This window comes from Panthera onca, chromosome F1 (assembly GCF_046562875.1).
Source record: "Panthera onca isolate mPanOnc1 chromosome F1, mPanOnc1 haplotype 2, whole genome shotgun sequence".
Classification (NCBI taxonomy): Eukaryota; Metazoa; Chordata; class Mammalia; order Carnivora; family Felidae; genus Panthera; species Panthera onca.
This window is the reverse complement of record NC_138355.1, coordinates 22982019-23116397: the sequence shown is the minus strand read 5'-3', so window position 1 is coordinate 23116397 and position 134379 is coordinate 22982019. Positions and strand designations below refer to the sequence as shown.

Genomic DNA, 134379 nt, shown 5'->3' with positions numbered 1-134379 from the left:
TCCTTTTTCATTTTTGCTCCTAGGCCAACTAAAGACTTTCTCTATTCAGTGAAAACATTTCATGGACTTTTCAAATTCAAGTACTATGAATCCATATTTGAGGGAAACTATTTTCTTTTCAACCCTGAGACCATCAGTGAAGGTGGAGGGAGAGATGGACCAGAATGTTGGTAATAGTAACAAGATCTGTCCCACGGGCGACTTAAGTTCTTGATAAATGACTCAGTGACCAACCCCCTTAGAAATATGTGAACTACTCCTTGGGGTTATGTTAGGCGAGGCACCATAATGACCACAGCCAATTGTAGAAACCAACCAAAATTATGTTAACCACTGATGCTTGGGAGCCTCTTACATCAAAGCAGAGTGTTTATATAAGCTGCTATCTGCTAAAGGCCAACAGACCTATCCACAGTATGATTATAATAATAATTAGCATTCGCCAACATTCCTGCAAGCACGCTTCATCCAGACATCATACAAATGTCACCAACTCTGTGTACACAGGCGTCACCCGACCCATCTATGGAATGAGGCAGCCCCGGGGAGCAGAAGGCAGCTGCTACCTCTGAGGCAGTCACGCTGGAGCCCCTGATTCCAGTTATGTGAATGAGGCTCCAGTTACAAAGCCGCACACCTCCTCCCCTTCTCCATGGTGACTGCAGTTTGAGGTTTGAAAGAACATCTTTTGTTGAGTTGATTTATGACCACGTCCTACTATCTACCACGTATGAGATTGCTTGCTGTTCTCAGGGGCGGCCAGTCATCGATCTGCTGCAGAATGCTGAGTGATTTCTGGCTGGAGAAAGTTTCTCCTTGCCACAGTTAACACGTAAGCACGAAAGCTCTCCCTTGTCTGTTGCCCTCTCGGGTTTTAAACATTCCAGTGCTGTTTCGCCCTCGCGGGAGCAGCCGCCTCACCTCACAGGCAAGCTGGCAGCTGTTGGAAGAGTCTGCAGCACCAGATTATTTTAAGGCATCCGTAAAGTGGGTGAAAATGAATTCTAGTGAAAAATCCTTAAAAAAAACACAAAAAACGAGCCAACAATAAAACTTGCAGAAATAAACCAGAATAACATCCAAGCCCTGCAGAACAGCTGGCCCTTCAAACACCTAGAAAGAACCCTTGTGGTGCCCGGAAGTGTTTGCAAGATCCTATCCTGAAAGCCATGTCATGGGCTGTGCTTAGCAGAGAATAACATGTGTCTCCCATTTTCACCTGCTACTCAGCAGTGACGTCGGACCAATAGCAGAACGGCAGGAGGATTGGTGTAATCACAGTGTCTGGTTTCAGTGATCTCACACTGAAAGGGTAAAACAAAAAAGCTCATTGGCATGTGTTGCATAATTTTTAAGTGTGTACTTAGTAGTAAATATCAGCTTGATTTCATAGCTCGTTGTTATGGCCTTAGAGCAAATAAAACACATTTTTATTCCTATACAGAATGGAACATAGCACATTTCTCTGTCTTCTAATACATACACCAGCGCTGCTTAATATGGCTGGGCCAAAGGAAGTGGAGAAGCTTATGACTATTACCACTATATCTGCAGGGTGGTTTCCAATCAGCCCAGGCTCCCCAGGCCCACAGGAGGAGGGCAGTGCTATTACCTCCCATTTACAGATGGGGAAATGAAGGCCCAGAGAAGCGGCATGGCAACCAGTCCGAGAGTGTGGATCTTATGGTCCTAAATGTAGCCCATTGAGTCATGACCTTGCTCCTGGTTGGGGATTATGGTTTTAAAAACAATTGTTCATGTAGCAATTCATTATTATAAATAATCTAATAATTCATGATGAAGGAACTAGAAAACCAAGGCTAGCAACAAGTGTGTGACAGCTTGAAACTTCACCAGCTGTATCCATTGGCCCCAGGCCAGGATACCATCTGACCTTCAAGCTGGCCAAGCACGTGGGTATTTGTCAGTACTCAGAACCAAAAACAAAAATCGCTGTGATATTTTAGAGATACAGAATTCTGTAAGGGAGGTTAAAAAGGGTGAAGAAAATAAACATGTGGCATGTTTTGAAATGGACTTTTAATTTCTTCTTGGATATGGCTCTTATGGCTTTTAATCAAGTATTTATTGAGCATTTACTTAGGAGTTTAGCCTTGCATACAGATTCTGAAGAATAAGACAAGGTTAAGACATAATTTTTTTTTTTTAGTTTATGTATTTATTTTGAGGGAGTGAGAATGAGTGGGGCAAGGGCAGGGAGAGAGAGGGGGATAGAGGATCTGTGGTGACAGCAGAGAGACCAGTGTGGGGCTCAGACTTATGAACCATGAGATCGTGACCTGAGTTAAGTTGGACGCTTAACCAACTGAGCCACTCAGGCACCCCAAGGTTAAGATATAATTTTATTTATATATACATATTCATATTATATATTATATATAATTAATGATTAATTACATTAGTTAATTATAATTAATAATTTTAAGCTCAATGGTTTTCTGTCTAGTTCTGGACACTATGAATACATAAACTGCCATTCAAGCAGTATCAGCAAACTTTATTTATTTATGTATTTTTAGAATTTTTTATTTTATTTTTGAGAGAGAGAGACAGAGACAGAGCGTGAGCAGGGGAGAGGCAGAGAGAGAGGGAGACACAGAATCCAAAGCAGACTCCAGGCTCTGAGCTGTCAGCACAGAGCCCAACGCGGGGCTAGAACCCACGAACCTTGAGATCATGACCTGAGTCAAAGTCAGAGACTTAACGGACTGAGCCACCCAGGTGCTCCAGTATTAGCAAAATTTAACCCACAGGTCAAATCCAGCCAGCCACCTGTTTAGTGCAGAGCATAAGCTAGGAATAGTTTTCACATTTTGAAATGTTTGGAAAAAAAATCAGAACACAAACAATATTTTGTGAGATGGGAAAATTATATGAGATTAAAATTTCAACATCTGCAGATCAGATTTTATTAAAACACAGCCATGCTCATTCACTCACATCTTGTCTCCGGCTGCTTTCATGCTACAGTGGGCAGCCCAGTTGAGTAGTTGTGACAGAAACCATATGGGCCACAAAGCCCAAAATATTTAGTATCTGGTCCTTTTCAGGAAAAGTTTGCTGACCCTGAGGTAGAGAATGATCCAATGGTGCTAAGTGGGGTGGTTTGGAACCAGTTGAAGAACCATAGGACAAGTGACTTTGAGTGGGAATAGAGCTTCAAGGTGGAAGTGCCTGCATGTGGAGATCAAAGAATACAGTTATTGAGTATCGTGGTTGGAGGGAAAGGCCAGCTAGATGTGGCTGTCAGCTTAACTTCCCCTCTGACAGCCGTGTGCTCTTGGTGTGTTCTTTAACTTCTGCACCTCAGTTTCCTCAGCTGTTAAATGAAAGTAATAATACCCACCTCTTAGGACTGTCACAAAGCCCATGGTAAGATCTCAGGCACACAGCACCTTACCTGGTACAGAGCTGTTGTCTCATCAATATTAGTTCTTTTTTTTTTTTTCAATTTAACGTTTATTTTGAGAGAGAGACGGAGCACTAGTGGGGCGCAGAGAGAGATGGAGACACAGAATCCGAAGCAGGCTCCAGGCTCTGAGCTGTCAGCACAGAGCCCGACGTGGGGCTCGAATCCATGAACTGTGAGATCATGACCTGAGCCAAAGTCAGACGCTTAACTGACTGAGCCACCCAGGTGCCCCAATATTAGGTATTAATAGTAACGATTATCATTAGTCCTCACACTTGGGCATCTATTAATAAAAACAAGTCAACATTTCATCCAAAAATTATGTCTTTCAGAGATTATTAGTGAATAAGCTTTTAAAATTTTTCTTTTTTTTTTTTTTAATTTTTTTTCAACATTTTTTATTTATTTTTGGGACAGAGAGAGACAGAGCATGAACGGGGGAGGGGCAGAGAGAGAGGAAGACACAGAATCGGAAACAGGCTCCAGGCTCCGAGCCATCAGCCCAGAGCCTGACGCGGGGCTCGAACTCACGGACCGCGAGATCGTGACCTGGCTGAAGTCAGATGCTTAACCGACTGCGCCACCCAGGCGCCCCTTTAAAATTTTTCTTAATAGATGAATTTGAGCAATTGAGTCCTATGAAATTGCTGAAATAGTGTTATAAAGAATTATAGCATGGGGAACTATTTCCAGTGTGTTCCGTGAAAGTAAGTCGCATGAGGTCAGAAACCCTATTTTGCAACATATCCAGAGCTGAAACCCTGTATTGACTTCTATACTTGATAAATACACACCTGCCCCCACATGCATGCTTTTGCATGCTGTCTTCAGGCTTAATGGATCCCTTGAAGCCCCTCCTTGATTTCCAGGTTAAGAACTCCTGCTTTTGTTGCTCACTCATACTTATAAGCCCACAAGAGATCGATACGTGAGCCAGAATGGTAAATTATTAATTTACGGGGAAGAAATAATGTCAAGTGGACTAAAGTTCTTGCACTGGCCAATCAGCTCATATCGTACTATACAGAAGCTACATGAACAGCCAAAGCACAATTAAAAATGAGTTTGGAATCATAGCAAAGGGAATTCGAGAATGTTCGTAATGGCTCCTGTCGCCAAGCTACAACAGTCTGATGCATCCATTTTCTCTGGAGAGATATCCCCGCCAAGGATTCTGGAACAACTGAGTCCAGGCCGGTCTTTTGTGGACAGTTCTTGATGTTTGTACTCCCTGCTTGCAGACACAATAAAGGGTAAATCCCCCAGTTAGACCCCCCTTTAGACATGCTAATTTCCTCACACTATGCCTGGTTCATACATATATATGTTTTGTCTCTATATACATATTTATGATGACATATATGTGACTAGATAGATAGATAGATAGATATGATTCCGGTTTAGGGTGGGTTTGTCGGGTTGATTTTGCATAATTTCCTTTTCAGGAGGGACATTTGTCTTCAAATTTAGGAATTGCCTTACTGTCCCCGACTTCTTCCCTACCTATAGTCCATGCTGACTACAGAAAAAAGAATTCATCGCTCCTTTCTTCCATCCCTCCCTCTCTTTCTTCCTTCTTCCTCTCTCTTTCTTTCTAATAACTCTTATTTTGAAATAGTTTTAGACTTACAAGAAGTTTCAAAAGTTGTCCTTTTGGTGTCTCCATGTACCTTTCCCCCAGCTTAACCACAGTCAAAGCCAGGGAATTACACTGGTATGGTATTATTAACTCAGGTACAGACTCAGATTTCACTAGGTTTTACATCCACTCTGTGTGTGTGTATGTGTGTAGGGGTGTGTGTGTGTGTGTGTGTGTGTGTGTGTGTGTGTGTATGTGTGTGTGTTGTTCTATGGTATTTTAGCACATGTGTAGATTGAGAAACCAATACCACAATCAGAATACCACAAAGAAACTCCCTTATGTTACTTCTTAACAGCCTTTGATTTCCTTTTATAAATACTTTGTTTTCAGGGGTAGAAGTCTTGGTCCAGCAGACTTCTGCTATTTCAGGCACCTGAAGTTCTTATGCAAATGACCTCAAGGGACAACAGCTGTGACCTTACCAACCCCTTTTCTTGGGGCAGGGGCGTGGGGGGTAAATGCATTCAATATTACCAAGGCCTCAATGGCAATTTTTAGGCTCTAGCTGTCGAGTTTCATTTCTGAGTCTCTGAGTATTTTCTGTCATTGAGCAATTTTTTTTTTGAATGTATATTCTTGCCGTTGTGTAGAAACAGTCTAGTAGACTTTTTGAAAAAGTTAGGATTTCTGACCAAAATTTCTTTGACTATGGTTGCATGATAAAAAATTTATCAAAATAAAATCCATGAGATGTATTGATGGATACCTTTGCACACCTCTAAACTTGGTTTGCTTCTCTTTAGCAAAGTCAATGGCTCAGTCAGTTAAGTGTCTGACTTTGGCTTAGGTCATGAACTCATGGTTTGTAGGTTCAAGCCACACATCGGGTTCCACGCTGACAACTTGGAGCCCACTTGGGATTCTTTCTCTCCATCTCTCCGCCCCTCCCCTGCTCAAGCTCATGCTTTAAATAAATAAATAAATAAATAAATAAATAAATAAATAAATAAAACAAACTTGTTTCCTTTGCGCTCTTAAGGTTTCCTATGTGTAAGGACTTCATATTGGCTTTTTACTTCAGTGAGTTCCATGTGGACAAATACAGGGCTAACGTGATCTTTTAGAAAATATCACCTGAGGTTACATGCTTCTGAAATCTACTTTCAGGGAGTTCAGTTTCCTGATGAATCTTCCAAGTAAGTATGCTATTGTTTGCCTCAGAATTTGCATAAGTACTTTTGCGTGGCCATCCCCCGAGATAGTCGAAAACTAAATGGTTACTGGAGTCAGCCTGATGAACTAAGTGTTTCAATAAATAAATAATGACACATGCATGGGCATATTGAGTGTAACCATCATAAATGTCTCTTTAAGGTCACTATGGAGAACAAAGGATCATTCAACCCAGGACAGCATAGCTGAAACATTCTCAAGGACCTAATTAATTCTTAGGATAAAAAACTGCAAGTTGATCAAAGAGTAGAGGATGCGTGTACCATGACTTGAGGAAGCGCAAGGAACTCATAGTTGCCGGTGGGAACGCAAAATGGTAAAAGCCACTTTGGAAAACTGTTTGACAGCTTGCAGTTAAACAAAAAACTACCTGGAAATTCCAGTCCTAGGTATGTACCTAAGAGAAATGAAAACATCTGTCCACACATGGACTTGCACGCACATTTCCACAACAGCACTGTTCACAGCAGTCAAGAGCTGGAAACGACCTTAATGTCCATCGAGCGGTGAAGGGATACATTACATGTGGTATATCCATACAGTGGCCTACCACTCAGAAATAACAGAGGAATAAACTACTGACAAATTACATCATGGATGACCTTCAAAAACATTATACTCAGTGAAGTAAGTGAGAAACAGGAGACTACGTCTTATATGATTCCACTTATCTGAAATATCTAGAAAGGGCAAACGTATATGGACAGAGGGTAAATTAGTGATTGCCTGGGGATGGGAACAGGATGAGGGCATAAGGGATCCTCTTGGGGAGATGGAAACACATTGATTTATAGTGATGGTTATAGCACTTGGTAAATTTATTAAAGATAATTGAAAGATGCACTTGAAATGGGTAAGTTTTCTGATATGTAAAATATACCTTGATAACACTATTTAAAAAAAAAAAGGGAAAGCAACCTACATTTTTCTATTTTTCTGGAAGACAGAGGATCGGCTGTGGGCAAGCGCTCCAGAAAACCCTGCCCTTAATAAGAGATTTTTCAAATCTCAACTGGCTACTTGCTCCTCTCAGGCCTCAGCCATCCTTACTGTGTTTCTCCTTTAAAAGAAGTTCTTCCTCTCTAGTTTCTAGTTTGGGACTAGAAAACTAGTTCTGGTTGGTATTTGAGTGGGTATTTGCTAGCACTTTTGTTGCCTCTTGTACCCTGGGTTTCCCTGAACAGGAAGGGCCATTTCTGCCGACTGATGGACGATCTTAGTGGGAGCAACAGAAGCTGATTTGTCAGTCCAGGTAGGGTAAATACGGCCTGAGGAAATGGGGCAGGATGGGGTAAAGACCCAAAGAGAGAGTGCGCTGGAGACACAGGGGAGAGGTGAGGTGAGTTCAGCCTACTTGATTCCCCTGGGGAGAAGCCCGGGGCAGGGGCAGAGGTGCACCCAAGCCTGGAGAGAACCCATTCCCTTGAGAAAGCTTGCACTGAGATGGCGAGCTGCCCATCTTAGCCAGGGACTTCTGCTGCTCTGAATGGTCCTATCTCACCCAGGACATGCTCAAGACAGCTGGGCCAGAGGGAGCTGGGTTGACAAGGAAGGTAGGGGGGATGGGGGTTGGGAGCAAGCATTGTGTTGTAGACCAGGAGAGGAACTTGGGAAGAGGAGACAGTTGTCATGCTCATCCAGTGTTCAGCCATAGCTAGGAAGTTATATAGGCTGAATACACTTAGAGAGCTTGCATTCATACCTGCCATTTATTAACTCTGGGCTCTTCAGCAACTTAGTCTCTACCAGTTATCTATCACTGTGTGTATCTTATGCTATACCATACTGTATTATACTACAGGTAGACCTTGTTCACTTTATTGTATTTCCCAGATACCGCATTTTTTACAAGTTGAAGGTTTGCATTGAGCAAGTCTATTGGCTCCATTTTTCCCAGGAGCACTTGCTCACTTTGTGTCTCTGTGTCACCTTTTGGTAATTCTTAGAATATTCCAAACTTTTTCATTATGATTATATTTGTTATGGTGATCGGTGATTATGACTTGCTGAAAGCTCAGATGATGGTTAGCATTTTTGAGCAATATTTTTTAACTAAGGCATGTACATTTTAATTTTTTTAATTTATTTTTTATCTTTTTAATGTTTATATGAATGAGAGAGAGAGAGAGATTGAGAGAGAGAGAGAAAGAGAGAAAGAGAGACTGCACGAGCAGGGGAGGGGCAGAGAGAGAGGGAGACACAGAATCCGAAGCAGGCTCCAGGCTCTGAGCTGTCAGCACAGAGCCCAGCAGGGGCTCGAACTCAGGAAGGTGAGATCACGACTTGAGCTAAAGTTGGACACTTAACTGACTGAGCCAGCCAGGCACCCCAAGACATGTACATTCTTAAAGACATAATGCTATTGCATACTTAATAGACTATAATACAGTGTAAGTATAACTTTCACATGTACTGAGAATTCATTTGGCTTGCTTTATTACAATATTTGCTTTACTGCATTGGTCTGGAATTAAACTGCAATATATCCAAGGTATGCTTGTGTTATGTTATTATATAATTATAATTTGCCTTGAGTGGCTGCAGGGTCAGCTGGGGACCATGCTCAGCGGAGATTAGCCACCTTACCCTGTGGTTCTTTTTATTCATTGGTTAGTTCTGGGATATTTTTTTTAATGTTTATTTTTATTTTTGAGAGAGAGAGAGAGAGAGAGAAAGAGAGAGAGAGGGAGAGAGAGGGAGGGAGAAGGGCGACACAGAATCCAAAGCAGGCACCAGGCTCTGAGCTGTCAGCACGGAGCCCGACGTGGGGCTCGAACTCACAAACTGTGAGATCATGACTTGAGCCGAAGTCAGACACTTAACCAACCGAGCCACCCACGCACCCCTAGTTCTGGGATTCTTAAATGGCAACTGGGTTCCAAGAAGAGAAGCTCCTATGTGCAAGAATTTATCAAGCCTCTGCTTAAGTCACGTTAGCTGATGGGCCATTGGCCAAAGCAAATCACCTGGGTGAGCAGAGAATCAACACAGGAGGGGCTACACAAGAAAGGAACACTGGGAAGTCTGATTCACATGGTGGCCAGCTGCATGAGTCTATCACACTTCCTAAGCCTATTTCTTCATCTGAAAAATGGAGTTGATAATATTATTTTATTAGGCTTCTCATACAGAATAAACAATGGATGTAAAGCACATATCATCATGTCTAACATTTAGTAAGTCATCAATGACTATCTGCTTTTATCATGATCACTGATTTGCTATTGCTATTATTCCTATGATATTTGCCCCTCAGCTTTATCAGAGTATAGGGAGATGTGAGAGAGAAAAACCAGGAGAGCCTGCCCTGATGGAGGAAGTCGGGAAAGACTCTCTTGAGAAAATGGTGTTTCAGCTGAGGTCTGGTAGATAACTTAAAAGTTTAGTAGGCTAAAAGAATAGGTAGGAAAGAGCATTCCAGGAGAGGAAACAGTGTGTGCAAGGGCCCTGAGGTTGGGAAAAGTCTGTGGCAACTATCACAGCCATGAAGACATATGTTTATACAATGTTAGCATTGCAAACCTACAGGTATTCCCAGGGTGTTTTAAACCAGCCCACCTTCAACATTTGCGGGGCCAAGGGCAAAAGTACCATAGATTAAATGCCTAAGTATTTAAAATGATAAACTTATCTAACAAACTATCGATAAAATATGTTTTATCCTCCTACCTAATCAGATGTACCCTGGCTCACCCTGTTGGGCTTCCCAACCCCAGCTCCATCCTGTACTCTGAGGGTCAAGTGCACAGGCAACTGGAGCCCCCAGATTGCATCTCCCAGCTTCTCCCCAGCAACAAATAGGCATTTCCCAGTTACCCCCAGCACCCCTTGGGGTGTGTTCACCAGCTGTGCGGTCCACTTTCAGGATGGACCTAGGGAGGAGGACTGTAGGCTGTTCAAGGAGAGCATTCTGGGGTCTTGTGTACCCAGAATGTGGTCCAGGAAGGAGGGCACAGTCTCTGAATGGGCACATCCACTTGGTCCATGGGTTATTTGTCCCATACGGTGGGGCCAATCAAAAGAAGGGTCTGAGGGGCGCTCCTAAAATATAAGGCCTTCACACCTAGAACAACGCTGGCTACGGGAAACCAGGGAAAATAACAGAGGCCAGAGGAGGTGCCGGGGGGGAGAGGGGGGTCAGGGAAGGCTTTCTGGAAGAGGAAATACCTGAGCCCGATATTTTCCAGGAGGGGAAGCATCTGCTGCAAAACTGAAGTACATGACACAATAAATCTAATGTTCTTTGAAATCAAATATGCGATGCTACAACCAAGTGGCAGATGTTTTGGCTTTGGTTAAGAAGGCATTTCTCTTTTAACCCCTTTATTTGGCAAGATTACAAGTGTTCTGATCACCTGTGATTTCAGTTGGGCAGTCTTACTCTACTGGGCTCAAATACAACTTAGCAGAGAGTAGTTAGGGGTCCATGCACTTATTTCTAAGTTGTTATGAGAAAGATGTTCTTCATGAGGGTTTAACTATGAAAAAAATTTTAATGACTCATACAATTAGATTTAATCACAGTAGTTAGTGTGAAAATACCCATTTGCTAAGAGTAGGGAGGGGGAAAATATGATTGAGTGGATGCAGATGGGAATGCAGCAATGTAAGCATCCGCACCGGCGTTTCCCTTGTAGCACGATGCTGACCGAGGGTCCTGAGGCCATCGTTCACCAACGCCCCCTCTCATCCCCAAGGTCAGGGTAGCTGTCCTTGATATTTAAGCGCAAGAATACTTGACACATGAAAGGATTTGTTCTAATATTTTTAAAATTTATCAATTGCACTGCGAAAATGAGAATTGTGCATTTATCTGTAGAAGTCCAAGGGTGGGAAAAGTAAGCTATGGTGGCAAGATTAAATGCACTAAAGGGAGCCAGAAACCTTGCATTTTTTTATAGAATGATCTCAGTTATTTGGCCCGGGGGAAAAAGGCAATGTTAGGAATGAACTGCTATTCACCAGCCACAGCCCAGAAGAGAGACGGGGAGAGTCCATGCCTGGAGGGGCGTGGGAGGAAAGGCCTGTGACCCATCGGCCTAATCTAAGTGTCTTTGCAAAAGGACAGCCTCCCAGGGAATTTTTTCCTAAGTCTCTTTGCCCCACCCAAATCCTACCAAGAAAGAAATAATACAAAGCTAGATGAGGCCAAAATATCTGGAATGGAGGAAAAGGAGACAGGAGAGAAAAATAAGTCTAGAGTTACCACTTTGGAAGACTGGGAGGAAAGCAAAACCATACACTGATATTCCACTTAGGGAGAGTTTATTATTATTATTACCATGTTACCAAGAATGAATTTTTATTGAGTGCTTACTATGTGCTGGCAGTGCTAAAGTTTACAAATCTTGGCTCCCTGAGGAATATACACACAGCCTAGGAGGAAAGTGCTGTTATTTTCTCATTTTACCCACGAAGACAGAGGCTGATGGAGGGTGACTTCAGAGTGTAGGGAACTTGACGGATTTGTTTTGGACAGTGAATTTCTGGCGGCATCAGTTCTGAGAGGGAATCCCAGGACTGTCAAAAATCAGAAATCAAACCCAGTGGGTGGAGGTGGGTCACGCAGGGAGAGACTTTCACTGCATACTTTTTTGTGTCATTTGAGTTTTGAGCCATATGAATGTGTTATCTGTTCAATAAATAAAGATTTTTTTTTTTAACATCAGAAACTGAAGTTGAGGAAAGGTCAGGACTGAAAAAAGTGGCTTTGGGAGCCAGGCGGTGTTGAAGACAAGGGTGTAGACGCGCACAGGCAACCTCCAGGGATAGGAGCCCAGCAGTAAGCAGTGAACTAAGATGAGAGCGATCCCTGTTTGTCACTTCTAATCAGTCAGGAGCAAACTTAATACTCTCTTGGGTCACAGTTTAGATTCTTAACAGATGAAAGTTAAGTTTGGGTTTGTAGAAGTATCTAGGAGGCACTGGGAGATTCTTACCACCTAAGTAATCCAGGAAATATTTATCCTGAAGAGAAGGCTAAGGTAAACTTTTCTAAGCTAGTGATAGAAACTCGCGGGAAAGATGTACAACCCCATTCCTCCTAGATGCAACTGGCTCCAGCATTTTACCAAGAGGCCAAGGCAGATATGCGAACTTAATTATGTATCACTTGGTTTCTTTAATGTTTCCTGAGCTAAGTAGGATTATTAAATGTTTTATATTTAATCTGTACCTATTGCACGCAGAGGTTGCCCAGGAGAACCATTCCTCCAAAGTTCCAGCCCTTCTGGTTCCCTGGCCAGCCCTTTGTCAGCACCAAATAAATGATGAATAAGCTGGGAGCACGGAGGTGCCCTTTTTGAGAAAGGGTTGTGTTTAGTAGGAGACACAAATGAGAAGCACAAAACATTTTGAGATGCTCAAACCTGAGCATCCCTCAGGATCTCATGGAGGGCTTGTTAATGCATGGCTTCCATCCCCAGAGTTTCAGATTCTGGTCTGGGGCCTGAGAATTTGGATTTCTAACAGCTTTCCAGATGATGCTATTTTATTTCAGCACATGAGGACCATTGAGCTAATACAACCTCTTCAATTGTACAAATCGGAAACTGAGGCCGAGGGGTTTACATAACTCTCCTGGACACCTTAGCTAATGTCGGAGCTAGGATTAGAATCTCAATCTCTCTCTCTCTCTCTCTCTCTCTCTCTCTCTCTCTCTCTCTCTTTCTCTCTCTCTGTCTCTTTCCCTCATCTTAAAAATTTTTTTAAATATTTATTTATTTTTGACAGAGAGAAAGAGCGTGAGCAGGGGAGGGGCAGAGAGAGAGGGAGACACAGAATCTGAAGCAGGCTCCAGGCTTTGAGCTGTCAGCACAGAGCCTGATGTGGAGCTCGAACCCATGAACTGCGAGATCATGACCTGAGCCAAAGTTGGACGCTCAACCGACTGAGCCACCCAGGCACCCCTCCCTCATCTTAAAATATTTCAGCACAGGGGCGCCTGGGTGGCTCAGTCGGTTGAGTGGCGGATTTCGGCTCAGGTCACGATCTCGCGGTCCGTGAGTTCGAGCCCCGCGTCAGGCTCTGTGCTGTCAGCTCAGAGCCTGGAGCCTGTTTCGGATTCTGTGTCTCCCTCTCTCTCTGCCCCTCCCCTGTTCATGCTCTGTCTCTCTCTGTTTCAAAAATAAATAAACGTTAAAAAAAATTAAAAAAAAAAATATTTCAGCACATAGCTCCTAAAAGTAAGAACACTCTTTTCATAACCCCAGGGCAGTTACAATATCAGGAAACTGATATTCAAATAATACTGTAAACTAATTTAATATAAACTAATAGCAGACCTGATGCAAATTTTGTTACTTGTCCCACTAAGTGTCCTTTATCTGGGCCAGGATCCAATCCAGAGTCACACAAATTTAGTTGTGATATCTCTTCAGTTTTCTTTAATCTAGAACAATCCCTCAGTCTGTCTTTGTTTTTATAGGAACTTAACACTTCTGAAGAGTACTGGCCAGTTATTTTGAAGAATGTCCCTAGATGTGAGTTTGTCTCATGTTTTCTTTCATGATTCAATCCAAGTTCTGCATTTTTGGCCCAAATGGGGCCATTCATTGATTGATTCACATCAGTGTGGATTCACTCATGGATCCTTTGTTATTCTAGAATCCACATCTTTGCCACGTCAGTTTTCTTTTCACGATATGTCTCTGCTGCTTATAATCCTGTTATTCCAGAGATGATTTTATTAGTTTATCACATCGATTCAAAAACCAAACTGAAAAATTTTTCAGACCATTAACTTCAGGATAGCCCTCCTCTTTCTTGCAGTGCAGGCTCCAAGCTAGAGCCAAGGAATATCAGCAGTCTTAAGGATGCCAGAAGTATTGCTCTGGGTCATATTTTCCAGGGTCATTATAATAATTTTTAAAGATTTTGCCTTAAAGTCAAAGCCTTCATTATTCCCTACCCACCTTCAATTCCTCTTAGACCATGTGAGGAATGGGCATAAGGAACATGTGATGGTGCTTGAGCTAAAGGAGGGCCACACCTAGGACACTATGCAGGAAGGACACTATGTGGGTAGAAACTGCCCTACTTGGCAAGCTCTCTTCCTCTTTGGTCACCCTCCTACTTCATTTTCCCTGGAGTACCTGAAGGAGGGACATATGGTTTGCACTGGTATTTGGTTGTATGAGTCCAAAGGAAAATGCCAACTCGCAAGTAAATATTTGCCATTTGGGATGGCTAATTACACTGTATGATTTAAAAAGAAATGAGCATTTACCCCATCCTCGATTTCACCATCATGTCCTTGTGCAAGAAAAATAAATCAGCTGTATAGCAGAAGCAAGATGTGACTTTTTAAAAAATCTAAACATTTTTTGTTTTTAGAAACAGATATGGCTGACTCAGAGTCACCAAAAAAAAAAAAAAAAAAAAAAAAGAAAGAAGATTTCAATCTGGGTTCTATACACCTCTGTCCTCTAAGATATATTCCAATGGAAAATTCTCTCAGGGTTTTGGCCATTCTCAGAATTCTCTGGGAATACAACATTAGACTGAAGCAGGTTGGGTTGGAATGTCGAATGCAGAGGTTCTCAAACTGTGGTAATACTGTCCCCCAAGGGGCATCTCGCAATTAATGGGCAGGGACCACCATGTTAAATGTCTTGTCATGCATAGGACAGTTCTATACAGCATGAATTGCCCCGCCCCAAACGCCAATAATATGCCATGGAGAAAGAATCGAAGAGTTCCCCCAGTGATTTAGAGTTAGCCCAAGATTCTAAGCCGCTATAACTGCTCTGTTGAATTGAAGAGTTGGAACCCTAGGTGCTGTTGGCCATGGCCATTATTTACTTAGTGGATTGAGGAATAGAGAGCCGGTCAGTAGTGAGAGAGGGTTGGCACAGGTATATAGGAAGAAACAGGGAAGAGTGACAGAGTGAGACTCCTGCTCAAACTCTTATTTAAGCGCCTGGCTCTTATTACAATTCAGGCCTATATACAATCCTGTTACTTGCAAACAAGATTCTTAACTTTGGAGAGACTAATTGCCATCTTCTGCCACACAGACTGAGCAACAGAGCAGCTAGTTTGTCAAGGGAAAGAGGAAACAGAGCAGATGGAAGAAGAGGTATACCACTGGATACTGCCCGAAGGCTTCAAGGTTCCTGCTCAGTCCCCGAGGCCCAGGTGCCTCTGGACCGGTCAAAAGTGGCCTGAGACGTGGGTCCTAGGAGATGGGTCTCTCTAGAAACTGCATTATGATTGGAAGGGGTGGGTATTTCCAAAAGAGGAGGAGATCTGGGCAGCAAATTGTATGAGTCCACAATACGTCCAGTAGAAGGTCAGCCCAGACTGAGCCTGGAAATCCTTTCCATAGAAAGGACAAGCCTGAGTTTGAATTAGGTGAAGCTGTTGAGTGGGACTTGACTGTCAAGGGGTTGCATCTGTGGATTAGGGGTCAGTTAAGAAAATACCCACGAGCTGAAAAACAAAAAAAAAGAAAGCCCCTTTCTTTCAAAGGAAAACAAAACCAAAAATACCCCTCACACTCATTGGAAAACATCTCTTAAAATATTAGCCTTGTCTTCTTAACTAGCTTTTTATCTGCTTTTGGAGGATACTCAAGTTTGTGCTGAAGACGGTAGGTTTCATTTCTGTTACCAAGAAAGTCGGTTTCGTGGTAGATTTCTGTGGGTGGGTGCTTAATTGCATAGCTGTACCCTCTTTAACTGAAGGGGAGATTAGAAAGGGAGAATATAATTCCAAGAACTTTGGTTTTGCTAGCCAGCAAATCATTTAACAATGACCAAGGTATAGCTTCACAAGAGGTAAATGCCATTTTCACCTGCCATTTGCAGGCAGCAAGTACGGACAGATGAAGGAAATGTGGGGGGTGCCACAGTGTTCTGTGGCATGGCTTGGGTGTGAGGTCTGAAATTCTCCTTGCAGGCCTTCCATCCCAATTTTGCTTTTCTTGGATTTCAGAGATGATGCTGGGATTCCCGTGATTGACCACCAACACTTATCACCCAGGATTGTACCCTTGCTCCTTCCCTACCTATCGCTCCCTTAGCAGAGTCCTCTCATACCTATGGCTCGCAACATTGGATTCGCTTCAGAACTGGCTGTTTTTTAAAACATGGATTATTCCAAAAGCGCATCTCAATTTCAGGACTGGAAACACTTTTTAAAACAAGGCGAAGTCAAGTCTTGTGAAATACCCAGCTGATTAACCCCCTACAGCTAACTAAAGGAAGCGATTTCTTTTGTTAAATGTCTCCCTCGACAGCTTGACAGCTTCGCCAATTCAGTCCTTCCTGCTGTTTGACCCTTCCAAGCCTGGAAGGCTCTGGACTCCCAGGCCAGAAACAGTACCTGACACACGGGCAGCATCAGCACATGCTACTTGAATTGAATTGAAGCCGAATTGAAGCCCTGAGCCTATTTGTGTCATCAGTTCTCAGAGTCAGCTGGGCTTTGTTTTTTTTTCTATCTGTTATAGGAAAATTGAAGGAGTGTCTTTATCACTAAGGTCTCTTGCAAGTCTAACATCTGTGAGAAAGAAAATGTGTTGTAGTGCAGTTTTTTTTTGCCACGTCTCAAGGCTTATGCTTAACTTTTTGAGCGTTACTTGCACTAGGGTTCCCCACGCCATTCTTTGGTTCGCGTATTACAGGCCACCCGTGGCCCCCTCTCTGATCCTTGAAAAGGCCACACGGTCCTGCCCCTGAGGAATTGTTCTTGCAGTTCCCTCTGTCTGCAAGGCTGGGTGCTTCTCAGCACTCGGGTCAGCTGAAATGCCACCTTTCGAGAGGTATCTCCTGATAACTTAGAGGAAGCATCCAGTCTGACACTCTCCATTATATCATCCTATTTATTTCTATGTAGTGCTTATCATAATATATAACATACATTTACTGGCTTATCATAACCTTCTCCCCATAAACTATAAGCTCCATAAGGGTAGAGAATTGTCTATATTCTTTTTCACTCTATCTTCAGAACCAGGCTTCCAGGGACCCAGTTATATGTAATGCTTTTTCCAAAATAGAAAAGTCTGCCTGTTCTCTGAGAAGATCCAACCTCTTGGTGGACACCTGGCTTGGTAAGCCAGGCACGGACTGTATTTCAGCCCCTCCTGGCCCTTTGGCCAGGTACCCTGGTTCAGTGAACAGCCTACACAACTGTGCACTATCTCTCCCCAGCACCATACAAAGTGCCTGCAGATAATAGAAACATAATAACTGGATGAATATATCAACCTTATTGAGGTTTAATTTATTTATGATAAAATGCACCATTTTAAGTGTTCAGTTCAATGAATTTTGGCAGACGCAGGTACCCAGATAACCACTACCACAATCAAGATATAGAGATTCCATTACTCCACAAAGTTTCCTCATGTCCTTTTTGCAGTTGTCTCTCTCCCCATGCACCCCCCGCCCCAAGCCCAGCCTCAAGCAATCACTGAATCTTTTAATTTTATTTAGTTGTATCTCACTTCTTTGCAAAAGAATTTTAAAATGGCCTTAAAAGGGAATAAATGTATCAAAATCAATAAAAGAGGGGAAATAAAGAGGAGAAAGCAAGATTAAGAGGAACGAGGCAGATATCCCAACCATAAGGGTCGATAGAGCATCTGTGACTGAACTTGAAGGCTGAGGCTTGGCCCGCAGCGTCCTTATAGCCAAGGCAAAGAGAGAAAAGTGGTACTTCAATTACTCTCTTTTCAGAGGAAGAGCATTTCATTTGTTTCAGGGGAGACGAAGTTTCCCTGAGATATTCCTCAAACCAATCATCAGACACAAGCTTTTGGAGGATGCTCTGAATGGTGTTTTCGAAGAGTTTCACAGCAAACACAGCGGGACTGGTTACTTGTCTTTTTCCTCCTGACAATCTGCAAACATTCTTACAGCAAATATTAAAGTGTCTTTCATAAATGAGATGATCTTCCTGGGTTTTTCAGGAAAGTGGAATAGTAAACAACTCAACCTTATCTTCTCTAGCGAGGTCTGGGACTCAGAAATCTTTTATTGTCCTGATGGGCAGAGTAAAGTTTGCTTTGAAACCCTGGTGGGCAGGTGGGAGGGTTAATGCTCAGTTGTGAAACTTGAAAGAACCTGGCCAGAATCCCTGTCTAGATGAAAGGGTCCCCAGCCCCCGCCCGGAGCTGCGCTGTGAGTGGGGCGTGCGTCTGAGGAAGAGCCAGGGTTTTCTTGAGGAATCAGTGTTGGAGCTGGGCCAGCGTGAGCCGGGGCTGCGTTGAGATGCCAAACTTCTACACAGTAGAACGTTCAAACACTTGAACATGAAAGATATTGTGGGCAAGTGTTGACAGCCTCTTACCGCACACATAGACATTTCTTAGCAATGTCCCTGGGAGTCCGAGTTCTAAGCCATCTCACCCTTGCTTGACGATGAGTTAGAGAGACCCTGAAATGAATACCCTCTTCCCTGCTGGATTCTGAATCAGTTGAGCAATAAGAAAAATGGGTGAGTTAGCTCACTGCCGGCCCCTGTTTACAACAGCCATTTCTCGGGGCGCCTGGGTGGCTCAGTTGGTTACCCGTCTCTTGATTTTGGCCCACATTCTCACAGTTTGTGAGTTTGAGCCCTGCCTCAGGCTCCAGACTGAGAGTGCAGAGCCTGCTTGGGATTCTGTCTCTCCCCCTCTCTCTCAAAAATAAATAAACTTAAACAACAACAACAATAACAAGACCAGCCATTTCTCTGTGGTGTGGCCTCCTCATCTCCAAAATGAAAGGTGGACCAGTTGGCCCCATTAACTTTCTAAAATCCCCTTCACTCCAGTTTTTCAGCTCCTCTTACTCAGCTTTATCTATGCTTTGTCTTTATTTTTTAATGTTTACTTATTTTTGAGAGAGAGAGAGAGAGACAGAGCGTGAGGATGGGAGGGGCAGAGAGAGAGGGAGACACAGAATCTGAAGCAGGTTCCAGGCTCTGAGCTGTCAGCACAGAGCCCCATGCGGGGCTTGAACCCAGGAATCTTGAGACCATGACCTGAGGCAAAGTCAGAGGCTTAACGGACGGAGCCACCCAGGTGCCCCTAGCTATGCTTTGTCTTAAAAGCTACCTCTGAATTCTGTATGAATCCGTGCATTTCTTACAAGAGGGCAACTTCATAGGAGTGACATTCCTCTCTTTGTTTTCAGACCCTGCCGGCTGGACAAAGAGGATGATTCTGTTTTCTCCTTCAGGTGTCAAACCGAAGAAAAAAACAAACACAAAGGATCTCAAATCATAGTGGGTTGTGTATCCCTTACTGTGGTTAAGACTCCGAAAAGTAACCTGAGGTTCTTCATTAGTTTGGTCTGTTTGCTGAGTTCAAGGTCATTTCAGGTTCAGCAGAATGTCATGCTGTTTTTGCAGCCCTTGAACAGCAAGAGAATGCAAAGCACATTTTGTAGTTCGGTTTTCCCCACACAGGGTTCCAAGATAAACGCAATACATATGTTCTGATTCATTCACACTTTACTCACTAAATAACTATTTGATATCTAAGAAGGCTTCAGAGTTTTAACAAAAAAACTCTTCAAAGTATTCTTTCCTTTGAACCCAACACTCATATTTTCCTAAGAATAAGAATGAATAATGACCAGTAGAGTTTGCAGGTATTTGAAACATTGCCCAAATCCCTGTTTTCTCAACTTCAAAACATGTAATATGCATAGTCATAATTTTGAAAAAAAACCCATATATGGTATGTGGGTGTGTGTGTCTGTGAATTATGTGAGTATGTGCCATGAACTGTGCTAGGCACTTTATGTACATTGCCACTACTATTTAAAACGTTTAAAGTTAGGTTTTACTTCTCTCATTTACAGGCAAGAAAGCTGAGGCTCAGAGGTTTTATGATTCGCCCAAGGCCAGAGCTGACAGGTTGCAGTGCTGAACTCTCTCTGTTTGAATCTTCTTAGTTAATTTTGTTCAATTCAGCAAATATTTATCAAATGCTTCCATGTGCCAGGTGCTGTCCCAAGTCTGAGGAGAAAAACAAGGAAAGACCTTGAGATGCTCTTAGTGAAGGGCTTCTTATTTTTATCCGTCAGCATGTGACTGGAGATGGCAGGTAAATGTGGGCATTATGAGGTTGTATCAGGTAGGATGTGTTTCTATTCGGTTGTAACAGGAAATCCAACTCAAACTAACTTAAACAATAAGGAGGACACATCGTGCCCGGGAAGGCTATTATCGCCTAATATCCATTTCCTCTTCTAGAGGAGCAGAGCCTCCAATTTTTAGCTGGGCATATGGCTGTGTAGACTAAAGAAAACATTTCTCAGACACACCTGAAGCTAGGTGTGGCCATATAACTAAGTTATTGCATATAACCAGAAGAGCTATGTGTACTTTCTGGGAAATGGCTTTCCCTTTTGTCCTTCTTGCTGACTGGATTCAGGTCTGATGGGAGAAGCTGGAGCAGCCATCTTGGGCCACAGGGGAAGAAATTCTGTGTTAAAATGGCAGAGCTACCACACCTAAGGCGATATATCCCTGGACTGTCTGCCTGGACTTGTGTGTTGTTGTTAACCTGAGAAAGAAAGAAATCTTGAACTTGTTCAAGCCACTGTTATTTGGAGTTTTCAGTTACTTGCAACTGGGCCTGATCCTAACTCCCATATTTACATAGCTGGAAGTCCTGGAGGAAGGGGTGGACTTCAGTGTTAGTTTGATTTCGCAGCTCAATGAGAGTATCAAGGAATCAGTTTTGTCCAGAACTTGGTTTTGCCTTTGATGTCAGCTGCATCCTAAGGCTGGCTCTCTTTCAGGGGGCAAGATGACAGCTAACAAAAAAATAAATATATGCTTCCTTATCAACTTTCGGAGAGAGAGAGACAGAGAGAGAGAGAGAGAGAGAGAGAGAGAGAGAGAGATACAGAAGTGCTCTCGTAAAAACAATGAGGTTCCTTTCCCAGAAACCCGCTGACATCATCTTGCTTTTCACTGACCCACATAAGGTCAAATGCAGCCAGGGGAATGCCATGAACTGATCAGTTTAGTTTCTGATGGAACCAATCACCTTGGCAAAAGAATTGGGCTTACACTCATTGCCTACTGCTGGAGGTGGGGTATTTTTTTCTTTTTAAATTTGGGATAACATACTAATTTAGGGTCAATTTAGGGATGTCAGTTCTTGGCATCAATGAATTCAACCTGCAGTTTGTACTGTCTTTGAAGGGCCCCCACAGTTCACGGTGGAAGAGGCAGCATAACACCTTCCTGTGTATTTGCTAAAAGGATTCAGTGAAATGTGTAGCTGTCCTATTTCAGGGAATTTCTCTCAGTGGGCTAGAAGGAGTCGTTTTGCTGGTGAGTCCAAATGGATCCATGCTGTCCCCAGATCAATCCCCTGGAAATGGACAAAGCTGTCAGTACTACCCCCTCCCAGGGGAGGGCTCCTATCTGAGAATTTCTCCTCTAGCTTGCCCCCAGCCCCCTTCCTCCAAGGCTACCTGAAGTACCTATAATTCCTGGAATTCCTATTCCTTGGGAGTAAACCATCTTTTCAGAAAGTCTCCGTTAACCTTGGAGGAGTGACACATTGAATCTCAGCATGGACGTATTGATCAGGTTAATTAGAATCCTCCCCCATCACCACGTCCTCCAACACCAGGGACATGGGGCCAGTGGGCAGTTGGGGTGTTATAGTAGAGAAGAAAAAGCTCCTGGTTTCTGGCTACTCAGAGAGGGCAGGTAGGATATCAAAATGGGGGTCCTGAGTCCCTGGCCAAGATAGGAGGTGGGGATAATAAGAAAGATCAGGAAGTGAGGTAATGGAGAAACATGGAGGCCGATTTCAGCGACTTAATAATTTAGCCAAAGGTAACCCTGTGCAATCTATGCTGAGTGACCAATAGTTATCGTTTGATTTTGTGGCTGCACAACGGCTCTATTATTTCCCATCTTGGGTGCCCTCGTGGCTGCCAGAATCTCTGAAGTTTTGTTTCTTGCCCATCCATCTGGCTTGTGGCTTGCCCACACGGCTCAGGACGCAGCCTTGTTAAAATGACAGGACTCCATGAGTCTCCCCAAAATGGAAAGGAACAACCAGAAGGAGGGCATCCATTCAGTACAGAAATCACATCAGAGAAGGAGCAAAGCCAGAAACACTGGCTCAAAATAGGATCAGGGGGAGCTGAGCACAGTGGAAAGCAAAAGGTCTTCTCCGTTCTTTTCAACCAACTCTAAAAGCGATTCTACAGTAAATATCTTTTTCTGTAGTAAATCCATCCGGGTACTATGTTCCAACAGCCATCCGTTCTTTAGCTTGTGTAAGCTTATCACCTATAGCAATTAGATATTCGGTACCTAATCCAAAACTCTCCACACCTTATTCATTCTTCCCTGGGGCCATTTCTGAAGTTCCTCTGAAGGGCTTCATTTCACTCTCACATCAGCACTTCTCCATCCTCCCTGGACCATTCATATGCAAATCACATGACCAGGGAAGGGTGGTGGTGAGTGATAAAAATGTGGATCTCAGAGCTCCACCCAGAATCTTCTAAACTAGGCTCTCTCTGTGAGCAGGGCCTAGAAATGAATGTTTTAAGACAGCAAGTCATGTGATTTTAATGCAGTCTAAGGTTTAAGCACACTGATTCCTGGAGAGTGCCAACAATAATACCTCGCGGTTGGGGCAACCGGGTGGCTCAGTCTGGTAAGTGTCTGACTCTTGATCTCATCTCAGGTCATGGTCTCAGGGTTCATGGGCTGAGCCCTGTGTTGGGCTCTGCACTGATGGGGTGGAGCCTGCTTGGGATTCTCTCTCTCCCTCTCTCTCTCTGCCCCTCCCCTCCTGTAATAAATTAAAACAAAAACAAAAACAAAAAAACCTTACAGTTTGATGGGACTCTATGCTTTAACAAAGACTTTTGTATAACATCTCATTTGAGCCTCACCACAAGCCTCGGGAAGAATGTCAGAGCAGGAATGATTATTTCCATCTTATGAAGGGGAGATCACACTTCTGTGCCTTCAAGTAACTTGCACGAGGTCACACACTCATCAGTGGGGTCACGTGGACTGCAATTCAGGTCTTATAGTACCGAGTTCAGTGCTCCTGCCATTACCCTGAATGGTAACAACATTTTGATTGACTGAATGTCAATCACTGTCTAAAAGAAAACATAGTCTGAGCAGCCACGGGAAGAAGCATCCTTTGTGGAAAGAGAAAATAAAACTATAAGAACTTGGAAAATGTCAATAGCCAGCACACTTACGGTCATCAATGGTCTAATCATAATGTTAAATTTGTTCACTACAAGTATCAGAAGATTCATTTTTATTACATATTGAGATTTGGCCTAGTTGACTCAATTAATTGGTCAGGACCGTCGAATTTTCACAATGGTGAACCACGTGATCAGAAATTCCATTAAGTGAATGCTAACTACATTCATTTACTTTTAATGATGATGCTGCTGAAGGAACATCCATGTGACTCAAACCTGAGTCAAGGACAGACGAGGAATTATTCATACCTAATGTTCCTTTGTCAGCAATCCATGGTGTCCCAGTTTCATTCTGAAATTTTAGTGGAATTAAATCTGAGAAGCTGAAAAAATTATATCATGAACTGCAATTTGGTTGAGCTCCAACCATTGGGCAATTCAAGGCCGCTAATGGGACACACGCGTTGGTGATTAATTCCACAGCCACAGTGTTAGACAGATGAGTAATCGCTGCTGAACCCCTACACACCTGTGTGATGGTTAACTTTATGTGTCAATTTGACCGGGTCACCCAGGATGCCCACATATCTCGTTAAAACATCATTTCTGGGTGTGTCTGTGAGAGGGTTTCTGGAAGAGATTAGCATTTGAATGAGACTGAGTAAAGCAGATCCCTAGTGTGGTTGTCATCCAGTCTGTGGAGGAACTGTATAGAATGAAAAAAGTGGAAGAAGGGCCCCTTTGCTCTCTGACGTTGTCTCCTATGACATTGGTCTTCCCCTGCACAGGGACTGGGACTTAACATCATCTGCTCTCTTGGTTGTCGAGCCTTGGGGCTTGGACTGAAACTACGCTGGTTTTCCTGGGTCTCCAGCTTGCAGAGGACAGTGGAATTTCTCACCTTCCTTATTCATGTGAGCCAATTCCTCCCCACCCTGCCATATATAGAAAGAGAGCGAGGCGGGGTGTGCGCGCGCGCGTGCGTGTGTGTGTGTGTGTGTGTGTGTGTGTATATGTCTATCTCCTATTGACTCTATTTCTCTGGAGAATCCCGACTAATATACCATGTACCCCCGCACTCCCGACTTTTCACCTCAAGATCTCCGTGGCTGCATTGTGCGGTCAGATGAGTCACATTTAGCCTTGCTCCCCGCACCAGCTATTGGATTTACAACCTAACGCTAAGGCAACCTGGGTTATGGGTTGGGCCCCACATGGAACTGCTAGCTTGGCTTTATTTCGTGCCTTTAGGCTCAGCTCCACGTCACAGGCAGCCACTCGCTCTGTGAGGAGCACAAATGGCCGGTTCATCAGGGTCGGAAAGGCCAGGGCCCTTCCCAGCATTGTCTCAGAAAGCAACTCTGGAAAGACACTGCAGAAGCTGAATCAGTCCTTTGTTAACTTGGGCCCTGCGTGAATTTTTATGTCCCATTTGGTGAAAAATGCAGATTAGGCTGCTGGGTTTACATCCCTGTAATTAAAACATTTTGCTAACAGTCACTTATGGATTAATTAGAGCCGACCCTGAGTTAGGATGAATCCAGGCCATTTTGGGGCCATCTGAGTAGCATATGTGATGGTAATTCCCTAAGCACCCGTCGGGCTGTATATGTTTTGGTGACCATTCCATCAAATATTCTTTTTTTTTCTAAAAAACTTTTTTGGTGCCCAGAAATCTATCTGTCCACGAGTGGGATAAATATACTAGCTTGTTTTCTAGTTTTCAAAACAGTTTGTGGTTGTTTAATAATTCTTTGAACCATGTGTGTTTGTCAAATGTATGATGCATGTAATGGGTATGAATTGTTCCACTGGGCTTGAGGCGCAAGAAACATCACTTTACTTTTCCAGCTCAATACCTTCTCCCTGGGCCTGGGCATGGATTATTGAGGGAGGGGGGCCTTGCTCTCCCTAGCTTCTCCCTGGGTTGTGCCAGGCACTCAGGATTCACTCAGTCTAGGAGAACGGGGAGAGAGGCCTCTGTCGGTACCCCATTTGGTCACTGCAGGTGCCCCCTGTGCAAGCCCACACACACCTACCTCCCGAAGGCCATCAGGCCCTGGAGCTACATTCCCTCCTCAGCAGGCCAGACAGCCTGACAGTTGCTCCCCAGCTAAGGAGCTTGATATCTGGCCTCGACAACATCCCAGCAGCCACTCCCCATTCAAGGTCCTGCCACCTCCTGGGTGCTGTGCGGGACCCTCTCCTCAGAGAACCCTCAAACCGGAGATCCAACTGCTTTCGGTCATCAAGCCTCTTCCCAATTCTAGACACTTCATGGCTCCCAATCCCACCCCCACCCCACCCCCAGCCTCCTCCTGCCTGGGAACCAGTGCTCCCAAACAAAGGTTTGGTCCTAACACACAAAATGTGTCCCTTGGGAACCAGGAACACAGAAACACCAAGGCTGGCTGCCTTTTCTGATAGGGGTAAAAGGAAAATTCCCTTCAGTCTTTGCTGATGAATTCACAGCAGGAAAGGAAAAAAAAAAGCCACCACAAAACCATAAGCCACAAAAAAGGCAAGACACCAGATACTTTCTCAATAATTCATTCCAAGTATGAGTATACATGTATGTATAATTATTCTCCCATTTTTCCTCCAGTTTTGTTTAAATAATGTTTCCTTTTTAAAATCACTATGCTGCTTAGGGGCGCTTGGGTGGCTCAGTTGGTTAAGCCTCTCTCAACTTCGGCTCAGGTCATAATCTCACGGTTCGTGAGTTTGAGCCCCGAGTCGGGCTCTCCGCTGACAGTGCGGAGCCCGTTTGGGATTCTCTCTGTCTCTCTCTCTCTCCCTTTTTTGTCTTCCCCCTGCTCTCACTCACTGTCAAAATAAATAAACTTAAAAAAAAATGTTAAAAAAAATTATTATACTGCTTGTCTCCCCTTCTCTCCCCTAATATATTTTGTCCCTAAGGCTGTTGAACTATTTCTGAAATAGTCATTTTATTCAATTAGTGTCTTCCCCCTCCTCCTGTTTTTATGTCAATATCATACAATTTTCAAAAAGATTTAGTTGTGTGTTTCAAAATCTAACAGGATGCATCAATAAATTAAAAACAAAGATTTTGTTTTTCTTGACCGCTCTTTGGATTAACTTCACATTATTTGCCAAGTTGTATAAATCATTTTAGGGGAACTTAAATTGCATTAAATTCACATACTAATTTAAAATATATTACCTTAAAAAATAAAATATATTATCTTTGTTTCATTTTCTTTTTAGCCAGAAGCAAGGTAGATTTTGCCTCCTTTTCTCTCCCTTTATTTGGCCTATTATGTGTTTCCCATTTCTTTCAATAAGATAATTTTTTTATCCCAAGTTGAGTCAATATTCAAGAATTTATGTTTTTTGTTACTCTTATAGAATGGAATCACTTTTTCTATGTGTGTCACTAGTATAAAGAATAACACCCAATTTTGAGAATTTGCCTTATACTCCCTAGCTCTCCATTCACCTGTTGAGTTTTGTAAGTTTACAATATCATCTCCCAAAGATATTTTAATTATTCCTTTCCTGTGCAGATGTCTCTGTTTGTCACCCTTCTCAGAATGTTGTCAGCACTACAATGCCACATTGTAATGATGGCAGAGAGCACTCTGGCTTTGTTTCTGCTTTGAAGAGATTCTCATTTTGTAGAATACTGGCTTGTAGTTGTGATTTATTCAAAGAAGAAAGTTTAATACAGAAATCCTTCTTGTTAAAATACTTAAGAGTTTTCAAAAGGAATAAATGTTGGGGCACCTGGGTGGCTTAGTCGGTTAAGCATCCAACTTCAGCTCAGGTCATGATCTCACGGTTCGTGGGTTCGAGCCCCTCATCAGGCTCTGTGCTGACAGCTGGAGCCTGGAGCCTGCTTCGGATTTTGTGTCTCCTTCCCTCTCTGCCCCTCCCCTTTTCATTCTCTCTCTCTCAAAAATAAATAAACATTGGGGCGCCTGGGTGGCGCAGTCGGTTAAGCGTCCGACTTCAGCCAGGTCACGATCTCGCAGTCCGTGAGTTCGAGCCCCGCGTCAGGCTCTGGGCTGATGGCTCGGAGCCTGGAGCCTGTTTCCGATTCTGTGTCTCCCTCTCTCTCTGCCCCTCCCCGGTTCATGCTCTGTCTCTCTCTGTCCCAAAAATAAATTAAAAAAAAAAAAAAAAAGTTGAAAAAAAAAATAAATAAACATTAAAAATTTTTTAAAGGAATAAATATTTATTTGCATTATTTCTTGGTATTTACTGAGATGATGAAGTCACTTTACAAATTTTTCCCGTTAGCATGATGACTTTAAAACCTATTCCTCGAATGGACATGTGCGCAATGTAGTTATACCTGGATTCAGCTCATAACTCAAAGCTAAAAAGCAAAGAAACAAGCACGTAAACCAACCAACCAACCAACTCCGTAGCTCAGAAAGGCTAGACAGACGTACAGTTTATCTGGGAGTATTTATTCCCAGGAGACCCAACAACCAGCAGTCCTTGGAAACGTGCTCTGCTGATCACCCAGACCACTTCTTGGCCCCTCCTGCTCATCCTGTACTTGACTGTCCAGACTGTGGCCAGGCTTCTGCCGGGCTCTGAGAATGCCCCTCTCGGACAGTCTTCCTTGTTTTCAGTGGAGCTTTGCAACCATGATGGATTCTTTTCCATCATTCGATCACAGGGACAAAAATCTTAGTTACTGCCTTGTACTATTAACTATAGCAATTTATGTCATAAGATGACTTTCATGTCCTACTATAAATAGGGTTGGCTTTCATTACTACATATATACTGACAATGAACAATAAACAGTAGTTTGGGGGTAAGTGGATGCCGGGGGAAATATTATAACCCCAAGTTGCACAATTTTGATTAAAAGAATTGTGTAATTACCTGGTGTATTTTGGACTGTGACCAATATGCTCTGTATTGGTCAATGGTGGAAACTTTTTCTTTGTAAGTATTTTGTGAAAAAATTCTTACACACACACACACACACACACACATCAAGCTGGAACAGATTGGCAAAAGTTTTAACCCATAGTCAGTGAAGGTGAGGGCAATATGGCAGCATATATAAATGTATATGCCCTCCTACCCAGTAATTCCAACTATGAGGTAGTTCTTCTTCATACACAATAAAATGTGTGGGCAATGTATAAGGATATAAACATAGTGTACTTACAATATCAAAAAATCTGGAACTCTTAAATATGTCTAAAAAATGGACTGGATAAGTAAGGTATGATACATCCATTCAGTGGAATGCCACACAACTGCCAGAGAATGAGGTAGATCCCCAGGTCTGGATATGAAAATATGACTAAGACATTTTAAGTGAGAAAACAAGGTGGAGAACAGTAGGTACAGTACACCCTCATTTGTGTTTTTTAAAAGTAGATTTAGCTACTATCTATATAGGAAAATTCTGTAAGAATACTATTTAACTAGTTCACCACGAGAATATACAATTACCATGAAAAAGCATAGATCTCACTTAAAAGTAATGCAATTTCATTGGAGAAAATTTGGAAGATACAGAAGGATATAATGATAACAATAAGAATTGCCCAGATAAAAATAAAAATCACCCAAAACAAAGTGATGTTTTTCCTTTTGGCATTTTTTCAATGCATGTGTGTGTATGTATATACATACATATATATATATATATATATATATATATATATATATATATATACACATACATATATATATATATATATATATATATATATATACATACATACATACACATATATATGTGTGTGTGTGTATACACACACTTTATATATGTGCACACTTTAAAAAAGATTAACACCACAATGCTTAAAGTGGTTTTACAATCAACCTTCTCTCTACCAGTTGGTATCCTATCATGAGTATTTTTCCTTATCATTAGTCAATAATGAAAATATTTTTCCTGAAGTATTCATTCCCTTTCTCTGGATCATAGAGATATGGCCTTTCCATTGCTGTGTAGCTTGGTGCCGTAGACTGAGCATAGACTTTAGAATCAAAAGACCTAAATTCAAGTCATCCTTTTGCTGGTTGGTTGCGTGATCTTGGGCAAGTTACTTAAGTGAATTGAACCACATTTTCATCTTTAGTAACACGGGTAAAATAAGAGCTAGCCCTACCTAGGTTGTGATATTGTGAGGATGAGATGAGGTATCACAAGTCAAGTGCTTTTTGAGCTGTAAAGTCTGGTAAGAATCCACCCATTGCCCAGCACAGACCCTCAAGGCCCCTCCCTGAGTCTGCTCACTTTACTTTCTCATTACCTGAGTGACTGAGGTCCTCTAGAAGGAGCCCACATCACGAACAATGAAGACCAGACTCCGTGTGGTGTATGAAGACTCTCACAGTCTAGACCAAACCCACATTTCTAGCCCCATGTGCTGGTCCTGCCATCCTGGTACCACTCCAGTCCCATCCATGCACTTTCACAGAGAAACATACTCTCCAAAGACCTTGTTGATCTCGTCTTCACCTAGAATATCCTTTATTTTCCCTATGCCTGGAAAAATCCTACTCATCCTTTAAGGTCCAGGTCTAATGTCAACTTTTCTGTGTAGACTTTCCTGACAGCCAAGACCGAAATAATGGTTTCCTCCTGGGCTGCTGTGGCACTTGGTATTGCTGATCTACACTTGTTTATCACACGGTTCAAGAATCCTTTGATTCTTGGAGCACAATTGTCACTTTTTGGGGTATCTGCCCGTCCATCCCTTGGTTTATCTCCCTTTTCCCAAGACCTGCCTTCTTAATGCAGCAGATTTGGTCACAGCTGACTGGAACAGGGCAAATTCCTGGAATAAGATTCTCTTTTCTGGGACTTTGGAATTGACATTTAGGATGCTAGTCAGTGTTGTTGCAAGTGAGAACATGTACCTTCAGGATTTAAGCCTGCCTTTGTGGAACAGCCAACTTTAGTTCATCTGGGCAAACAGAGGTGGAGAATGTTGTCTGCCAAGAAGAACCAAAAGTAATGAGGAGAGGCCAGAGGCCATGAAATCCCAACAAGAGAGAGGGACATAGAGGAAGTATCTTGGTCCTGGGCAGCTTTCTAATTCAGGGTTGCAGGGCTCCAGAGGCCTGGATACACTTTTAGCAGCTTTGGGCTCCATGAAGTATCCATATGTAAATAAATGTACATCCTTTGACTTAAGGATAATGAATGCATAACTAGATCACCATAACATAATGTGGATGTTCAGTAACAGAGACATAACCACAGTTTTATGGAGCACCAGGAGGTGAGAGAAAGTGCTGAAGTAGGTAGTCGGGAATGGCTTCCTGTAGAAAGTGAAGTTGGACCAGTAGGGAAGTCATGTTGGGCTGGGGGAAATGCCATGAGCCATGGAGTGGTGGTGGTAACTCCAAGCAGCTCAGTGTTGCTGGAGCATAAAGGCATGGCGAGGCCAGCGGTGAGGCCGGCTGGAGGGATCGGCAGGAGCCTGGTCAGGCAGAGTCTCGGGCTCCATGGGAAGTTGGGACTTCATCCTACAGGTCAGTGGTTCTCAACCTTAGTTGCACATTAGAATTTCCTAGGGAATTAAAAAAAGAAATATGGATGCCTTCTCCCAACTGTTCCAATTAAATAAGAATCTCTGGGGGCGGAAGCTGGGCACTGAGCACTTTAAAAAGCTCCCCAGATGATTCTAGTGGGCATACAGCATGGGGACCCTGACAGGAGAGCGTTGAAGGAGTTTAAGCCAGAGATAGACCTGGTTTCAGAAAACTTGTCTTGGTAGTTGGACTGAACATGAGGAGGAAGGCAGAAGACCATCCCCGCGTCGCAGTACGCAGGTGAGAGCCGGAGAGGGCCTGGTGTCGGGCAAAGGCTGTGAGAATGGAGAGGAGGAGGATTTCAGGAGATCAAAGTTTTTAGTTTAAGAAGGGAGAGGAAGGGAAGGTCGTTGGGGCTGACCTGAGGGTCCTAGCTTGGGTAGCGGGAGATGCCTCCCACAGGCAGACAGGAGGAAAGGGTCTGGGGGAGGCGGGCGAACTCTGCCGTGGACATTCGGAACGTGAGGTGGTGCTGGGGCGTGCAGGGAGAGAGCAGGCAAATGGGCAGATTAGCCTCCTGCTGCGGGCCTAGACCAGGTGGGAACTGCACTTTGTCGGCTGATGGAGGCTTGTTTTTTATTTTTACCATTTATTGAGAGGAGCCTCCCCCAAAGTCACTTTTCTAGCTCACAAAGGTGTGATGGGTGCTAAAACGAGGAGTGGGCCCCACCTAGATCACCTCCTGAGATAGGGTGTGATGTGTGTCTCTGAAGTGCCTTGAAGTCAGGTGGCTTCTCAGAGTTCTAAAATTAGCAGAGCAGCTGCGCCTGGTGGGTGGCGAGGCCACGGCTCACTCACTCGGGGAGAACTGGGCCTTCCTGCCGTGGGCTCTGTTTGTGTGAGTAGGTCAGGGATCAAGCAAGAATCTGTTTCTTTGAAGAATTCCCCCAGGAGCCACGTGTCATGCCAGTGTGCTGCAAGAGGACAGAACATGTCTTCTGTTGCCAGGTGTAAGGGAAAGAACAGGAGGGGCACCAGAAAGGAGCCTCATGAGAGGGCGATTGTTCGAGAAAATTCACCGTAGAAACGACACTCTTAAAGACAGGCGAGGAAACAGTTCACACTAGAGGAGTCAGAATTAGGTTTGAAACTGAAAACCTGCTTTGGGGCTCTGCGTTTTTGCACAGACGAGTGCTATGGAAATACTTTCTGGTTGCGGTTTTGAATCTCTAGGGTGGTTCAACCTCTCCAGATTAGGGCTCTGATGCCAGCTCCACCAACAGGAGGCATTTGGGGAGGGGGGCCAGGAGGTGGGTGGAAGTAAAGGAATCTTCTCAGTGCATTTCTTTATTGAAAAGACGTATAGGGGCGCCTGGGTGGCTCAGTCCGTCAGGAGTCCGACTTCGGCTCAGGCCATGGTCTCACAGTTTGTGGGTTCGAGCCCCGCGTCAGGCTCTGTGCTGACAGCTCAGAGCCTGGAGCCTGCTTCAGATTCTGTGTCTCCCTCTCTCTCTGCTCCTCCCCCACTCATGCTTTCTCTGTCTCTCAAATATAAAATAAAACATTAAAAAAAAGAAGTATATACACACATTAAAAATATATATACATATACATATATGTATACATATGTACATATATACATGTATATGTATATATGTAAAACCATGTATGTATATGTGTGTGTATATGTGTGTGTGTATATATATATATATATATATATATATATATATATATGTAAAAACCAAACCTCAAAACAGCTAAATGGCTAGGGAGGAGATTGGGAGAGGAAGGGGAGTAAATAACGAAATATTTCATTGTGGTGCCATCATGCTGGACCCTCCCCTCCTTGAGCTTTTGCCTGCTGATATTACACATGCAGAGGAAAGGGAGAAAAAAAATGAGTGACACGGTATAGAACTCACTGCCTAACTAAAGGCTACTGGAAAAATGAACCAGCAACCAGTTGTAGGGGGATTCTAAATCCAGCAGTATCAGGTTATGTAGCGTTTAACTCGGGATGCTTTTTCTACAAATACCACCATAATCCCAGAATAATCCCAGAAGATTTTTAGCAGCAAGATTTTAAGGAGTAATCTCGATTTGTCCTCTGGGTTAATGTCCTTCATTAGCACAAGGAATCCCCTTGCTCTGTCCAGAGAGGTGCCCTGAGCTGTCTCCATAACTACTGGGTATTGGTAGGGACACAGGAGTGGCATTAAAAGGGAGGCGGGGTGTGCGAAAGGAGAGGCAGGTGGGATGTGACAGGAACGCCACCCAAGGAAAACTTTCAGTCCGGGTCTCCTGGATTATTGCAGAGCTGAAGAAAAGAAGCTGCCCAAGGGGCTGTGTCAACTGAGCCAGTGTGTGCCCAGAGGTGGGTTATTCTAGGGCAAGGTGTGTCTGTGCTCCGAAACACTTCCCTTGCTTGGAATATTCTCTTTTGTATTCCTGGTTGTATTTCCTAAGTGAGTCTCTGGCTGAATTAGAGGTGCTTCCACAGTTAGGAGAGCAAAGAACAGCGAGTTCCCCCATGAGGGAGGGCAGCCAGAGTCCTGGCCGGGAGGAAAGCTGCAGATGGAGGTGAACCCTCGAGGGGAGGGTTGGGAAGAAAAGTTGGTGGCAGCTGGGATTGATGATGCCATCCAACCCCTCCTTTTCCTTTATTCCTTTGATCTTTCCTTTTCCTTAATTTTATTCAATATCCAACATTCAGCCCATTCACTTTACTTTTTTTAAAATTTTTAAAAAATGTTTTTATTTATTTTTGAGAGAGAGAGACAGAGAGACACAGTGGGAGTGGGGGAGAGGCAAAGAGAGAGGGAGACACAGAATCCGAATCAGACTTCAGACTCTGAGCTGTCAGCACTGAGCCCGATGTGGGGCTCAAACTCTCGATCTGTCAGATCATGACCTGAGCTGAAGTTGAACGCTTAACCGACTAAGCCACCCAAGCGCCCCATTTTACTTTTATTTTTATAGTTGGCAAAGACTTTTATAATCCTCCTCCAGTGGCCCAGAGCCTCTTCCAGTGGCACAGAGTGGATTCTGTGTCTCCTTTACATCTTTTTTTAAATGTTTATTTATTTTCTGAAAGATAGAGACAGAGTGTGAGCAGGGGAGGGGCAGAGAGAGAGGGAGACACAGAAGAATCCAAAGCAGGCCCCAGGCTCTGAGCTGTCAGCACAGAGCCCGATGTGGGGCTTGAACCCACAGACTGCCAGATCATGACTCCTGTCAAAGCCGGACACTTAACTGACTGAGCTGTCTCCCTCCCATCTAATGAAATGGGCCAGGGCACCCCCAGAGCAGGGCTCAGGCTCTGAAGCCAGGTATCTCCTCCTACTTCTGAACTTCTCCTCCAGCTCTGGTCTTGGGATCTTGGCTACTTCTCTGTGCCTTCCTTCAGGCCCTTTCTCTTACAGTCAGATTTTGGGGGACAGTGTGTGCCCATGGCTGCTTACTTTTCAAAGCTACCTCTGGACAAGGAGAGAGATTTCCAAATATGCAGCAGACCCTGTGAATCATCTAGGGGAGTTCTTTATTTTTAAGTTTATTTATTTTTGAGAGAGAGAGAGAGGGAGGGAGGGAGGGAGGGAGGGAGAAAATGCTTGCCTACACACACGTGGGGGAGGAACAGAGACAGAGGGGGACAGAGGATCCAAAGTGGGTCTGTGCTGACAGCAAAGAGCACCATGCTGGGCTCGAACTCATGAACTGTGAGATCATGACTTGAGCCAAAGTCGGTTGACCAAGCCACCCAGGCGCTCCTTACAGGATTCATTATTGGGGATCCCTACAGAGAACCCCATTGCCCACCTTTATCTGTGCTTGTTTTTAATCTATTCAGATGCAGAGGCTAAAACACAAAACCCAATGTAAGTTCTGAAAGGGGATGTATCAGTGTTCTGCATATATTACCCACAAAGCTCCTTATACCTTGACAACTCGAGGGCAAATCTGAATGTCTTTTCTGGGGCATTTCAGGCTCAGTTTACAAAGCCCCTTGAAGTGGTGGACAAGGATATTTTAGTGACAACTTGCTAAAGGGGGGCCAGAAGTGACTGCAATGGAAGCAGAAGAGACAGACCAGGGAGTCCACCCCCTTCCTGTTCCTATTTGGTTAAACATTGGGAGACACTCTCGGGATCTTCCTTTGTTTCTGCACAAGTGGTGAAGGAAACCAACGTTTATTGAGTACTTGCATGCAACACTTTTTACAAATGTATCTATGTAGTTTAATCTTGGAACAGTTCTGTGAGGACGGTGTCTGTGATTTCATCTTACCGAGAACTCTTTACGAGTCACCGCGAGGCCAAATAACCATGCCAGAAGTCTGAGTGCTGGTGAGCAGTAGACCTGGGATTGCAACCCAGCTCCTCTCATGTCAAGCCCTGTGTGGTTGACACTTGAACATGAGCTTGAACTGTGCAGGTCCGCTTAGATGCAGATTTTTTTTTTTTTTTTTTTTTTTTACAATACTGTACTGTGTGTTTTCTCTTATAATTTTCTTAACATTTTCTCTTCTCTAGCTTACTTGTGAGAATATAGCATATAATACATATAACAAAAAAATATGTATTAATTGACTGTTATTGGTAAGGCTTCTGGTCAACAGTAGGCTATTAGGGAAGTTTTGGGGGAGTCAAAACTTATTAAATGTGGATTTTGGGGGTGCCTGGGTGGCTCAGTCGGTTAAGTGTCTGATTCTTGGTTTCAGCTCAGGTCAAGATCTCATGGTTTTGTGGATTCAGGCCCCATGTTGGTCTCTGCGCTGGTATCACAGAGCCTGCTTGAGATTCTCCGTCTCCTTCTCTTTTTCTCTCTCTCGTGTTCTCTTTCAAAATTAACTAAAAAATTAAATTATTTTTAAAAATGCGGAGTTTTGACTGTCATGGGGGTGGAGGTTGGCAGCCCTAACTTCTGAGTTTGCTCAAGGGTCAACTGTGTTTTCTTTGTGCCATGCTACCTTCTGGTGAAGAGCTAAATCCCTACTTAAAAAAAAAAAAGTGTATTTATTTATTTTGAGAGAGAGAGCATGCAAGCTGGGGAGAGGCAGAGAAAAGGAAAGACAGAATCCCAAGCAGGTTCCCTGCCATCAGCACAGAGCCCGATGCAGGGCTCGAACACGCAAATTTTAAGATCATGGCTTGAGCCAAGATCAAGAGTCAGGTGCCCAACTGACTGAGCCACTCAGGCACTCCAATCCCTATTGTTATAAAGTTTGAGAGAATGAATGAGGAACTACACATAAAAAAGCTTTGATAGTTGTGTATCAAAATACCTGGAAGTCTTAGATTCTTAAGCATGATGGAAAGAAGATCAAAGGGCATCAGTTAAAACCTGGAAAACTCGGGGCACCTGGGTGGCTCAGTCGGTTAAGCACCTGACTTCAGCTCAGGTCATGATCTCGCGGTTTGTGGGTTCGAGCCCCGTGTCAGGTTCTGTGCTGACAGCTCAGAGCCTGGAGCCTGCTTCACATTCTGGGTCTCCCTCTCTCTCTCTCTGACCCTCCCCTGCTCACACTCTGTGTCTCTCTCCTTCAAATATAAATAAACATTAAAAATAATTAAAAAAAAACCTGGCAAACTCAAAACGCATTGCTCAGGAATCCTCAGAATTAGAAATCGTAAATAGAAACATGGACCTCAGCCTTTTCATACAGAGCCTAAGCGACTACTGAGGCTGTTTTGCTGCAGGCTCCAAATTAGTTAATATGTATAAGCACATTGATGGAGCCTTGCAAAGAGCCTTTAGAGTCATTAAAAATGAAGGGTCATGATGACCACAATTTCAAAGAAGGCTATTAGTAAAGGAAATATGGACTTCTGATTGATTAAAACAGATTTCAAAAAAGAATCCATGACTACTCTACAAGCGTCTCGTGTGAGGGAAAAACACGGCGACGTTAGTTTCCATTTTCTGCAAAGGGAGCTTTATCTCCTTTAATTCAAATCAACCCAACAGTCCTCAGGATTGGGAGGCCTAGATTATTCTCCAGATGTGAGCCCCGCCACGGTATAACCTGTACAGGCTTCAGAAGTCTTAAGAAAGTCACATTATTCCAGAGGAAATATAAGGACTTCCCAGAGGCTCTGGGGATTATCCGTGACTTTGATTGTTCTGTAAAGAAAGTGAGACCTTTGAATTGTAATAGTTCTAGCAATGCAGGAATTTACCTCAAATCAACCTAGATTTGGATAGGTGGACCTCAGTGCCTTTGGTTCTGAAGAGATCTAAACAAAGACAAATTTTCCCTGTCTACTCTGGAAAGATACTCAGTCTACTGGTAGACTCCTCTGATGATCAATGGCATAGAAATAGAGAAAATGCCTTCTTGTCACATGCTAACTCTTTGGGATAAGATGATTTTCCCATCTGACTACGTTTTTCATGTTGATTAACTCCAGGTGTAGAATATGTCAGAGCCCTTCGGACTTTTGGCTGAGAGGCTTGGTGGTTGTAGCTTCCTTCTGGGGGAGAAAGAGGAGGAGTCACAGAATCTGAGAGACCTTGAAGATAATCTATGGTAGGCAGCCTCTAACATACCTCCCAGTGATCCCTGCCTTCTGGTAGTCCTGCCTGTGTTACTGCCCTCCCTTGAGTGTGGGCTAGATTTAGTGACTCAGTTCTGAGGAACAGAATACCTCAAAAGTGTGGGCTGTCACAAAGACTCTGACTTCCATCTTGCTGGCCAACTCTTACTCATGCTAAAGAAAGCCTGCCACCATGCTGTGAGCTGCCCTATGGAGACACCCATGTAGCAAGAATCTGAGGGAGGCCTTTGGCCAATAGCCAGCAAGGAACTGGGGCTCATAACTCCAACCAAGACTCTTACTCTGGAATTCAGAAGACTGCATCCTGCTGACAACCTCTTGAGTGAGCTAGAAAGCAGCTCTCTCCATGCTGAACCCTGAGAGGACTTCAGCCCCAGCTGACACCTTACCAGCAGCCTCAGAGAGAGACCCTGAGTCCGAGGCCTCGGCTACTGGGTTGCTGACTCACAGAATCTGTGAAATAATAGATATTTGTTGTTTTAAGCTGCTAAGGGGTTGTTACGGCACCTTAGGTAACTCATAGTTCGTCTAATCCAACTTCTGTATTCTTCGTGTTGTTCGAGACCTGGAGAAATCAGGTACTTTGTCTGAAATCCCACAGGCTTAGACCACAAGTCAGACTCACGAATTCCCAGAAGGGGCTCTCACCAATTTATGATGTCCTCCTGCAATTTGGCATTATGGAAACTGGCTTAACATGGCCTTGTTTAAACCCCCCTTAAATGAGCCCCCACTTTTTCCTAAAAGGATATCTCCATTTCCAGCTGGCTAGGAAGAGGACAGGACAGTCTGGAGGGCTGGTCTTGAAGCCGATCTGTTTCTTCCATGGCCCTAGGCAGGTGTCCCTACTCCCAGTCAATCCCCATTTCAAGCACTGGACTTTCTCATCTACTCAGAAAAATTGCCAAATCTTCCCAGATAATAAATTCTAGTATTTTACAGCCTTTCGTCCTGCTACAATTTAGAGTTATCTTGTCCTGCTAATTCTCAGTGGGAATGAGCAGCAGTCTCTCCCCATCCCCATTCTCCTCAAGTCACAGATTCATGCTGCGTGCTGCCTTTAGGTCTAGGCCTTCGGAGGTGAGGAAATGTAGCTCTGGGGGGTAGGGTGGGGGCATGACAGTCCCAGAAGCGTGGATAGGATGGGGTGAGATAAGCCTGGGTGAAGCTGGGAGCAGAGGCTAGGGCTGGGCCAGGGAAGTCTGGGCCGAGCAGATGAGGGGACCAATAGGGAGTCTCTGTTGGGTAGGAGGCAGGTGGAATTGTGCAGTGTGGATAGGAACAATGGTGTAAGGGTCAAAACCAGACTGGGGAGCAGGATAGCTACTGGCCTGAAAAGGGCAAGGCCAAGCAGGGGATCGGGAGCTAAGGCCTCAGACACAGGTTATCGGCATCAGGCAGACCTTGATGATACTTGATACGGGGCCTTGATTCTAAAACAGTTATCTGACCAGGTGGCCTGTTTACTTCCAGTTACAGCAGGAACCAATGCCGGGGCATGGGCAGTCTTCATTTTCAGCAGCTTTCCACCTCAAACCAAGTGCCCTCACACCAGAGGAAGGAGGAAGCAGGGTCAAGGTTGTTTGCCTTTCATGCTCCACGGATTGGCTCCCCAGTGGCCCTGGGTGTGAGGGCAGGTGCTGGGCAGGGGTGCTGGTGGGTTATGGCATGGTCGATTGTCTATTTTTCAAGTTTCCTGGCATATCTGTGTCTGACAATGACAGGAAAAGAGGGAGGTCTCCTCAGGGTTTGGCTGCGTTAGGACTTGGGGAGCAGAAGTTGGTGGGGCCAAGAGGACAGCTGTTCTTTAAGATTCCAGACAGATCCACAGCAATTTTTGACTCTGGAAATATTAGCAAGCAAGAGAGATGGGCTACGTCTTCCTGCCACCTGGTGCGTCCTCTAGCTAATTTGTAGACCATCTCTAAGCCTCTGGTTCCTAAAATGACCTTTATATGGAATGGAGCAGGGGTCACAAAATGGCAGCCCATACTGGATCCTACCCTCTGATAAACTTTATTTGATCCAGCCCAGTATTTCAAAAAAACAATAAAAAAAAATTGGAGCCACTTAAAAATCAGGATACTTTACTCACATCCAGATTTTTGGCTTCTCTGGCCACATTAAGCCTCATCCCTTATGACATATGACACTGAGGCGGGGGCCTCCTTTAGATGGAGAGAGCACCCCCTCCAGGTCCCGGCTTCCAAGGTGCTCGCTCACACACGACACAAGCATGTGTACTAGAACCCTGCCTGTTTCACTCATCTACCTTATATTCCCAGCCCCTGTGGGCATCGGATATTTTACTCCATAAAACTGAAGGATCAGGCATCATAACACAAAGAACAAAATTCCTACACTTCAAATGCATTTTTGATACCTGGGAAAGGATTTTCATAATCTCTCTAATTACATGTCTGCTCCATTTTATTCTTTCTTCTGTGTTGCACTTTCAAGAGCTCTCATAATAGAAATTGCAAGAGCCAACTGCACTTATATAATTAGCATAATATTGGTCAAGATAAATTAGCTTTGCACAAACATCAAATGAACAGAGGGAATCATTTCTCATTAACTGGAAGAGGTCATACAGTGTCGATTATATGCAGTTTGGTCAAAAGTAATCTTCTCTGATTAAAATAGAAATAAAGTAGCTGAATTATAATAACAGAGCAGCTGCTAAGTCACTATTGATTTCTTCAGGAGACAAGGGAGTAATGATCATTCCTGAGTCTTGTCCAAGAAGAGGCACGGTAAATTTTCCATCCAGTGTCAAATTATTTGCTATTTAAGTGAATATTCCTAAATTTGATAAATTGGATTTTTTGCTTCTGCTCCCCATTGTGTTTTTAACGCGAAACTTGTATGATTGCACTTAACTAGAACTGCACAAAACAAATCCCCACACACAGATGTTCAATGTAGTCTAATTTAATTTAAAAATGTGCTTCTCGAAAAGGTCACTTGGAATGAGTGAATTCCGGTTTCTAGTTTGGCTTAATTGCTATTTTGCTCTGTAATAATACTGAGCAGGTAGTTTCCTTTCTGGAAATCCTCTCTGGGAATCATGGACATAAGTGCCTGAGCTCTACTCTACGTCTGCAACAAAGGCCTTTTTAAAAATAAGGCTGACTGCTTCCGATTCTGTGTCTCCCTCTCTCTCTGCCCCTCCCCCGTTCATGCTCTGTCTCTCTCTGTCTCAAAAATAAATAAACTTTAAAAAAAAAATTAAAAAAAAAAAAAAAAAAAAAAAGGCTGAGGCACAGGGAGAAAGACGATGAGAGCATGTTGCCTGTAAACCCCTTTGAAAGTGTTTAGCGTTACAGTCACGTCCGTCCTCAAGGTACTCCTTTGGCTGCCACAAGCGTTTGTGGTTTGTGGAGAATCGCATGAGGAAAGGTAGTTAACTTTAAAAAAGTAGGTGAATTGAAAAAAAAAAAAACCCTGTAAGTATCAGAGCATAAGAAAATAGATCAATGCAGTATTTCTAATTCGAATGAGGGACTGATTTTCTTTTTTCTTTTTAAATTTTTATTTTTAATTTTTTTAATGTTTATTTATATTTGAGAGAGAGAGACAGAGTGTGAATAGGGGAGGGGCAGCGAGAGAGGGAGACCTAGAATCCGAAGCAGGCTCCAGGCTCTTAGCTGTCAGCACAGAGCCCGCAGTGGGGCTGGAACCCACAGACCGGCAGATCACAACCTGAGCCGAAGTCAGACACTTAACTGACTGAGCCACCCAGGCGCCCCTTGAATGAGGAACTAGTTTTAAAAAGGATTTAACCAGGAACTTACCACTTATTTTGTTATTCGAGCATATACCCTGTGGCAGTCTCTGTGGGTAGGCAGGTTATATATATACCACAGTCTCTGTGGTTATATGGCGTGATTTGGGGGTACCAGCAAAATGATTGTCCCCCAGGAATCTAATCCACGTCCACTTGCTGTGATGGTGGCCTGTATTAATTTCATCGAAAGACAAGTAAGGAGTCTGCTGCGATGCAGGGACCCGGCCTAATAAATATTGATAACTCTCAGTCTGAAGTTCTATTTGATGGCTCCGCTGCCTGCCTGCCATAGGGACGGAGACCTCAGTAAGGGTACATTCCACACTGTGTGTGCGAGATGGATGAGCATAGTGAAAACTCAGCAGCTGCACGTGTGCGAAGACCACCCAGGAGACAGCACGCGTGCCTCCTCTCACGCCTCCACCACACTCATCCCACCCGTGTGCAGGAACTGCCTCTCTAATCTCACCCCAAGCATCTGATTTGTTTCTGTTTCTCATGTGATGCGAATTTAAGGGTTGTTTTTTTTTTTCCTTCTTCCTGTTCAGAAGATATCACTGGATACATGCGCTGTGGGACGTGGGAGACGTTAGAATCCTAGCGCTCATCCCTGCAATTCCTGTTATTTTTCCATTCCAAGCATGAACATTTACCTCCAACAGAGCCAAAGTTGCAATGCTCAGTTCTTTATTGTTTTCTTTTAAATAATTCAGACTTGATGAGAGGTGCAGTTTTTAAAAAAGAAAAAAAAAAACTCAAAGTAAACAAGGGGAAGACTTATTATTTTTTTGGAAGACTTATTTTTTTGTTGACTTGTTAGCGGGGGCACTTGCGCTGGTGAGGGGGGAGGACCGAGAACCCAGGGGGCTCCCTGGACAGCATCCAGTGGCCGTCAGCCTGCCTCGCCCCTGGGAGCGAAAGCCGGTCGTAGCTGCAGCAAAAAGGGATGTTTCCTCTTCCTCTTCATTCTTTCCTTCTGAAAACAACCTTTTCCTGACCGAGGACTCAGAGAGGGTGGGGCACATTTTGTCTCCTCTGGCTAGAAAAACAAACACACAGCGCACCCCCAGCTACTCCTTTGTGCTTCGTCACAGCCTCCCTTTTCTGTCTCTCTCAGGGGAGGAAGAAGCGGCTACCCCCAGTGTCCTTGACCATCGGGGTCTCACTTCCCAGCCTAGTCGAGTTTCCAGGATACCAGCCCCCCCCCAGGCTTGGCAGGGAACCCCACCCCTGTTTAGAGCATGGAATCTTGAACATTGCGGAGCCCCCAGGACTTGCTCTTTATCACTCTAGGGGCATTTTCTTTGAATGCAATCCAGTCTCTCAGATTCCCACGTTCCAAGAAGCTGCTCTCTGTCCGACAGAACATTCTGTTGCTGTTCGCTGTGAACCAGTCTTATTTTGTTCTTTTCATGAGGGAATGTTTCCATCAGGGGCCTGTGAGTCGAAAAGGCTCGCTGCTCAGAATGAGGGTGGCTTTGTCTCTCCCCACGTCGTGACCTCTGTCAGGAGTTCCTTTGAGGCTCCAGACAAGACATAACAGAGAAGTGCCCAGAGCCGTGCTGATGAAATTTTGAGATTTGCAAAGAAACTACTAGCCAGGCTGCCTGGATGTATTAAAATGTCATCTCTACAGTTTGGCCATGACTAGCTTGTTTAGTTAATGCTAGAGGGGAAAACAGAGTTTGTTCTCAAGGGAGAGAAGCAGACGGAGAAAACAGGCACATGAACAGCTGACAGTGTTCCAGCCGCTTTGTCACAAAGAGCTGAATCCACCATTATTAGAACCAAAAATCATCACCCAATTCGAGTCCCTTGGGAATGATGCTGGGCTGGAGCAGAAGTGGCCGAAGCCCCCTCAATATGGAGGCCAAAAGCTAAATTCTATTCTTTTCACTTGGGTTTTTAGGAAGGGAAGTAGAGCTTCCTAATATTTGTTATACATTAAGTGTCAGGCACTAGGCTTGGTGTTTTTATGCATACTATTTAATTCTTAGAGCCACTTGGAAAATAGGTATTATGACTGCTGGGTGTCTATGAAGTTGATTTATATTTATTTACCTTCACATCCTTACTTGGTCAGGTAGCTGTTCAAATGTCTGCTTTGGGTGATGTTCCCAGGGTCATGGGATCAAGCCCTGCTTTGGGCTCCGTGCTGAGTGTGGAGCCTGCTTAAGATTCTCTCTCTCCCTCTGCGCCTCTCCCCCTCCTCTCATGTGCATGCTCTCTTTCTCTAACAGCAGCAGCAGCAACAACAACGACGAAACCAAATGTCTGCTTTGACAAGCCCTTCCTGAGCCCCCAGTCCATAACCACAACACCTGCCATTCTCTCTCTCATTTGTATGGCCCCTTTGATGTTGTAACCTTCTGCATGAATTCCTCCCAATTCCAATTTGTTAATCCTCTCTGTGCAACTACATTTAGTTTGGAAACTACCCTACAGCCTTTAAAATTTTTCAATGGTTATATTTTTCTTCCTAATTTCTAATTTTATATCCACCTGTACTTATTTGTCTGTTTTAATGGCATAATAGATCACTGGCATGTATTTTTTGTAAGGATGTAATGCCTTCGTTGATCTCTTCAAGGATTCTAAATGCAAACATATTTTCAAGTCTTTTTCAAAATTTTTTATTATTTTTTTCTGGAAAAACTCATATTACAGTTATTGATTTTATTGGCTGTTTCTTAGTATTAGTTTTATGAATTTTAAAACTGAGTTTACAGGATCATCATATGTAGGAGTGTTTTCTCCCCTGCCTTTCTTTTTCTCTATGTATTTCTCTATGTATTTCTGAACATGGGGTTCTTGTTTGAGCCTGGTTCTCTTAAAAGGCTAAGCTACACCTCAGGCTTCCTTTCACAAGCCAGGGAAGCCCTGCCCCAGTTTCCGGTTGTGAGCTCTGAGCATGACTCTGGTTCCCGTGCCTCCCACAGAGCTCCTTTCCCCTCTGGCGGGCTTTTATCCGCAGAAGCCAAACTCACAGTTCCTACTACCTACTTCCAGATCCAGAGCCTCAGATCAGCCCCTCTTTGCTTTGCATTTTGATTCTGTTCCAGGACTGAGGACATATATGTATCTCATTTTTGAGTGTGGCTATGACTTGTAAAATTCTCTTTCTCATGTTCATTATCGTTGCTATGTGTCGGATCAGAGGGGGCTTCATAGCATTCACTTACAATGCCATTGAGTCTGGTGACCGGGAATAGGAATTGGGAAACATTGATAGAGGGGCAGAATTGGGAGGCAATTAGGTTGAGGCAATTAGGTACAGGTTGGAAGAGTAAAGAACCTGAAGAAATGATGAGTCCAAGCATCACTCATGAGTTGATGTGCAGGAACCCTAGTTATTAAGATGGAAAGAAAAACCATGAAATTTAAAGTTGGGTTGAATGGCCATGACTTCCCAGGTCCTCCTTCTCCTTCCTTCCTCTCAAACTCCCTCTCCTTCACCCCCTTTCATGTTGGTGATCATCCCTAGGGTGACCAGCCATTTTAGTTTGCCTAGGGTGGTTTTGGTTTTAGCACTGAAATCTTGCTTCCTAGGGAAGCCTCAGTCCTAGGAATCCGGGATGGTTGGACACCTTAACTCTGTACCATTCACTTTGTGAGCACTAATAGAAGACCTCTAACACCAAAATTAACTTTACGAAGGGGTGAGCTTGAGAGACAATAATGGGAGGGGTAAGAAACAGAAGTAGGCAATGGGCCTCTGTAGTCTTTGCTTGGGTAGAAGAAGCCACAACCCAAGAAATACCTTTCACTCTGAATTCAGTAGAAATAGAGACTAGAAAGGGATGTTTGAAGTCTGTGATTCTCAGAATTTACTTGCTTGGAGAAATTTGAACCACCAATGCAAATGGTGTTTGTAATTCCTTTTATATTGGATTCAGAAATTACTTGCTTTCACAAAGGAAGATTGTATAAGTATTATTTGATTTGCTTTCTCTGTAGTCTTCTTCAATTCAGTAAGTCATGCTGTCATTTTTAAAGTATGTTGTATTGGATAATATTCCATTCCATTGACTCCATATTTATTATCAGTGATCAGAACCAGACCTCATTTTGTGCTCGCTTCAGCAGCACATATACTAAAATTGGAACGATACAGAGAAGATTAGCCTGGCTCCTGCACAGTGATAACACACAAATTTGTGAAAAAACATACATCATTTCACTCTTTTCAAAGTATATTTACCTTAGAAAAGCACCGGTCAGTTCTACAGCCACCATCACTGCAGCTAAAAATAATGCTGCCAAGGTTGCCCTGGACTGTCAGCAGCAGTCATTGCTAACACAACACTAATTCTGTTTGGGTGGTGGTGGAGGTGGATGGTGTGTAGCAGCAATATCCCTTGACTTGGGGAATGAATTAAGATTGATAAATCCAATCTACTCATGGTTACACGATTTCTCTTTACAAAATGCTCATTGTTTCATCCTCCTTTGCTGCTAGGAGTAAAGTGTTACAAGCTGGGACCAATGAGGCATAAAGTGAAAGCTGGCTGGGAATTTTCCAGGAACTGTTTGCTTTTCTAATAAAAGGGACAGACTTGCAGAAAAGCTTGCTGTGATCCCTTTCTCCTCCTTCCCATCTGGAATATGGATGTAATGCCTGGAACTAAGGTAGCCACATGAAGTCTGTGAAGCAATACACATTATGAAAAAAAGCAGCATGCCTATTAAGTCAGAGTGTGAAGGAGAGAGAGAGCCTGAGCCTTTGATGATGTGGTTAGACCATCCCTGAGACCATACCTCTGGACTTCTTGTTTAATAAAAACAAATGTCCTTACCACTTAGGCAGCTGTTGATGCATATCCCTTTACTTGCAACTAAAAATCAATTTCATACTGAAAAGCAAGGTGAATAATGCATAGTGATGACACATGGCCATGGACATGGGATAAAAATCGCCAGACTGGGGCGCCTGGGTGGCTTGGTCGGTTAAGCGTCCGACTTCAGCTCAGGTCATGATCTCGCGGTCCGTGAGTTCGAGCCCCGCATCGGGCTCTGTGCTGACAGCTCAGAGCCTGGAGCCTGCTTCCGATTCTGTGTCTCCCTCTCTCTCTGACCCTCCCCCGCTCATGCTCTGTCTCTCTCTGTCTCAAAAATAAATAAACGTTAAAAAAAATTAAAAAAAAAAAAAAATCGCCAGACTTGTCATGGTTTTTGGTAGATTTTTTTTTTTCATTCCATAGCTCTTTATATACTAAATAGGAAAGCAAGAATACTCTTTTTGTCCCTCCTCAGTGCTCAATGATAATTAAGTTTCAGTATAAACAAAATGTGCTATAATGTGCTCTCACTGCAGTGGCTATGGAGGGATGAGACATGTGATTCTATATGATGCCACATTAAAATCCTTTTGTGCATCTTAGAAATATAATGTCATCTGTACCATATTGTTTTAGGGCAAAAGGAAATAGACTGATGGCCAGCAGAGCCTCCAGGGCAATGTTTTTGCTAGGAGGCTAGACTAAACCCCCCACAAGAACAAGACAATTGCTGACAGTGGGCTGGGAGGTGTAGCCATGAACCCACTGCCATCTATAGTGCTTAGCCAATGCTCAAGTGGATAGTGAGCCCAACCCAAGGCAGTCCAAATAGCTTCTCTGTTGGTAGGAGGATAGATCCTACCTTGATCAAAAGGATGGGTAAAAGGGCAAAAAATGAATTATGTGGGGAAATGCTGTAGAACAAGGTAAAGGGAACATCATCCCAAAGGCTCAGAGTAAGAATGAGCCTCTGAAAATGATTTATTGCAAGAACCAGAAGATGTGGGGAAATGGACGGTATCCTTACTACACAGGAAAAAAAAGGAGAAAAAAGTCAGAAAGGAAGAAAAAAAACCACAATAGAAACCCAAAGAGGGGCACCTGGGTGGTTTAGTCGGTTGAGGGTCCAACTTCGGCTCAGGTCACGATCTTGCAGCTTGTGAGTTTGAGCCCTGTGTTGGGCTCTGTGCTGATGGCTCAGAGCCTGGAGTCTGCTTCAGATTCTGTGTCTCCCTCTCTCTCTGCCCCTCCCCTGCTCATGCTCTGTCTGTCTGTCTGTCTCTCTCAAAAATCAATAAACACTAAAAGAAAGAAAGAAAGAAACCCAAGGAAACAAGTCTATTAAGAATGAACCATTAGATTTTTGAACATCCTTAACCTCTGAGTACCTACTGTGGACCAGCACTACCTTGGGGCTCAGTGATGGCTAAAGCATAGCTCCTGACCACCAGAGGTGCCATGATCCCATTCCAACATAGTAACTTATCACAAATTGAATTATAACAGTAAGCCATGATATCATGAGGTCCTACAGTATTTTAAAACGTTTATTTTCTAGACACACTCACTCTATTTTGGAAATAAATGAAATTACCACCCCTGAGTAAGTAAATAAAGCAGGGAATGCACTGAATGTTTTATTGAGCTCTGGCTGTTCTATGCAAGATACTTTAAGAACATGCATCATTCTTTAGAAGATCTGTTTCTCCTTACTTATATGGAAGTGATGGACGGTGCCCAGGAAGAGAGGGAATTAGAATAACAAAAGCTGCTGTCTCTGTCCAGCCAGCACGTAGCCCCTGGGTTGAGCCATATGCTCTTCAAGCACTCAGATAAATCTTCACACCAGCACAAGGACATGTCAGGAAAGCTCACTCATTGCATCTGATGTTGATAATGCAATTAGATAGTCCAATCCTGGCCACCGTTCTACTTCCAGCCTCCCCCTGCCCTCCTCTGAAAACCAAAATTAAGCCAACACACTCAGAATGTCCTATCCTGTCTCCCTCACCTCCAAGGAAATATCAGTTCACAGCAGAAGGGTGTAGGGAGAAGGAGACCATCATTTCTCAACTTATTATTTAAGCTCTTCTGACAGGACCTTGCCTGCTGGGCACACTGATGGACCAAAAGATGGAAATGAGCCACAAGGTGGACCAATTACAGAACACCGCCATGCCCTGGGCACAGCAACTGGGCAAGGGATCAACATCCAATCCAGTGGGACCAATTGCAGTGTATTTTGGAATTCACAACCTAGGGACCACAGAGCACGGTGCTCATTTTCTCTCTGTGGCAGAGACTAGCAGCTCTGAACTCATCAAGATGGCATCTCCTGCCATGTGGAGGAAGCTGGCCTGCAGTAGAAGGGATGATACCCACACCCAGAGGTGCAGCATGCTGGATCTGTTTCTACCTATTCCTGGGGTCCAGCCATACCACACCTTCCTGCAGCCAAAATAGTCTTCCAGATACATTTTCCTTTGCATCTATGTGGGTTTAAAGTGGGTTTTGACATTTACAACCAAAAAAAATCTGTCACTGATTGTTATGTTTGTGTGTTTTAGTTTTCCAAAAGAAATTTGTTTTCCGGATTATAAGAATGATACTCATAAAAATTCAAATGTTGGATAATACAGTATATAAAATAAAAATTGCTATAATTCCACCATCTAGACATAACCATTGCCTATTAATATTCTTCCAGGCATTTCTTTCTTTTGAAATACAATTTTACAGGAGTACAATTTTTTAACATACCATTTTACCTAAAAACATGTTTTGGATATTTTCGTGGAACATACTCCTAAAATTTACATTTTGAAAATGGTTGCATAGAATTTTATATTAAACTATTTTTTTAAGTTTATTTATTTGTCGGGGCGGGGGAGGTGCACATGTGTGCACATGAGCAGGAGAAGGGCAGACAGAAAGGGAGAGAAAGAATCTCAAGCAGACTCCTTGCTGTCAGTGCAGAGCCTGAAGCGGGGCTCCATCTCATGAAACACAAGATCATGACCTGAGCCTAAATCAAGAGCCGGGCACTCAATTGACTGAGCCACCCAGGTGACCCTATATTAAACTACTTTATTTTTTTAAATTTTTTTTTAACGTTTATTTATTTTTGAGATAGAGACAGAGACAGAGCATGAATGGGGGAGGGTCAGAGAGAGGGAGACACAGGATCTGAAACAGGCTCCAGGCCTGTCAGCACAGAGCCTGACACGGGGCTCGAACTCACGGACCGTGAGATCATGACCTGAGCCGAAGTCGGCCGCCCAACCGACTGAGCCACCCAGGCGCCCGTAAACTACTTTAATATAGTAGTTTATAGTAGTTTATATAGTTGGTTGAGCATCCAACACTTTTTTTTTTAATATTTATTTATTCTTGAGAGAAAGAGAGAAAGCATGTATGCTGAGCCACCCAAGCTCCCTAAATGTCTTACTCTTGGTTTCAGCTCAGGTCATGATCCCAGGGTTATGAGATCAAGCCCTGTGTCAGGCTCCATGCTGAGCGTGGAGCCTGCTTAAGATTCTCTCCTCCCCCCCCCCCACCTCACCCCTCTCCCCGCTCATGTTCTCTCTCTGTAAAATTAAAAATTAAAAATTAAAAAATTAAACTACTTTAATTAATGTACCCAGTCCCCTTTGTTGAACATTTAGGTTATTTCAAAAGTTCCATTATTATAAAGAACACAACAGTGAACATATTTATAGGTACATTTTGGAGCATTTGATAGATTTCTCACTCTTAATTACTAATACTTTTGTTTTGGCAACCTTTCCCATGGCCTATCAATTTCATGTAGGCCCTCTTGATTCACTCCTTATTTATTCATTCATACTGTCAACATTCACTGAGAATACGTTATGTACTAACCATTGTACTAGATTTTGGGAAAACAGACATGGGTAAGTTTAGGGTTTTATCCTTAAGGAGAAAGAAGAAACTAGCATCTATTGAAATCTGACTCTGTGCTAAGTATTCTATAGATTTATTTCATTAATTTTTCATTAAAAAACAAACACCAACCCTGTGCAGTGTATTATCATTTTTATATAAATGAAGAAAGGAAGTTCAGAGAGATTGAGTAGTTTGTCTAAGGTCACAGTTTGTCAATGCAAAGCTGGGACTCGAATCCAGGTCTGACTTCTTTCTATTACACACAGTTTACTTTTAAAAATTTTTTAACGTTTATTTATTTTTGAGACAGAGAGAGAAAGAGCATGGACGGGGGAGGGGCAGAGAGAGAGGGAGACACAGAATCGGAAGCAGGCTCCAGGCTCCGAGCCATCAGCCCAGAGCGGGACGCGGGGCTCGAACTCACGGACAGCGAGATCATGACCTGAGTCGAAGTCGGACGCTTAACCGACTGAGCCACCCAGGCGTCCCTATTACACACAGTTTAGAGAGAGAGAGATGTGAAAACAAATGACAAAACCAAGCTGTAAGTGCTTTGTAAAATCTGAACAAAAGCCTACATTTGGTCCACCAACCTCAATGATCTGCCAAGGCAGACCTTAGACCTGTCTTTTATCTGTAGCAAGCAGCTTTTTAAGAGTCCAGCTTAAAGGGTCAAAACCAAACCTTAAAGGATTTTCCTGACTCTACACAGCTCCAGGAGGCCCTTGGTAAGCCAGAATATTTGCCAGCTGGGAAGCTGGGGAAGAGAAGAAGGCTGTTTCTAAGCAGTTCCATTTGGAGAAGCTAAAACTAGCAGGTGTAATGCAGGGTTCCTGGGAAGATCAGAACAGTGGTCAGAGAGCAGACAGAGCCATGTGAAAGAAGAGCTTGGAAGAAAGGGACAAACTGTTAGGAGGTCTCAGGACTCAGGCTGGTGAGGATGACCCCCTCAGTGGCCTCATACCATGAAGAAGTGACACCCAGAATAAGCCAGCCTTTGGGATCAGCATAGATGTCACCGGAGCCAGCACATGGAGAAGGCTGGAAGTATTGCTTACCAGGCACGGGGCTGTAACAGCTCATTAAACTTAGGTGGCTTGTGACTTAGAGTCTGCTGAGGGCCTTAGATTTGTCTGGATGAGATCCACAAAGCTGACCCTGTGATGTCAAGCCAGAAAGTACCTCCCCAAATTGACAAGCCTCAGCTGTTTCTTTTCCTACGAGAAGATCTGAAGTGCAGGGCCTGGGCGTGCAGGGAGTTTACCCGGGGTGCCGGTATCTCTACCCCCTCCTTTCTTTGTGTGCATTCCAAGTGGGCTCCTTGTCCTGTGGCCGAACCTCCCACTGGGGGCATCATGGCAGAGTGCAGTGACTTTTCAATCTATTTTAAACCTTGAATGGAACGCCAACAGATAAAGCAAATGAAATTGGAGCTGTTCCCACCTGAGCAGGAGTCAAGGATGCAAGACTTCCCTTCCTTCCCAAGGATGTTCTGTGAGGTACACAGTTTAAAAGCCATTGCCATCGCTGGAAGAGTCCTGAAGAGCACCCTGGTTCTAATCCAGGTTCTGCCTCTTAGAGTATAGCTTTTGAGAAGTCATTTAACCGCTCTTAGACCACTGTTTTCATTCGTGAAATGAAGGTAATAAGTTTTGTCTCCTTTGGAGGTTGATGTGAGCAGCAAGTGCAACCGTGTGGGTAAAGGCAGCTGTAAAAAGGCCACGCAAGTGTGAAACGTTCCTTTCCTTGGCTCTCCTTCTATTGCCTGACACTCAAGGGGGGTTTTGCAACTGACTGAGGTGACTTGAGTTGTAACTCCATGTTTCCCGATAGTCACCAACTGTATGCCAAAGGTATATGGTGTGGGTATTATATTAGATTGGATGCACTTAGTTTTCTGGGCAGAAAGTCAGCCAGTGTTGTTATTTGTACTAGTAGAGCAGGTTCAGGTCACCTGAACTAGTAGGGCAGCATGGTCACCTCTCAAGAGCCATTATGGGTGGAGTAGAAATTGGATTTCGGATGGAAGCAATAATTCCGCCCCACATCCCATACACTAATAGAGCTTAACGGCGCAGTTGCTGGTGCAGAAGAGATTTCTTTCTTCCCTTTGTTTCTGTTTTGACATTTCCTACAGGTTCATAGCCCACCTGATTTAAAGAAGCCATAGAGACTCTTTCTGGAACTCCAGTCTAGCTTTGCTTTTTCTTTTGAGCAATAAGTCCAGCGAAGATGAAGAATAAAAAAGGTGAAAGGGGATAGGCCACTAGCAGAGAATTCTAGCCCTAAGATTCCTGGCAGCAAGATCTTCTCTTCTTGCCAGAGGGGCACTTGGGGCTCTCACGGTTTGGCCTGTCCCCGCCACTCAGATCTGCTCCTTGATGTTCCTCTAAAATGTGGTGATCCCTCGGGGCCAGACTTCAGGACTCTAGGGTTCTCCCAGAGCGTGACGTAAAGAGAGACGTTTCTCTGCCTCCTCCACTCTCTCCCCTCCTGCAGCTCATCTCTGTGTCTTTCCTCCTTGCCAGTGAGACAGCACACATGCTCCGTGTCGCTACTACCCAGTTGTCTTCACTGGAAAAGCGTCCTGTCATTCAGCCTGCAGACGGGTCATATGCACAATACCACCTGGTGGCATCAGTCCCAGGGCGGGAGTGGGGGCGGGGGGGGGGGGTGGATCTTGAGCCCTGGGCCCACCAGCTTTCAAGATGAAGACTTGAGAATTCGTAGGCGAATGGGTGTGAAGTGTGTTTTGTGCCTACACCCAACATTTAACTGTGACCCCTGTCTATGTATCAGAAAAGGACCAGAGAGTGTATGGGATCATCAAACTCTCATTCGGTCAGTTGGTTTTAACTTTCTTCCCCACCAGATCTTTTACCAGAGCTATTAATTTCCCCATTTTCCTCCTTTCGTTTTCTCTGTGCAACCTCTATTTAGGGAGCTAATCCACCATGACAAGAACAAAAACCTGGCTGCCAGGGGAAGGGGGAACAGGGGCCCAGATCAGCTACAACCTAGACCGTGGACCACTGCACTGGTCAGACCCCATCTCACAGGTGGGTTCTCACCATCCTCCCTGCCTACAACCCAGATCTCAGACCTCCGAGCGGCCCTGCCCCTCCCAGGCCCACTCACAGGGCAGGGGTGCAGGGAGTGCCGCCCGCCCCCAGGGTTGGAGGAGAGGTGGGAGCTGTAGGACGTACCTCACAAGTGCCTGGCGAGGCTGACCAGGCAGCAGGTTGCGCTTTGCACATGACCATAGCAGGCTCAAGTCAGGATCTGCCTCACACTGGGTGGAGGGCCCCGTTTAGCCAGTCCCCACTATTAAGCTGGGGGCCCGCCCATGCTTTGGCCAGCATGGGGTCCAGCTCACCCTTTGGAATTGCAGGCTGGGCTCCAGGCCACCACTGTGCTGGGGTAAACTCAGGGAAAACTCCAACTGCTCTTTGCCTTCCCCACAACCAAGTCTGAACGTCTTAGATTTAAGTCAGGCTAAATTTCTGCTCAGATTATGATCTCACGGTTTGTGGGTTTGAGTCCCGCTTCGGGCTCTGCACTGTCAGTGCAGAGCCTGCTTAGGATTCTGTCTATTTCTCTATTCCTCCCCTGCTCACACAAACTCTCAAAATAAACAAATAAACTTTCAAAGTAAACTGTAAATCAGGCGAAAATGGACTGGTCAAATCTTGTCTAATCTTCTTGATGCTACCAAGTGGGTCTCCCTCTCCGTTCCCCTCCCCTAGACCGAACACACCACTAGATCCCACAAGAGAGCCCCCAGCCCGGTTCTCTCGGGGTCTTCTGAACCATTTCCACTAACCTGTCTCCTACGATGGTACTTGCTGTGCTCAGCAGCCCTCCGACCTCTGACCCCGCGATGGGCCTTCCTTTCTGTGGTCTGGCCTCATCCCCCCTTACAGCCCATGCCCAGCTGCTCTTGCCTTCAGTTTGCTACTTTAGCCAGAGTTTGCATGCCTGTTCGCGTAAGCCTCCTTGAGCCCTGTAGGCCCACAGGTATGCAGGACCCAGGCAGCTGGAGGCACCCAAGAGCCCACAGGGAAAGGAGTTTTGCAGGCTGTGTGTGCCAAACGGGGATGCCTGCGCCCTCAGACTTGTCTTCGCCCACAACAGCTCCAGCCTCCTCTCAGCTGTGGGCTCTGAGCAGACCTCCAAAGTCCAGGGGGTATAGGTCAGGGGTAGAGCACTTGACTGCAAAGTCCAGGGAAGGAGATAAGGGCCATATTTGCCACATCCCAGGGGGCACATGTGTTGTACTAAAGGCATGGTGCCTCCACTGTGTCTTTGAAAGACTACACATTAGACAGAGGACATTTTGTTTAGAAAGATGTGGGGGAGGGGAAGGGTAGTGGTTTTAGGCAGGATGTGAGGCATCCAGTCAGGTGCCTGTATCACTGGTTGTCAGGGATGGATGGAGACTTGCCCACAGCAGTCTCGGTGACCCTGTGGTAGCACTGCGGTAGGGAGGGGACTAGATGAGGTGGAGACTGAGCAGCGCTCAGAACCCCAACTGTACCCTAGGCAGCCTGCCCAGACCTGGGGAGGGAGAACACAATCCCTTTTTTGTTCCTAGAGATTAAGGGCTATGTTCTTGTCAGGAGAACACTATAGATTCTAATGCTTCCAAAGCTGAGAGGCTGGTTCTGACTGGAGTCTGGTCACTGGAATAACAGGTGAACAGGACGAGGGGCTGGAGAGGAGGCAGGCAATGTTTGGGAAACAACTTCCCCAAATGCCACTTGGCCTGTTTTTTTCATAGCTCACTGACACTGTTGACCACCCACAGAGCCGGCCACCATGCTGAGCATGTCGGGTGGTGTTCCAGTGACAACAAGAGACATGGAAGGATCTATCCACAAAGAGTTAAACATCGGATAGGCAAGATGAGATAGGACCTAGGAACATAGAGCAGGATCCACATGAACAAATATAATAATTACACGGGGACAGATAGCAAGGGGATAGATATTCCTCAGCGGCCAGTACAGGCCCATCATCACACAACTACGTGGGCCCTTAGGTCCACTTTGGAGATTGACCCACATTTCTCAGATGTCTGAAACCACTCTGATCTGTTTGAAGCTCTCGTTACCATTTCTGTTCAAATATTGTTTCCAGCGGTTTCCTCTGAGAATCACTTGAGACCACATTCCCTCCAGAGACCAGCTATAAACATCAGGCAAAGTGACTCTATGTAGATGGCAGGCCGGGACCTGAGAGAGGAGGACCAGGAATAAGGTTGCCTCAAAAAAATAGCAAAATGCCTGACCCCTCCAAACCTCTACCCTTAAATCAAGCCAGTCATGCAACGGACTTCATGCCTGAGGGATTGTTTTTGCTTGCTTGCCTGTGTGGAAGGAAACAGGTGCTGTGAAAGATAAGTCATAGGAGACTACCACTGCCTTACTCTGATTAACTGGGAAAAGACCCAGAAAATTTTCTTCGTATAGAAGTTAAAGCTGTAGAGAACGAAATCAGGGTTTCTCAACCTGGGAACTATTGGTATTTACGGCCTGGATAATTCTTTCCAATGGCGGCTGTCCTGTGCTCTATACAACGTTTAGTAGCATCCCTGGCCTCCATTGACTAGCCCCCAACTCCAGCTGTGACAATGGAAAGTGTCTCCAAACACTTTCAAATGTCCCCAGGAAGCGAAATTGCCTGCCAATGAGAGTTACTGCTACTTAGGAAAAGGGTTGGATCCCAGGCAGCCTCACACTGGCTCTGGAAAGGGCTTGACTTCCAAAATGGAAACAAAAGTCACAGGAGGGCTAGTGGAGTTCATAGGGTTCAGTGTGGCTTAAACTCAAATAACATGTGGTGCCTTCAAGAAAAAACTTTCTGAGGATTTCCAGTGTTGATATAAATTACTTTTATAAGACTGATAGCTAAGTGTGTATAAACATGAAACTGGGCATACGTCCCATGGGCTTGTAACTTCAATAGTTACTAAATCAAAACAAATTCACAATTTTGACAAACCAAATAGGAAACCAGTAAGAGGTAACAACGTTAACTTAAGGAGGCAGACGGGGTGATTTTTGTGGAGGAAACTGCCCCTTGCTTTGTTACTCGAGTGCCTAGTCCCTTCTTTGGGTCAGGCATTGTCCCATGACTCAAATCTCACACAACATTGTCCCTTCGAACTGTGAAAACTTTGGTTGTGAGCCTTTCATAAGGTCATTTGGCAAATGCAGACTTTACTCATTAAGGTCACCTATGTTTTCTTCTTACTGGCTCAGGACAAAATGGCACATCTGGCCCCAATATAGTCATAAACCCAGAGTGAAGGTAGCACTGTCAGTTCTAAGGCAGACCTACAGATGCCCCAGATGATGCTCATATTCTTCAGATACTTGTCAAAACGAAAAGAATTTCTATAAAAAAAATTTTTTTTTTTAAGTTTCCACAGAGAACTCCCAAGAATATAGTAGGAGACTCTCAGAGGAGTTCTAATCGGGTCTGATCCTCTTTACAGATGAGGAATGAGGCCCAGAGAATTGCCTAGGGAAACAGCTGCTGAGCATCAGGGCTGGCTGGGAGGGGCCTCTGCTCTGGCGGCCAGTGCTCTCGAGATCTCCTCTCTTCCGGCCTGACTTCCCCGCAGGCGTTACAGAACGCTCTTGTGGAACTATGTAGGAAGAGTTGGCTTACTGTTTCAAATGTTCATTCAGCTGAACTTGCACTTAAATTATTTTTTAATACTTAAAGTTTATTTTTTAATGGCATTACATTGAACTCAGGAGTTTCTTTTTTTTTTTTTTTTTTTTAATTTTTTTTTTTTTCAACGTTTTTTATTTATTTTTGGGACAGAGAGAGACAGAGCATGAACAGGGGAGGGGCAGAGAGAGAGGGAGACACAGAATCGGAAACAGGCTCCAGTCTCTGAGCCATCAGCCCAGAGCCTGACGCGGGGCTCGAACTCACGGACCGCGAGATCGTGACCTGGCTGAAGTCGGATGCTTAACCGACTGCGCCACCCAGGCACCCCAGGAGTTTCTTTTTTAAAATCCTGATCTTTTAGCATTTAATGGTACGGTTAGAAAGCATTTTGCGTGGCCAGGTGGGTGTGAACTATAACCTACATACATAAAAGTGCATTAAACATCAGTACCCAGTTCAATGCATAATTATAAAGTGAAAATCAGCGGAACCACAGCCAGGTGAAGAAAGAACACTTCTCGTGTGCAGAAGTCTCAATATTCTTGGTCACAATACTTCCCTTCTCGTCAAAGTATCCACTATCTTGACTTTTGTTATAATTATTTCCGTGTTCGTCTTTATACTTTTACTGTCTCTATATGCACCCCTAAACGACAGAGTTTAGTTCTGCCTGTTTAGGAGCCTTCTGCCAATGAACCCTCGCTCTGTGTATTTGTGTCTTGAGATCTGTAAAATTCAATGATACAGTGGCTGTAGCTCTTATTTAGTCTTTCTATGCTGGGTGGACATTTGGGTTCCAGCTTGACACTATTCTGAGCAATGTCTCTAAAAACATTTTTGCGTATGTCCCGGTGCATAGAATATACAGCCACCTCTAGGGCATTTTCCCATAATGGCATTTCTTCAACGGGGAATGAAGTGTGTGAATCTTCAACCTCAGTTGATATCGGCAACTACTTTCTAAAATCATTGCTTCAATGCCAACTCCCCCTGGCAGTTGCTCTCATTATTCTTCATTCTAATTAGCACTTATTATTTTCTTAAAAAATTTTTTTAAATGTTTATTTTTGAGAGAGACAGAGACAGAGTGCAAGCAGGGGAGGGACAGAGAGAGAGAGAGGGAGACACAGAATCTGACACGGGCTCCAGGCTCTGAGCTGTCAGCACAAAGCCTGACGCGGGGCTCAAACTCACAAACCGTGAGATCATGACCTGAGCTGAAGTCGGACTTGAAAATTTTAACTGGTCAGTGAAACAAAGCACCCTTTGCCACACTTTTTGTCCATATAAATTTCCTCTTATGTTATGTACCTGTTCCAGCCTTTTGCCATCTTTCTACTGTCAAATTTAAATTTTCTTTTTAAACAAATTTAATCTTCATCAAAATTACATTTGACAGGCAAGGGTACCTGTCTTCCAAGCTACCTGTGCTCACCTGAGAGTTGTATATACTTCGAGGCAAATGGTCGAAGATCTGTAAGCTTAGAAGTAATTGTTTTTCAACTCCAAATCATTGAAAAGACAATAGAGGTTCACAGAAAAATAGCCATCAAAATCTTTTTTTCTTGTTTCCATTTTCCAAATCTAACATCCTCTTATTGAATTTTGCCCTCTCTTGGTTCCCTACATTTTCATAGAGAACAAACACTCCCCTACACGTCACAGCCCTTTGTTAAAATCACCAAGTGTAGACGAGGTCATCATTCTCTTCTTTATTTCTCAGTGCTGTGTGTTGAGTGCATTGTTATGAGTTAGCTAAATGTTAGTAATAAAGTGGTGCCTCTATTCTATTTACAACCTTTGAAGCTGAGATCATATCAAGTAAAATATGTGTACAGGGCTATAATAGCCATACATATCTAATAAAAAAAATAAGCAGCTCACCCAAGCCTGAGCTCTAGCTTTTGCTCACCTTATCTTCTTTAGACATTTGGCCATGAGCTCACTGGCAAAGACTGAAGCTCATACCATGTACCATTAAATAAATTATTCAGTAATCTGTGATGTCCTTGTAACATGAGAATCCCTTATTAAAAAAGAAATAGCTGCACTGCTTACGGAGGCACGTGCCTACTATTTATAGTCTTTAGAGAAGTTGCTTTGCTAGCAAACCCAATTAGGACTCCCTGGTAATTTACAGAATTGATATTTGTTGCAGAGTTTTTATACTAAGCTATTCATTACCTGCATATGTGGGGGTATGTGATGCACACACCTACACACCCAGAGGGCCACAGAGAAAGCCCAAGCAGGTATGGGTTGTTTGTTAGAACGGTCTCATTTTCCCCTAAACACATTGGACACTCAGATAGGGACAAAGCAACTAAGGCCACCCACAGATTCAATGATCTGTATTCCTGACAGTATCTAGGCAACTGGGTCTCTACTTTTTTCAAAGTAAATGTTTTAGTCTTCTGCTAAAAATGTCAGATTCCCCTCCCAGACAAATAGGAGCCTGAAACACTGGGCCTTCCCCACCTTACCTCTTTTTTCTCTCTGAGGTACAGGTATGACGGCTTTAAAGCTGGGGTAGGACATGGCCTGCACGGAGTAGAGGAATCAGGGAGGCAGCTTAAGTGAATCCTCATTTCGGAAGGGCTGGAAGAGAAATAGCCAGGTGTCTATTTTTTCATAGTTGAAGTTTTTAATTAGAAAAATATTTTATGGGGCACCTGGATGGCTCAGTCGGTTAAGCGGCTGACTCTTGCCTTCGGCTCAGGTCATGATCTCAAGGTTTGTGAGACTGAGCCCCGCGTTGGACTCTGTGCTAACAGCTTGGAGCCTGCTTGGGATTCTCGCTCACCCCCTGCCCCTCCCCCGCTCACCCTTGCTCTGTCTCATAAATAAGTAAATATATACCTTTAAAAAAAGAAAACTATTTTATATGTACAGAAACATAATTGGTATGTGGACAAAGCAATTCCCTTTATAATAGGCCCACAAAGGCCGGAAGAGTCATTTGACTACGTTATTCATACAGTCAGTATATGTCATGTTAACTTTTGAGTTGACAATTGTTGAAAGGGTTTCAATATTGTACACCAAGTCATGTCTGAAAAGCCAGCACTGATAGAATTTTTAGCATATTGAAAAATGTGTGACCAAATGAGTGAAATGAAATTATGTGAAATACTATTTGAAATTTTTCAGTGCTTCACACAATTGTTCAGTTGTAAATAAGCCCCCAAAAAATAAAAATCTATGAAAGCTGTGCAAGTAATCAACAAAAGTTAAAATATTAAATAGATTTTTAAAATTAGATTTTTCACGAGTGAATGAGATTTCACTGTATACCTATTGAATGGCTAAAGTTTTTTAAAAATGTGATAATACCAATTGCTGGCAAGGATGCAGAGAAACTAGATCACTCACACATTGCTGGTAGATACAATCACTCTGGAGAACATTTGGTAGTTTCTTATAAATCTAAACATGCAATTACCACATGACCCAGCAACTGTACTCTTGGGCACTTATCCCAGAGAAATGAAAACATAGGTTTTATGTTCACACAAAAGCCTGTATATGAATGTTCATAGCAGCTTTATTCCAATTAGTCCCAAACTGGAAACCCAGATATCCTGAATATCCCAGATATTCGCTGGGTAAACAGTTAAATCAAATGTCCATCTATACCTGGGAATGCTACTCAGGTAGAAACCACTGATATACAGAAAACCTTGGGTGGATCAGAGGGGAATTAGGCTGAGTGAAAAAAGCTAATCCCAAAAGGTTACATATGTTATGAGATCATTTTTTTAATGTTTATTTTTGAAAGAGTGAGAGAGAGAGCGCTTGCAAGCAAGCGTTTTGGGGGGGGGGGGGGGTCAAAGAGAGAGGGAGACACAGAATCCAAAGCAGGCTCCAGTCTGAGCGGTCAGCCTAGAGCCCGACATGGGCTCGAACCCACAAGCCGGGAGACCAAGACCTGAGCCTAAGTTGGATGCTTAACCCACTGGGTCACCCAGTCTCCCCTTATGAGTTCATTTATAAAACACTCCTGAAAACGACAAAATTATAGCGATGGAGAACAAATCAGTGGTTAGGTTGGGGAGCTGAGCAGGGAGTGGGGAGAGGGAGATGGGTGGGGTTATACAAAACTAACATGAGAGATGGTGATTGATAGGCAAACCGCCACTCGTGATAAAATAGAACTAAACGTGCACACACAAATGCATACATGTGAGACAGGGGACCTCTGGGTACGATCCGGGGATTATGCCAGTGTCAATATCCTGGCTGCCATTTGTGCCATAGTTTTGCAAGATGTTATATCACTGGGAGAAACCTGGTGAGGAACACATGGTATCTCCCTGTATTATTTCTTACCACTGCATGTGAATCTATAACTATCTCCAAAAAGTGTTTAATTAAATTTTGAAAATTTAATGAAACCTGATGGTCTAGTGATAGACATCTGTTAACCATGTTATAGAGAGAAAGAATTCAGGTATACAGCTAAAGGAAGACCAGTGGGGAAGCCTGAGAAAAAGTTCAAAGTAGAGGACAAAGGCAGAGGCTAGAGCTATTCCTGTGAGTGAGTGTGTGTGTGTGTGTGTGTGTGTGTGTGTGCACGCGCGTGCGCCTGACTCTGCACATGCATGTGTGTGAAGGGAAGGTCTCAGCAGAGGTTATTTTTGGAGTGTCAGGGAAGGGTGGGAAGGGCGTGCTTAGCAATAGCGATCTGCTGTGTTCTAGTGGGGAAGCCTCCAAAGGCAAAGGAGAGGACAGGCAGCAGCTTCCCATGGGGTTCAAGGTCCAACCAGGAGTTTTTTAACCTCAGTAACCCAAACACACACCATGAGATAAACCTAGAATTATTCCAATTGCTGGAACCAAATCCTTTCTTTCCCCGCCTTTCCTTCTGATGGATTCAAATCACAGGGAACAGTGGATTATCTTTGGGTGGCTGTGAATAGGGCTGTATTAATCACCACAATCTTCCATTGTGCTTCTGTTTGGTTATCAAACTGCAATTCCATTGAGATGCCCTCAGTGAGTGCATCCTCTGTGAGCACCATGAAAATTCATCCGGTTGAACTGAAAACCTGTTGTGAATTTGCAATTACAATATGACCTTATTGAGATCTCAATGAACTCAGCTTTAGGTAATCCAAGGCAAAGAAAAAAAGAGTTGACAAAGAAAGAAAAGAAATGGGTGAGTCAAGGCAGGCACTGGGATCTGTTCTCTTAGACCCTGAGTGGGTGCAATGGAAGCGTATGACCTGGGCTTACTTTGAGCCTTGCCCCATCCAGAGTGGATGTGAATGGAAAGGACTAATACAAACTCCCGACTAGTTGGAAGGGAGCTGGGAGTCCAGGAGATTGGTGGCAAACAAAATGTACTGTTCAAAATTGTAACTCTCAATACTGATTTCTTTTTTTTATTTTAGAGAGAGAGAGAGAGAGCACCGGGGGAGAGAGGGGTGGGGAGGGGCAGAGAAAGAGAATCTTTTAATGTTTACTTATTTTTGAGAGAGAGAGAGAGAGAGAGAGAGAGAGAGAGAGAGAGAGAGAAAGGGAGACACAGAATGTGAAGCAGGCTCCAGGCTCTGAACGTCAGCACAGAGCCCGACGCGGGGCTCAAGCTCATGAACTGTGAGATAATGACCTGAGCTGAAATCGGCCACCCAACCTACTGAATCCAGGAGCTCCTGCGAGAAAGAACCTTAAGCAGGCTCCATGCTCAGCATGGAGTCCAGTGTGGGGCTGGATCCCACAACTCTGGGATCATGACCGGAGCCAAAATCAAGATCAGCCTTTCAACTAACTGAGCTACCCAGGTGCCCCAATACTGATTTCCTTTTTTTTTTTTAAGTTTATTTATTTTGAGAGAGAGAGAGAGAGAGAGAATGAGTGGGGGAGGGGCAGAGAGAGAGAGAATCCCAAACAGGCTCTGTGCTGTCAATGCTGAGCCTGATGCAGGGCTCGATCCCACAAACCATGAGATCATGACCTAAGCCAAAAGCAAGAGTTGGATGCTTAACCGACTGAGCCACCCAGGTGCCCCTTGATTTCTTAATAACAATTCACAGCCTGTGCCTTACTGGTTCCCTAATCCCACTTCAGAAAGCAAGCCACCCAGGAGCCCCAACTGTGTGTCATTTTAATGTACATTCCCTCCAGTTCTGTGGTGGCCTTGAAAACCAAGAGTCTTCAATTATAGTGAAAACTACAAACCTGCCAACCACAGGAGGGGACAAAACAGGATTAGAACACCTTCAAAACCTCACCCCCAGAGAACTGTCATTATTTCATCTGTTTGATTTCCTGACAGGCCCCACTGACAAAATTCTCTTGATTTGGCCTATCTTGGAGCTCACTCAGTGTGAAAAACCTTTTACCGTGGTAGGTTTGTCAACAACTAGAGGCAACTACATCACTTTACGCCTGAGGTAATGTATAACGGCTGGGGTAAACAGTAGGCTAACCAAAAAGTTTCAAAGGCAAATCTGTAGAATGAAATGTTTATAGGGCTTTGAAAAACTCCAACACATTCCTTGGAATCCACAGGGTCATACGCGTATGTAGCATTGCGTGAACATGTGTGTACCAACATACGTGTAATTGGGGTTCCAGAAGAAAAAGAAAGGGCAAAAGACTATCTGAAGAAATAATGGCTGAAAACTTCCCAGAGAGGATGAAAAACATTAACCTACATATCAAGAAGCTCAACGAACCTCAAGCACCTTAACCATATCAAAATCAAACTGTCAAAGGAATAACCAGCATTGGCGAAGATGTGGAGAAAAGGAACCCTCGTGCACTGCTGATAGGAATGCAAAGTGGTGCAGCCGCTATGGAAAACGGTGTGGAGGTTCCTCAAAAAGTTAAAAATAGAACTGTCATATGATCCAGCAATTCCAGTTCTAGGTATTTCTGTGAAGAAAACAGAAACACTAATTTGAAAAGATATGTGCACCACTGTGTTCATTGCAGCATTAATTTTTTTTATGTTTATTTTTGAGAGACAGAGCGAGACAGAGAATGAGTGGGGGAGGAGCAGAGAGAGAGGGAGACACAGAATCTGAAGCAGGCTCCAGGCTCCAAGCTGTCAGCACAGAGCCTGACGCAGGGCTCATTCCACAAACCACAAGATCATGACCTGAGCCGAAGTCAGATGCTTAACCAACTGAGCCATCCAGGTGCCCGGTAACATTATATACAATAGCTAAGCCATGGAAACAATTGAAGCTCCATCAGTGGATCAATGGATAAAGAAGATGTCACACACACACACACACACACACACACACACACACACACACATAATACTAATCAGCCATAAAAGAATGAAACTGTGCCATTTGCAACAACATGGATGGACCTCAAGGGCATTATGCTAAGTGAAGTAAGTCAGAGAAAAACAAATGCTGGATGATCTCACTTTTATGTGGAATCTAAAAAACCCACCAAACAAAAGGAAAACCAGCTCAGAGGTACAGAGGACAGACTGGAGATTGGGGGGTGGGGGGTGGGCGGGGGTATAGGGCTGGTACAATGAATGACTGAAGGCGGCCACAAGGTACAAACTTCCAGTTATAAACTAAATAAGTCATGGTGATATCACGTGAACCAGGGTGACAATAGTTAATAAAACTGTATTGCATATTTGAAAGTTACTAAGTGTACATTTTTAACATCCTCATTACAAGAAAAAAATTTTTTGTAACTATGTATGGTGACAGATATTAATTAGACTTATTGTGGGGATCATTTCACAATGTATACAAATATCAAACCATTATGTTTATACCCGAAACTCATATAATGTTATGTGTCAATTACACCTCAATAAAAAAATAATAATTTGACACAAATGGGAGTAGCATTACCACCCTTTGAGCATGAGTTTCCAAAAGGAGAAAAAATTACCGTAGCATTAAATGAGACCCAGTTATTGGGGTTTATGTATATTTGCCTATATAATCCTCACAATAAATCTACTATTTATGTATTAGATACTGTAAAAAAACCAGAAATAATAAAATTAAATCATATCACCAGATCATTAAAATAGAGTTAAATTAGTGAGAGTTTAATTAGTTTAATTAGTTTGTGCACATAAAAACAGTTTGCAAACTGGGAGCTTTCAAACCAATGGCAGAATGAGGCTCAGAGGATTATTAGTTTAGAACAGCTTATACAGTGAAAATACAGAGGCTGTTAAGTTTTTATAATGATTGGCTATAGCACTAGAGTTTTCCTAGTGACGGAATTGGTTAAAAGTGGTTACTTTATGCCAATTTTGGGGAACAGCTTGAGCTTCACCTATGATTTTCAGAGACATAAAAGCTAAACCAAACTAATCAAATTATGAAAAGCCAAAGGCAAAGCGAAAATCTTGAAAATAACAGGAAAGAATCAACTCATCACATAGAAAGGATCCTCAATAAGACCAGCACTTCAACACTCCAGTTAACAGGCAGATATTGGCAGCATGGATGAAAATAATGAACCTGATACAAATGTATGCTTTATGTAAGGGATACACTGTAGATCCAAAGGCATAGCTGGGTTGGAAGTAAAACAATGGAAAGCAATATACCATGTAAACAGAAGGGAGCTGGGGTAACTATATTAATATCAGACAAAATACTATACTAATTAATTTTACTGTATCATACCAGTAAATGGCAAAATTGTTGCTTGAGAAAAAGAAATTCTATGATAAAACGGTCAATCTCAAAAAAGATAAAACAATTACAAGCATCTATGCACTTATAAACTGTCTCAAAATCTAAGCAAATTGACAGAATTGAAATAGATAATTCAAAAACAGGTGAAGACTTCAATATCTCGCTTTCAATAATGAATGATAAAAACCAGGCAGAAAGTCAACAAGGAAACCAAAGACTTGAATAACACCATAACCCAATGAGACAGAATATATCTATCGAATACTTCACCCAATAACAACTGAATACATATTCTTCAAGTGCACACGGATCTTTCTCCAGGAAAGACCACATGTTTCACTGTAAAACAAGTCTCAATTTTTAAATGATTAAAATCATAGGAAGTACATTCTTCAACCACAAGAGAATGAAATTAGAAACCAAGAACAGAAGGTAATTTGGGAAATTTACAAATATATAGAAATTAAATACATTCCTAAATAACCAATGGGTCAAAAAAAAGAAATAACAAAGGACATTAGAATAAAAAGTTTGATATAAATGAAAATAAAACACAATATATCAAATCTTGTGGTTTGCAGCAGAAACTGCTTAGAAGCTGTGAATGCCTATATTAAAAAAGAAGAAAGGTCTCAAATCAATTTGCACCTTAAGAAATTAGAAAAGAAAGAGGTGCCTGGGTGGCTCAGTCGGTTGAGTATTCATTCGACTTCGGCTCAGGTCATGATCTCACGGTTTATGGTTTCGAGCCCCGCGTCAGGCTCTGTACTGACAGCTCAGAGCCTTTAGCCTGCTTTGGATTCTGTGTCTCCCTCTCTCTCTGCACCCCCCTCTCCACTGCCTGCACTTTGTCTCTTTCTCTCAAAATTAAACAAACATTAAAAAAAAATTAGAAAGGAAGAACAAAATCCAAAGCAAGTAGAAGAAAGCAAGCAATAAATATTAGTGTGAAAATAAATGGAATAAAGAGGAAAAATAGAAATCAAGAAAACTAAAAGTTGGGTCTTTGAAAAAAGAAAAAGAATTGACAAACTTTCAGTTACATTGACCAAGAGAAAAGAGAGAACACTCAAATTATTAAAATCAGGGAAGACGAAGGGGTCACACTGACCTCACAGGAATAAAAAGGATTATAACAGAATATTATGAACAATGGTTATATCCACAAATTCGATCACCCAGATGAAACGGACAAATTCCTAGAAAGACACAACCACCAATACTGACTCAAGATGAAATAGAAAATCTGGGGCACCTGGATGATTCAGGCTGTTAAGCATCCAACTCTTGATTTCAGCTCAAGTCATGATCTCACAGTTGCGAGATAGAGCCCTGCATGAGGCTCCTCACCTAGCGTGGAACCTGCTTAAGATTCTCTCTCCCTCTGCCCCGGCTGTGTGTGCACGCTGTCTCTCTCAAAAAAAGAAAAGAAAATCTGACTAGACCTGAGCCAAGAAACTGAATTAGTAATAAAAATTTTCCCCACAAGCCCTGTACTGGATGGCTTCATTGGTGAATTCTACTAAAAGTTTATGAAGGATTGTGTTCTTTATCAACTCTTCCAAAAACACAAGAGGGAATACTTCCTAACTCAATCTAAGAGGATTTTGATACCAAAACTAGACCAAGACATCACAAGAAAAAGCTCTCAACAAAACACCAGCAAACTGAATCCAGCAACATATAAAAAGAGATGATATTAAAGTATATTATATACTATAATAAATGCATAATGCCAGCACATAGTAAGTACTCCATAAGTGTTCATCTCTTTCCTGTTTTCCCATGATGAGTGTGACAGAATTTACTACTGTTCAGCAATCTGGTTTCCCTCTTCTATACACAGTCAATGCTCATTATTTGTGGGTTCTACACTTGAAAATGTGCCTACTTGCTACAATTTATTTGTAACGTCCAAATCAATGCTCACCCTGCCTTCATGGTCATTCGTGGACATGTGCGGAGTGGGGACAAATCTGATTTGTACCCACCCCCCCCCACACACACACACACACACTCCCTGCTGAGGTAAAACAAAGGTGTTGTTTTGCCTTCTTGTTTCAGCTCTTATACTATAGACATGTCCTTTTGGGGGGCTAGTTCATGGCATTTTTTTCACATTTTTGTACTTTTTGTTGGTGATTTCATATTTAAATGGCCCCCAAGTGTAATGTTGAAATGTTTTCTAGTGTTCCTAAGCACAAGAAGGCTGTGATGTGTCTTATGGAGAAAATACGTATTAAATACGCTTCATTTAGGCATGAGTTACAGAGCTGTTAGCCATGACTCAACAATATATACTAAATAAGGTGTTAATAAATAGATGCTCACATAAAACAAGGTCATGTATTGATCACTTGATGAAAATGCTGTATCCAGAGGCTCACAGGAACCTAACCCTGTATTCCCTCCTAGAAGCAATGGCTCAATATTCTCTAATTCAGTATTCTCAATGACTTGATAGTACCTAACTACCACAAATAACAAGAAGAGACTGTACACGTTCCCTGCTGAAATGGATCAAAACACATGGCTATGATAACTACAACTCTTTCCATCAAGAGACTATTTCCCCATTCTTTGAATCTGGGCTGACCTTGTAACTGACCTTGACCAACAGAATGTGGCAGAAGTGTTGTGTGGGTTCTGGAGCTCAGGTTTAAGAGACCTTGTAGCTCTTGCCTTTGTCATCTTGGAACACCGTCCTGAGACTATCGTGTAAGGAAGTCAGTTAAGCCTCCTGGAGGATGGGAAACCATGTGGTGAAGAACCGAGGCACCCCAGCCAACAGCCAGCACCAACTGCCAGACACGTGAATCTAGGACATCAATTCAGCCCATCTGATCCTCCAGCCAAAAACAGCTGTATGAGCAAACCCAGGTAAAACCAGCAAAAGAGTTGCCCAGCCTACTTACAGAAACACGAGAAATGATAAGCTGTGTTGTTAAAAACATAAGTTTGGGTGGTTTGTTTTACAGAAACCAGTAAGAGATACACCTGTCTGCCTAGAGTTTGGTGTGGCCATGGGACTTGTTTATGCAGATGAAATGTGACACATGTCACTTCCAGCTGGAAGCACTGACTTGCTCATCCTTGCTGTTTCCCTGTCGTGGCAATCAGGGAAGTGTGTATTGACAAGCAAGAGCAAGAAATCTGGATGGAATGTTGAGTCAACATGTGAGGACAGTTGCCCTGGATAAGTGCCCAAACCTATAGTGAGCTATAAACTTCAGTTGCATAAATCCTAAAATTGGGGGTCTGTTTTTTACTCTAGCATCTCTCGCTGATCTGACTGATACAGTAGGCATAGCAGGAATAGAGATTTCAACAGATTATGTTCTGTGCAAGATATTTTCCCTAGCTGCCCAAGAATCTCTAGACCCATCTGAGAAAAGGAATTTAGGCTGACAGCTCAATGCAAAGTTAGCTTTCTGGGATTAATTTTAAATATTAATCAACTTCTTTGAATCTTACCGGTTAATTGTACAAAAGACATTCTTGGACCATGCTGGTGCTAATCTGATAGTCCTTTGGAGAACAAAGAGGTGATCCTGAACCAGGTCAGTAGATATAGCATGCACAGGAGAACAGAACACTGGTCAGCTGACCTTGCTGTCTTTGCTGAGCTGTGTCCCATTATCACAGTCAAGTTCACCTTACCGCTCAACTAGCTGGCAACAATTTTCTCATGTGTCAAGTGAAATGAGAAAATGTGCCTTGAAATCTAAATGGTAGCTGATAAAAAAAAAAAAAAAAAAAAAAAACACACAAAAAAACAATGGTCCTCAAAAACAGATAGGTTATTGTCATTTAAGACCTAGTTACCTTCCCTGTCTTTGATCTGTAAATGTACAACCTACACATATGTGTATATGGATAAATATTTGCATCTTCATTTTAAAAAACACATACAGCAAAAACCTAGTCACCTTTAGAGGTGGGGGCCCTGTATGGAGGTAGACACTAAGTTTGCAAACTATAGCACTGCTTTGGTCTGTGCCCCTCCCCAGATTCATATGCTAAATCTTAAGGCCCACCTCGATGGTTTTAGGAGGCGGGGTCTCTGGGAAGGGATTAGGTCATGAGGGCTGGGCCCTCACGACACGGGTTAGTGTCCCTCATAATAAAAGGAGCCCACAGAGCTCCCTAGCCCCTTCCACCATGTGAGGATACAATGAGAAGTTTGTGACCTGGAAGAGGTCTTCATCCGAGCACGCTGGCACCCTGACCTCAGACTTTCAGCCTCTAGAACTATAAGAAATTATCTTCTGTTGTTTACAAGCCACCCAGTCCGTGGCATTTTGTTGTAACAGCTGAAAGGACCAAGGCAAGCACTTGGTGTGTTTCCACACACAACACCCTTAGCTTAATGAGAAGGGACTGTGTTTACAAGCGAGGAAGGCTTTCATGCTGAGAAAGTAGGTATGGGCTTAGGTCCAGCCATCACCCATAGAGACAGAAGAGGGATTGGCACGTGAGGCAGAATCGGGCAGAGGAGATAAAATGGTGACTGACAAATTCTGGATACATTTGAAATAATGATGAATGCCATTGTTCCATATCGTGGTCAGTGTTGTTGACTCCTTCAGATTGGTGTCACTCAACATCCGAACTTCTACCACGGGAAAAGCCAGGTGTTTCTGGCTTCCCCTATATTCACCGAGTGGGAATCATTCACTAGTTTTCCTACAGAGCAGTAATAGCTGGGCAACAGCCCCAGCCTCTGTAACAGTCTCCTGCATTTTCCACAGCTGGACTCCGGCCACATCTTCCTTCCTCAGCTACTCTGCAGTTCTGGATTTTGTGAGTCAGAGTTTGGTCTGCTGGCAAGGATTTGACTTGAGCCAAACCAAAAGAAATGGACTTAAATTTGAGTTAAAAGAGGAATGATTTGGAATTGATATAAAGGAGGAATTCTTGATAAACATCTATCTTTAGATTCAGAGACTGATGCCCTGATGACGTAGGCCAGCATTTTGTGACCTGCATGTGACTAGGAGCATTTAGGCTGCCCCTGCTTTAATCCCATGCCCAGCTAGTGCCATCCCACTTCTGACACACACACACACACACCCAGCTCCTGAAGCACCAGTTAATAACATAAGTCCAACAGAACCTTTCACAAGGAAACAAAAGGAGTAAACGGAAAACATGGAGCCACATTCCATCGCCATTGGCATCTCTGCTTTCTCCCAACGTCCTCTCTCAATCTCCTTTCCTGCCTCCCCTTCCATCACCCCCTACTCACTCCACTCCACCCCCCAGACCTCCTCTCAAAATACCACTGCTTTGCACAGCCCCCTCAACCAGAAACCAGCAGAACAACAGCACAATAAAAGACCTGTAGTTACCCAGCCTGGCCATGATGTCTCAGGGGTGAGAGTGGGGCATAGGTACCCCCATCCCAAGGGGAGCCCCAAAACATGAGGTTGAGTTGACAGATACTGAGACCTTTCTTCTGTTCTCAACTGTGGGGCAGGTCATGGCATCCCAAGGGTCCCTCAACCAGCCAGGAAACGTGGTTTAGGCCTCCACCGAGCTAAGGGCAGGAGGCTGGCCTTGTGGTCTCGGGTTGACCCCTCACAGCTGATGGTTCTATGACTGACTTTCTTGGTGAATTAAAGAAATTGTGTTACCCAGAATACAAGCACCTGGTAGGAGCCAGGACACTTTCCCTGCAGAAGGAAGTCGCTGTGAAAATCAAGAATAAAGGGAGTAAGAACAAGCCAAAACAAATAACAGCAGTGTTTAATAGAAAATGCTTGGAACCAGAAGACACAGTTTCTTGTTTTGCCTGGCCTCAGACTGGCTGTTCTGGGCCTTGGGCAAATCAGTCAGTTTTTCTGAACTTCTGCTTCCTCCACTGGAAGATGGAGATGCCCTTTCTTCTTTGTAGGGGTTACTGGGAGCTAAAAGGAGATGATACATAGGAAAGGACGTTAAGGGAGACAAAAGGCTTAGCCATGAAATGAACACACTGACCTTGTTTCTTTTCAGCCTGATGCAAAGGCTCTAGGACACAGGAACACCAGCTTTTCTCATGCAAGCTCTTATGGTTCCCGACATGTTGGTACTCGTGGAAAGCTTACTCATTGTTTCAAAAGAAAGCTCCTTTTATTGTGAAATTGTGAAATCCTCGCCCTAGCAAAGCATTATAGCTAACAGATCCCTGATATGAATGTCAAGACTCTCCCTAAAAGAATGTCCAGGAGAGGTGGTTTCAAGGGACAGATGAGCTTGAAGGGGCAGAACAGCTGGCGGTCAGAATGGAGGGAGACCTGCTAGACACATAGCCGGGCCCAAGGTCAGGAGTCCCAGAAAGAAGCCACAAGTGTCTCAAGAGGGATGGTGTGGTGCTGCAGGAAGAAGGGAAGTAAGAATAACAGCTCGTCACCAGATCACACCAGAGTTTTGAAAGAGCTTATACATTCGTTTGTTTCATTGATTTCCCAAAAGGACCCTATGTTGTATGCATTACGTTGACTCCCATGAAATTGCCATATCGTCTCAGAGGTTAAGTGACTTCCACGAGGTCACACAGTAAGTATTAGAGCATGGCGCAGAAATGGGATGCGGTGGTTTGCGAAGTGAGGGTATTTGAATTTTTTTCCCCCGCTACTTCTCCAGGACTTTCCTTCTCACTGCCATATGTTACTAAAGACAGATGTGAGTCTAGAGGAAAGAATAAGTTGCAAATGGCATTTGGAGGTCTAATGGGGCCACAATTTCAGAGGCAAGACAAAAGAATAACATCCTCTCAAAAATCCCTGACTCCTCGTTTGTCACCGAGCCCAGCTACGGGCATGTATCTCCCAGGACTGCACCCCCCCCCCCCCCATCCCCTGGCCTCAGCTGCTGTTCCTCATACTCCTGAGTGAACACTGGGCTTCTGTAAGTGTTTTATCATGCCTAACACGAGGCCAAGTCTGAATAAGTGAAATGTGGGACATGAGATCTGGCTTCACCAGGGACTACTGGAAAGGCTAGGTAACACAGCTCCAAACTGGGGAATGAACGAACGCACCCTGGAGAGAACATCGACAAGAGGACAGGAAAGAGCCAGCACATAAATTCCCTTTCCTTCTCTCACACTCTGAAGTGTGAAGGATCCACTTGGCCCATCTGGAAGACATGCTGTGTAATCAAGCAAAAGGCTGCCTTTCTCGGTGACGCTGCGGCTAGGTTGGTAACACACCCCCTTACATGTGCTTTCCTGCCTGCCTGCCTTTTCTTCTCACTCTGGCTGCTTTCATAACTACTGCATGTGCCAATTAAGCCTTAGCACACAAACTTTGGCCCAGATACTTTTTTCTAGGGAGTTCAGATAACCACTTTGACCCAAATCCCCATTTCCTACCTCATCTGTGGAAGGATCTCATAATCTCCATGAAGTCTTTGGGCCGAAGGCTCAGCACCCCTTCCCTTGGAGCCCAGACCCACAGTGAGGGTCAGCAGCCCTTCCGAGGTTACCATTGTGGGCGGAGCCCTAAACCAGGTGCTCTGCATGAACACAAAGCCAGCAGAAGGTAAATTTCTCAGGTGAGCTTCTGGGGCAAAATGGTTCTCTAAGGCCCCTGGTATCACCCACGGGGATCGTCTAAAAGGACAACTCTGTAAGCAAAGAGCGGCGTCAAGGTAGAATCTCCAAAATTAGGAAGGCATTTAGATCCAGAAATGATCCCTATCTGTAGAACGGACTAATGTTCCTCCGACTTCGTAACGAACAGATGAAAAAGAAAAGTAACTTTTACACTTTTGTGTGCCCATCTGTTGGGTATGTCATTTGAAAAAAAATCTGGGGTCATGAAGCCCATATGGGGTTGAGGCATTTTTAAATCCCCCCAAACAGGAGGGTTGTGGAAACATCAGGTGCTGTTGTTACCACTGAGTGAGTTCAGGGCCTGGGGTCAGCCACGGTTTCTACTTCTGGCTTCCTCCAAAAATCTGTCACACTTCGAATGTGGTAACTTTATCAGGCAGGGGCCATGGAGAGGCCGCGTTTGCGGCCAAGGCCCGGCTGTAACTCGAGTGTTCCCAGGGAGGGGCCCTGGCTGGTCCCCCAGCGGGGAGCTGCTGGCAGGGGGCAGAACCGGCCAGAGCCCCAGCAGGAGAGGGAGCGGGCCTCCGCTGCAGGTGTGAGAGCCCACACTCTCCTGGGAAAGCACCGGGCCTGCAGTGCGGCTGCCGCCCCCGCCCCCGCCTCCTTTCCTCCCCCATCCAGCAGGAGGCCATCTTCTCAAACCCCGCTCCCTCCTGTTCCTGGGGTCCATCTCCTCCCCTTCCTCTCTCTGGTGCGGCCTGGTGCCTACAGGCCTCTGCCATCCGTCACGCACAGAGCAGCTCACACCAGTCTCGTGACCTCCAGCTTTGCTTCGCCCTAATCCAGTCTAGGGACAGACAGTCGCCGTGTCAGAATCACGGGGGCGGGGCTAGTGCCGGAGTTTGAAATGCAGATTCTCAGGCCCCGCCCTAGTGAATGAGGCCCCGCGGGGTGGGGCCAGGAACAAGTAGTTTTTAACAAGCTCTCCAGGAGATTCTGCTGCAGGCTAAGCCAACCTGTCCTTGGCTGCCCATCTCACCCCGGCTTTAGGTGCTGGCTTTAGGTGCTCGGCTGGGAGACCGGCTGGGGGGGGGGGGGTGGGTGTGTCTAGACGTGCCAGGTGAGCCGGTGAGAATGGCCCACCTGAGGTCTTACCTGAGGGACCCAGACGCTGCCCGGCCTGGGAAAGAACTCTTGGCAGTGACCATGACAGACTGGACTGTGTGAGGAGGACAAGCCTCAGCGACTGGCTGAGCAAAGGCTGGTAGCTGACACCAAACTGAGGCCCGGCGCGACACCTGGACCGGGCGTCTCACGTGAGGGAGCTTGAGTAAGAGCGGGAAGTGCGAGCGCACCAACGCTAACGCGCATGCGCACACGCGGGCGCGCAGCACTTTCTAGAGGCCCCTTGTGGAGGGCGTCTCTCGCGCTTGGCGGAAGGGTGATCCTAGGCCCGCGAGGACTCCGGGGTTCTGTGACGAGACCAGGCTGGCGGAGGCGAAGACCACATGGAAGGGCAGCAGCGCCTGGGAAGGGACGAGGAGCCTCCCTGCCTTCACGTGAAGCGTGCCCCACCTCCTTCCACGTCTCACCTCCGCGACTGCTTCAGGGTCCTCACCCTGTGTGCCCAGGAGCCACCCTGACCTCAGTCATTCCAGACTGAACCTACCCCCTCCACCCCCCCACCCCAACCCCCCTGCAGGGGCTGAGGCTGCGACTTCTGTGGCAGACAAGACAGTTCGTGGTGGAAGAACTTGAACCCTTGTGGGAAAACCAGAGCCGGGGCTAGAGGGAGGAGAGCAGCTGTGAAAACCTCCCAACATGCCGCATCCACTACAATAAACTAACGAGGGCACCACACACACAATACAGACAATATTTGTGAAATTTGTTCATCTTTATTAATTTCCACTAGAATGCGTAGGATGTGTTCAGGATCTTTCCCTAGGTTTTATTTTATTTTTTAATGTTTATTTTGAGAGCGAGCAAGCGCATGTGTGAGTGGGGGAGGGGCAGAGAGAGAGGGATAGAGAATTCCAAGCAGGCTCCATGCTGTCAGCGCAGAGCCCCAAGTGGGGGCCAGACCCAAGAACACAACCAAACCGTGAGATCATGACCCGAGCCAAAATCAAGAGTTTGAGGTTTAACAGATGAGCTACCCAGGTGACCCCATTCCCTACATTTTAAAGGAAATCCTTGCAAATTAATTTTGCTTTGCTCCATATGTTATACACCCTAAGGCACTGTCCTTGTTTTCTCGTTTCTTTCTTTGTTTAAACATCACTCTTTTTTTTTTTTTTACAAAGAATGGTTAGCTGCTGTACTGCTCACAGGTCCCACAGCATCGCCTGGGAAAATGAGTAACTTGGATGTTGGGACAGAAAACATGCATTGTCCTCCTGCCAGGGTCACGGAGTCCTCCCTGCCTGAGAGCCTTGCACCAAAGCTCATGCCATCTCTGCTTGCCTCCTCTTGGGTCCCACCCACGTTCAGATCCAAGGCCGGAGTCTACCCGTCCTCTCTGTGGCTGTTAGAGCTTCCTCGTCCAAGCCCAGAAGGGGAGGGAGAGCTGCTGGGACCTGGCAGCCCCCCTCCCCTGCCCCACCTCCCAGGCCTCGGGGAGTTGGGGTGTGGCCCTGATGCTGCCCACCCCCTTCTCTGGCTCCCCGGGGGGCAGCATGTAGCTCACCTCCACAGAGAGGGGGGCGAGTGTGCCCTTCTCCAACTCTCACAGAGAAAAACAGTCCACAGATGGGCTTCAGCCCCCCAGCAGGTTACAGAGCCCACTGTCGGACTCATCTCTTGGCCAAGAAGGTGGAGGCCGTGACTAGTCACCGCTTCATTCATCTCCTTACTCTCCTCTTCCTATAACCCCGTCTAGACAGGGTCATATTGGAAAAATGTAAATTGGTCTTCCCGCTTCCCTGCTTAAGACCTTCCGTTGACTTCCCGCTCCTCTGGGAAGGGAATCCAATAAATCCGGCCATGGCTTGGAAGGCCACATGACCTGGCCTCTGTGACTTCCACTCACTCCCCTTCTACAGTTCAGCTATATTGGCACCTTCTTGCTTGACCTCAAATTCATCCAGCCCCTTCCTGCCCTGGGGCCTTAGCGCTTGATCTACCTGGAGTGCTCTCCCCATGGAGCTTCCCATGGCTGGCTCCTTCCCTACTAAGAGGTCATGACTTCAGAGACGCCTTCCTAATCACCTATTTAAATAGCTCCCCTGCCTCTTCATCACACCCATTCCCCTTACCTTGCTTTATTTTCTTCATAGCACAGATCACCATCTGCCACTCTCACAATTACGTACCTCCTTGTTTGCAGACTGGTCCCTCTGACCAGAATGTCAGCTCCAAGAGGCCAAGGACCTGCAATCCTTGTTCATGGGTGTGTCCCCTGACCCAGCCCAGCACCTGGTACAAAATTCCTGTAAAACAAATGCTTACTGTGAACAAATGAATCCAGACCTTGAAGTGAGGTGGCTTGGGGCGTCTGGGCCATGCAGTGGCACACCCGCCTGTGGGCACTTGGAGCCAGCAGATAACCAGAGCTCCCAGCACATGAGCATCGTTTCCTGGTGACAGTGTGGGAGTCAGCCACCAAAGGCGGGTGTTCTCCCCTGCCCCGCTTCCCATTTTCTTTGTCTCCTTCAAGTCTCCAGCTTTCCTCAAATTCTCTGCCTTTCTCAGATCCCTTCTCATTCAAACCACTCTCATTCTTTTGGTTTTATAATACCTATCACACAGGTAAAGCCGTGCCCACGCTTTATTGGCAGTTGAAAAAGCTATTAGATCTTAACCTGCCTTGTAATACACGGGTAGTTTCCTTAGTTGTTGTCAAAAGTTGGAAGTCTTTTTCTTTGGGGCTATTTACAAACCTAGTGCAGTTTCTACTTACATGAATTTGTCCTAAAAAACATCTTGTAAAGTGATACAATGCATTTATACAATTCCTTTGTTAAGCAGCTCTCAAACCACGTAAAATGAGAAGTTCAAAGGAAAATAAGCTGACATTTAGATATTTAACCAGTTTTCTTTTGCGTTCCCGTTCATGTTCGTCTGCAATATTATGAATTTCACACACACACACAAAATTCCCCTCCACAGTATCAATTCTTAATTAAGTGAACACCATTGCTATAATTTTCTGATAAATAAAATGAGCATTTCCACACAAATTAGAAATGCCAACTTGTTAATAGCTTCCCTGAGGTTTTGTTACAAAATCATCACTGTTCCGGTCATTGTTCAGGCATAATAAATACTACACTACAATCTGGAAACAAGCATTCTCTTTGGGCAGTCGATTCCCAAGTGTGGATTGGGTGTTCCGTAAGACAGTGAGTTTCCCCCTCATTCCTATTATAATACATGACAACAGTTCATTGGCTAGAAAAATACTTGATATTATTTTAGTGAAGCTCGCCGAATTTGGATCAGCTGGGAGATGAAGCTGGCCTGAACGTAATAAAATTAGAAAATGTACAACCTTAAATACTAGACAGTGAACTTTTAAGGGCACAGAGCACATTGCGCCTGTAGCTGGGTAATTTGGGCAAGGTGCCAAGGGCCTCAGTTTCTTCATCTGTGAAATGGCTGCAATACTAGTATCCGGTACTCCATAGGCCTATGGTGAGGGCCAAATGTCTGGAAGGCACTCGACCAAGGGCCCACATGTAATAAACACCTAACAGATGTTCCCTGTTGTTTTTAGGCTTAAAAGGACACTGTAATTATTGCCTGATGAGCACGAAATGCAATTTGCTACCTTTCAACAACTCAGAGTGCTCCCCAAGTCCCTCCAAGAAGAGATCCTGTTCTGTCTTCTTCAAAGAACAGATGACTCATTTATAATTCATGGCACATTCACATACCAACAATTATTGTGCTGAAGTCCTTTAAAGAGCTGATTGCTTAATTAAACCTAACATTCCCCTTGTACTCTTGTTTGTTCTCTGAGTTTTCTTAGTAAATCTTTTAAGTGTGTAGAAGAGAGTGACAGTCCAGGCTAACTGTGTGTACCTGCCCACATTTTAATGGGTGGTGCCTAAAAGGATGAAGTTGTGTGCATTTTAAATCACTATAGCAGCATACAGAACACTTACTACACATAACGCACATTTGTTTGAGACGGAGCCTTGGTACGTTCTCAGTTCAGTGTCAGTTGCCTTTCTCTCCTACCTGCCACCCACCCCCCCCCCCCTTCTTTGCTTTAAACTCCCTCATTTAACATTACTCTCCACCTTGGAACAATCTTTGAATTCATCACAGGGACCTGTAATTTCCACTTTGTTTTTCTTAAGTTACTTATTCAGAACTTCCCCATGGTTTTCCTTTTAAGCTAGGCATTTCATTTCTTTGGAGACTCGTTTCTTGGCTCCAGATGGGTTTTAGCCATAGCAAGATGAGGGTTAAACACAGCATTCAGGGACTGAGCCAGCCGGGACATACCCAAGCTGCCTCCAACATGTGTGGGACCTGGAGGAAGATCTAATGGCAGCCCGCATTCCTCCTGCTGGGAGACCTCTCCCGCCCCTCCCACTCCAAGCCAAGCCCCAGGCAACTGCTGCCCATTGATCTCATTGCCTCTCTCAGAGCAACAGAGGCTGGAAAGTCCAGTTCAAATGTAGAATTCTTGGCCTCTTTGAAACTCCATACTAGAATGTGGTGGCACCGGGAGGCGGTCCCTGGTGCCCGGTCTGCAGCCCAGCCCTCTTTTCTTCCCAGGGGAGAAGAAAGGCTCTGGGGCCATGAAACCTCTCTTGTACAGGTGTGTGGACACCCAGTTCTGCATCGCAGCAGACTCTGCGAGTGGCTGCCCCTGGCCATTCCATGGACTGGCAACATGGTCCACCCAGGGAAGATACACCTGGGACGCCAGGAAGAGGTCCTGGGTACTGGAAAATGTTCTAGAAGGGAGGGTATGAGCTTATCCCTTGAAAGGGATCTCTTGCCTGGATCTAAAGGCAGTGCTTACTAGCATTATCATTTTCACAGAAGATGTAGCCCCTGACCCCACACTGGGTGCTGGAGAACGAAGTTTAAGCAAATATAAGAATGGATTGTTTTGAACACTGTGGAATATTCTACACATTATAAAAACTTTAGATGAGGTCAAAGACAGGAGAGAGCTTCGATGCTAGCGTCGCTACAAGAGCCTGCCTGGAGAAGGTGGGACCTAAACCGGGTCTCAAACAAAGTAGAGGAGTATCTGTTATAGTTTTAATTATAATTTAGGATGGCCTTCTTCTATGTTATTGTCAGTCTCATCATGTATTTTTCTGGGACCTTTTTAAAAGTTTTTGTCTGGAAAACCATTTGGGCAAGACCTCCGCTTTCCGCCCACCTTATTTCCAAAATGTCCAAAATGTCCAAAATGAAGACCTCCTCCTTAAAGACCACCACTCCCTGTCTCGCACTACAATGGTTTCTAAAACGTTTAGATCAACTGTGCCACACTTGAGGGCCAAGATGGTTTCAGATGTTTCAGAAGCAAAATGTCTTGCCCGAGACAGGCTGCTTTGAATTGTGCCAACACTACTCAGGTGCTTTCCTCCCGGCCTTTCAAGTGTGGCCCAGAATTGTCCCCTTGGTCATCTGCTTGGTGTTATGACAAGTAACAAAGCAGAGTGGGAATGCTTTGGTTCTCTCTTTCTCTAAAATGCCATTCTGGGAAGCCCCGAAGATGACTTGAGACATAAATCCCAAGGCTCCGTGCAGCTGTCCTGTGGATACTTGCGCCCCCACCAGCCGGGCTTGTCCTCTGGAATGTGTGTTTATAACTATGGAGTTTATTCTTTAGTTTAGGGCATGACATGATCATTGGCTTACGCAGCTCCAGAATGAAAGCAGAGGAGGTAGGGACACAGATTTCTTGGGTCTCTAGTAAAAAAGCTGAAATCTCCATCGTGGCTTTTCAACTACGGTGGAAAGAATTTGGATCATGAATCACAACGGGCTTGTTCCCCAAACCTGCCTTCTGTCCCTCACTACACGTATACTTACTGAAGCTCTCAATGTCATAGGCACCCAGGCTGCCCAGGTGGGTGGCACCATATTCAGCAGGGGATTGTGACTTGGGGCCAAGTCACTGGCCTCCCGCAGCCTCCAGTTCCTCATCTGTAAGCGGGCAATCACACGGACACCTCTCAAGGATTCTGGGAAATTTAAAGAAGTGGAAATGGGACACCTGGCACTCGGGTGGTCAAAATAAATCCTTAAGAGTCCCTGTCCTGGAACCCAGCGGCTGCCTGGAAGATCTGGGTGTGCACTTCCCTTTGTGTGGTCCGCCGCGGGGTAGGGTGGGGGGGGGGGGGGAGAGAGGGTCCCCAGACCTCTCTGGGCTGTCCCAGAGCAAGCTCTCTGTGAGTAGCAAATAAAAATGAACCACTGTCTCTGTGGCCGTAGCAGAGATGGTTCCAGCAAGTTCAGCACCCTGCCAATGAAGAAGGAAATGCACTCTCTCCCAAAGCCTCATTAAACATTGGCAAAAACATTGCCAAATTTCACTTCAAGGTATAACTCCTGGAAAGTGACTGCAATGGACCCGCCCAGTCTTCTAGAGGGTTCCAGATGCTTGGGGAGCTCCGTTACAACCCTCCCCCAAATTCTCTCACCCCATGCAGACCCCATCAGCACTCTGAGTGTTGAGAGGACATTCATTTTCCTGAACTCTCATGGACAGTTTTGGCCTTGCCCTGACTCTGTGTAATCAGGCAGCCAGGGTCTCCCAAAGTCAGAGGAAATTCTGAGCAAGGCAGGCCCTATATTTGCTGGGAAGGTAAGAGACTATTTTCCACTTCTCACTTCTCTCTCAAAGCACAGACACAATGGGCCTGTCTGGCCTAGCTCCTGCTTTCTGTCTCTGAAGGCTCCCGGCGCCAGCACTCAGCCTCCCACCTTATTAATGTTCTGTGATGATCCCCTCGTGGTGCCGTGTATCCATCCCACAGGGTTATTAGAGGACAGCAGGGAAGGTGCTGTTGACTCACTGTCACAAACATCATCCCTGGTATTATCAGAGCAATTATAAAATATGCCTCTTAACAATACAATATCAAATGCCCAACTGAAGACTTTCAGTATGATTTATTTGTCACCCAACCTTCTATTTTTATGATGGAAGGCTGAGCTGAGGAAAAAGAAACCCCAAAGAAGTGCGCTTACGTCACATTCTTCCAGTAGATAAAGAAATGTGAGCATTTCCTAATTTATTTCAAATACATACAAACATACATACATAAATCTGCCCCCCTAATTCCACGAAGAGTCTAGAAATTAGTCATTGTGATTGACAGCCCTGATATCTGCAGGTCAGGAAGCTCAGAGAATTGCGGGGGGGAGGAGTAGGGGTGGTTTAGGCTCAGATCAAAACTCCTCCACTTAAGAAAAGAAAATGGGGGTGCCTGGGTGGCTTGGTCAAGTAAGCGTCCGACTTTGAATGATAATTTTTTTTAACGTTTGTTTATTTTTTAGACAGAGAGAGACAGAGCATGAATGGGGGAGGGTCAGAGAGAGAGGGAGACACAGAATCCGAAACAGGCTCCAGGCTCCGAGCTGTCAGCACAGAGCCCGACGCGGGGCTGGAACTCACGGACCGCGAGATCGTGACCTGAGTCGAAGTCGGATGCTTAACTGACTGAGCCACCCAGGCGCCCCAAGCGTCCGACTTTGGCTCAGGTCGTGATCTCACAGTTTGTGGGTTCGAGTCCCACATTGGGCTCGGTGCTGACAGCTCAGACCCTGGAGCCTGCTTTGGATTCTGTGTTTCCCTCTCTCTCTCTGCGCCTCTCTCACTTGCGCACATGCTCTCTCTCTCTCTCTCTCTCAAAAATAAATAAACGCTAAGAAAATTAAAAAAGAAGAAAAGAAAATGAAGTGGTTGCAGAATGCAGGTTCTAGAAGACTGGCTACAAAAGGAAAACTTCATTTATCATGGAGTTCATCTCACGCTGCACAAGGGTTTTGAAGCGTCCTAAGAGTTCAGGTTGATGCGAATGAAGAGCTTACCTTCTGAAGAAATCAGGTTCAACATTCCAGGGAGGTCAGAAACACAAACAAACAAAAGGAGGCCTGGGAAAACTGAGGGGCGGAGGAGGAGGGGAAGCCACATCAAGCCGGAGGCCAGGCTCAGAAAGGAAGGTGGGACTGCGGACTCCAAGCTTCTCGTGGTACAGTGGTTCCTAAAAGCTTTGGTGATATTTGTCCAAGTGCGGTCATATTCTCGTCACATTCTAGTGCCTCAGAATCCCTTTGCGGGAAAGGTGGCTTGTTAAACATGCAGACTCCTGGGTCCCATCCTCATCTTCCTGAATTAGAACCTTTAAGAATGTATCTGCATTTGACACAACTAGCCCCGGCCCAGTTGTCCTGATGTGCTCTCCAGCTACCTATTACACTGTCAGACAAAGAGCGTTCACCAGCCCCCTGCGGGTACCGAAGCATCCTAGGTGTTGGGAGGATGTACCAAAGAAGCAGAAGGTGGTTAGTGCCCCAAGGGGTTTACGCTGGAGGAGTCCGTAAATCCCCAGGTACTTACTTGTTCCAGGTCCACTTGCTTGCTGGCTGGTGTTCACAGGAAGCTCCAGTGCCTCAGCTTCAGCGGTTTCTCTTGTCACAAGCTGAAAATCAAGTTCAAACCGGGCAGATGGTTCATTGCCCAGATGTGGAGGAAGGGTCAGGACGGAAGAGGGCCATTTCCCACAGGACTCTGGGAACTCTGGAGAAAATGCCAAGCAAGGACACCTGGGGGAAAGGGGGGGGGGGGGGGGAAGGGGCCGGCAGACCGGGGCCTTACCTGACAAGGTGTGTGGCGCCACTGCTCCCCACCCCCATCTCCCTCCCTCCACCCCGTACATTCTCACTGCCCCCCCACCCCCATTCCAGGTGTGTGTGGCCAAGCCCGTGGCCTTGAAACCTGCTCTGTGAGATGGGAATCCCCCAGGAGTTTCTTCCAAAGGGAAGGCCTTTGTCAGAGCCCGAGGCCTGGTGAGGCCTCAGAGGCCTGCCCGGGTCCGGACTGGGCACCGGGGTCTAGGGTCGCAGATGGGGATCCCGTGGTCGGTCGGGCGCGCGGGCACCCGGCTCCAGACAAAGTGCGGTGCCTGCGCCTCCCAGTGGGCGCTGCGGGAACTGCACGCCCCCGCGATCGCGGCTCCCTCCCACGGCGGGCTGAACACCCAGACAATTAAGAACAATGCCTGGCGCCGAGCAACGCTCGGTATAATGTTGCTATCATTCTGTGCCAGGAACGAATCCACTTTTAGCAAAAGAAGAAACCGGAATGGTAGTAATGCCAACAGTGCAGACGAAGACGGTAACTTCTACTATTTCAATGGCGCTTTAAATTTCCCCAAGTGTGCATATTCTGGGCCACTGGACTTTTACAGCCGGTGGTAGAATCCAGACTATCACCGGTCGGTGTCTTGGAGTCCCGGGCTGAACATGACTGACGAACATGCATTTATTCACTGAACTGCCCCTTCCCTTTACACTTCAGTCCCTGTCACCTGGACGGAAGCCGCCCAGGGCACCGCACCCTCCCCCGGGGCAGGGCGGCTCGCTACGGGTCTCGGTGCCGTCTCTCTTGGCCTCCGAAAAGCGAAGGGGTATTTTCCGCTTAGCTGTGGGAGCAGAGAAGGGCGCAGAGAGGGGAAGGGGGGCTTGGGGAACTGGAGGGTGTTGTGCCTCGTTGCCTTGAGGGTGCTGCTTCAAGCCAGGCGCTAAAAAACACCTGAATCCACCGGGCTTGTCCTCGGGCCCACAGGCTCCTCACGCTGCGTCTGGCTGATGTGGGAGGAGGAAGGTGGTCGTCGGCAGCCAGGGCAGAGCCCCTCCAGCGCACCCGTCCATCCCCAGGCCTGAGGCTACCGTAGGACTGTGCTTGCCTCCCCGCGGGGGTGTAGGGGCTGCACCCAGCACCATTTGTACACAATCAGGTCCCTGCAAAGAAACGTATGCATGCATGCATGCGTGCTCCCCCACACCAGGCGTTTGTATGGCTCTCTCCAACACTTATTCAAGTGTGCCCACATGCCACGTCCTCAGAGGAATTCCCCTCACCCTGAGCGAACAGCCCCTGATTGCCCCTCCTCTACTCTGGAATTGTTCTAGGCAGAGGGGAGCCAAGGGAGGAAGGGAAGTGGTAGGAGGCCAGGCGTGAGAGGTGGGCAAGGGCCAGAGCGGGCAGGGTCCTGTCTGCTGTAATAAGGGGTGTGATGTATGTTCTGAGTCCGCAAAGGTGGGCTATGATCTGATTTACATTTGTAAAAGATCCTTCTGGCTGCCATGTGGGGGGCGCAGGTGGGTTGAATGGGAATAACAGAAGCAGGGCGGCCGTGTGGGAGGGCGGTGGGAGGGCGCTGTGGCTTGGACAAGGCCAGCCGTGATGGAGAAGGACCACATTTCCGATATGGATTTGAAGGCGGAATGGATGGGAATCTCTGATGGATTGGGACGCGATGTGGAAGGGAAAGGAAGAAAGGCTTATTCTTAGGACTTTGGAGCAACTAGAAGAATGACAATTGCTAATATTCATTGTTAAGCAGACACTCCTCTAAACCCTTGACATCTTTGAAAGCCATTTAAATCTCACAACACTCCTATGAACTATGTATTATTATCCCCATTTTATAGAAGAGGAAATTGAGGCACAGAGAGTTTAATCAATATGCATAAAGTCACACAGCAAGTAGAAAAACTGGGATTTGAACCCAGAGTTTAACAGTTCTCCCTCTTTTATTTAAAAAAATTTTTTAATGTTTAGTTTTGAGACAGAGAGAGACAGAGCATGGATGGGGGAGGGTCAGCGAGGGGGAGACACAGAATCTGAAGCAGGCTCTAGGCTCCAAGCTGTCAGCACAGAGCCCGACGCTGGGCTGGAACTCACAGATTGTGAGATCATGACCTGAGCCAAAGTCGGATGCTTAACTGACTGAACCACCCAGGCGCCCCTCCGTCTTTTATTTTAAATGTTTATTTTGAAAGAGACAGCTCCAGCAGGGGAGGGGCTGGGGGGGGGGGGGAGAGAGAGAGAGAGAGAGAGAGAGAGAGAGAGAGAGGGAATATCCCAAGCAGGCTCCACGCTCCACGATGTCAGGGCAGGAGCCCAACATGGTGCTTGATCCCAGGAACTGCAAGATCACGACCTGAGCTGAAATCAAGAGTCGCTCAACCGACTGATCCACCCAGACACCCCAAAAGTTCTCCCTCTTTATAAAAAAGAAGAATATCACTAACTGTGATAGGGAAGACTGGGGAAGAATGGAGCTTTTAAGTGGGGGGGGGGGGGAGGGTGCAACATGAATCGAGAGTTTCAGCTTAGATGTGTTCAGATGAGATGACTTTTCAACATTCAAGTTAGGGTGTGATTCTGGCTCCGGGTGGCAGGGAGGGAGCACCTGGGTCTGGAGTGTTCACTGCAGCCAAGAGTGAGGACAGCAGGAGGCTAGCAGGTGGGATTAAATGCCTGACTTGAAAGGGTGGGATAGAAAGTGATCTTTCAGAGCATCCTATCAGGCCTCAGGGGCATCAGGAAAGTGTTGCGGAAGTATGGTTCTAGAGCAGTCCTTGTTTTCATCTGAGGATCCCATGAAAGATCTGACCTTGCTCCAGAAAAATTACATGTACACACACATGACGTTTTCTACACAATTTCGGGGTGTTCCTGGGCCCTCAGGAGCCACCCACAGACCATTCTGGCGTTACCATCAGGCCTCCCTCCCCCAGCAACAACCAGATGTCACCACATCTGGTAGGGCCTGACGGACCTCTGACAAGTCTCCATACATCACCACCCTCTCCGTCTGCATGAAGTAAAAACCGCACCATTGGAAAAGCAAACTCCCTGGAGGGTGAGGTTTGAGTCATTTTTAAATGTCTGTGTAGAGCGGACCTCCCCAGCCACCCACCAGCCCCCCTCCACCCCCCAGTGCTGCACTTGTAAATGTTTGCTTTGAATGTGGCCCCATGTGGAATAGAAGAATATACTCACACAAAGTCGTTTGCTCTTTCGTTCATCCATAGGTGAGGTTATAATCTGGGTATTTTCTAATTTTAAAGACAAGACGTGCTCAGGCCACTGTTTCCATCAACAAGATTGCTTCTTGTGGATAGTGCACATCTGATGCTGTGCTTGTCTGTTTCTGCTGCCCACAACTCCCAGGACCCATCCTCTCTGGGGCTAATCACCCTGTGTGGACCCCGGGATGGGGGAGGCAGGACCCATCAGGCCCCCTGGAAGCTGAAGGCACCAGGCACTTTCTCCCCCACCAACCTTGCTCTCCTGGTCCGGCCACCTGGGGGCTCCGACCTGCCAGGGGAAAGGTACACAGACAGGAGAGAACGTATTTACAGTTATGGCACTCGGCCCAGGGACCACCATGAAGGCAGCGATCCATGTCTGGTGGTGGCTGTCTCAGCAGTGGCGTGGCCTTGGCCTGCCACGGGGCCTGCCCGTGTCCCCAGCGTGGCCCCCCAGCCTCCCCACTGACAGGCGTCTGTGTGGGTCTCCACGTCCACTCGGTGCGTTCCCTCCCTGCTGACATCACACCAGCCTCCGGGCACTCGCGCTGCGTGGCTGTTGCTGGGCTTTCAGCTGTCGTCTCACCCTGTGCAGAGTCACAGGGTGGAGATTCTTCTCCTCCCCGTCCCCGACCTTAGCATTCCCGGCCTGTCCAAGTCTTGGCTCTGAGACCGCTGCCAGATCCCCACCGCTGCCTCTGAATGTTCGTGCCTCTGTAAAGAGGAGGGCCACACCCAATCACAGGGGTTGTTAACAGCCACCATCACGTTCCAGGGACAATTTTTCTGCTCTGCAGTGAGGTGTGACAAGCCATCAGACCTCCTCATTGTCCTTGAAGTTTTCACGACTTCACAAGACCAACCAAGACTGGAGTCTGACTCCAAGGGGACTGCAAGCCTCTGAGTCAGAGTCGGGCTGTGAGGCTCCCGGCTTCTCTGGGGTGGGGCCTGGGCTGTGCTTGGGTGATGGCTGGGCCAGGCAAGAGACGTCTCAGCCTCCCGAAAGCAGTGGCTGCCCTCTGGGCCCTCTGTGCTACCCTGGGACATAATCCTTTCCAAGAAGGAGGGACAGCTGGTGCTGCTGACTCACAACCGTGTCCTCTGTGGCTAAGGCGCCCCATCACAGTGTCTGAGCGCTGAGCTCACATCTCGTGGCTACTGCCCCACACACAGGCTGGGGAGAGCTTCAGTTCAGTCAGTGAACACTACTCACACCCAGCCCCTTCCATCCTGGTTGGTGAGCGGCCGCTGCCCTGAGCCCCCACCCCCAACACAAATGCCACCCGCCCCTCATTACCCCGGTCTTGTCCCAGGAGACCCCAGACTGCACCCCCGCCCCCCACCACCAATCCAGCCACTAGAGGGTCATGGCCGGCTCAGCCATCACTTCCATGCTCTGCTGGGTATACGTTGTGGGTATCATTCTTGCCTGCCCACAAGCGTTCTCAGAGCCCCTTTGCTGCTGACTTTTCTCCCGTCACCGTGTACCGGCTGCCCAGTCCCACCAGTTCTCAGCACAGTTCTAATATCCAGCCTGTCCCCCTTACCTGGTTCAAGTCCAGCCTCCTCCAGGAAGCCGTTCTAATTGCATAGTCCTCACAAATCACTTTGCCCTCCCCTGGCCTCCTATGGACACTGCCTCACCAAAGATGGCTTACTTGAAGTTCTTGGAGGGTCTTAAACTTCTTATCGCTCGTTCGATTGCTTACAAATCCCTGCCTTATTGTCGCCTGGTAGCAGGTGACACGGGGACCTCTGGGGCCACGGTCAGAGGGGGGAAGGTCCCGAGGAGACTAGGTGGCACCCAGTAGGTCTGCCGCAGAAGGAAACTTCTTGAGAGGTCAAGAGAGAAGGACCCCAGGCGGGGGGGTGGGGCATGAGCAATGCTGGGCTGGTAACCTCGGGTGGGGCTGAGGCAAAGGGGTCACGCCTGGAACAGGAGAGTAGGGTAGAAGGTCAACTTAGTCACAGATCCTGGGTGGGGTAGGAGCCTTGCCTCTGGGCTACATGGGCCTGAAAGCGGCAGTCGAGGGCAAGTGGCACTGAGCTGGGGAAGGCTCTGTCCATCCCACCGCCACTGGGCAAGGAGCTTGCAGCGGGGGCCTTGCTCAGAGCCCCAGCTAATGGCCGGGAAGGGCACCTAGGAAACTGGAATCACACAGTGTGTCCCGATTGCTTAGAAACTGCCCTCCCCCACCCCCCCTGCCAGGGATCCGCGGCACAGCAGCTGTTTGCCCTTGGGACGTGACAAGCTGCTGGAACCTGCACCACCCCGAGGAGCCAAGCTCTGGCCCACTCGGATCTCAGCCACAGCCCAGAGACCCCGGGGGAGAAGTGACTCAGGTCGGACAGTGGCTCCTAATGACCTCAAGTGACTCACAGCAAACAGAATGAAGTTGACGCCCAGCGTTTCACTCATCACCTTGCTTCGTCATTTAGCCGGCAGTGAGTGGCTGCCACCATTTCCCAGCTGTGGCTAAGCATGTGCGGAAGATCTAAAGTCCCAAGCGTGCCTGGGACACCGAGAGCCTCAACTCCGGCTGCACCTGGGAGTCACCTGGGGAGCACGGCCTCCTGCTGAGAGCCCCTTTAACAGGGGTGGGGGTGGGGGGGGGGCAGGTTTCCAGAGCTCCGCAGGTGACTGGAATGTGCAGCCACTGGGGAGACCCAGGCTTCTAACACTCGATCCTGTTAGGGAGAAGGATGCTAACCGGACATCCTGTTTCCCTCGCCAGCTCGTGCTCAACATGTCTGCAGCCTGGCTGGAGCCTTCGGTCAGTGGGCTTCTGGTGTGAACTCAGCTCTGCTCATTCCTGACCCCAAATCTTCTGCAATTATTTCTGTATCCAATTCTTTCTCCCCGAATTCGATACATTTTAGGTTTCTGCGGCATCCTCTGAAGGAAGTGATGACGTTATAAAAACTCTAACTACGGGAAAGTAGGCTGAGAATGAGACAAGAAACATCGTCTTATTCTTACACAGTTTTGGATCCTTGACCTAAAGTCTGTTTTGTTTTGCTTATACTAAGTTTTCAACACTTTGTTATATATCTTTTGTTTGTGTTTTATTTAAAAAAATTTTTTTAATGTTTATTATTTTTTTTGAGAGAAAGAGAGCCAGCATGATCAGGGGAAGGGCAGAGAGAGGGAGACACAGAAGCGGAAGCAGGCTCCAGGCTCTGAGCTATCAGCCCAGAGCCCGACGCAGGGCTTGAACTCACGGACTGTGAGATCATGACCTGAGCTGAAATCGGACACTTAGCCAGCTGAGCCACCCAGGCGCCCCTGTTTTAGCTTTTTAAATTTTAGAGACTTTTGAACATACACAAAAGTAGACAGAACAGCATCGTGAACTGTCACACACCTGATCGCCAGCCCCCCAGGACAACAATGGCCAGACTGGTCCCATACCCTACCCGCATCAATGTAGTCCATCTTCTATTACTTTGAAGCAAATCCCAGATGCCAGACCGTTTCATCTGTAAAAGTTTTAGTAAATCATTCAACAAGAATTCTTTTTGTAACATAACCACAATTCTATCAGACATCAAAACAAATTAACAGTAATCCCTACTGTTCAAATTTCCCGATGTCTCAAAATGACCATAAACAGATTTAAAAAAATAGTTTGAGTATCACTCAGCCATAAAAAAGAGTGACATCTTGCCATTTGTAACAACCTGGACGGACCTAGAGGGTAGTATGCTAAGTGGAATAAGTCAGACAGGGAAGACAAATACCATATGATTACACTTACATGCAGGATCTAAAAATCAAAACAAACAAAACCAGAAACAGAGTCTTGAAACATACAGAACAAACTGGTAGTTGCCAGGGGGGGAGAAGGGTGGGCAAAATAGGGAAAGAGGATTAAGAGGTTATAAACTTCCAGTTATAAAATAAATAAGTCACAGAAATGAGAAGTGCAGAAGGGGAATATAGTTAATAATATTGTAATAACGATGTGTGGTGACAGATGGTGACCACACTTACCGTGGTGAGCACAGAGTAATAAATAGAATTCTCGAGTCATTATGTTGTACACCTGAGGCTAAAATAACACTGGATATTAACTATAATTCAATAATAAAAAAATTAAAAATAGTTTGAATCAAGGTCCAAATGAGGCTCACATGCTGAAATTGGTTGATAAAACTTTTAAGGCTATTTTAATCTATTGTCTTTTTTTTTTTTTTCTTCCTTGAAGTTTGCTGAAGACACAGTGTTGTTTATCCAGGAGATTTGCCCACAATCTAGACTTTGCTGATGCTCTCCTTATGGTGTAATTTAACATGCTCTGTGCCCCTATTTTCCCTGTAAATTGGCACGATCTAGCACTTAATGAGATTCAGGTTTGGTGTTAGTGATGCTCTATTCTTCCAACAGGAGGCACATGATGTCTGGTCGTCTCTTTCCGTGATATTGGATGCTACAGAGGAGCAGTGCTTGAATCTTTTGGTTCATTAAACATTTTAAAATAGCGATTATCTAATTCCAGCATTTCTCCTTCATAGAAGTATTCCAGCTTATCGGTGAAAGAGGGATGACAGATACAATTACCTATTATTTGACACCCAGGATAATTGCTTGATTTCCCCCCTTTATTTACCATTTTCAAAACAATGAGTTGCTTTCCTAGCATCCTACAACAGTGAACAAAGTTCTGTTTTGCTTTTTTGAGTATTACTATTAATTCATAAGGTTTTAATACATTTGATGTGTTTCAATTCCTTGTAGTCAGTATTGATACTGATGCTCACGTGGCCCTTTGTTGGCCAGTGGGAGTCCCTTCTATTTGGCTCCTGAATCCTTTAGACAGGAGCTGAGAAGTCTCTTAAATTTTGTACAAACCTCCTCTTGTACATTTTCTGCCCAGATCCAGAATCGGCCATTTGTCCAAGGAGCCCTCATTGCTTTCAGTGGGAAATGGTATTTGGAGATCTCACCCTGAATGTCAGGAGTTTACCTATTCTCCTCTCTGACCAAAGTAACCCCAAATTTTAGTCTGTTCTGGTCTCAAAGTCAGAGTAGGCACTGGCTGTATTCTGATGCCACTGAGCATTCTTAGGGGACAACATGTGTGACCTCTGAATCAACAAGTATTTACCATCAGAGAGTCGGTGGAGACAAAGACAGTCTTGAGGCGCTTAAAATCTCTTTTGTTGGCATCAGGAGTGTGGTGGGGGAAGCCGTGCTTCTCAAATTTGAATGTGCATACAGATTACCTGGGTACCTCATTAAAATGCAGAGTAGGCCTGGGGGGCCTAGATGCTGCAGATCTAACTAGTTCCCGAGTGATGCTGGTCCATGCGCCACACTCTGGCCAGGCTCCAAAAATAACAAGTAGTAAGCGGGGTGTTGGCATTAAATGCCCAAGGAACTCAGAGGAGGGAGGCAAGGAGGCCACCACAGAGGAGGCAGCATTTTGGCTAGTGGCTGGGATTTTTTTTTTATATATAAGTAGGCTTCACGTCCAGAGTGAAGCCCAGCACAGGGCTTGAACTCACAACCCTGAGATCAAGACCTGAGCCGAGATCAAGAATATGATGCTTCACTGACTGAGCCACCCAGGTGCCCCTGGGATTTTCTTTTGAATCAGGAGCCAGAACAACAGACTAGTGTGGCACCTTCACTTTCAAGGTAAAGTTAGTATTAAGGCATAACACACACAGGGCAAAGGATACAAATCCCAAGTGTACAGCTTGATCAGTTTTTTGTGATGTAATTCACATTGTAAAACTCACCCTTTTCAAGTGTACAATTGGTTAGTTTATAGCATATTTACAGAGTTGGACAACCACTGCCACTATCTAATTCCAGGACATTTTCATCACTTCTCCAAAGAAGTCCCATATCCGCTTCCCCTCCCTCAGCCCCTGGCAATCACCAATCTATTTTCTAGTTCTGTAGATTTAACTATTCTGGACTTTTCATGTAAATGAAATCATACAAAGTGTAGTCTTTTGTGGCTGTCTTCTTTCACTTGGCATAATGTCTTCAAGGCTCATCAATGTTGTAGCGTGTGTCAGTATTTGATCCCTTTTTACGGCTGAATAATGTTGCGTTGTATAGAGAGACCACGTTTTTGTTTATCCATTCGTTACCAGCTGATGGACATTTGCGTTGTTTCCATCTTTTAGCCATTATGAACAATGCTGCTATTCGCGCACACGTTTTTGTCTGGGCATGTTTTCAGTTCTTTGGGGTATACACTTGGGAGTAGAATTAATGGCATACAGTCAATCCATGTTAAGTTTTGAGGAACTGACAAACTATTTTCCAAAGCAACTGCACCATCTTTCATTTGCAGCTTGATGAGTACTTTTTTTTTTTTTTTTTTACGCATAGCACACGCATAGCACAGCACCCAGATCAGTAAGCATAATACTACCAGCACTCGAGGACCCTCCCCCGCGCCTCTTCCCTGTCATCCCCCCATCCTGAAGGTAAACTGCTACTTTGACTTCTGTCCCCACTGATGGCTGGGACTCTGAGGGGTAGAACTGGGGTACCTTCGCTCTGGTGGGAGCGGCATCAGCAAAGGCACAATGAACGAGGCGGGGCAATCCCAGCTTTACATTCCGCGGGGGCAGGTGCCCAGACGGTCCTGTTATCCTACCAAGGCCTGGTGAGCAAACTGGCTTTCTCCCTCCTCATCCCGCTTCCTGCACAAGCAGAGGAGGCCCTTTCAGAAAAACAACAAGCAGGTGGGCTTCTCAATCGGAACCCTCTGGCAGGCCTCGGAGGCAGCTGGGGTGGGGAAGCAATGTGCCCAAGGTTCACCATAAAGGACAACTTCAGCGTGAAGTGCCGCGGTCCAGCCCGCTCCGCGGGCTGTGCAATGGCCTTGTCACAGGCTTCGTCCCGGGCCCCTTTAGTCCTGCTTACCTCCCACCTGCAGGCTCTCTCGGCAAGCGGCAGCCCTGGGCCTGAGCTCCCCGCGCAGCTGAAACAGGACCTGCTCTCCCGCCAGCAGGGAGCTGCGCGTGCGCGGTGGGCAATGGGCAGCCCCGTGTTCCGCCGCGCAGGATGCTGGAGAGCCGGGGCGAGGGGCGCCTCCCGCTGGTGGCCCTGGGGATAGCCGAGCCTGCAGCTGCCGTGGCAAGGCCCCGAGGTCCTTTCTCGCCTCCGTGGTTCTCCCGCATCCAGCCCTGTGGCTCATCTTTCCCCCTGAGCTGACTTTCTCCCTCTGGCCTCGTCCCAACACACAGAATCACACATGTGAAGTCACTGTCACGCACACTCAAACTGCTCAGAGAGATTTATCCCTGATCTGCGAATCCTTGACTTGCCAATGACCTTTCCCTACCAGCCCCTCCCCCCCAGAGGCCCCTCCTGCCAGATCCTCTCAGACATTGTGTGGGATACCCCCTCCCCCACCTCTAGGCCTGGCTCCCAAAATAAAAGCCCCAACACAAACAGCCTGGAATTGTCATGACCCTCCAGACCACTGTCTGGGAATTTATCAGTGAAAGATGAATTGGGGTGCTCTTTACAAGATGCGCTCGTCCCTGGGACGAGTGTGTCACACAGGGTGTGTTAACGTAATGGACTGCTGTCCTCCCGACACCCAGCTGAGAAGGGCAGGTGTAGGCGAGGAAGGGTGGACGGGAGTGGAGAATAGAAACTCTGCAGCCCGGCAGCCACTGTGGGCAGGCTGGGCTGGGCGGGGCTGTAGGAAGGAGTTCTGGGCGGGCCCCACGCAGCCGTGAGGCTCTGGGGAGATGAGGGTCTACACCTGAGTCAGGGTCTAGAAAAGAAAACGAGAGGGTCCTGAAGACAAACTTTTTAAGGTTTAATAGTTGATATACACCAGGCAGGGAGTGAAACCCAACTTCCCTTCCTCTTCCCCAGGGTCCTCTGGTTCCTTCCTACTCTTCTCTCCTTCTTCTATTCCCACACTTTCTCTTCTCTTCCACATTGTCCTTCCTCTATTCCTTTTCTCTACCCCAGAACGGAAAATAGTCTAATTCTATTCTCTCTACACTAAAGACTTCAAAGGTTTTGAGGGCTAGCCTCGGAATCTATTGTGACAGCACCACTTTATGGCAAAATGCAGCGGTCTAGCCCTGTGCCTGGATCATAGTAGGTGCTCAACAAATGCTGGGTAAGCAGGTGAAGGAATGAGTGAAGTTCACTTCTTGTGTGTTCCAAACACTGGATTTGGGGGAGGCCTTTTGAAACTGATTCCTTTACATGGGTTACCACTGGCTTTCCTGTAGGCACAAATCACAAGTATCCGTCGTCTTGCGATCCCACAAAATTACAAAGATGAAGCCAGGGTGGGACCCAGGGTCTAGATACCCTCTCTCCCCACCCATCCGGTGTGATTTCTTTTTCTGCGGCTTTGCAGACTTTCCTTTGGGGAAAGTCAGCGGGCAGGGACTGATGGGGCTCTAGCGCCCTCTGCTGGTACATTTTCAAGAGTTGGCTTTTGCAGATGGGTTTGCATACACTTGTTTTTTAACTGCTTGGGCAAGGCTAGGAGTGAGATTTCTGGTTTTATTTCAGGCCTCCTGTTCAGTGAATGTCAAGTCTGAACGTGGCTCCTAGTGACAAAAAAATGAGCGCCAGGGTGGGCTCCCAGACATTAATAATTTAATTGAAAGTAGCTTTTGTTTTATTTTAACAACCTGCCTGGACTAAGAGTCAAGTCTGAATAGCTTCTAGTCTTGGCTCAGCCTTACATCTCTGATGTCGGTGGGTTCTGTCACGTGTGTTCGAGAGACACGGGTCTGGTTTTTCCAAAGTGAACTGGGAGGTTTCCTCCAAGAAAGAGAAGAAACACTGTGCCCAACGGGCCTGGCTCCTGAGCAGAGGCGATACTGAGCGTTCACTAATCCACATGAAACTCTGTCTCTCCCCCAGAGGCCCACGGGGTGACTGTAGAGAGAAGCCAAAGGCTTTGCTATCTGCACCAGACCCTTTTGGTATCTCTCCAGGCTTTGCTATCTGTACCAGACCCTTTTCGGTATCTCTCCAGGACTGCGACAGTGGATACTGAAGAGCTCCTGGGTTGGGGCGTAGTGGGCAGGAAAAACAGCCCACAGGAATACAAAACCCAAGGCCAAACTCACCCAGACCGTAGGCACCCCCTTGGTCAGACTGAGGCCCCCTATTTTCCATACACCTGATAGCATAGATTGAAACACCGCTTTTCAGACTTCAGTGGCATGGAGCTACGTGGGAGGCTGGCAGACCCTGATTCGGTAGGTCTGGGATACAACCTGAGACTCTGGATTTCTAACAAGATGATGCGGATGCCGCTGGGCTGGGGGAACCACCTAGTGAGAAGCAAGAGTGTAGAGGAAATAGGGTCTGACATCAGAATGCTCCGATTCCAATTCCAACTCTCCCACTTATGCCATGATTATTTTCACTGCCTCCTCTCTCCCAGCCTGTTTCGTCCAGCATAAGACAGGGAGAATGGCAGTTTGAATGACTTCATGGAATAGAATGACTTCATAGGGTTGTTGTAAGAACAAAGTGAAACCATGTGGGCAAAGCTCTTGGCACAGAGCCTGAAGTGCCCGGGATACAGTAAACAACTTGGTTTGCACATGTCCTTTTAGCAAGTGTTTATTGACCCCATCTTCTATGTCCGGGACTGCTGTAGGCCCTGGGAGAGAGGCAGGGACAGAAACAAAATATCTGTTCTCGAGGAGCTCACATTGTAGTAGAAGAAGAAAAACCACAAACAAGTAGAATACATACTATGTAAGTTGGTGCTAAGTATACTGGAGAGAAAAATAAAGCAGAGTATGGACCATAAGGAATGCTGCGGTTGGGGACATTGTTGTTTGTATGGAATAAGAGTGAACTTGTCACTGAGAAGGTACTTTTGAGGTGAGGGAGCCAGGCATGTGGATAGCTGAGGAAATGGGAGGGAATGTTTGTAAGTGCAAAGGCCCTGGGGCATGTCTTCACTGGTCACTCCTAGGAAATAGAAGGGTCAAAGGTGCCTTCCATCAGAAGAAATTTTAGGAGGTCTCTATTGACCTTGCTTCCATCCTAAAGAGTCTTATTTTTTATTATACAAATTATGCAAGTTCCTTGTAGAAACAGAGATTACAGGTAAGCACAAAGAATGACAGAAAAGTTTGTCATAATCCTTCTATGCAGAGAAAACCACTGCTCTTATTCTTGTGTACATCCTTCTAAGTCTTTTCATTCATGCATGCCTCTACGCACATGTGTGGAAGGACATACCTCACACACACATTCTTACCAGCAATGGGATTATACTCTAATACCATTTCATAATTTGCTGTTTTTCAATTAACATTATATCATTAATATCTCTTGATGGCATTAATATATTTCAACAATATACTTTTGTTCTTTTTTTAAGTTTATTTTTTTTTGAGAGAGAGAGAGCACAAGTAGGGAGGGGCAGAGAGAGAGGAAGAGAGAGAATTCCAAGCAGGCTCTGCACAGTCGGTGCAGAGCCTGATGCAGGGCTCAAACTCATGAAACGGGAGATCACCACCTGAGCCAAAATCGGATCCTTAACTAAGCCACCCAGGTGCCCCAACTATATTATTCTTTTTTTTTTTTAATGTTTTATTTTTGAGAGAGAGAGAGAAAGAGAGAAAGAGACAGAGTGCAAGCAGGGCAGGGGCAGAGAGAGAAGGAGACAGCAGGCTCCAGGCTCCGAGCTGCTGGCACAGAGCCCACTGCGGGGCTCAAACCCACAAAGTGTGAGATCATGACCTGAACCGAAATCGGGCACTCAACCGACTGAGCCATGCAGGCGCCCCATGTTATTCTTAATTTCAGTAGAGCATTCCACTTTATGAGTGCGCCGTAATTTCTTTAACTAGTTGGTATCCATTTATATTGTTTCTGATTTTTTTCTTAAAATTTTTTTTTAACTTTTTTTTAAATTTATTTTTGAGACAGAGAGAGACAGAGCATGAACGGGGGAGGGGCAGAGAGAGAGGGAGACACAGAATCGGAAGCAGGCTCCAGGCTCCAAGCCATCAGCCCAGAGCCCGACGCGGGGCTCGAACTCACAGACCTCAAGATCGTGACCTGAGCTGAAGTCGGACGCTCAACCGACTGAGCCACCCAGGCGCCCCATATTGTTTCTGATTTTTAAGTACATATTATAACTGACTCCATAGGGCGCCTGGGTGGCTCAGTTGGTGTAGCGTATGACTCTTGGTTTTGGCTCAGGTCATGATCCCAGGGTCACGGGACTGAGCCCCTGCATTGGGCTTCTCACTGAGCATGGAGCCTGCTTAAGATTCTCTTTCTCTCTCTCTCCCTCTGCTCATCAAGTCTGCTCATGTTCTCTCCGAGAATAAAATAAATGTTAAAAAAAAAATAGAATAAGTGACTCCATGATACCCTTGTAGTTAAATCTTGGCACCCTTCCCTATTTTTTTCCTCTTGTCTTTTAAGGCTTCTGATATGTGTCACCAGATTGCCCCTCAGAAATATCATGCCACGTAGACTGTCACTGGAGTTGCTCATCTCCCCACAGACTCATCACTCATAAAAAACACAACAGAACAGAGCCCTTCTTGGCCACCCCTTTGGGAAGCTGATATCCATATTAAAGTGGCACGTGGGCAGAACTGCCATTAAACATCCTTCCATCGCCTGCTGAGGGCGCGCTTCTCCACCTTCTGGGTTTCCTACTGTTGGAATCAGGGTCTGGCATTCGCTCGTTCTTTCATCTCAATTCTGAAGATTGAACGTGCTTTGTTGTGTTTGTTTTAACACGGAGAGAAGTACCAAAGAGTCACCTTGATCACAAACGTAGGAGGACAGATCACCTCTGAAATACTGGGGGGGTGGGGGTGCAGGGAGGCTCTAGGAGTCCCTGGGACCAGTCAGGGTGGCCCGCTTAGGAAAGCGGGTGGGTAGCCAACCGGCACGGAAATGGGCATAACCAGACCTGGTGAGTCGGAGAGAGACTGCTCTGAGCTCCCAACTGTGGCGGTAGCAGTCAGCGCCGAGCTGGGCCCCACGGCAGGGGTGGGAACGGACCACACGGCCTGGCCTCCTCCTGGGCCCGGCCCCGCCCACCTAATTGCCACCCCATGTCTCAGCCACGGGCCTCTCTGGTGACTGCTCCAGTCGGGGCCTGGGGCCGCACACCTGTTACCTGTGGGAGTCACACGCTGAGGTTACAGGCCTGACAGGCTGTGTCACAAGGACCTGCCTGTTCTTTCCTCTGGAGGAGCCCGTCCCAACCCCTTACCGTTCTTATATTTCCCTATTGTTTGGCCTCCTAATATACACATCCTTCCTCCTCTCAAAACACGGTAAGTCATTTGTTTATTTTTTAAATAAATGTAGATCCACATTCATCGTGACCGGAGTCAGTCAAGGTAGCAGGAAACTGGGACTGGGAATTGAAGGCCTTTGAACCTAGGAAAGGCCATTCTGCCGTCACTGTTGTCATTGTCCCTGCAGTTTTTACTGAAAAATTAACTTCTCCTGGGTGGCTCAGTCAGTTAAGCATCTGACTCTTGATTTCGGCTCCGGTTATGATCTCACAGTTTGTGAGTTCGAGCCCCGCGTCTGGCTCAGTGCTGACAACAAGGAGCCTGTTTGGGATTCTCTCTCTCCCTCTCCCTATCTCTCAAAATAAATTTAAAAAAAAATTTTTTAAGTTTACTTATTTTTGAGAGAGAGAGACAGAGCACAAGCAGGGGAGGGGCAGAGAGAGAGGGAGACACAGAATCCGAAGCAGGCTCCAGGCTCTGAGCCATCAACCCAGAGCCCAACGCGGGGCTCGAACCCATGAACCATGAGATCATGACCTGAGCCAAAGTCGGATGCTTAACCGACTGAGCCACCCAGGCACCCCCCTCAAAATAAATTAAAAAAAAAAAAAACTTAAAAAAATTAACCTTCTACCTATACTCTGATGTAACCCTCACAATGCCCGTTAGAGGGGCGTCCCAGATGAGACCGTGAGTCTCAGAGAGGGGAAGTGACGGACCTGCAGCCACACCGCTGATGCTATCCAGATCTCGTTGACCCCAAGAGCTCTGCTCCTTCTTCCTCACCCCGTCACCCTTGCGAGTGCAATGGGCCCCAGGGAGCCACAGAGCAAAGGGAGCAGAGAGCACTGGACCCCGAGTCAGAAAACTGGGGTGTGGCCCTGGCTTTGCTACAAACTGGCTGTGTGGCTGAGGGCACCTTGCTGCACCTCTCTGGGCCTCAGAGTTCCCACAGTAAGTGGAAGAGATTGGCGCGGATGATCTCTGAGACTGCTAACCGTGGCGGGGGGGGGGGGGGGGGGGGGCTAGTTCTGTGGTAACGGGAGACCACTCTGCTGTCACAGCAAAGGGCACCGCGGTCCAAGAGCCCCGGGGGCTATCGCAAAGCTAAAGCGGTGGCTCTGGCAGCCCCTCTTTGGGACCGCATGGCTCTCCCCTTCTCTCAGCTTCTCTGTTGCTTCGCTTTCTGCAAACTGCTTGTCTTTTTCTACAGACCGGCTTTTTCTGCTTCTTGGGCCAACATGCCGGATGCCTCTCCAGCCCCCAGTTAGAAGTCCTCAGTTCTGGGGGCCACTGGAGTCTCCCCCAATTCCCAGATTCGCAGAGAAAGGGCTCTGGCTGGGCAAGTGGAGCTGGAGATCTACCTTGGTCTGATCAACTGGGACCTATTGCACAAAGAAGAGGTTGGGGAGATGCCCCCAAGTTGGGGACAGGAACAGCGTCTTTGGGAGAAGAGATGAAGTATAATGATGCTTCAGGTGAGGTGACATTGAGACCTCCAGAGAAAGCACAAGCTCACCAGCAAAGCTGGTCCATGTGTGGTGTCAGCAGGAATGACAGCTTGGGCTCCCAGAAGGTCCATTCCCAAGGGCAGATGTGACAGCTGTTTGACAGCCGGGCAAACGTGTCCCCTCAGCACACACTGTTGTCCTTCTGCTGCCTCTGCATTGGGTGACATGGAAATGCGGCAGAGGGGAGCTTGGGAAGAGTCAGGGGACAGGGACTGCAGGGCCACCGTCACCAGTCCCCGGGACTTGATCGGCACTGCAGATCATTTGCACAGAGAAGACTCAGCACTTCCGTTACTCCTGGAAGCCCTGTTTCCCTGACGACCTTGCTTTAGTTCTTAAAACTGGCATCTGCTTAGGTTTGAAAACACATTGAGGGGAATTTGGCTGCAAAAGTCAAGTCTCAAGAGGGAACCTTCCTTGTCTCATGAGCCAAACTGAACACAGGGCACAGTCACATAAGTATAGTTCCCGACATGACCCGGGATGGAAATCTGGAGGGAGAGTCCAAAGAGTTCTCTCGGCACCTGCCCAGAGCCTGCTCAGTCTTGGGGGGATCCACGCAGGAGAAGCCCCCCACTGGGGTCATAGGGCCAAGGCTGCAAGTCCTGGAGGGGGTTAAGAAGCCAGCTCAGCCTATGCAGCAAAAGTTGAGGTGACAAACATTTCCTAAGAACCTGACAAGTGCAGGGCTCTGACCTCCATGCTGGGGACGAAGACGAATGAAGACCACATAAGCGCTGGCTCCAGAAACCGACAAACTGCAGGGAGAGGAGACATGCAGGCTGGAACCAGTAAGCAGGTGGGAAAGGTCTCTGAGTGGCTGAGCAGCCTGGTCACTGGGTCCTTGAGGAGCTGAGTGGGGCAGGTCCAGAAGGGGGCTCATGGAGGTGGGAGAATGAGGTGAGCAAAGGCAGGGGGTGTGAGAGTGGGATGTGCAGGGCCCATGTGGGATCTAGAGTATAGGCTTACAGATGGGAAGGGGGGAGAAAAGTTCAGACACCTAAGATCAGATCAGAAATGCACGGTCAAGGGGCACCTGGGTGGTTCAGTCGGTTGAGCATCTGACTTCAGCTCAGTTCACGATCTCATGTTTCATGGGTTTGAGCCCTGTGTCGGGCTCTGTTCTGACAGCTCAGGCCTGGAGGCTGCTTCGGATTCTGTGTGCTCTCTGTCTCAAAAATAAATAGTAAACATTAATTTTTTTTTTAACAAAATGCAAGGTCTAGAACAACAAGTTGAGGAGTCTGGATATTAATCCCATGAGTAGTGGGCACTGAAGATTTTTGAGCAAGGGACAGTGTTGGAGTAGAAAGCAGTGGCTAAGGACCAAATATCTGGAAATGGTATCCGCACAACGCATTCCAGGTTGGAAGAAACTAGTGGGTCAGAAGCTACTGTAAGTGGTTTAGAATCCAGATGCTAAGAGCCTGGGTTAGAGTATGTATGGGAATTGGAGGATTCTAGAATGGACATTGGAAATGTTAGAAAGATTGCTTTTGGGAATTGGTAGCTCATTTGCTATGGGAGGGAGAGAGAGAGACAAAGTGTTAAGACTTGAATGACTGAGTGGCACCAATGTCAGAAACAGGGAACGCTAGCCACACATCCACACACCTGTCACGTGGCTGGGGGTTGGGTAACAAATGAATGCTGGAGTCCCTGCCCCGAAGAAGTCCACACTCTTCTCTCATCCTTAGCTCTCAGAGAAGGTCCTGAGAGCCATCAAAGATATATCATGGAGGGAGTGATCGAGAGCAGGGTAAAGAGGAAAGAAGCCACTGCCCGCCTGTCATAGGGTCTTTGCCCATGTTCTCAGAAATCCTAAAACCGCCAAAAGAGCTTTGGGAAAATAAGCCACAGACATGACTTCTCAGGCAGGGGTTCTGAGCTCTACGGCACATGAGATTTCCCCCTGGGAAGTCGAGACAGGGTGCCAGGCAGACAGGTAGATGGAAGGGTTGAAGACAACCCTGGTGGGAGAAAAGGTCCATCCCTTGTCTAGAGATCCTCCTGTGCCCCAGGTTCCAGGACACTGAGCAAGGACAAGGACCCCTGTCAGGAAGTCAGGCAGAGAAGGGATTTGGGTGCAGAAGTGAGGATTCTGATTTTGGCTATACTGAGTTTGACACAATGGCCAGGGCTTAGATAGACAGGTAGATCTGAGCTTTGGTGAGAGGTCAGGGCTCAAGTTCAAGCCTTGAGGTTTTCTTCAGTCTAATAAAGCAAATATTTTTTGTTGTCGTTGGGGAAAAAAAGAGGGCGTAAGGTGACCTGCAGGGCACCAGGGATCAGAGAAGGGGTTTACAGACAGGGCAAATGCACAGAGGGCAATGGGGAAAATTGCTTTTACTTAGCCTGTTTAGAGAATCATCTGGGTCACCACTAGGAGAATGGGTAAGTAAATTATGGTGTATTCACAAAATGAAAACCGCAATTACAAAATAATGAACAATTGCTACTCACACAACGGTATGCATGAGTTACACAGACATAATTTTGAGCAAAAGAAATAAGAAAATACCTATAGGATTCCATCTATAAATCAAGTTCAAAGACAGGCAAAATAACCTGTGCGGATAAAGATCAGAATAGTGGTAACCTGGGAGCAGGCTAGGTATGGATGGGCCAAAGGTGCTGGAGATGTTCTAGAATAATGTCAGTGATGTATACAGATATAAAAATTCATCGAATTGTACATAACCATACGCTTTATGCCTCAATTTTTGAAGTCATTAAAAAATGAACAGGAGGCGGGCGCCTGGGTGGCTCAGTCGGTTCCGACTTCGGCTCAGGTCATGATCTCATGGTTTGTGGGTTTGAGCCCCGCATCGGGCTCTGTACTGACAGCTCAGAGCCTGGAGCCTATTTCCAATTCTGTGTCTCCTCCTCTCTCTCTGCCCCGCCCCCCCCCCCCACCCCGCTCATGCTCTGTCTCTCAATAATAAACGTTAAAAAACAATAAAAAAAAAAAATGAACAGGAGGTATGCACGTGTATGATCATTGCTAACAAATCATCTCAAAACCTAGCAACTTAAACCAACAAGCATTTATTATGTCGCAGTTTCCGCGGGTCAGGAATTTGGAACTGGGTGGTTCTGGCTCAGGGTCTTTTCATAAGGTTGCAGTCAAGATGTTGGTGGGGGCCGCTGCCACCTGAAGGCTCTAGGGCTGCAGCTGACCTCCCCCGTAGCTATTGGCAGCAGGTCTCAGTGCCTTGCCCTGTGGCCCATTCCAGAGGACCACTTGGACATCATTACTACATGACTGCGAGCTTCACCCAGGCTGGGTATCCAAGAGACAGCAAGATGAAGCCACCGGGTCTTTTATGATTGAGTCTTGGAAGTAACACACCGTCACTTCCGCCATATTCTGTTCATTGGGAGTGAGTCACTATGTCCAGCCCTCACTTGAGGGGAGAGGAATTAGGCTCCTCTTGAAAGAGTATCAGAGGATTTGTGGGCCTATTATGACAGCACAGAACTATACAATGCAGTGTTCCCAAGCGTTTGAAGGTTTGGAGGTCAAGGGACAGGGTCTCTGGAATCCCTTGTGTTGGCAGAATAGCAGCCCCCAAAGATGTGCGTGTTCTAATCCCTAGAACCCGTGAATACGTTATGTTACACAGCAAAGGGGAAGTAAGGTTGTTCATTAGCTGACTTTAACTTATTACTTTAAGGTAATTATTATCCTTATGATTATGATTAGGCAGGCCCAGCATAATCACAAGGGGCCTGAAAAGTGGAAGAGAAGGCAGAAGATGAATCAGGGTCAGAGTGATACAGAATGAGAGAGACGCAGCTGGCCATTGCTGGCTTTGAACATGGAAGGGGCCATATGCCAAAGGATGCAGGCAGCCCGTAGGAGCCGGAAAAGACAAGCATATTCTCCCCTGGAGCCTCCAGAAGGAATGCAGGCGTGCCAACACCTTGAGGTTAGCCCCGGGAGACCCATTTTGGACCCATCTTGTGTTGTCTCAAGCCATTAACCGTGTGGTAATCTGTTACCGCAGCAGGAAATGGACATGCTCTACATACGCCCTTCTCCTTTTTCCCATTTCTAACTCATTTCTGCTTTCATCACACGCTATAGTTACTGTCCTTGTTGTCATATGGTCTATATTTTTTAATACACATGTTTACTATGTTTAATACACTATGTTTACTTACTAGCTATAAGCTCCTTGAGGGCAAGTCCTAGGCTTTGTTTTGGTTTTTGTTTGTTAAATATAAGTCAGAAGCCCAACACATCACTCATTACTACGTAGCCATTAACAACTTGGTCAATTATTCACTAGACTGGCTAAAAGTCTAAGCAGCCAGCTTAGCAAAGAGATGAAACAAGAAAGCTGGTGTGAGGGGCCCTCCGGGTGGCTCAGCTGGTTAACCATCTGAACCTGGCTCAGGTCACGATCTTGTGGTTCGTGGGTTTGGGCCCTACATCAGGCTCAGTGCTGACAGCTCAGAGCCTAGAGCCTACTTCGGATTCTGTCTCCCTGTCTTTCTGCCCATCCCCCTGCCTCCTCCAGCTCATGCTCTCTCTCTCTTTCAAAAATAAATAAACATTTAAAAAAAGAAGAAAGCAAGCTGGTGTTAAATAAAATACGGAATCCTATTAATTCCTCCTCCATTAAACTAAACCCCAAAAATCACACTCATGACAGGAGAGTTTACTGAGATACTATTTTCTCTGTATCTTTCTTTACTCTCATTTCAAGCTAGTGGCCAAGGGAGGGGATTTGGGGCAGGACAAAGAGGGGAGCAGGTGAAGGTCACTGGCTCCTTTTGAGCCTTTGTGAAGACCTAAGGACTCTGAAGGGATAGGTCTCCTTTTGGGTTGGAGGACAGGAGACCTTCAGGAGGGTAGGAGGGTGGATCCCCAGAGCCCACAAAGGGGACCAAGTTCCTATGAGCAGTGGGGCCCTAGGCTCTGCTCCATGACAAAACCTCAGAGGGAAGCAGAGCAGGCTAGACCCTGGGCTTGGGGTCCCCCACTCACCCAAGACTCTTGGGTCCCACACACACACCACACACACAGTGCAGGAGCTAAGAACACAGGGGGCACAGGTATGTAGGACACTGGAGGTCTCTCCTGCACCCCACAGAATGGCAGCTGTTACCTTTGTGGCCTCCCCCCTCTCTTTTGACCTGAGACCTTTGCAGAACTAGGCAGAGGAAGGGAGGTGGGGGGGGGGGGCGGGGGGCGGAGATGACCCTGAGAATGACCAAGATAGAATTTCCCACTAATCCAACAGGAAGCAGGAAGAGGGCTTGGCGTCTGAAATATGGGGATTTAGAAACAAAAAAGTGACATTCTTGCACAAGGAAGTCTGGGGCTGATATTCCAAATGACGATACGTGCTTTGGCTTTAAAGTGAGGGTTTTAATCTCCGGGTGGGAGGAGGCCTGGGGCGGGGTGGCGTGTCAGAGGGCCAGCTCAAGGAGTGGAGAGGAAGGGCCGGGGCTGCCGGTGGGCTCTGTGGTGGCTCTAGGTTGGAAGCACACCTTCCCCCGCATAGGGCTTGAAGCACAGATAAATCAGAAAGCAGCTCCAGATGCCAAGGATGAAAAGGGTGCCCAGGAATGGCATGGAAGTTTTCTGCTAGAGGACGAGAAAGGCAGGAACCTGAGGCAGGGTCAGCGAGCTGCTGGCGAGGCTCCCCTCCCCGCAGGAGCCTCTGGGCTGCAGCCACCAGGCTGGGGGACCCGGGCCCTCTGGCCTCGTGCCATGTCCTCTATGACGGAGTGGATGAAGTCGGGGGGCAGCGTCTCACCACCGTCGGGGGGACTGGAGGCAAATGCAGCCTGAGCACACTGCCTCTGGGAGGATGGGGCACCCGACTGGGACAAGGACTTCTCGAATGGGTCTACCTACCCCTGACTGTAGTTGTTCTTTTGGGCACACAACAAACATCTTTCCTGTAGAGGGAAAAAGAAACGGCACAAGAAAGATCATTTTCCCCTGGTCCAAGATGGCCGCCTGCTAGGCACCTCATGGGGTCTTGCTATAGGAAAGGGCGGAGCAAGATGTTGGCGCTTGGCAGTGGGCACCTCCAGGGTTGAGGTTCACTTGGTCACGGCTTAGGACTCTCCCCAGGCTTAGAGGACAAGCCCCCGGAGGGGGCTCTGGGCTAGGGAGGCATCTGGGGCCAGCAGAGGGGTGGAACCCGTCCCTTTAGAGCAGGAGGTAAGGGAGTGAGAGGGCCTAGGACGGTCAGGGCAGGGCAGGAGCCTGGAGGGGCACACCAGCGTGGGGGGGGGGGGGGGGAGTCAGGCTTCACTTACGCAGCAGGTCCTGCCTTGATGAAGGGAATCCAGTGGGTCCTTTTTTGGTTTCTGAAGTGCCATCATCTTCTCGTGGAGAGTGAGTGGCATTCCATCAGCTCCACCCACTTTCTTGAGCCGGAGCTGTGGGTCTGTGTCCGTCTTTGCCGTCAGCCTGAACTCCCGCTGCTCCTCTGGACCTCTTCTAAGGGGACTGGGGGAGGGAGTTAGGGAGGGGCAGAGCTGGGAGGACGATTTCCAACACGACAGGGAGATAACCACAGTGTGGGCGGCCACGGAGGGCCCTGACATCCAAGCCATTGGGGGAAGAGAAACCAAGACAGGTCCTTGAAGAGTCTGAGGGTCCTCTGAGCCCGAGGACGCTTAGCAAAGTGAAGGGAGGAGATGCCTCAGGGACGAAGAGAGACGGGTGCAGGTCACACTTACTGGCTGCTCTTGTGCATATTTATTAAAACATCCATCTTCTCATCCATATCCTTCTGCATTTCCTTCAGGAGAAAAGTCAAAGCTTAGCCTTATCATCCTGAAGGGCGTCTGAAATCCTTTCTTCTTGCCTCTAGCTGCCAACCACTCAGAGATCACCTCAGCGTCTTCCTTTCTCGGGAATCCTCACCGGCCTTGGGTGACACGTGCCACCTCTCCCTTTCCCCGCCCCCATTCCAGGATGAGGCCAAAGCACAGGCAGGGTCATTAGGGGCTTATCCAAAGTTTCCAGATGAGTCAGAGGACAGGAAGGCTTTGACCTGATCCCACACCTGGATGAGACCATTATGCCCTGGCTCTGGCTCAAGGCCTATGAAGTGATGGAGGCAAGAAGACGAATCTTGTGACCCTCCCCCGCAAAGGCACTTTTGGCTCCAGTGTTTTGACCCCTGCTGTGCACCCAGATTCTGCACATGCACGTTTGCTTCATCTTTTACCCAATTTCTGGCAGAAATGGTCAGCATAAAATAAAACTGACATTACTTCAACTGGCCCCTCACATTTATTATTTACTAAGAACTGAAAGAATAGTAAAATCTTCTTGGCGAGTTAAGATCTGTAAAGTTTGATCCGGAGACATGGGAATAGAAATAGTGGTCATCAAAGAATGTCTAAGATGACAGATATCATCGTCAACGGTATCTGTTATGGACAAACACAAGGTTGGCTTGAACATTATAAAATACCCATGAAAAATTAATTGCTTCAAGGAAAATAATTCTAATAAAAAATGAAAGATTTGGCAACAGTTTACTGAAGTGTGGTAGAAAACTGATCAAGGAATTATACTGTATGGGTGGAGATGATTTCAAAAAATAGCTTCTTGAAAAGCATTTTTTTTTATGTTTATTTTTGAGAGAGAGAATGCGTGAGCAGTATGGGCAGAGAGAGGGGAATGGAAAGTCTGAAGGGGGCTCTGCACTGACACCACAGAGCCTGATGCCGGTCCCGAACTCACAAACCATGAGATCATGAGGTAGGATGCTTAACCAACCTAGCCACCAAGGCGCCACCACCCCCCCCCCCCCACTTCTTGAAAAGTATTTTTAAGTGGTGGTATACATTTTGGATAAGACATCTGTATTCATAAATGGAGTGAAAATATCCTTGATGTGAAAAATGCCCCCTGGTTTCGAAAAATCAGAGTCAAAATGTCCCTTATTCTTAGAAGTGTCACTGTTACTTCAAACTCATGTCCTGAAGTGATCTCCTCATTTTCTCTTCTAAATCTGTTTGCCAACTGTCCTTGTCACCGTCACCACTTTCTTCTAACTGTCCAGATTGCCTGTTGGGGTCATGGACACTTGCTTCTCCTTCATTCTCTATGTTGAGTCGATCATCAAAAATGTTATTTTTCCTTCGGTGCATCTTTCAGATTTACCATTTCCCTTCTCTTCCTACACCTAGTCCAGCATTCCTCATCTTGAGTGGGAACGTGGCTTCCTGCCTGATATTCTAGCTCCAGACAGCCCCCAACCCTGCTCTCCCGGCTCCCCCCACCCCCGAGCCCACCTTGCAAACAGCTGCCTGCTCAGCCTTTCTGAAGTGCTGCTTCTAGCATGTTCTTTGATTAAGAATCTCCAGAGGCCTCTTACTGCTTACACAACCAAGTCCCAATCTGTCCGCCTGTCTTTCAAAAGCCTTCATTATCTACCGCCTTTGTGCCCATTCCATTTTATTTCTCACAGTTTTCCCGGATGATCCCACTTTCATGACTGATCTCCCCACTGACCATGATACACTTCACGTTCATCCTGCTTCCATGCTGTGTGCAAGCTGTTCCTGTGCCCAAAATAGCCTCCTTTGTGCCTTTCCATACCCAGTCCTGCCCACTAACAAAACACTTACTGTGTCTGCATTTTAATATAGAGATAATACACGCCCTTTGTAGAAAATTTGGACAATATAGAGGAATATAAAAGTAAATTAATCTCATCACCTTGCCATAACTGTTATTAACCCCTTCGATGTATTTCTTTCCAGTCTTTTTTCTAAATATTTACTTTGCTATTTTCCCCCACTTAACTGAGATCAGCCTATATAGATTGCTTGTATCTTGCTTTTCATTATATGCATACTTCTCATTATAAGCATTCTTTTTTTTTAAATAAGCTTTTTATATCAAAATAACTTGGGACTTACTGAGAATTGCAAAGATAGTACAAAGAGTTCCCATATGCCTTTCATTTCATTAAGTTTCCCCTTAATGTTAACATCTAACCCAATCATGGCATTGCTCTTAATTTAAAAAAATTTTTAAGTTTATTTATTTATTTTTGAGAGAGAGATAGAGAGAGTGAATGAAGGAGGGGCAGAGACAGAGAGAGAGAGAGAGAATCCCAAGAGGGCTCCATAGTGTCAGCATGCAGCCTGATATGGGGTTTCAACTCACAAACCACGAGATCATGACCTGAGCCGAAACCAAGAGTCAGATGTTTAACTGACTGAGCCACCCAGGTGCCCCAATTTTTTTAAAGTAAGCTCCATGCCCAGTGTGGGCCTTGAACTCATAACCTCTTGATCAAGAGTCACATGTCTACCAACTGAGCCAGCCAGGTGTGCCTATAAACATTTTCTCCAGTAGTTCCTAGTTTTCATTCTGTGGATATACCATAATTTATTTGGCTATTCTTCTACTGTTGAAAATTGTGGTTTCCAAATTTTTGCTATTATATACAATGATCCTGCGATGAATATCTTTTTACAGATACTCATGCTAGTATTTCTGATTATTTTTATAGGCTAAATTCTGGGAAATGGAATTAATAGGTCAAGTGGTTTGATATTTTTTGATTTCTATTTTCTAATTCCTTTCCAGTTTTGCACAAGCCTATACTCTGATCAGCAGCATAAGAGCATTCCTGCCCTGTTCTATAACTGTCATAAATTAAAAGTTCATCTATTTGAATGTGACAATGACTTAAGTATTGTTCCCATTTGGCATTTCATTGATTATTCATGAGGTAAACCTTTTAAATATATTCACTGCATTTTAGTTGTATTCTCTTTTGTGGATTGTTTCCTCATACCCTTTGCCCATTTTCCTATTTGGTTCTTACTGATTTGTGTGAGATTTGTAAGTTATAGATTAAAAAAAACTTTTATCAATGTTTATCATATTTGTGGAAAATTATTTCCTTCAAACTGTTTGCTTCTTAATTCTGTATATGGTGCTTTGCTGTTACCATTTTTAAATTTTTTATATTGTTAAATATATCAATATTTCCTTAGTGATTTCTTCCATTGTACATCTTTTTAGACCATACAGTTAAATATTCATATATAACTTATTCTTATTGGTTTTTATTATTTAAATTCACTCTATGCACCATTTCAGTTTTTACAGTGTTAACTAAGTTTTTCTTCATATAATCACAGTTCTTAATATATAATCCTTTCCTTCTCACTAACATTTAAAAAATCATCCTTATTGTCTTTGAAATTGTATAGAGCTGTGCTGCCCAACCTTCGGCATACAATGGAATCACCTGGTGATCTTTAAAAACTACTCATGCCTGGACCTCATCATCTCAAGAGGTTTTGATTTCATTGTTATGGGGTGCAGCTGGGTACAAGGTCAAAGCCACAGTACAGGTGACTGCAATGTACAGCCAAGGTTGGTAACTACAGCTACTTAAGATCTGGTTCTTATCCAGGGGAAAGCTCAGAATCACTTTGAGAGTTTGAAGCAACTGTGGCCCAGCCTGGAGATTTTTATTCAGTTCATCTGGACCAGGCCTGGGTATACAGATGTTTAAAATCCTGGCAAGTGATTCTTAGCGTGTCCCTGGCACAGAGGTGGTGACAAGGTTATCTACCCTGGTTTTGTTCATGCGGCTGGTTATCTAGACAAGATTATTGTGGCTTTATGTGAACTTTATATATCTGGTAGGGGTAGTACCCCTTTATAACTCTTAAAAATGTAAAGCTATCTGCTTTTGCCTATTTATGCTTCTACATCAGTGGTTCTCAAATTTTCACTTAGGAAATGTGAGAAAAATTCAAGGGTCCAAGCCTCCTCCAAAAAGGATCTGGGCCCTATTTTCTTTATTTGTGCTCCAGGCAATTCCAAAACACATCAAGGTTTGAGAACCACTATTCTTTTTTTTTTTTTTTTTTGAAATTTATTGTCAAATTGGTTTCCATACAACACCCAGTGCTCATCCCAAAAGGTGCCCTCCTCAGTACCCATCTCCCACCCCCCATCAACCCTCAGTTTGAGAACCACTGTTCTAAACATTTTCTTTAATGTTTATTTATTTTTGAGAGAGAGAGACAGAGCGCAAGCAAGGGAGGAGCAGAGACAGAGGGAGACACAGAATGCAAAACAGGCTCCAGGTTCTGAGCTGTCAGCATAGAGCCCGACACGGGGCTTGAACCCACAAACCATGAGATCGTGACCTGAACTGAAGTCGGACGCTTAACTGACTGAGCCACCCAGGCACCCTGAGAACCACTATTCTAGAGTCTAGGTGGTCCTCTTAGTAATTGCTGAGTTCAAAACTAATCTTACTGGGCTTTTGGTTAGATATGCATTTAGCTTCCCATGTAGCCTTCAGAGCTCACCGTAAGAGTCACTTTCTCTGTAAGTATTTAGTTACCCCGGCCCACATTCGTGACTCATTTCTCCAGACTCCTGATTAACTAACAGCCAATTGTCCTGTAGCTCGGCACTTACTTGTTATTTAATTCTCTCTTGCCATAGAGTTTGGGTCTTCTGCTAGATTGTAAGTGACTTCAGGGCAGGGTCTGGCATCGCCTTCCATAATTCCCAGTGCCGTAATGGCCCATGGAAGGCACTCAGCAAATGCTTACCTTCATAATCTCCACGAATTCCTGGAGTTTATCAAAATCCTTGTCCATTATGCCCTTTATCTGTTGAAGAAGAAAAGCGTGGCAAGTATTACTGAAGGCAGAGTCCCTCTGGGGCATTTTAAACAAAGGGCAGCAGCTCCTTCTTGGATAAAACTCAAGGAACAGACTTGTAGTGGCCAATTAAAGCCACTTTCTTCCCAAAGAGTCTATGAAGGGACTAGGGTGCATGTACCATTAAGTGACCACCACCAGGGGCCTTGGGGTGGCTTAGATCTGGGTACGGCAACGCTTCAACGTGGAGCTCAGACCATAGCTTCAATTACACCTTCTTTCTTCAGCATTCCCTCCCTTCCTACAAATGCCACCGGTGGTTCCAGCAAAGAAGCAAGAAGAGAGTTTCTGCTCTGCTGCTTGTCCCCGGAAGAGGAGGGAGGAGAATGGAATTGGTCCCTGACTTCTCCCACATCCTGGTCAGCTCCTCTCACTCTGTCACGAGGGCTATATCTCCCTAACCCTCAATGTGATGCCTTAGAGAGTTCTTGTCATTCAAAACCTGGGCTTAAGCATCAGACAGACAAGACAATGATACCCTCAGCTGCTCGGCACTGAAACACTGGAGGAGATGGGGCTGAGTTGGGCTGATGCGTTTTCCACGCAATTCCTGATTGCCCTCACTATTCAAGGTTGGCCACTGCATTTTCCTGGAAGCTCCCCTTTTCCTCCATATCCTGGAGAGTCTCATCCTGTTACCTGTTTGATCTCATCCATTTTTTCCTTGAGCTCTTCCTTCACCTCCCTGAGTTCAGTCTGAGGAAATAAAATAGGGAAGAGAAGGAGTAAGGAAAGGTCTAGGAAGGGAAACTGTCAAAAGGAAGTAAGGAAAGACCATGGGGCATTGCTAATAAGGAGGAACAGAGAAATACCTCCCATTAGGGAGGAAAGAAAGGATGCTATTGAGAAAAGGGGGGAGCAGGCCGTACAGACATCACGTGCCTCCCGCTATGATGCCCTGAAGGGGACACCTTCACTTCTGTGATGTGACCCCCAAAAATGCACAGCCGCATCTAGTCACCAGGAAGGACCAGGCCACCCACATGAAAGGTCGGTCTACAAGATAAATGACCTATAATCCTCATAAATGACAATGTCCCAGAAACCAAAGGTTGAAGTGGAATTCCAGACGAAAGGAAACTAAAGAGGCAGGGAACCCAGCTGCCATGTGTGGTCCTGGATTGGATCCCACACAAAAAGAGTTGTCTTTTTCTTTTGTCGTGAAAGACATTAGTGGAATAATTGATACAATTAGAGTAAGGACTGAATCAATGTTCATGTCCTGGTTTTGATATTTTGCTCATTGTACTGTGTAAGAGATTGTTCTTGTTTTCAGGCAATATGCACTGAAATTTCAGAGAAATGTGCTCTCAGATGATTCAGGAAACATACCTTATATGTATGTGTGTGTGTGAATACATGCGGAGAGAGAGAGAGAGAGAGGGAGAGAGGGAGAGAGGGAGAGAGGGAGAGAGGGAGAGAGGGAGAGAGGGAGAGAGGGAGAGAGGGAGAGAGGGAGAGAGGGAGAGAGGGAGAGGGAGAGAGGGAGAGAGAGAGAGGGAGAGAGGGAGAGGGAGAGAGGGAGAGAGAGAGAGGGAGAGAGGGAGAGAGAGAGAGGGAGAGAGGGAGAGGGAGAGAGGGAGAGAGGGAGGGAGAGAGGGAGGGAGGGAGGGAGGGAGGGAGGGAGAATCGTAAAATGCCAACATTTGGGAGATCTGAGTGAAGGGTATAGAATTCATTGTACAATTTTGTGGTCCCGGAGCCTAGTCACAGATGCCAGCAGCGAACCCACCATGGAAGCGGCCGGCGGCCTGGGCTGCCCCACCTACCCTTAGCTCCTGTGTCCCTCCTGGTTTGGTAAACAGCCCTTCTTGTTTAATTCCCTTGTAGTCATACGTCTGTTGGTCGAAAACAGAAACACAGAATGGTGGACGTCACAGGTGTGGGTGGATGAGGCAGGAGAGATCCCCCCGAGTTTCTGTTCCTCCTTTCAGGCTAGGACAGGGGTGAGAGCTGGCGACCCCGCCTCCACCGTCTCCCCTCTGAGCTCCTCACGCCACCGCCCTCCTGGCCCGCTGAATGGCCAAGGCCCTTCCTGCCTCAGGGACTTGGAATGTGCTCCTTCCTTCGCCCACACTGCTCTTCCTCAGGCTTCCGGTCGGCCCTCGGCCCTCGTCTGGTGCTTCAGCTACCAGCCCAGCCTGGGGCCTTTCCCGACCACCTGGTGGGCAGCAGCTACCCAGTCAGCCCTCCCTATTTCAATTCTCTGCATTGCAGGTAACACTGCCGAATTTTCCTTCTTTGTTTCTGTATCAGATTATTCCAAGCGGGAACTTTCGCGAGCAGAGTTTGTCTCTCTCTCAGTGTATCCCCCAGCACCTGGGACAGGTCTTGGCCACCAGGAACAGCGAACGACCCCTGACTCCAAGTCACCTCCCCACGGGTCTCAGGCCTGGCTGCCGGCATGGCCTCAAAAGAGCTTCTTACTTTGGTCGGCTCGGGCTTCAGTTCCAGGCACATTGCCTTGTAGTTCTTGGTCTGTAGAGACAGGAGTTTGGCAGTCCTCCTGTCAGGCACCAGGATTGGAGGGATAACACCAGCCCTCTCAAGAGCCCCCCTACCCAATCCTGCCCGTCCACCTGCACCTGAGCTCGGGCCCATGTACGCCCCCTCCCCCCAGCACCCGATTCAAGACAACCCAAACTCTGTCGGGTTATCTTTCTTTTCTGAACACGCACCTGCCCAGTCGGCAGGTAGCCCTCCCCCCCCGCTGGGGGGCCTGAGCAGGGAGAGCATTTGAAGATAACTTTATGGAAGCCGTGGATTAGTTCAGGCTTTGGAGACAGATTGACTTGCAATCTGATCTCGGCCTGCTTCCCTCCTAGCTGTATCACCTGGGCAAATTATTTATTCCCCCTGAGCCTCCCTTCCTCGTCTGCAAATTGGGGGCACTCATCGCATTATCTAATAAGGTGCTTGTGTGCCTTAGATGTGCCCGTGGATGCAGGCCTGGTACCGGCCCGGCCCGGAGGCGTGGCTCCGGGGGTGGTTGGAGGTGGTGAGGGTTATTACATCGCTCCTCATCCTAAAGGAAGTCAGCAGAGGCCTCCTTCCTTCCCACCCCGAGGCCAGGGATGAATCCCATCCTCCCTCCGGGCTCAGAGGCCACTTCACTCTCAGAACAGAGAAAGAGCAGAGCATTCACCAGAATTCTCTGTATCCCCCCACCCGCACCCTACACCTCCATTCAGTGAGGACTCAAAGAGGCCCCACATTGTCCAGCAGCGTTTGTCCTTTACCAGGTTTGATTTCTTCAGTTCTGCCCTCTTGGCCGACATGATGGCGGAGGCCAGAGTGTTAACTTCCCAACCTCCCCACCACGGGCCCCTGTGACCAGGCCACCGTCCTGTGCAGATTATAGGCCAAGGTGAGGGAGGATGACTGCCTCTCTGTGTGCAGAACTGCTGAGGTCACAATGCCCTGGTCCCACATCCTGGCCCGGAGTATCACTACAGCTTTGAGCCTCGGGTGCCTCAGCCACTGAGCTGAGGGACAGCTCGGGTTCCAAAGCCATGAGGTTTCCCTCCTGCAAGGGGGAAGGGGGTCACCTGCGAAATCGCCCTCTGGGAGGACCTGGCCTGTTATGGCCTTAGCGGAAGGCACGCCTCACCAGAAGCAAGGATTGTCTCCTCCCCGAGCAGGACTTACCGACCAGGAGGTGTCTGCCCCGAACATCTAGCTCTCCTCCGAGACTGTGCACAAGGTCTGTCGCACTTTCCCCACGTGGACAGACCCTTCCTTGGGTCTGAAGCTGCCTTGGGTTGAGATGCCTTGAAGTCCCTCTTGTTCAAGGTGCATGTACTGTACCAACCTGGGGTCCTCTATGCTGGGGGGCTGAGGGGGTGATCTCTGAAGGATGGCTTCTGACACCCTGGCCTGACCGCACAGATGGCCCAGTCCCCTCTCTGCCCTGTACCACACAGTCTCTTCTGTCATTCTGGAAGACGGTTGCAGCAAGAAGCAAAATGTGGACAGTGCTGAGAAGACTCCTGGGGTGGGGAGGACACAGAGGCCATTCTGAAGGGGGTTATAATTTGTGTCTAAAGAGTCAGAGGATCGTGGCCTCCTGTGGGACCTAAAATCATTCAGAATCCAGCTGGAGAGCCTAATTTCGCTTTCCTTGGAATTCGTGGGCATTTTACCTCCTTCCCTCTCGTTTCAACTCCTAGTTGCTATCAGAAAGGCCAACATGGAAATTCTGAGGCCAGCTAGCCCAGGAGTACAGGAACGGATGGAAACTGCACGGGAAGCATGTGCCTGCAGCACCCCACCCCCCCACCCCCATTCTGTCTCTCGCAGAGGCTGTGAGCTCTAGAACCTTCCCGGGAGCCGCGGCAGTATTTCCGATGCATTTCTGAGGGGGTTACTTCATGGCCTCCAACCTGGTGATGGTCGTCCCTCTTATTGTATCACAGCCAAAGGAAAAAGTGTCTATCACTCTGTTTAGTTGGGGAGAGGAGTGATGAACTTTCCAGGCCTCTTTCCCAGCTAGTAAGTGAAGGCTGGAATGTCAGGGTCCTGTGACCCCTGTACTCAGTCCTTGCAGATCCGCTGGCCACAGAGCAGGAGGGCCCTTTCTCCGCCCTTTCTAGGTTTCCAAAGACCCGACAGGCTTGGGCAGGGGACTACAGGGAAGATGACACTCCCTCTCAACGTTCACCAGCCCTGAGGAAGCGGGCACCGACTCCTCTTGGTTTTGGCTTGAGATCCTCCTGGACCTACAGCAAAGCTTCCTTCTCTTGGCTGAGCGGTCACTAAATGAGCCCCCTTCCAGCCACGCATTTCACAGGAGCCCAGTGGCCCGTGTATCAGGAAATTGGGTCTAAAAGAAATCAGGGTCTCGCTGTAAAGCCGCTTTATACATTATACATGTACAATTATCATCATTTGAACAGATGATAACAACCGACCCACGGCTCCAGGCTTGCGCCTCCTCACAGCATTCACTAGTCATGCGCCCAGATACGTCACTGTTGTCATCAGTGTGTTCGGGAAGGGCTGAGGAAACCCGTTTGGTGAACCTGAATAAACGAGTCTCATGTTACTGTCTTCTCCTCTGAGATTCTGCAGTTGCGCGCGGCGTTAGCTCGAAGCGGTATGGCGACATGGATAGTGCCGTGGCAGAACTTGGTTATACGCCAGCCCTGGGCTGTTCTTACCTGAGGGACGCCGCATCCGCTTTTTCTGCCCCCCCTTCATGGTGAAACCCACTGGGATGAGGGCAAGGAACAGAAAGCCCACAGGCGTTCCAATGGGGTTTGGTGGAAAAGGGATATTCACAACGGAGAGAAAGAAGCAGTCACGTGTCTCTTTTCTCCAAGGGGATGTCATTTGAATTTCCTTTTCCTTACAAAGGTCCTGGTTTTTCAGTTTCACCAAGGCAATGTTATAAGGGAGGCTGCTGGGGGAGGAGGATTTAAAAATGGCCGGGGCGGGGGGTAGGGGGGGGGGGGGTGGTCTCGTGGCGGCTCAGTCAGTTAAGCGTGGGACTCTTGGTTTCCGCTCAGGTCATGATCTCGCAGTTTGTGGGGCTCTGTGCTAACAGTGCTTGGGATGCTCTCTCTCCCCTCTTTCTCTGCCCCTACTCCGCACACGCTCTCTCTCTCTCTCTCAAAATAAACTTTAAAAACAAACAAAAAATGGCTTTGGGCCTCTGACTTCATGGCCTCTTGTAATTCCAGGGGTGACCCAGTGTTCTAAAATCCTTTGATGAGGACAGAATAGTTCATAAAGGTATCCGGAATCCTGACGGTTGTGGTCTCCAGTCAACCTCAGACCAACAGGGTTCAACACAGATGACCCGGATAATTCACTCCGAAACACCCTGCGGACGTACTGTAGGGTCTGGCTGCTGCCTTCAGCCAGAGGGCTCTCTGGTTCCAAGCCCCCAGTGAACCTCTCACATAAAATTTTTAGAGCTTTACTGTGATTGGTTATTGCATTGTCCTACTTGACTGATTCATAGATGCCTCAGAACACTCTACACTGTGTCAGGGTAGATTTCTCATGGACACATCGGTTACTCTGCAATTTCTGGGCATTTCTGCAAATACTGTACCAGACCTTGGCTAGAATCACAACCCTATGATATTGTTCCTGTGAAAAAATTACATCTAGTTTCTGCCATGAACTTCTAGTACCTCTATTTCAGGAACAAAACAGGATATTCTGAACAGGTAATTGTAAATCTCCAGGTAATTCAAGACAGCTCCTGATAAGTAAAAAGTCAGAGCAAATGTATTGTATGAGGACTTGCAGGCTTCTTCCTCCTGTGCATTCACCAGGACACGGACACATTTGCCAGGGCCTTCCAGGACCCAGGGGAACCTGTCACTATTCCCACAGCCAATGTCATAGAACAGCCTGCTGTGTGAGATAAAGTGAGAACCACCAGGCATCAGAGGCTCCCCTGCTCCTGCTAAATACGGCTCCTGGGGCCTCTTTACTTGGCTGGTGTCCCTCTACTCTCTTTGGATGGAGTCCAAACAGTGGATGGCAATTATATTCCTACCTGTTTTGGCGTCCCTGCTTAAAGATTCTCTGTGGTTGTTCTCCCAGTCCCTTAAAGCCTCCTCTCTACCTCTGACACCTCCAAATCCCCATCCATCATCGACGCCATACATCTGAGTGGCACAATGGCTTCTCTGGATTGGTCTTTTGGGGACTATGCATGGTATACATGGGAGATCACAAACGGCGGGGATGTGGGTCAGTCCTGAGAGCAGCCAGCACCACTCTTGCTCCCACTTTTTTGGCTAGAATGCAACCACACGTCCACACCTACCTGCAAAGGAGGCTGGGACACGTGGCTGAGTATCCCCCAAGAGGAAATAAGCGTAAGGAGCAGATGGCCGATCTCTGCCACACCTTCCTGATGGATCTCATCCTTCCCATTTCATTCTGACAAGTCCCCTCATAAGAAAACTTAAGTTCACGTTCTTCTGTTTTTTGTGCAAGGGAGGAAGCTGATGAGATCAAAAGGGAAGACTACGTGAGACACTGGAGCCGGGTCTCCCAACTAATGTGGGCTGGCAGAGCTGGAGTTCAGGTTAAGGGCTCACCTCTTCTCATCTGAACAGCCAACAGGCTAGGATGTTGAGACAGAGGTTGTAATAATGATCCCGCTTATCCAAGATTTACAGTGTAATAATCCCAGTCGATCCCGGATCCATTCTGCAAATCTCCCTCCCCTCCTGCGGGTACTGGAATAGGAGTCTGCTCTGAAGTTTCTCTTGCTGTTCTAAGCCCTCTCAGCAGCACTGGGGCCCAAGCAGGTTGCCTCATCTCCGCCAGCACCTTCCCTGGAGGATGAGTCTCACTGTTGTCCTCTTTGCTGAGAGTCCATAACCTGCTGCAGATGACCCTCTCAGTCTAGCCCCATGAAGCCACCTGCACATGACTTCTGCATGGGGACACCTATTGCTGGGCCCCACCAACGGACATGGACAATAGCCTTGATTGGACCAAAGTTTTCCTTTACTCAGAGACATCGGACCCTGGTTGGCCTTCTGCGGGGCCTGGCTGTTGCCTTTTTCACACCTGGTTTACATTCTGCTCTTTCCCATTTTATCCCCAGGGCCATTAGCATGTCAGAGCTGGGTCTGTGTGAAGAATGCTCCGGAAGGTGTGAATCTTCTTCCTTGGGTAGGAGTTCCAGGGCTTGGGCCAGAAAATGGGGATCTCTGACCTGGAGCTACAGGTGGTGATCAAAACAAGGAAGCTGCTAGAGTCAAGAGTCACACGGAGAGGTCAATGAGCTAGAGAAGTCTTCCCGTCTCCAAACAGGGGAGCCAGAGGCAGATTATCAGAGCCACCGTGGAGAAGGGAGAGCACCATTCCTGGCGGAGGCAGAGCCAGCCTGCGGGGCTCTCACGGGTGGCCGAGGTGTGAGGGAAACCTCAGCGCATCTAAAGACTAAGAACTGGGCAGTTTCCCTGAGGTGCTCCTTCCTTTCTTGTCATAGGAGTGCGCTCCATGCAGGGCTGTGGATTTTTCCTTTTGGCAAAAGGCACTGGTAGGAAGCTAGCCTTTGTCTAGCTCCCAGTCCTCCAGTGAGGAAATGCCCACGCTGAAGCATCTCGTCTGCTGTGGGGGTGGAGCCAAGGCACGGCTCTGAAGGAGCCAGTTCTGTGACGTGGGTCTCAACTCTGCTCCTGGAACTGAGTGTTCACGCTCTTGCTAACCCTCCCAACAATTAAACCAGTTCACGTGGGTTCTCTTTGCAACTAAACCTGACTGACAGAGTTGGTCATACATTTCTGCTAACTGCAGATCTTTGGGAAACTCACATGCGTGTGGTGGTAACTCCTGGGTGGTGACCCACAGGGGCGTTTCCTGTGGAAATGTCGAGTACTTCTATTTGGTGACATCCCATAGACTGTCAAAATTGGTAATTTCAATTAGTGGCCATGGGAAAAGGGGGTGTGAAACCCAGTCCTTCATGGGTCTTTTTTATAATGAAGACTTCCGCTTGGCTTTTTTTGGTAGACAAACATCAGACAGACACTTTTTATAGCATCAAGACACCTAGGCGGGCCTTTTACTCACAAGAGGTAGATGGCGTGTCACGCTATTATGTTGGTTCTTCAGGGACTGCTTTTTCCAGAATCTTTGTTCAGCTGCTCGGGAATCATCTCCAAGCCCACCTGCCTTCCTCCTGTAGGCCGTCTGCAACCCCAGCTCTTCTCACCACAGGGCTCTGGGGATGTTCCTGGGCCATGTGACTGACGAACACTCTGAGAAGCACCTTCTGGGGCCCTGAGCTCCTACCTGAAGCTGAGGAAGGGAGGCATTAGGTGACATTACTCCTCTGGGCGGCAACAGAGGACGGGAGGCATTAAGTGACATTATTCTTCTGGGCGGCAACAGTCGTGTGAAAATCATGGTTCACGGAAAGACAACTTGGATGGAATCAAACACTGAAGCAAGCCACACTTCTTTCCTGAGCCCCCTAAATACGAGTGTTCACTTATGTTTATCTAATTATTGATCAAAACAAAGCAATCCCCTTCCTTCCCCTACCTCGAAAAACCAGGGCCACAGCAACCCATCCAGAGGACAGTGAACTCCAGGGCCTGCCTGGGTCGCAACCCCACACCTCACTGGCAGACTGTGCTTCCTCGGGCTCAGGGCCAGGCTGGGTCCAAGCGAGAAGCACTGACTCACTGCGCAGGGGTTTCCACACCGAGTCCCCTGTTTCTTCACACGCTCGCTGAGCACTGTGTGTCAGGCACTCTGCTAGGCACCAGGGGCACAGAAGAAACTGAGATGTGGTGCTGGCCCCTGGGAACTCATCACTGATGGGGCTGACAGAAGCAGCAGAACCGCACTTACACTGCGGTCTGTAGGTCCAGGTCTGGAGGGGGCCCAGAGGAGAGGCACAACCCAGTTCTTGGGGCTGGTTCTCTGGCATGCTCTTCTGGACTCCAGTCCTGGCCTTGTGAGTTTCCCAGTACCCCGGCTCCTCTAGAGTCAGGTTCTTCTCTACATGCAAGCACAGGACCCAGGCCGGGCCATGTTACCCACTGTGTGCCAGACTTTGCAAACGCCAACACCTGCCTGTACCTCTGAAGATGACCTCCTCCCTCTACTCATCAGTGGGACCACCCCGGTGGGAAAGGTCATCAAAAAGATGTGGCCACCAACCGACCCGTGAGCCGGACCCTGGCACTTGGAGGCTCCTCACCTCCTCGGCCCTGTCCTTGGAACGTGGTTTCCGCTTGCCTTTCTTGCTCTCGGAGGCCGTGTCACAAGGATATAGCCTTGAGATGGCGACGTGGCGTTGAAAACGCCTTCAGGGTGTATGTGACTAGACCCTGCGAAGGCCTCTTTATAAACTTTGCGGGTATGGCCAGCAGGTACAGGGATCCATTCGTCTTGCTGCTGCCTGAGACAAGCCTCATATGTAAGTCCCCTTTGCTTATTAAAGCTGCCACCCACCATCCTGGAATAACTGCCTCTTTCTTCAGTCTCTCTCTGCCCTCAGAGCACAGGGGCCAATATCAGATTGCACCCAGGAAGCTCCCAGGAGGGTTACTACCAACACACGCCCTCCATGCTGGGCCCTAGATGGGGTTCACCTGTCTCTGCCATATCAAATGGGTCTCCCAGCATAGAGGGCCTAGCCTGTCCCAGCAGGTGCATTGCATACCAAATCAGCTTTCTCTGCTCCATCTGGCCCAAGTTCACCTCTACCCGGCCTTGTCACTATATATAGCGGTTTGGACTGGACCAAAATCTGTACACCCTCTAACAGTGTAAAACAAAGTGTCCTCTGAGCTCTATGTGTCAAGTTGATATTTCACCATGTCAGACTGTGTGCAAGTAACACATTCTCGGAGGTCTGTGGGTTCCTGCCTCAGGAAATAATGGGATATTCATAAATGTAACAGCCCTTAGGTTTTGTACATAAATCCCCCTCAGCAATCAGGACGCAGAGAATTAGACACCAGAAGTCCTCACGAAGGAGACTTTGCTGTGCTGGTCTGATACCAAGGAGAGGCTTCTTGCTGATTCTACTCGGTAGCCTTACCTGACCTCTTTCCTGCTGTGGCCGTGCCAGAACCCTCAGGACATTCTTTGGACCTTCTCTTTTGTCCTCCACTTGGTTACGTGTATTAGCCAGAGTTCTCCAGAGGAAGAATTCTTTCTTAGGCTTCTTTCTCCTCAGGCCTTCAACAGATGGGATGGGGCCTGCCCACATTAGGGAGGACACTCAGCTTTGTTCAGCACACCAACTCAAATATTAATCTTATCTGAAAACATCCTCACAGACACCAAATATCTGGGCACCCCATGGCCCCATCAAGCTGACACATAAAATGAACTACCATGTTACCTGTCTCTCCTGCCTTCCTGACCCATCACATCACCTGGAGCACAGCTCATTTTCTTCCTTTGGTCGTGGCACCCGTGGCCTGAGTTCCAGATAACTGACCTCAGGCTTGCCCTCAGGCCCCTTCCCTCCAGAACTTCCTTTTCAGGGCAGGCCAGGCCGGAGGCCCAGGGTTCTCCAGCCCTTCCCACCCAGACGCTGGCCTCCGGATGTTTTGATACCAGAGCCTGCCTGCCTTCCTGCCTTCCTCCCTTCCCCACTCCCTCCCTGAGGTCCTTGCCTAGAGCTTTCTTCCATGCCACCACCATGCCTGGTGATATCAAGGCAAAGTGTTCCAGGAAGTCATTGCTTTCTCTCTGCTCAGCTTTATGGATTGACCCATTCCGACGCCCTCTACTCACTCATAGTGCTTTGTGCCCTGGAAACCATCCAGTAGGTCGGGTATTTGTCGATACCTTCCCATCCCCCATTCTTCCAGGAGAGAACGCTCTGCTTTTTCAAATTCCTGCAGCAGCCTTGGGGCCACGGCTACACGCCCCCGTGTTTTGGCCCCCATCTGAGTTCCTTCTAGACCCTCCCTCAAGGGTGCAAATCCAGATCCTAGCTTCTGCCGTCCCCCGCGTCTCGCCCGCCTGTTGCACAGCTTGGTTAATGGCAAACAGGGGTGAGGATTAGCCGCAGCTGCATGGCCTCGTGTCCCTGCGGAAGGGCGGGGCGGCGCATGCGTGGACCTTGGTCTGTCCTATTGGGAAGGAGGGGCTTTGGGCCTGTGCGCCTGGATTCTCCGGTTCAGTGATTCCTGGCGGCCCTGCCAGTGTTTTACTTGCAGGTTGAACTAGGGTCAAGAGTTCACCTACAGAGACGGGGAATCACTGTAGTAAGACGGGTCGTGACTTAACCAAACATTTTGGATGGGTTTATTTTCTTTTCCGTTCACACAACGATCCTAAGATGTAGGGATCATTGGGGGCACCCGAACGGCTCAGTTGGTTGAGCAGCCGACTTCAGCTCAGGTCATGATCTCACAGTTGGTGAGTTCGAGCCCGGAGTCAGGCTCTTTGCGGTCAGCAGAGTCGGCGTCGGATCCTCTGTCTCCCTCTCTCTGCCCCTCCCCTGCTCGAATTCTATCAAAACTAAATAAACTTAAAAACAAAACAAGTAGGCATTATTGTTGTTTCCATCTTACAGATGAGGAAGCTGTTTAACGCAAACATTGAATCATTTTTCTGCAGTCACAGACCGAGGTGGGGGAGCCATGAAATGAACCCAGGCAGCCTGGCTACACAGTCAGCACGTTTAACCTCCTTCCCAGATGTAGGAACATCTCTTTGAGTCTCTGCTTTCTGTTCTTTTGGGTATACGCCCAGAAGTGGAATTGCTGAATTATATGGTAGTTCTGTTTTTAACGTTTTGAGGAACCTCCATACTATTTTCCATAGTGGCAACACCAATTTGCACTCCCATCAATAGTGTACAAAGATTCCCTTTTCTCCACATCCACGCCAACGCTTATTTTCTTTCGTTGTTGTTGTTGTTATAGTTCCCATTCTAATGAGTGTATATTGGAAGCTCATTACAGTTTTGATTTACATTTCTCTAGTGATTCGTGATGTTGAGCATCTTTTTTTTTTCATTTATTAGCTGAAATATTTACTTTTAAAGGAATGCAGTAGGATTTTGGCTTTCTTTTCAGATTAGTTACTAAAACAGCACTTAACTGGAAGAAATAAGTGAAAAATGCATTCAGTGGTAGTTCAGAGTCCAAGGGTTCTTCTTCCTCTTAGGCACCAGGAAGAATGTTTCTTTAGGACACAGGAAGCAGGACTGGATGTCCGTTACTGCGTACAGGCCTGTAGGGGGCGCCCAAGAGCAGAGCACCCTGGGTGCTTCTTCCCAAGGGGTCCAAGTGTCCAGTGAAGGAAGGCTCCAGGGTCTTACCCCAGGTGCCCTATTGCTTTCCCCAGATGTGTAGGGATTATATGGGCTAGCTGTAGCAGAACATTTCCTTCAAGCAGAAATGGCTCCACAAAGCACAATTCACTTCAGCGAGTCATGCCCACATCCGTAAAATCACCAACAGTTAATGATTCATTTATTCACTTATTCAATAAATATGTGTACCAACTGCCCGTTTGGCAGGCACTGAGACCTATGTTTGCAACAGAAGATGATCTAAGTGGATTTGGGTTACGACCTGAATAAATGCTTCAGAACAGAGAACAGGAACGAAGGTCAAGAGCCTCTCTCCCCAGAGCCCCACCTTCAGCGTGGCCAGTGGTGAGCGAGTAGACTTCAGAGATGTCCCTTTATTAAATGGAATACCGCTTACGGCTCTGCAGTATCGACCAAATGAACAAGGTGCAGCGGGAGCTTCGAGTCAAGTGGTCGTGACGGACGGTTCTCAGCCCAGACAGCTGACTGAGGCTTCTCAGAGGGCAGATGTGCTGCCTCTGTATCACCATCAGTCAGGCTGAGCCTTCAGCTCAAAATGCATCTCCACAGGGGAGAGAACAACTTTCCCCTCTCTTAAGGGAAAGGGAACATTAACTAAGCATCGTCTCCGGGTCTGGGACAGTGTTAGGTGCTTTATATGTATGGCGGAGCAACGTTTTCAGCTATTAATTTGTGCCTCTCTTCTAGTGCCCTGGGCAGGATAAGGACCTCAGAGAGGAGCAGCTGGGTGGGTACCGGTCTCTGGGACCATGCTCTGTTGCTGGGGTGGCTCAGCCAAGGGGGCGGGAAGTTGGCAGACCTCAGATTATCCAGGCAAACGGAGATGTCAGTGGTAAGTGGTGCACACAGGGCACAGTGTGAGACTCAGGCTTTGTTCTTCTCCCACTGTGTGTGTGTGTGTGTGTGCGTGTGTGTGCGTGCATGTGTGTGTGTTATGGGAGCAGCCCTGAAAATAGATGAGGCTAAACTTCTTCCTTACCTGGCAGGGTGAGAGCTCAGAGTCAAAATTAAGTTGATTTACATGTTGCCACGGTAGCAGAGTACCTGGAAGTTTCCTGTGCTGTGGCAGGTGTGGAAATGACAGAAGCACCCTGGAAGAGAGTTAGCAGTTTCCTAATAGCACCCACTCAACATATCTCACCATGCCATCCAGCAGGCCCACCCCTGGGCACCCACCTAGAGGGAGTAGGAACATACAACGAGTCTTTCTCTTTCTCTTCTGGTCCAAGGTGCTTTGGGAGCCGCTGGCTTCGGTGTAGACATGGTCAAGTCCAAGAACCACGCCACGCACAACCAGTTGCGAAAACGGCACAGAAATGGCACCAAGAAACCCCAGTCCCAAAAATATGAATCTCTTAGGGGTAGAGAACTCAAGTTCCTGAAGAACATGCGCTTTGCCGAGAAGCACAGCAAGAAGCGCCCGAAGAAGACGCAGGCCAACAATGCCAAGACCATGAGTGCACGTGTGGAGGCCTTCAAGGCCCTCGTCAAGCCCAACATCCCAAAGACTGGTAGCCACAAATTCAATCAACTTGCCTGCACCGCTCACCCCAAGCTCGGGAGACATGCTCGCGCCCTTGTGGCCAAGGGTCTCAGGCTCTGCTGGCCAAAGTCCGAGGCTGAGACTCAAACCGAGGCCCAGGCTGCAGCTGTGACCCCAGCTCCAGCTCCTGCTGTGGCTCGGGTTCCCATAGGCGCCGCCCGCCACGAAGTCTCCAGTGTAGAGGCTTCTGTCTGCCAGAGTGAGGATGGAAGGACCAAGTGTGATCCCTGGGCGTCTGTCTGCATGGGGCTGGTGCCCTCCTGTGCTGTTTGTGCAGATAAGCCTGTGGCAGGAGCTGTCAAATAATAATAATAATAATAATAATAATAATAATAATAATAATAATAAAAGAGAACACATATCCACACGAAGACTTGTTCTCGAATGTTCACAGAGGCTTGTGCATGATAACCTCACGCTGGAATAAACAAATCGTGCTATGTTTCTGCCACGGGACAGCACTCAGCCGTAAAGAGGAGGGAGGAACGGACGCTCATGACAACTCGCTGAATCTGACAGACACTGTGCTGAGTGAAATTCCATTCAAACGAAATGCTAGGAAGCAAATCTATAGCGACAGAAAGCAGATGGGTGGCTGCCTGGAGCTGGGGAGGGGGCAGGGATTGCCGCAAGGGGCAGGAGGGAGCATTCTGGGGGGTTGGTGACGTTCCGGAGGCCAAACGTGGCAGCGGTTCCACTGGTGTATATGCGCCACAAACCCATCAAACCGTAGTCTCCAGATGGGTGCATTCTATCGTGCGTGGACCTTAGGACACTTAGGCTGACTCAGAGACGGTCAAGAGGCATGGCTTTATCGCTCACGAGAGATTGTGCAGTGTGTTGAACCCACTACGAAGATTATTTCACTTAGTCCTCAAAGTACCGTCGTAGGGGAGCCACGATTACCCTCCTTGTCAAGGAATTAGCAACGCTGGTAAGGAATTGTTCAGGAAAACCACCCCCAGTCCTCCTGTGTGTCTCCCTCACTCTGACGCCATGGCCACACTCACAAGGCCTCTGGGCAGGGGGAGTCCCCACAACGAGCAATTCTGTGACACCAGCTCGGGCAGCGGAGGGGCAGGGGAGGCTCCTACAATTCGACTCAGCTCTGACACTGTGCACCTGCAGACAGCGTGGGATCTCATGCTTAAGGGCCCCATCCTAGAAGACCATGCCCCCAGCCCCTGCTTTGGACGCCAGCCACGAGTCCAGGTTGCTATCTGAACTTCTGACCAACCGGCTATGGAAGGGAGGTTTCCACAACCTCCCTCCACAACTGAGCCCTTCAGGCTCAGTTAGTTTGCTAGAGGGCCTCCTAGAAAGAAACAGTTTACTTATTAGATCCCCGGGAGAAAGAGTTTACTTACTAGATCGCTGGCTGGTTTGTTACAAAAGGATGTAAAAGCGGGATAGAAGAGAGGCTAGAAGAGATGCACGGGAGCTTCTGTGTCTTCTCCAAGTACATCACTCGACTCACCAACCCGGGAGCTCTTGGATCCCCGTACTTTGGGGATCTTTATGGAAGTTACATTATGTAGGCATGATCAGTCATTAACCCTGGAGAGGGCACGGGGCTGACAGTTCCAAGCTTTTCATCATAGGTCGGACGTTCTGATGACCAACTCCCATTCCATCCAGGAGCCCACCCAGAGTCACCTTGTTAGAACAAAAGTCACCCCTGTCACCAGGAAATTATAAGGGGTTTAGAAGCTTTGTGCCAAGAAACAGCAGAGACCGATATACATTTTTTTTTCTTTTTACATATTTTTCTATTATCTGACAGGACTCAAGGCTTAGGGAAAACCACCTGAGTTGTGCTGGGCTGGGGCACTGTGGCCACAAAGTGCATCTCTAACAAAGACCCTAGACAGCCATTAGCAGCTCACTTGGTAGGAGAACACCTGCCTGCTCTCCGGGGTGCGGAGATCCTGTCCGAGTAGTAAAGCAAGGGTGGGCAATGCGGCTTCCACTTCGGGGGTACAGATCTGGCTGGTTTGGGAGAAAAGAGGGGCACCTGGGTGGCTCTGTCGGTTAAGCGTCTGACTCTTGATCTCAGCTCAAATCTTGATCTCAGAGTCGTGAATTCAAGCCCCGCGTTGGGCTCTGCGCTGGGCATGCAGCCTACTTTAAAAAAATAAAGACAAAAGGTGTATATTGATTGTGGGAAGGTTATGAGCCTGTACCTAAGGGTGTGTTGGATCCAGGTGCAAATGCATTCCTACTCTGGGGGGTAGGGAAAGGAGCTATGGGGAATTTCATGAACCCCATCGCTTCCTGCAACTGTTTGTCCCTGGGGCGCTTAGGAAGCCTGATGCTCCCTATGTCTCTGTTCCTTTTGTCCCGTCACAGCCCAGTGAAGCTCATGACCCGGGGAGCGGGGCTGTCGTCCCTCGGTCATCACCAGCCCGCGGTGCCTGGCTGAAGCCTCCTCGTTCGTTCGTGGATTCGGGACCTTGGTGTACCAGACAGAGTCCTGGGTGGGCGTGGGACTCCAAAAGAAAAAAAAAACCAAACAGCAAATCCTCCTAAGACAAACCATAACGTTGCGTCTCTATTGAGAGGTTTTGCTGTGCTTGTGATGGATGAGCGCCTTGTGACTATGGCACAGCTCCTGCCATCTGGGAGCTCTGGGTTTACCAGAGGAAACAGAGGCAGATGGCATTTGGACCCGGAGTGCCAGGGGCGGCCTCAGGGAGATGCTGTGCCTGGCCCCAGGGCAGCAGAGGCCCCCCCACACTCACTGTACTTTCTGGGGGTGTCCCTAGGTGCCCACTGGGAAGCCCCGGGTGCCTTGCTGGGCCCTTGCATCAGGAGACCTGAGGGCACCTGGGCGAATGGCCGAGCTGCCCAGTGGGAGGATTGGCACCGTCGAGGCCGGACTGCCAGGCTCTCTTTTCTCCCTGGAGAGCGGCCCTGAGGGGCCCTGGCGCAAATGTGTTCTGCCACTGGGGTGAAGTCATCGGGGGCGGGCACTGCACAAGAGAATATTGTGGCAGGACATTAGTGCTGAAGCATTAATCCTTTTTTCCTCTTTCCCTTTGCCCTTTCAGTCACAGGGGCTGTTTGCCCTTCCCTCTGGGAAGGGTGTGAAGGGGTAGAGCCCAGAAAAGAAACTTCCAGACTCTGGTTTCCCAAAGCTTAGTCCTTAAGGGAATGGAGAGAGTTCTGGACAATAAACAGGATGTTGGGGGGGGGGGGAGAGAGAGAGAGAGAGAGAGGGCTCTTCTTGGTTCCCCGGAAACAGTGCTTTGGGCTCTGGTCTGTGCTTCCTCAGGGAACCAGAGCCCAGACCGGGGGTGGGCGGGGGTTGGGGGGGGCTCTGACGACACTGAAATAGGGCTTCCTGAGGGTCCATCGCCTCCACCCCATGCTTTCCCGTGACCTGAGCTTCAACTGCTGTCCTGCTACTTCCCACCATGTAGTTAAGTAAGCTATTTCACTTCTCCCAGCCACAACCTTCCTACCTGTAAAATGGGGATCCTGAAGTCTCCCCCTGGTGCTGTGGTTGCTGAGGGTGAGCAGGGAGGATAGTCCAGCAAAGGCTGGGCCACACACTCTAGTTCCTTCTCCCCTCCCCTGCCCTCCCCTCCTTTCCCCTTCCTCCCCCTCCCCTCTCTTTGCTCTTTGACCACCTGCTCCCTGCTGCTTCCCTGAAACGTGCAGAACAGGGATAGTTTCTGCTGAGTTCTGGGTGCATCCCAGCACCCCACACAGTGGCTGGCTCGCAGTAGGCACTGAGTATTTGTTTAGTAAAATCTGTCAATTTTGGTAGGAAGAGGAGGAGAGTGGAGAGCAAGGAATAAAAACCCAGAAGACCAGGCTCTGCCTCTGCCAGAGGTGAGGACTCTTCCCTCCACCGCCCGCCCTGTGCTGCCACCATGCTCGTCCGGGGGCTCCCCGTGTCCCTCTGTGTCGCAGGTAAGGCCGCCCCCGCCTGTCCCTGGGATAAAGGCAGGAGGGCGCCGGGCTCCGTGCGTGCCCAGGGCTGGGGTCTGATGGAAGAAGGGGCACCTTTCCCCTGAGGTTCCCAGAGTTTGAGGTTGAAGGGGAGACGAAGTGGAAAAAAAAATGAATGTTTTTCAGCTGTCAGCTCAGGCGTGGTGAGGGAAGCCTCAGCCTCAGCCCCTGGTTGGGGTCCCCTCACTCCTTCCCCCTGCAAACCCTAGGCCCAGGCCCAGAACTAGAGTTCGCTGCCCTACATATAATGTCACTCATTCATTTCTTCACTTATGCATCCAACCAGTAAATATTTACTAAGTGCCTGGTCAGTGCCAGTCAGACGTGGTCCCTGACCTCACTGAGCTTACGTTGTAATGGGGGGAAAAGACATCTGGCAAGAAGATAGCAAACAAGATTATTAGACGATGTGACCAGTGCAGTGAAAGAGAGAAGTGGGGTGACAAGAAGGAAGAGTCACAGGGAGCGATCGGCAAGGCAGGGGATTCTTCAGATCACGTGGGTGGCAAGGTTTCCCTGAACAGGGAGATTTGGGCTGGGCCTAAGGAGTAAATGAAATACTGCAAAGAATAAAGGCAGGAAAGGGAGCCGGGGCACAGGGAAGAGCCTGTGTGCATGAGGAACACACGCAGGAGGCTGTGGTGGCCTCGAGAAAAGTAGGCCCAGGACTCCAGGGTTCGCGGGGTGTGGTAAGGAGCCGTGGTCACCGGTGGGAGTCCCCAGGACATGAGGAGCGGGGGTCCCCTTGTGATGGGGTGGGGTTAGGGAGTAGAAGCAGAGGGACCCTCTGGGGCCAGTGCTGTCAGCTGCAGAGGGAAAATGGTGGCTTGGGCCAGGGTGGCAGTGGGTGTGGAAAGACCCGGAAAGTTCAAGAAAGTTCCAGATCTGAGGAATGACAGGATTTGCAATGCAATTGGATGCCAAGAATGAGAGACAGGGAGGGACCGGCGATGACCCCTGGGCTGGGACTGGAGATGCTGGTGTGAGTGGTGCCATTCGATGAGCTGGGAGGCCCAGGACAGAGCCCACAGGTAGGGTGGACCTATATGTGTGACTGACGCACAGTGGGACACAAACAGGGAGCCCAGCACCAGAGGCTGGAGTCGGGGACGCGTCAGGACACAGTGTTTACAGCCAGGGTTCCTCAAACTGCGAGTTGTGAGCCACTGGGTGCGAAAGCAATTCAGTGGGCCACAGCCAGTGACTTAAAAAAATTAAACAGAATAGAGTAAAAAATATCAAAGTGAATCACACATCATAAGAGTGATTTTTTTTTTCCTTTTCCCCTTCTCTGATGCAGGGATCCTCCAGCTTTTCTCAGCGACAGGCAGCATCTTGGACTCTGGTGGGTGTGACAAGCTTCGCCCTGTTTGGCAAGAGCCTCATCAGCCCTCTCCCTGTCCTCCTGATTGTACACATTCCGGCCACTGTGTGCTCCCAGTTCTTCAGTCTTATCGTCCTCTCCTAGGGCATCTGGCGTGAGGCCGATCCCTTAAGGCCTAGGACCCGCCCCCCCCCGCCCCCACCATCCTGGCACCAGACCCTTTATCCCCCTCCACCCCTGCAGGGCCTGACGGGGCAGAGTAGCCCTTGACCAGCTGTTTGTGAGGACCCCACAAGGGCATGGAGTCAGGAAGGAAGGAAGCCAACATTGAGATCTCGGGGCTTCGGGTTGGCTCTTGGGAGATGTGTGACCTGCTCATTAGTTCCTTCCTTCTTTCCTTACTTTCTTCCCTCCTCTCCCTCCCTCCCTTCCTTCCTCCCTTCCTTCCTCTCTTCCTTCCTCCCCCTCCCTTCATCTTTTCCTTCCTTCCTCCCTCCCTCCCTCTCTTCCTTCCTTCCCCCCTTTCCCTTCCTTCCTTCCTTGTTTCTTCCCCCCTTTCCCTTCCTTCCTTCCTTCCTTCCTTCCTTCCTTCCTTCCTTCCTCTCTTCCTCCCTCCCTCCCTTTCCCTCTCTTCCTTCCTCCCTCTGTTCCTTCTTCCCCCCTCCCTTCATCTTTTCTTCCCTCCCTCCCTCCCTCTCTTCCTTCCTTCCCCCCTTTCCCTTCCTTCCTTCCTTGTTTCTTCCCCCCTTTCCCTTCCTTCCTTCCTTCCTTCCTTCCTTCCTTCCTTCCTTCCTTCCTCTCTTCCTCCCTCCCTCCCTCCCTCTCTTCCTTCCTTTCTCCCTCCTTCCTCCCTCCCTTCCTTTCTTGTTTCTTCCCCCCTTTCCCTTCCTTCCTTCCTTCCTTCCTTCCTTCCTTCCTTCCTTCCTTCCTTCCTCCATTCATTTCCTTCTGATGTGCTGGACACTGGGGATATAAGGATGAATGAATAAAGCTCATTCTTTGCTCCCAAGTTGCTTGCACCTGGTGGTGGAGACAAACAAAAAGGTCCTTTCCCTGGGGGTTTTACAAAATTCTGATGCCAGCCCAGCAAATGCAGATCCTTGCTGCGGGGTGGGCCTGCACATCAGTGTATTCGGAAAACTCCCCAGGTGGTTTTCATGTGCAGCCCTTGTTCTGAGCCCTGCCTACAACAGGGTGGTCCCCTGCTATGATTCAGGGCCTGGCCCTGGAAACTCCTCCCATGGTCCTTGTGTCCTGGCTCTGTCCCTTCCCGCTGGGTGGCCTTGGTCAAGTCCCTTAACTCTCTGGGACTGGGTTTCCTCATTTGCAAAACAGGCATGGTGATGTCCCTCCTGGGGAGTTACTGGAAAGATTCCATGAGCTGCAGGCACACCGAGCCGTGAGGGCTCAGTCAACACGGGATATTGTTACTAAGCACTAACAAAGGGGCACTGAGCAAATGGGAAGGGTGTAGAGGATGGGGCAGAGGGCTGAGCAGTTAGTTGGGCAAAGGCAAGTGGGGAGAGAAGGACCCTGGAGGACGAGGGACTGGGGGGAGCAGGGGGTGGGGAGTGGCCAGTCCCTCCAGGCCCAGAGCGCAGCTTGTGCAAAGGCCCAGAGGCACAGCTGTGTGCGAGGGGAGAGCCCGCGGTAAGGGGTGGAGCAGGGGAAAAGAGAGGCCTGGGAGGCTCCCTGTGTTGAGGCCGGAAGCTCTTTGGGGACCAGGGGTGGGTTGGGGGCAGCCATGCGCCAACGGCCTCTCCTGTCTCAGCCCTGCGGCTGCTGAACAATGGCAAGACGTTCTCGAGGGTGGAGGCGACGCTGAGCTGGTCTGAGGCCCTGCGGTACTGCCGGCGGCACCACACGGACCTGGCCGACCTGCAGAGCATGAACAGCGTGAGCAGCATAAGCTCCCTCTACTCCCTCACGAGCAGCACCGAGGCGTGGATCGGCCTCTTCTTCGACGTGCGCGTGCGCGGCCTGAGCTGGTCCAGCGGCTCCACCTTCGCGGCGCCCGTGTGGAGCTCGCTGCCGGTGTTCGCCGAGGGCGTCTGCGCCACTCTGTACTCCGTATCCGTCTTCCCCAACCTCGGGGCCGCCTCGTGCACGGTGCAGAAGCCCTTCATCTGCTACTACGGTGTGTGTTCGTGTGTTCGAGTCCGGTCCTGCGCCTGCTCTTCCTCCGGGGTGGCTTCTCCCGAGCAGGTGGGGGGTGGGGTGGGGGGCGGGCCCTCTCACGTCCTTCCCAGGACGAGGACGACCCGCTGTTCTCTTCACCCCGCTGCTACACGCGTCTCTGCAGCCTTGGTTTCTATCTCCTCTGTCCCTCATTCCTCCGACTCCGTCAGAGAAACAAGTGCCAATCAGCGTGGAGAGAAGGTAAAATCTGGGCTGTCCCCTCCAGCCGGTTAGGGATTTGGGAGAAGAGGAAAAAGAAAGGGAGGAAAAAAGAAAAGCGGGTGGGGGATCCGCTTGCATCTACGCAGCAAAGGCAGCGGAATTCAGCGTTGCTCTTCCCACAGAGCACAGGTCCGGTTTTACCTCTCATGGTGGCAGGGAGAGTAGTGGATGGGAACCAACCCCTTCGGACATCGCAGCAGGAAATCGGCGGTGCTCAAGGGCCCCGTCCTGACCCCATCTTGGCCCCATCCTGCCCCTGCTGGTCCCTCTCTGCCCATGCGACCGTCCCGGGGGGATCACACAGGGGGATAGTTACAGACCAGAGGGCACTTTTCTGGTCAAAAGCGCCAACTTCTGCTTTTCTGTGTCAGCCGAAGCCCAGCCCAACTCTGTGTCACCCAAACCCCTCAAACAGGGGCACGGAGCACAGCCGGACACCTCCCCTGTTTTCCGCGACGCCGCGCCTGTCATGGGGCCTTGAAATACAGCCCCCGGGGGCGAGACTTGACCTTCAGATTCCCAAGCCAGTAGAGACGGTCAGGAGTGCTGGATGTGCAGGGGTGGGAGCCCCTCAAAGAAAGGGCCCTGGGCGCAGGCTCTCCCCTCCTCCCTCTGGTGTCCTTGGGCTCCACTGAGGCACATCCTGACTCCACAAGTCCACCGCCCTGGTCTTTGCGGGGGGGGGGGGGGGGGGGGGGGGGAGGGTCTGCCCTGCCCCCACAGTCAGTTCTCAACACAGAATGAGCTCTTAAAAATACAAACCAGGTCACTCTGCTCCAACACATTCAATAGGTGGCTTAGCACTTAGGGTCACGTCCCTTTTGAGGCCGACCAGGCCCTGCCTGACCTTTTTGGCCTCATCTCCTCTCCCTGCCCCTGGCCACACTGGCGCTCTGCTCCTCAGACACACGCTGCCCTTTCCCACTTAGGGGCTTGGCCTTTGCTCTGCCTGGGGATCTCCTTCTACCACTTTGCAAGGCTGGCTCCTTCATATTCTCTTCAAAAGCCAGGATCCTGTTTGTCTAATTTCTGCTATTTTCCCCGGGCCTAGAACAGTGTCTGCCACAAAACAGGGGCTTTCTCTGTCTCTCAATCTCCCTCTTTCTCGTCCTGTATATATTTCTCGCCCTGTATATAT

At 47.0% G+C, this 134379-nt stretch overlaps 2 protein-coding genes, 1 long non-coding RNA gene and 1 other non-coding gene across 8 annotated transcripts in view; 2 read left to right on the top strand and 2 right to left on the bottom strand.

Moving 5' to 3' along the window:
- Positions 1 to 17650: 17650 nt before the first annotated feature.
- On the bottom strand, positions 17651 to 82531 carry LOC132686094 (uncharacterized). Its single transcript, XR_013553022.2, has 4 exons — positions 82307 to 82531; positions 76080 to 76196; positions 59070 to 59184; positions 17651 to 20201 (listed from the first exon to the last, which is right to left on the bottom strand). It is a non-coding gene; the product is annotated as an uncharacterized LOC132686094 (long non-coding RNA).
- On the top strand, positions 45289 to 45395 carry LOC132687013 (U6 spliceosomal RNA). Its single transcript, XR_009613955.1, has one exon. It is a non-coding gene; the product is annotated as a U6 spliceosomal RNA (small nuclear RNA).
- A 22367-nt stretch (positions 82532 to 104898) lies between the features above and the next one.
- Positions 104899 to 114621, bottom strand: TEX35 (testis expressed 35). Of its 5 annotated transcripts, none has more exons than XM_060643627.3 (9): positions 114470 to 114621; positions 113658 to 113708; positions 113000 to 113068; positions 111870 to 111926; positions 111120 to 111179; positions 106248 to 106309; positions 105822 to 106014; positions 105412 to 105455; positions 104899 to 105162 (listed from the first exon to the last, which is right to left on the bottom strand). In XM_060643627.3, exons 1-9 carry the CDS (start codon positions 114506 to 114508, stop codon positions 105075 to 105077), a joined length of 663 nt encoding a protein of 220 aa, XP_060499610.3. In that variant the 5' UTR covers positions 114509 to 114621; the 3' UTR covers positions 104899 to 105074. The 5 variants fall into 5 exon arrangements, with proteins under 5 accessions (XP_060499610.3, XP_060499608.3, XP_060499605.3 ...); XM_060643625.3 differs by having other exon boundaries at positions 113604 to 113708; positions 114470 to 114620; XM_060643622.3 differs by having other exon boundaries at positions 113550 to 113708; positions 114470 to 114617.
- A 17697-nt stretch (positions 114622 to 132318) lies between these two features.
- The window catches only part of CLEC20A (C-type lectin domain containing 20A), a 13368-nt gene continuing 11307 nt past the window's right edge, over positions 132319 to 134379 (top strand). Inside the window, exons 1-2 of the mRNA XM_081791832.1 lie at positions 132319 to 132491; positions 132584 to 132978. Of these exons, the coding sequence (XP_081647958.1) occupies positions 132319 to 132491; positions 132584 to 132978 (568 nt within the window). The remainder of the gene's footprint in view (positions 132492 to 132583; positions 132979 to 134379) is intronic.

Coding starts and splice junctions, on each gene's coding strand:
- TEX35 (XM_060643622.3), bottom strand. CDS start 114,508: ATGTCGGCCAAGAGGGCAGAACTGAAGAAATCAAACCTG. Junction 106,310..111,119: donor AATTCGTGGAGATTATGAAG/GTAAGCATTTGC, acceptor TTTCTCCTGAAG/GAAATGCAGAAGGATATGGA. Junction 105,456..105,821: donor ATCAAGGCAGGACCTGCTGC/GTAAGTGAAGCC, acceptor TTCCCTCTACAG/GAAAGATGTTTGTTGTGTGC.